The 112056-nt window shown below is 37.2% G+C and overlaps 1 protein-coding gene across 6 annotated transcripts; it reads right to left on the reverse strand.

Moving 5' to 3' along the window:
* Nucleotides 1-8087: 8087 nt before the first annotated feature.
* Nucleotides 8088-95803, reverse strand: GALNT3 (polypeptide N-acetylgalactosaminyltransferase 3). 6 transcript variants are annotated; one of them, XM_069080485.1, is made up of 13 exons: nucleotides 95347-95482; nucleotides 85859-85980; nucleotides 61530-61623; nucleotides 59955-60572; nucleotides 52243-52415; nucleotides 49122-49271; nucleotides 47833-48067; nucleotides 47134-47251; nucleotides 42561-42761; nucleotides 40571-40702; nucleotides 40199-40300; nucleotides 30621-30773; nucleotides 28154-29289 (listed from the first exon to the last, which is right to left on the reverse strand). In XM_069080485.1, the coding sequence occupies exons 4-13, from the start codon at nucleotides 60461-60463 to the stop codon at nucleotides 29167-29169; spliced, it is 1896 nt and encodes a 631-aa protein (XP_068936586.1). In that variant the 5' UTR covers nucleotides 60464-60572; nucleotides 61530-61623; nucleotides 85859-85980; nucleotides 95347-95482; the 3' UTR covers nucleotides 28154-29166. The 6 variants fall into 6 exon arrangements, with proteins under 6 accessions (XP_068936590.1, XP_068936586.1, XP_068936588.1 ...); XM_069080487.1 differs by lacking the exon at nucleotides 61530-61623; XM_069080486.1 differs by lacking the exon at nucleotides 85859-85980 and having other exon boundaries at nucleotides 95347-95475.
* Between the last annotated feature and the right edge of the window lie 16253 nt (nucleotides 95804-112056).

Consider the following 112056-nt stretch of genomic DNA (forward strand, 5'->3'; position numbering starts at 1 on the left):
CCTTCACTCAGGTATCAATCTGTCCTGCTTTAAGAACAGCCATTTCCTTCCCTCGGCAATCATTCATAATAACTCCATTTATAGACATTTCCTAAATGCCCAAGTTCCCAGGGACACAGCTTGGTAAAGCAAAGCACACCTGTAGTGCCTTATCTAATGCACATCTCTGTGATTTCATAGTCCTAATGAAACAGCTGGAGATCAGCGCTGATTTGAATGCATTTCATTAACTTGGTTGAGTCTCTAAACCCCCCAGAGGCCTACATAAACAAAGGCTAGTGCCTTTCCATAGACTTTCAGGTTAAAATTGTACTGGGGCCTGTATGTCAACTCAAACAGATGCTCAGCAATTTGGAGCGACTTTTTCTGTTGACCCAGCACACCCACCTTCCCTCCCACAAAGACAACAGTAGCTCTCCTCTGCCCTTTCAGAGCCCTTGGCATTCCAGCCTGATCCAACTTCAAAGTGTTGCTACCCCTTCCAACATTAACTGATGACCTAATTTAGTTCCCTATGAAATATTTATTGAGCATCAACTGGGCCAAGCTCAGTTGAAATGGTCACACAAAGGCAAGTTCTAGTGGGCTAGTTTTCAGTTAATCAAAACCATGATATGTCTGGAGGGATGGCAGGTATCTGGCAAGGAAGAGGTAAAATGAGGAATATTCAACAAATTGGGGGTGGGGGAACATACAATGAAGTAAAGTATGAGGGAAGAAAGCATTTTCCTTTCCAGGGTCAGGTCAGCAGTGTGGTGTGGTAGAAAAAAACATTAGCTATGGAATTAGCTATGGATTCAATCTCACCTCTGATGCTTACTACCTGTGTGATTGGGGACAAGTTAGTTCCCTTTCCTCAAAACTCAAGATCCATGGCCTTTGTAGATGGATGGGCTACTATCTATCACCTTAAAAAAATAACATTTTATCTCATCACCCCATGGTCAGCTTCTGGTAGTATTCCTCTTGGACTCAGTCAGGATTGATCCTGAGACAGAAGACATAGAGCAGTCAACCAATAAACAAGTATTTATTAAATGTGTGCCAGGTGCCAAGTGTGGTACCAGGCACAGGGAATATAAGTACAAAGAAAGAAACTGTTCCTGTTTACATTGTAAGTGGGGAGACAACCAGCACATATAAGAATATAGACAGCATGAATATAAAATGAATAAATACAAATATATACAAAATAGTTTGATAAAAGGTAGTTTTGGAGGAACGACACTGGCAGCTGGAGGAGATATCAGAAAAGATTTTCTGAAGAAGATGTCACTTGAGTTAGATCTTTAATTTTTGTAAAGACTGGATCTCTCTGTCTTGCCCAGTCAAGCAGGGGCTGTTCTCTAGCCCAGTCCCACTCTGACTGGCACAAAAGCTTTGAACTGCTCTGTTTCTGACCTTGTCTTTTTGGGCAACCTGGGTTCACCATGTTAATGCCAAACTCAGTATTTTATCTTCACAACAAACCTGGGGGATAAGTGCAATTATTATCCCATTTTTATAGATGAGGAAACTGAGACAGACTGAGGTGAAGTTTTCCCAGTTGGGGAAGTTGGCCCACTATAGCTCAGAACTCCTAAGATCCACAGCCTTAACCTCCTCAGTACCTAGGATTCCATTTGAATACCACCATATCTAGCTTCAAATTCATCTTACAGGAGAAAGACTATTAAGTAGAGGTAAGAAGAGAGTGCTTTCCAGGCATTTGGGACCTCCATTTGCAAAGGCATGGAGGTAGGAGATAGAATGTGGTATGTGAGGAACAGAGAGAAGGCTGGTTCAACTGGATCAAAGACTGTAGGAAGTTGAGTTTACCACTGAGCATGTATACACTGGTCTAAGCTGGCATTCTCTTGGCATAGACTTCAAGAATCCAGGGCCATCTCCATGCCAGGGTGAGGGAACAGAGTAGGACTTTAATGGATAATGAGCTCACATTTATAAAGACATTTTCTACTTATTTCCCTCACAATCCTCCAAAATCTGAAATTCCTAGAAGGTAGAAATCTCATTTTTGTATTAGTATTCCCAGTGCCTTGGCACATCATAGGGGCTTAATAAATGAATGTTGAGTGATTGAACTCTGTGAAGTTCTATTATTGTTATCCCCATTTTAAAGTGGAGAAATTAAAAATCAGAGAAATTAAATTATTTTTTCCAAGGTCATAAAGCTAATGAGTGGTTCACTGCACTACATGATTCCCTTCAGAATTTTACTACACAACAAAATATAGTTTGAAAGGAATTTATCTTTCTAACCAGGGCCAATCTAAGGTGAAATGTCTGATTCCTACTCTAAACTGTCTTCCTTACCTGGACAAGCAAGTTCTAGAAGTTTTACCCTGAGAGATTCAGTCCTTTGATAAAAATGTAAACACCCCAGGGAAGATCTGACATTAAGCCTCAGCCACATTCAAAAGGCTTCAGTGTAAATGGGATTGTTGCTGTTCTTCACATTGGAGGAGGGCCAATGTCATCATGAGGGTGAAGTCTTGGCTTGTGTGTGAATCGGATTTAGGAGAGGCAGAGCCACAAGAAATCTGCAGTCTCACTCTCTCCTTCAGAGTCTGCTGGAGCAGAAGTCGGGGAATTCTGTAGGTGGGTTTAATTGTGGAAGATAATACTAATAAATGAGAGGGAGGTGGCTGGTGGACAGAATGCCCCGCCTAGGAGTCCTGGCTTTGCTTCTAACCTGTACCGGCCCATGAGACACCAAACCTCTCAAACTCTCTTGCTCAGTTGCTTTAGTGGAAGGTGTTTTCTTACCAGGAGTTCCTTACAATGAAATCACAAGTCTTACCAATGAAATCACAGTGTCTATTTCTTTTTTGAGAATGAAACACAATTTCCAATTTTATTTTCAGTTCCAAATTCTTCCCTTTCCCCTCCCCTCCCCTCTGTTGAGGTATGGGCTCTGGGAGCCCCCTTGAACTCTTCTGGAATTCTTGAGGTACAGGCTCCGGGAACCCTCCTTGAACTCTCATTAAATTGTCTCATTTGATGAGGTATTTGCATGAGGCAAGTCTATTACTAGACTTCCCACCCTTGAGCCTATCAAAGTGTTGGTACATCCTTGAACTGGCCTAACCCACCATTGTCTGTGGTCTCCAGGTGGTCTCCAGCGGACTTCCCACCCTTAATCACTCATTGACCTCATTAACTCCTCCTGAAAACCCTCCCCAAACTCCTCCTTTAGACCACCCCTAGATTCCTCCCACAACCTTCTGTATATAAGACCCCATCCTGTCTTCCTGTTTGTGAGAGCGCCATAGAATAGTGAGAGTGCCATAGAATGACCTAGCACAGACTTACTCTGTTTGTCTAATACAAGCAAACTTTTAATAAACTTTTCTTTGGCTGAGAAGACTTGAGTCAAATTCATTCAGCAGGACCCTGTATGTTGGCATTTTGGGGTCTCCAGAGCAACCCTAACCTTCTTTATGGATAACCTCTTCACCTCACTCATTGAAAAACAAAGCTCATTACAAATATGTATTATCATACAAAACAAATTTACAAGTTAGCCAGGAGAAAGGAAGGAAGAAAAGTAGTAAGGAAGGAGGGAGGGAAAGAGGGGAAAAAAGAGAGACGGAGAAGGAAGGAAGGAAGGAAGGAAGAGCAAAAGTAATAAATGCTTTTATCTGAACTTTGAGTCCATTGCTTCTCTATCTGGAGGTAGATCACATGTTTCATCATGATTCCTCAGTGGAATTATGATGTTGATTAATTACTAATTCTTTCAGCTGATTATTATGACATTGTTTTTACATAAATTGCTCTCTTGATTTTGCTCACTTCACTGAATCAGTTCATACAAGTTTTTCTAGGTTTTTCTGAAACCATCCCCCTTGTCATTTCTTAAAGCACAATAGCAGTCCATCACATTCATACACCATAAATTATTCATCCTTTCCTTAATTAGTGGGTATTCTCTTAGTTTCCAATTCTTTGCTGCCTTAAAAAGAACAGCTATAAATATTTTTGTCTATATAAGTCCTTTTCCTCTTACTTTGATCTCTTTGGAGTATAGACCTGCCAGCGGCATGACTGGGTCAAAAGGTATGCACAGCTTAATAACTTTGGGGGCATAGTTCCAGACTGCTTTCCAGAAGGGCTGGATCAGTTCACAGCTCCACCAAGAGTGCATTTGTTTTCCCATAGCTCCTGTAGCATTTGTCTTTTTCCTTTTTTTCATTTCAATTTAGCCTATCAGATGGGTATGAGGCAGTACCTCTGAGTTGTTTTAATTTTCATTTTTCACAGTATTAGTGATTTAGAGCACCTTTTTATATGACTGTTTATAGCTTGGATTTCTTCCTCTAAAAACTGCCTATTCATTTCCTTTGATCATTTATCAATTGGGGGACACAAGTTTGGTTAAAAAAAAAGGGAAGCTGAGATTAGGTTTGATGAAAGAGAGTAATGAGAACAGGAGAACTAAGAGGGAGAGGAGGGAAATAAGTGGGAAAGGAAACTGAAAGTGGATGGGGAAAACAGCAAGAGAAGAGCTATCTACATCATAGCTTTGCTCTGGCTTGGTTTCTAACTCTCATGGAATTGGTTGCTTTATTTTAGAAATACTCAAAGCCTAAAGTGAAAAACATGTACCAAAAGTCAGTTACACTGAAATGGGTGAAATGGTGAAAGAAATGGGCCTAAAAATAATAACCAAATAGAAAAGCACAGGGAGTAAACATGATCTCTATCATCATCTATTGGACAGATACTTGAAAAAGAAATATGCCAACTATAGATTCCATCAACAAATATTTTGGTTTCATGTTTAAGGAGATGTCTGTGTAGAAGAAAAACATTTTATTTTATTTATATATTTTTTGGTTTTTGTGGGTTGTGGACATGTAGAAGCCAGAGTAAAGCATTACTGGGCAGATGCTCTATTGTGACATGAGAATCAAAATACCAAAGATTTCAATAATTCAGAGTTTGAAACTTGAAATATCCCAACTGCTCAAACATTCTTCTTCCATTCAACAGTTCTACCATTCCCCCTTTCCCTTGGAAAATGAGGGATTTTAGAAAAGCAAAGTACCAGGAAAAACTTAGAGCTAACCAAGTCCAACTCTCATTCTCAGAGGAGGAAACAGAGGTCTTAAGAGTGACTTGCTTAAGGTCCCACAAATAGTTCATAGCAGCTTAAGGACAAGGATTCATGGTCCTGATTTCTAGCTCAATAATCTTTCCAGTACTTCATTCTGCCTCTTATTCCTTGGAAATACACCCATATAAATAAGCACACAGTTCTTATGACTTCCTCATTGTTCGGCCTCAATATAATAGAAACACTTGCATATTGCACTTGTTCGACCTTTGTTCTGTGACAGTTGTGGCACTAAAGTCATCTAGACAGCACTGGGGCCCAGCAGTCTTGGTCACCTGTCAATTAAATCTCAGGCCCCTCATCTTAATGTAGGTATATGCTCCCCAAGAGGGAAGAGTAGAACTCATGACCTTTCCCCCAATCCTATATGAATCTTCCTCTTTTCCCAGGGATGTCACCACTTGTCATTGCATCCCTCAAGCCTAGCCTGGGATATAATAGGCATTCAATAAGTGCTTAATTGATTGATAATCCTGGTTAAGAAGTAAGTATTGAATACTTGTTAGAAATTATAAATATGATTTGTTTCTCTGCTTTCTGCTAAATAGCTGGTGTCTATTATTGCCCCTCTTTTCCTTTTTATTAAACAATTGTAAAACATGTTGGCTTATGCATGTGCTTTTTTCCTTAAACCTACAGAAAGCCAATGGATTAATAATTTTCCAGTGAGGGAAAGTAGTTGACCAAAAGCTAATAATTGACTCTAGCCACCAGGCCAATGGTCCCTTCAGCATCTATCTGGTGCATGCCTGTGATAGACTTTCTAAAAGCTACTGGCCAATGAATGAGTCAAAGAACAAATTATAGAAACAATAACTATAAAATAAAAATGATAATGATGAAATACACTAAAATTTCTGGGATACACTAAAGCAGTCCTCAGGGGGAAAATCATATCCCTACAAATACACGTTGACAAAACAGAAAAAGAGAGGATTAATGAACTGCATATGCATTTTTAAAAATTGGAAAACCAACAAATAAAAAAAAGCTAAAATAAGGACAAAAGAGGAAATACTGAAAATTAGAAGAGAAATAGATAAATTGGGGGAAAAAAACCACCATAGAAACAATAAATAAAACTAAAAGTTGATTCTTTGAAAAGATTAATAAAATTGACAAACCCTTAGTTGATCTGATTTAAAAGAAGAGAGCAGAAAATCACATCAGTAAAATTACAAGTAAGCAAGATGAAATCACAACAAAACCAGAAGAAATATAAAGAATAATCAGAACATAGTATGTATAGTTATTTGCTAACAAAACATAGGACACAAAAGAAATAGAGGAATACTTTCAAAAAGAAAAGTGCTCAAGCTATCAAAAGTCCAGATAAAAATTTTAATCACCCAATCTCAGGAAGAGAAATAGATCTAACTATAAAAGAACTACCAAAGGGGGGAAAAATCTCCTGGTCCTGATGTATTCACAGGAGAATTCTATCAAACTTTTAAAGAACAATTAATATCCATGCTTTAGAAATTATTTTCATAAATTGAGTAGGAAAGCACCATATCTAAAAGTTGGTAGACCATTAGAGGACTTTTGAAAAGCAGATGCATGTCCCCCTGCCAAACACCCTACCCATAACCACTATCACTGAGTCTATGGCTTCCGACAGTTACACTAGATGAATTTGAAATTTGGTCTAGGGTATGAAATGGAATATTACTCAAAATTTAAAGATATAAAACCTGTGACCTATACATTGCCATGCTTGCAACTCTTCTTCTGCTCCCAGTTTCTTTGACATTCACAAGTATTTGGTCAATGTACTGTCATCACATAGTTTATCAAGCATAGCAAAAAAAAGGGGAGGGGGAGAAAAGAAGCCCTAATATAGGAGCATCTATCTCCAGCCATTGCATATTTCTTCTGCTTGTCCTTCCAAACTTTTAGTAGTCAAGGAAACTACTGTCTCCCCAACCTCCATTCCCTTAATTACTCCTAATGGAAAGGAGTAAGTGATGTGCTCGTATCTATGACCCTTTTCAGTATTGAGAACTAAAGCAAGGGAAAACAGATGGAGAATTAGATTTTAGTCCTCTAGACCCATAGAAATCACCACAGTTGGCAGTCTTGGTGCCTAGGATCCTCTCTTGTCACAGTTACCACTTCCATCTTTGCTATAGGATCAGGAAGCATGGATGGCACTAGGGCCCAGCAGTCTTGGTCACCTGTCAATTAAATCTCAGGCCCCTCATCTTAATGTAGGTATATGCTCCCCAAGTGGGAAGAGTAGAACTCATGACCTTTCCCCCAACCCTATATGAATCTTCCTTTTTTTCCAGGGATGCCACCACTTGTCATTGCATCCCTCAAGCCTAGCATCATGCCTGGCATATAATAAGCATTTAATGGGTGCTTAATTGATTTATAATCCTGGTTAAGAAGTAATTATTGAATACTTGTCAGAAATTATAAATTCGATTTGTTTCTCTGCTTTCTGCTAAATAGCTGGTGTCTATTATTGCCCCTCTTTCCTGTTATTAAACAATTATAAAACATGTTGGCTTATGCATGTACCCATTTAGTTGGCTAGAACAAATATAAAGATCTTGCCTCTTTTTATTGACTTAGAGATCAAAGTACATAGTGTTTATCGACTTAATGTGGGGTGTGCCTAGGAGAATGCAGCCTGAATTGATAACTCAGAGTTACCTCCATTGGTAACTCAAGAGACAGTAACTCAGATAACTTCAAAGGTCATTAGTCTAACACTCTCATTCTACATATGAAGACAACGAGAACCTCCCCCCCCCCCCAAGATTAAATGTCCTGTTCAAGATCATACAAGTAGTAATTGAACTGAGGTTAAAACCCATCTTTGGATTTCAGATCCATCACTCTCCACTGGACTGTGCTGAAAGATCCTTTGCAAAATGACCAATCACCACTGTAACAGATGATCTGGAATAACTCACACCAACTTTGTGAACATGGCTTCCTTTATTAAGAATAAACTCAACTGGGCAACAAAGGGGAATTGGATCACTCAACTTTGACTCTTGTTCCAAATGATATAGAGCATGGAATCAGGAACACCTGAATTCAAATCCTGCCCCAGACACTTAATAGTTACGTATCTGTAAAATGAAGAGGTCAGACTTGATGGCCTCTAAGTTTCCTTCCAGATGTAAATCTTTGGTTCTCTGATTGTACTTCTGGTTATATGAGCTTTCTCAGGAGTCAGAATATAGGATGATACTGGGACTTTGTAGCCAGATACCAGTTTATCACTTTCTTAATACATACAAGTCAACTCTTGTGTTGAGTACAATAAATAGACTCTTCTCCTGAAATTAGAAAGAAACCATTCACCTAGACTTAAAAAGATGACATTAAAAGAGGGATAATTTCAAGCAATTTTAATTAATTTTCTTTTGTGCAGTGAGTACCCACCAGAACATGGCACGCAATAATATTCTTGATGATTAATTTAGAGACCAGAGTCCATGGTAGTAACAGAATCAGAATAACAAGACCAGAATGGAAAGAGATCTCAGAAACCATGTCATCTAATACTGGCCTGACCAGGAGTCCCTTTGACAATATGCCTAACGAGTAGCCATCAAGTTCTGACTGAAGATTTCAGGCAAATTTATTTTTCAGTTTTTGGATAGGTGTCAGGGAGTGGAATGTGGGGGAAGGGGGAAAAGTAACCCTTTCTTTCCTTTTATTGAGTCCAAGTTTCCCTCTCTGTGCCATCTACTTATTGTTCCTAGCTTTGCATTGAGTCAAAGTAGAACAGCTCTAATCCTTCTTCCATATAACAGACATTTAGAAACTTGAAACATGTCCTCTCCACCTTCACCCCAATCCCTACAAGTCTTCTTTGGTCTACTCTAGGCTAAACATCTCCCATTTTTTCAACTGATTGTTTTGGGGGAAAAAGTGTTTTTAAAAAAATTATAAACATGATAGAAACATCTCATTTTCATTATACAAAAAAAAAGCAAAAAGGGGGAAAATTTATGTGAAACATGAACTTTCATGAACATTTTTTTCCTACCACATATGGGGAAAGTGTAATTCAAATTGTACATAGTATTAATAGCACTGCCCTACTTGTCTGTGTCCCCTCTTACATTTCTTTCTTTCTTTTTTTTTAAGCAATTGGGGTTAAGTAACTTGCTCAAGGTTACACAGCCAGGTGTTTCTCCGTGGATGCTAAGTGTCTGAGCCCAGACTCGAACGCCCAGGTCATCCCGACACTGGGGCCAGTGCTCTTACTCGCTGTGCTACCTGGCTGCCCCACTTACATTTCTTTCTGCTCACTCCTATTTCTTTTAAGGATTCTTTAATGCTCTTTTCTTTCTTTTTTAGTATTATTGTCACTTCTTTTACTCTTCCAATTTATTTTTTCTCACAAAAAAAGGAAAAAAAAATGAAAAGCCCTAACTTGCATTGTCCTGCAAAATAAATCCACACGTTGACTGTGTTTGAAAATCGATGTTTCATTTTGTACCCCTGATCAACCACCTCTCTGCCAAGACCAAATGATCTTTTTACAGTGTGGTCTCTCAAGGTATCAAACCATTGGAGTCACTTGTCTCTACAAATTCTCCAGATTAATGTTCTTCCCGAAGGTGGTGCCCAGAACTAAAACAATCCTCTGAATTGTGCTCTAGAAAAGGTAGAAAACAGAAGGACTATTAACCTCCCATGTTCTGGACACTTACTGTCTTAGTAGAACCTGAATTCATATGAACTTTTTTGACTATGGTAATATTGTGACTTGGTAGCCAAAGGTGACTCATACTGAACTTGTAGTTTATTAAAATCCTTATGTCATTTTCATTGGTTTGTGTCACCTGCAAACTAATGGCAAAGAAAACAAATGTTTTATTCATCTCTACTAAAATTACCAAAAAACATCTTAGGAGAGATATTATGGCCTTACTATTTTTGATCTCAATATTAAGGAATCTGGGGAGAAATCACTATTTTGCAAAAGTATGTTAGATACCTCTTATGAAATCTCATTTTCTGGTGATTTATTTCAGAAATTTCCCATTTCACACAGACATTTCAGTAATTATGTCACATTAACACAGGCAGAGGGAAACACTTCACATAGCATTGCTAGTTTACTATTAAATAAATGTTCCATGCAGAGGGGGTATAGAATCACAAAAGCTTCTTTTCCTTGATTTATGTCTAAAACCAAAGAAATGCATATTATACTGAATGAGACACACAAATCTTTAAATCTTGGATTCCTTACCTTTTTATGATACAATTATAAACTAGGATATTGCTTTTCTAATGGGGGGAGGGGATCTAACATCTGTTAAAGGTAGTGTTGAGAATACTATAACCATTTGAATAATCTCAAATGCTTATAGGTCTCTTTAAGAAGGAATATATTCATTCTTCCAATACTCTTATCAAATCATTATAGAAGAGGTAGAATTTAAACAAAAAGAACCTAGTAGAGTGGAGGGACAGCTAGGCAGCACAATGGCTAGAGGACCAGGCCTAGAGTCAAGAAGGCCTGGGTTCAACTCTAGCCTCAGACCCTTACCAGTTGTGTGACCCTGGGCAAGTCACTTAATCTCAGTTTCCTTATCTGAAAAATGGGGATAACAACATTTTTCTGCATCTTGTAATTAAAAAACTCTAAACAGCTTTTACCATGATATAATCTGGATAACAATAACAAAATGATAGCAAATACTCAAGTAATAAAGTAAAAGAAAAAAATTGGGCAACTAGGAAGCATAATGGATAGAATGCTGTGCCTGGAGCTAGGAAGAGTCATCTTCCTGAGTTCAAATCTGGTCTCAGATACTTACTAGCTGTGTTACCCTGAACAAGTCACTTAACATTATGTGCCTCAGTTTCCTCATGTGTAAAATGAACTGGAGAGGAAAATGACAAACCACTCCAGTATCTTTGCCAAGAAGATCCCAAAATAGTTGGACATTATTGAACAAGTAGAGTGGAGAGATTCCTGGATGCAGAATCAGAGGACCTACATTCAAATCCTCTCTTTACCACTTAACTGCCTATATGACCTTGGGAAAATAATTTAACCTCTACAGGTCTTAGTTTCCTCATTTATAATATGAAAATCACTATGAAACTATGAAGTAGAATTTCCAAAGAATGTTTTGTCAGTGTTAAGAGGCATGAAATAAACAAGAGAAGAAAAACATAAAACAATGACAAAGGAGGAAAACACAGTGACTGATTCCCATGACTTGCTACCTGTTTGTCAGAAAGCAACGTATGCATAAAAAGAGAACTGGAACATCAACAATTCAAAAAAGTAAGTGTTGAGGCCAAAACTTCTTAGTGTCACCTTGAGGCATCTGGCAAACAGGAAGGAAGGTTGGCAGTTGAAGGTTTAATTGCAAATGTGAAAAATTCCTGAATCTCCGCTTCAGCTATCACTCAAAGACAAGATTTGAAGGAGATAGTTGAGAGAGACTGCCTAGTACCTGTCACAAATGTAGAAACATTAACTTTGTTGCTGGGATGACAGTAAATATCCGTGCTTTCATCCACGCAGGAGTTCTGCCCTTTGCTTCAAGAAATGACTGAGAGAAAGCCTTTGATATAGCTTGAGAGTAAAGTGTTTGAAGTTCTAAATAGTCCTCCTGCGCTGAAACACAGTGTCTTAGATCTTCTAACAGTTACAGTTAGGTGGAAGGGAAACATGAGGATGCAATATACACCAAAGGAGGTAAGCAGGGAAAGATAAAGAACAGACTATGCCCACTGTTCTCTGTTTCCTCCCATATCCAAAGAAAGGAGGTGTCGAGGGACCAATGTGTCTTTGTACTACAACTATCAGTGTATGCGAGGGCACCAGATTTTCTTCCATCCGAGCACCTGGGTTAAATGTGTTTGCCATACCACCTGGATTTAAAGGTTAGGGGAGGGAAAAAGTCAGTCATCATTCACTTTATAGGCCCTGAAGCATATTTTCAGAGTTAGTTCAACAACCAGAAAAAAAAAATAGATGAAAATTAGATCAGGATTAAAAAAAAAAGTTCACTCAAATCTTCGAGACTGTGAAATGATATAATGCAGATGATTTCAAGTTCCTTCAGGCCAGGAAATTGCCTTTCCTGTAGAACCCAGCACATTGCATTGTGTATAGTAAATGCTTCATGAATATTTGAATGAATGAATATTATTATTCAAACTAAACAATGCCCCACCTGACTAAAGATAGCCTTTAAAAAAAATCAGTACCATAAACCACTATAAGCTCCAAATAGATACCAGACCTAAGCCTAAAAAGTCATGTCATAGACAAACTTGAGCATAGAAGATCTTCAGAGCTATTGTGGAAGGGAGAATTCTTAACCAAAGGAGAAAGAGGATAATTAAATATGAACAGACCATTTTAATCAAAACAATTAAAACGATTCTTCATGAAAAGAAAAATCACTACAGCTTGAATAAGAAGAGAAGCTGTGCAATATTAATGAAATTTGAAGATCCTTTTGTATTGCTAAGTCGAGAGATATTTAGCACCTAGTTTCAAAGTAAGCCTATGTTGAAGAAACAGAAAGTATGAACCCCTGTTGCTGATGTAACAAGGAAGGGGCTGAACAGGGAGGAGCAATACTGTATATAAGGAAAAACCCCAGCTGGGAAAGTCAGAATTTCCCAGGAACTTGTGGTGGTGGAGCTTCTTCTGAGGGCCAGCTAGAGCTGCTAAAGGAGGCACGCCTATGGTGTCGGTGCTTTGTTTGTGGCTTTCCCAGGAAAAGAGACTGGGAAGGCTTTAAGGTAGACTGGACACTGTGAGCTTCAGTGTGCAACGGGAACTGCACAGAGAGCTGGACAAGATGCTGGGAGCTGCCTTTGAATCCAGGTGACAGTTTGGTGAATTCAAGTAGGAGATGGGACCATGGAAGAAAAACCATGAAAGCTGAAAGCCTGCCCCCAGTCAAGATGAAAAGACCTCTCTGTGAATACCTAGTAGTGACTGACCCTGCTGTGAGGTTTTCCTTTGGGGCTCACTTTGGGAAGAGTTGTGTGATTTGGCCAGATGAGACTCTGGGCAGCTGGTGAACTGTGCCTCTACACCCCGCCCCCTCCTCCCGGCTTTGAAAACCCAGATGTTGGTGCTTCCCTTTCTGGTAACTAACTAGGTATGGATGTAATGGTCAGACAGCTGGAAGCCCTGTCTGCTGAATTGTGTTATTTTCTGTTGAATAGTAACTGATGGAATTGTAACTTATTTGTGATTGTACTTTGTGATTGAATTAAGGACTCTGTGATTGACTAAAGTACTACCCAGGGGTGTATTTTGTATTTTGTGTGCCTTAAGCCTCCTTAATGATGATTGCATGATTGAGTTACTAAATGATTGTGCTTTGTTGAAAACTTTGTGACCACTTTGGTGAAAACTATGTGGCCATTTTAGTGATAGGTCATTGTGAATGCTGTATTTTGTTTTTCAGTGATAAATTGTAACATTGTGAATGCTGTACCTTGATTTTCTGTGAATATTTTGCTCTGATTTGTTACTGAATAGAGTGTTCACTATACTATATAATCAGAACTTGATAGCTGTTCACAGCAGCAGTCCTCTGGAAAGCTGCTTGTGTGTGGCTTTACAAGCTGATAAATGGGAGAAATATTTACATAAAAAATCTCTGATGAATGTCTGATACCCCAAAATATATAGGGAATTAACACAAAAATATGAAAACAAGAATCATTCCCCCAATAAATGAAGAGGCAGCACCGTGCAATGGAGAGGGCTCTGGAATTAGAAGTTGGGAGACTCAGATTAAAACCTACCTGACCATATCTCTGTAACTCTGGACAAGAATAAAATAAGTAAAAAGATGTGTACTTTGATCTGCATTCAGAGTCCATCAGTTGTTTGTTTATTTTTCTGGATGTGGAGAGCATTTTCCTTCATCAGTTCTGTGTACTTTTCTTTGATTATTGTGTTGCTGAGGAGAGCTGAATCATTTATAACTGATTATTCCATAATGTTGCTGATACTATGTACAATGATTTCTTGGTTCTGCTCATTTCACTTTGCATAAGTTCTTACAATTCTTTCTGAAATCTGCCTGTTCATCATTTCTTATTACACAATAGTATTCCATTACATTCATATGCCACAGCTTGTTCAGTCATTCCCCAATTAATGGGCATCCCCTTAATTTCTAATATTTTGCCACCATGAAAAGGACTCCTGTAAATATTTTTGCACGCATAGGTCCTTTTCCCTTTTTTAATGATCTCTTTGGGATATAGATCTAGAAGTGGTATTGCTGGATCAAAGGATATGCAGTTTGGTTGACCTTTTGGTATGGTTCCAAATTGCTCTCCAGAATGATTGGATCAGTTCACAACTTCACCAACAAGTGCATTTGTGTTCCAATTTTTCCACATCCTCCCCAACATTTATCATTTTCCTTTTTTGCCATATTAGCCAATCTGATAGCCGTAAAGTGGTACGTCAGAGTTGCTTCAATTTGCATTTCTCTAATCAATAGTGGTTTAGAGTAGCTCTTCACATGCCTATAGATAAATTTAATTTCTTCATCTGAAAAACTACCTCTTCATGTCCTTTGACCATTGGGGAATGGCTTGTATTCTTATAAAACTGACTTAGTTCTCTATATATTTGAGATATTAGACTTTTATCAGAGACATTGTATTTTATTTTTTTGGAGGGGGGAGGCAGGGCAATTGGGGTTAAGTGACTTGCCCAAGGTCACATGGCTAGTAAGTGTTAAGTGTCTGAGGCGGAATTTGAACTTAGGTCTTCTTGACTCCAGAGCCAGTGCTCTATTCACTGCACCACCTAGACACCCAATCAGATACATTGTAAAGATTGTTTCCCAACTTTTTACTTTCCTTCTTATCTTAGCTGCATTTGTCATTTGTGCAAAAGCTTTATTATTTAATATAATCAAAATTATGTATTTTACATTTTGTAATTCTTTCTATCTCTTCTTTGGTCATGAAATTGTAACTCATTTAACTTCTCCTTTAAGAATTTGTATGCCTTAATAGGAAGTGGGGGTGGCTAGGTGGCACAGTAAATCGCTGGCCTAGAGTCAGGAGGACCTGAATTTGGATGTGGCCTCAGACACTTAACACAAAAAAACTAGCTGTGTAATCTTGGGCAAGTTATTTAACCCCAATTGCCCTCCAAAAGGCAAAAAAAAAAAAAAAAAAAGAATTTGTGTGCTATACCATTTGGTGTATATATGTTTAGTGCTGATATTACTTCGTTGTCTATGGTAGCTTTTGGCAAGATTAGTTTCCTTCCTTATCTCTTTTAAGTAGTTCTAGCTTTGCTTTTGCTTTGTCTGAGATCAGTATTGCTGCCCCTGCTTTTTCTACTTCAGCTGAAGCATGATAGATTCTGCTCCAGTCCCTTACCTTTACTGTGTGTCTCTTTGCTTCAAGTGTGTTTCTTGTAAACACATACTGTAGGATTCTGGTTTTTGATCCACTCTATCTGCTTCTAATTTGTAGGAGAGTTCATCCCATTCACATTCACAGTTAGGATTATCAACTGTGTATTTCCCTCCATTCTATTTTCCCTCCTGTTTGTCCTCTTTCTCCTTTCACCCATCCTCTTGACAATGTTTTGCTTCTGTCTACCATCTCCCCTGGTCTTGACTCTTTTCTGTTATTTCTTTACTGTCCCCCTCCCCCCCAACTTTTACTTAATCTCCTCTCCTACTTTCTTATATGGTAAGATAGATTTCTATATTCAACTAGTTGTATACATTATTCCCTCTTTGAGCCAATAGTGATGAGAGTTATGTTCAAGTGATGCCCATCACTCACCCTCCCATTTTTCCCTTTATTGTAATATTTCTGTGAAATAAAGAATTTACCCCACTCTATCTCTCCCTCCTTTCTGTATCTAGTGTATTCCTCTTTCTTGTCCCTTAATTATTTTTGTATGGCATCCCCTCAAATTCACCTTATACCCAGGCCCTCTTTGAGGGTGGGGAATCTGTAGCCTTGAGGCTATATGTGGCCCTCTAGGTCCTGAAGTGTGACCCTTTGACTGAATCCAAACTTCACAGAAACAAATCCCTTAATAAAAGAATTTGTTTTGTGAAGTTTGGAGTCAATGGGCTGTACTTGAAGACCTAGAGGGCCACATGTGACCTTGAGGCTGCAGGGTCCCAATCCCTAGACCTTATGCATATTCCGTCTAGCTATTTTATTTTCAAGCATTACAAGTAACATCTTCCCATGTAGGGATGTAAACAGTTCAGCCCCACCGAATCCATTACATTTTCTTTTCCCTTTTTAGGCTTCTCTTGGATTTTGATACTGGAGATCAATCTTCTTATTTAATTCTCTTCTTCTCCTTATGAAAACTTGAAATTTTTCTACTTCATTGAACAACCATTTCTTCCCTTGAAGTATTATGCTTAATTTTGCCAGGCAGGTGATTATTGGCTGTAGTCCTAGCTCCTTTGCCTTCTGGAATATCATGTTCTATGACTTCCAATCCTTTAATATAGCAGCTAAGTCCTGTGTGAACCTGATTGTGGTTTCCTGATATTTGAATTGTTTCTTTCTGGCCACTTGCAGTATTTTTTCCTTAACCTGATAGTTCTAAAATTTGGCTATAATGTTCCTTGCAGTTTTTATTTTGGAATCTCTTTCCTGAGGTGATCTGTGGATTCTTTCAATGTCTATTTTGCTCTAGCCTTCTGGTTCTAGGATATCAGGGTAGTTTTCCTTGATAATTCCTTGAAACATGCTGTCCAGGTTCTCCTTTTGATTATGGCTTTCAGGTAGTCCAATGGTTCTGACATTGTCTCTCCTGGATCTATTTTCCAGGTCAGTTGTTTTTTCCAATGAGGTATTCTGTATTTTCTTCTTTTTTTTCATTCTTTTGAATTTGTTTGATTGATTCTTGATGTCTCATAGAGTCACTAGCTTCTACTTGCCCAAATTTAACTTTTGAGGAGTTGTTTTCCTCAGTTTTTGTAATTCTTTTTCCATTTGGCCAATTCTACCTTTTGAGTTGTTTTCTTTTTCCAAGCTGTTGACTCTCTTTTTTTCATAATTCTCTCATGTCACTCTCATTTCTTTTTCTAATTTTTCTTCTACCTCTCTTACATGATTTTAAACTCATTTTTGAGATCTTCCTTGAGTTTTTTACTATAGTTGAAATTTCTAGTCAACTTAAAGTCTTAATGCTTTTAAAATTAATTGATCATCTTTCTAACCAATGAGGAAAATTTAAAAATACAGAAAAAAATGAAAATTCCTCTACTTTATTCCTCCACTTTATGTTTCCAATGCTGATGTATGGGAATGAGATTAAAATGCATATACATTTTGAAGTTAAATGATTTAAAAAAAAACAAGCATTGTCTGAGTGAGTCAAACTCATTATTCTATCCAGCTAAATATGCCATCTTTAATTTGTGATGGGCCATAACCTCAAAAGTCACTAGAGACATGATATTTTCTTCTGAAACTTACTCCTCCCTTCTTCTGACTTCATTATTCCTGATGGTAGACTATAATTCACAAGTCTCTAATAATTGAAATCTTGGTGTTAACTTTGAGTCTTACCTTCATTTCTCCAGCTATCACATTCTATTGATTCCACAAACACAGCATTTCTCAAGTCTATCCCCTCTTTTCTATTCTGTCATCAATATTGTATAGACACTTATCACTCACCTCTATTATTGCCATTACTTCTAACAAGTCATCTATCCTTCTTCCATTCCTCTGATACATCCTTCTGATTTCTGCCAGACTGATCTACTCTTGGTGCAGATCTGGTTATGTCATTCTTTTTTCCTCAAAGCACTGTGTGACTCCCCATTACCTACCAAATAAAGTTTGAACTCTCTTACCCATCATTTAAAACCAGGATCTGACACTATTCTACCCTATCTTACACTATTCTCCTCTTGTTTTTCATTTCAGCCAAATTGAACTATTCATTATCCTATCCACCACAAATGTTTTTCAATTTGCCACTTTTGTGCCTTCATTCTAGATTCTTTATAGTTGACATGCCCTATACACCTTTGCTTTTTTTTTTGGAGGGGGAAGGCAGGGCAGTTGGGGTTAAGTGACTTGCCCAAGATCACACAGCTAGTAAGTGTTAAGTGTCTGAGGCTGGATTTGATACACCTTTTCTCACCTATTAATTTCAAATATCTGTCCTTTGGAAAAAGTCAACCTGAAAAGTCACTTCCTCCACAAAGTCATTCCCAGCTTCAGACTTCACCTAGCCGTTTGAATTCCTTTTAAGCACTGGTGCATTATTTTGTACTATAGTTATTTCCTCATACAAAACTAAGTTCCGTGAAGGCAGAGACCATATCTTATCTAAATCTTCAGAGCCTAACATAGTTCTCTGTTAATAATGATTTAATTGGGCGGCCAGGTAGCACAGCGAGTAAGAGCACCGGCTCCAGTGTTTGAGAAGACCTGGAGATCGAATCCTGGGCTCAGACACTTAGCACCCACCCAGAAACACCTGGCTGTGTAACCTTGAGCAAGTTACTTAACCCTGAATGCTTTAAAAAAAAATAGTGATTTAATTATATGCCCAATATCTGCAGAGCCCTGATGATGCAAAGATAAAAAATGACAGACAGTTCCTGCTTACATTATACTGGTATGGATATTATATGAATAACTAACATTTATATGATGCTTTAACATTTACAAATGCCTTACATGTGTTATCTCATTTGATTTGATGAATATGGGTAAACATAATACAAGGTAGGTTCTAGAGGGCAAAGGTTAGATATAGACATAGTGCTTTAGGAAAACTAGAAGAGTGAAGAAATACTTCTAGCTGAGGGGTACCAGAAACAATTTCATGGAGGATATTGTACTTGACCTGATCCTTAAAGAAAGATAAGGGACACTGAAAGATAAAGATGAGGAGGGAGTGCATTCCAAGTGTGATGGATGACCTGTACAAATGCACAACTGGTAGGAATAACTAATAATTCAGTTTAAATGGAATATAGAATGGAAAGAATAATGTGAAATAATGCCTAATAAAAGTAGAAAGATAATAAAAATGTTGAATTAAATGAAAAAGAAAGGGGAGCCAAATATTCTTGCTTCTTTTAGCAATTCATTTTGGATTTATCTAAGCATATTTTAATCTATTCACATATTCAATTTTTTTCAGGTAATAAATTCCACATGTACATTACTTGCTCTGTGTAATAATACTTTTACTTGTCCTAGATTTACCCTTAAAAACTTCAAGATTACTCCCTTAGTTTAGTACTCTGAAACTTAACTAACAAGTCTTCGTTTATCACGTTCACTCATAGCTTTATGGACTTAGGTCATATTCCATTGATAGACCTTATATTCTAGTTCTAATATTTTTGGTCCATCTCCATACACCTACCTCCCTGGTTTTTGCTGTGCTGCTCTGACCCTTCTATAGTTTTACCTATAGGAAGAGAAGCAATCCTTTTTGAAAAAAACACAGCCTCCCTACAAACCTGTGAAGACCACAATAGGTGATGACCCTAGCCCAGATTCTGGCAGGCAGGAAATCTTTGGAGTGCATCTGCTAGAGGACCTCCAAGAAAGACAGGGAAAGATTAGAGGAGGATACCAGAAGAGAGGAGAAAGGGAAAATGGAATTTGAATCAGGAAGGTATCCCATAGATGTATCTAACTTCTGCAACTGACAAGAGGCATTCCCTGTTTTGTGTGGGAAGTAACAGTTGCAGCTGACTTCCTCATCTTTCAAATAAGGAGTTGGACTAGATGTTCTCCCTCCTAAAAAAGCACTTTTGCTTGATTTAAAGCTCCACAGAACCAATACTAAGATGGTGAATCCCAGGTAAAGAGAGAAAAGTCAAGAAGTCAAAGCTGGGAGTAGGAAAATAACTTTATGGCCTGGGTAAGTAAGTCTCTCTCACTGAGCAAGCCCTGCTTCTCTAAATCTCTGGGTCAGAAGTTAGGTAAGATAAGGAATCCTATAAAAGGTTACAGCTGGGAGACCACAAGAGCAGTATTTTCCCGATAGATTCAGAAGTTACAGTGGCATGTGGAGGGTTGGGGAGGGTGGTGTTAGGGGCAAACCCTGAAGAATTTAACCCTTTAATCTCCTGAACGTCTGCCCTGGGCCCTCACTATCCTCATTACTGACTGTCTTGTCTAGCCTATTTCAGGAAGGTCCCAGACATACCTTACTTCATTCCTTATTCTCCAATCATTTTCTCAACATTAGCCACCTAACCATCATGCCTTTACCCTTTCTTCTGTCATCTTCCTGATGTCACGGTCCTCTTCAAGAATGGAAAAAACACCCCTTGTCTCCCCCCCATCATTTGAACATTATTGATGTTCAATAATAATAACAAACATCTGTATGATACTTTGCAGTTTGATCCTCACAATTCTCTGAGTTGTAACACATTATTCTTAGCCAGTCACTGTCCCTACTTCAGGTGTTAAATCTTCATTCTAGCTTGAGGCTCCTCCTCTTAGAGATAGATCCAGAAGACCATATGTTGGTATGATAATTATAAAGAGGAGGGGAAAACATGGGCATATAGCAATATAATTTTTTTAATCTTTTCAATAATAACAGCCTTTTTTCCAGGGTCCAAGGAGTAAAGTGGCCAGTTGGAACATATATTTACAATATGTCAAAATTGGGTTTTTATTTTTTGTTCCCCATTTCTTCTGTAATGCTCTGTAATACACTAGCTTTTAAAACACCTGAGAAATATGTTGTTCCTGGAAAGCATAGAAATAGGAAGGGAGGAAGCCCCAAAAAGAAGAGGCAAAAGCCAAATAGAGACCAACTGGACTGGTTGCTTGCTTACTGGCATAAGAGAAGTGACTTCATTGGAGAAGTAGAATTAGAGAAATAAAGGTATCCCCTTTCTTTCCAAGATCAGGTCCCAAAGCACCACAGCTTAAATTTTATCTAAGATGATAAAATTGAATAGGGGTAAATGTAAAGTCTTATACTTAGGTTAAAAGGGATTAATTCATAAGGGAAGGATGTGTCTAATAGTAGTCTGTCTGAAAAAAATGATCAGGGATTTTAGTAGTCTGAAAGTACAGAGATTCAACAATACAATATAACAAGCCAAAAGGCCAATGCTAAGAGTCATAGTCCAAGACTAAAGAGGTAATAGTCCTGCTGTATTCTGTCCTTAGTTAAGACAAGTGGAGTATTATACTCATTTGTGTTTGTCACATTTTAGGAAGTATGGGGAAAAGTTGACTAGCATGGTGACTAGCACAGTGAGGGGTCTCTCGGTTATGCCATATGGAGATTCACAGAAGGAACTGGGGGCATTTCATCTGGAGGAGAAATGTTTTTTTTGGGGGGGGGACGTATGCATAATCGCTCTCTAAGCATATTAAAGACCACCCTTAGAAGAGGAATTATTCTGACAATATTCCCAGAAGTTAAATATTAATGATGGATTGAAGTTGGAATGAGGTAAATTTAGGCTTAAAGTAAGGAAAAACTTTTCTTTGCTATAGCTATTCCCAAATGGAACAGGCTGCTTCAGGGGTTAGTGGATTTTCTCACAAGAAAAATATTTAAAGGGTTCATAACTTAGTTATAAAGATTGATACTATAAGCAATCTGGGAGAGGAAGGAAGTTTACCTTGTCAGATTTAAGGAGGAGGGAAGAATTTATGACCAAACAAGAGATAGAGAGCATTATGAAATGCAAAATGGATAATTTTGATTACATTAATCATAAAGTTTTTGTATAAACAAAGCCAATGTAACCAAGGTTAGAAGGGAAGTGGGAAATTGGGAAAGAATTTTTACAATTCATGTCTGATAAAGGCCTCATTTCTAAAAAATATACAGAGAACTGAGTCAAATTTATAGTAATACAAGCCATTCCCCAATTGATAAATGGTCATAGGATATGAGCAGGAAGTTTTCAGAGGAAGAAATAAAAGATATCTATAATCAAATGAAAAAAATGCTATAAATCACTATTGATTAGAGAAATACAAATCAAAACAACTCTGAGGCACCACATCTCACCAGTCATATTGTCTAATGTGGTAAAACAGGAAAATGACAAATGCTGGAGATGTGGGAAAAATGCAACACTAATGCCCCACTTTTAGGGCTGTGTTCCAAAAGAGATCATACAAATGAGAAAAGGACCCATATGTATAAAAATATTTATAAAAGCTCTTTTTATGGTGGCAAAGAATTGGAAATCAAGGGGATGACTATCAACTGGGGAATGGCTAAACAAGTTGTGGTATATGCATGTTATGGAATACTATTGTGCTATGAGAAATGAGGAGCAGATCGACTAAATAACCTGAGGAGTCTTATATGAACTGATGCTGAGTGAGGAGAGCAGAACCAGAACTTTGTAACAATTACAGACACATTGTATCTGTGATGACTAATAAACTGGGCTCTTCTCAGCAATACAAGGGTTTATAAGACAACTCCAAAGGACTCATGATGGAAAAGGCTATCCAGATCCAGACAAAGAATTACAGAATCTGAATGCAGATTGAAGCAAACCACTTGCTCTCTCTCTTTTTTGTTTTGTTTCTCCACCCTCATTCATTCCATTGGTTATGATTCTTCTTTACAACTTGAATAATGTTTAATGTGAAGCTATATGTAGAACCTATATTGAATTGCATGCTGCCATGAGGGAGGGGGTGGCAGTAGGGGAAAGAAAATTTGTAAACTCAAAAAGTTGTGGAACTGAATATTGTAAACTAAAAGTAAATTAATTTAAAAAAAAAAAAAGAAAGGTATTTAAACAAAGCCTAAAATTGTCAGGTGTGTTGCAAAGTAGATTCTAGTCTGGTATGGAGTAGATTAAAGAGCCCCTCTTACAAGCCTAATTATGTGACTTTTCACATGCCTAGGTCATTTTTACATCATTTGTCAATTACTGAGGTGCATGCCCCTCCCTCAAATCACAGAATCTGACTTGTAAGGGGCCTCAGAGGCTCTCTAATCTAAACTGTACCTAAAACAAGAACTGTCCAGAATCCATTTAAAAAACCAAGTGAACCTATTATTTTCTGAGTTTGTTGTGAATGAAGAATTTTTAAATGTTACACAAATGTTGACTGTCATGATCATCATTATGAAGGACAGTAAGCAGCAAGTCTGGTGATCCAGACATTCAACCTTCTAAATCTGCTCTGAGACAATGTGGTTGGACATGTCAAAGTACCTTGTCTGATCATGTCTATTCTTTCTTAAAAAAAAAAAAAAAGAAAATTGAGACTAGGTTTAGACTAGTCAGATATATCAGGCATTTCTTTTATTTGTGAAAAACAAAAAAAACCAGTAAGCTTAAAACATGGTGATTTTAGGGGCAGAGGTAGAGAGGGAGGTGTGTGAAGCCATCAAGGACTTTTTGAAAGTCTAACTATATTGCATCTACTTGGTTCGCCCCTTTCCAAATTAATATTTACTTCATCCTCAAACATTAACACAGGCAGGCAGTCTCCAACTTATACTGTGGCTTACATTCCAAAAGTTTAGGAATATGCTATCCCAAATAGGAATGAAGAAATTTTCTTACAGAAATAATTTTCTAAATGATTAGGTTTTAAGTCAGTCTACAAAAATTCTGTTTAATAATATCATTAAACCCTCATGCTATAAACCTTAGCTACCATTTATAGCATTATTTCTTTGGAAAGATATGTTCCAAGTTCCAAACAAAGATCAGGAACATTTTTTTCCTTCTTCCCCACCCCCACTGAAGTCTAAAGAAGAATTCACTATTCTACATGTAGTACACAATCCTCCAAACACATACATATGAGCACAAGGAACATTCAACTGTAGTTCTGGGTAGAGGGAGGGGATTTGACTCCTGGGGATGAGTTTTAGGAAGGGGTTGGAAAGGCAGGGGTTTTGATAGCTGAGGTCATGACTAATGACTTCATGGAGAAGATTCTGTGATAATCTTATTTGTTAAGAGGAAGCATCCCCCATTCTCTCAAGGGCACCAGAATAGGTTTTGGATGGTGAAGAACAGAAGGTGGTTGTGAAAAATTCTGGTTCTGCCACTGAACATTAAACTACCTGGACCTTCGTTTCCTCCTCTACAAAATGAGCAGGATGGACTACATCACCTTTAAATCTTAAAGAGGGAGTGGAGCTGAGATGGCAAAGAAGAGGCAGGAACTTGGCATGAGCTCCCACTCCAAAGCACCTCCAATACCTGTAAAATAGGACTCTAAACTATTTTAGAGCTACAGAACCCACAAAGTGACAGAAACAAATCTCCCTCCGAAGGCAGCCTGGCAGGCCAACAGAAAGGGTCTATCACACTGAGCATGAGCCGAATGGTCCCAGACCCAGGGCGGCCCAACCAATGGCACAGACTAGCCAGAGCAGACTTCAGGACAGTGAATCCCAGCAGCTGTGGTGGTTTCCAGACTTCTCAACACATAAACATCAAAGAGAAAGTAAAAGGTCAGTTGGGAACTCTGTTGGAACTGAGTGAGGGAAGAGAGTAGTCCAGGCCTTGCCCCTGGGGCAAGAGGTAGTGGAGGCACAGCGGCTGCAGGGCTGCCTCCAGAGCTCTTGGCCTGCAGATCATAGGGGGACCAAGCAACCATTCAGAAGGTAATCACTCTTGCTTTGACCTACTTGAATCTGGTCCTGGGGTGAGAAATGCCAGTGTGCCAGAGCTTGTGATGGCTGCAGAGAGGGTACCCTCCTCAGACTTTTTAACGTTTGCAAAACCCCCAACAATTTGGGACACAGCTCTCTCCACTCTGGAAGCAGAGTTATACCATGGCAAAGAGCTCAAAAGTCAAGTAATTGGCTGGCAAAATGAGCAAGCAGAGGAAGCACAATCAGACCATAGAATCCTTTTTTGGGGACAAAAAGGATCAAAACATGGAACTAGAAGAAGTCAGGTCAATGAAGTAAAAACTCCTGCATCAAAAGCTTCCGAGAAAAATATTAACTATTTACAGGCCATGGAGGAGCTCAAGAAGCATTTTGAAAAATCAAGAGAAGTGGAGGAAAAATTGGGAAGAGAAATGAGAATGATGCAAGAAAATCATGGAAAGTGAGTCAACAGCCTGCTAAAGGAGACCCAAAAAAATATAAGAGAGAGCAGATTGGGGGAAGGGGTGTTCAGATGGCTTGCTATCTTGGAGTGGGGGGTAGGGAAAAGACGGAGAGAAAATTTGTAATACAAAATCTTGTGGAAATGAATGTTGAAAACTAAAAATAAATTTAAAAAATTAAAAAAAAAATCTTACAGGTCTAAATCTATGATTCTATGAATAGAGAGCAGTGCTTATAAATAGAGACTTTTCCATTACAAGAATTATGTTTCTCACCATGTTCGATTTTTCACTGATTCTACCAACCTGCCCATCATAGAAGTGTAGCTCACTAATCTCTAAAAGCCTTCTTATGAATGGGGATCACATCAGCAATCTGCCAGTCTATTGGTATGATGGTCATTTGTAATGAATCTCATTTTGCTGAATGATACTACAATTTCACTTGAATTCTTCTAAAATTCTCAGGTGAATGCTTTCTGGCTCCAAGTGAATAACTTTCTATTAACCACTGTACCAAGAGCCAGAATTTAGGAAATTCTTCATATTCCAAAGATGCCATTCCCTAATAAAATAATTTGTGTTAAAAATGGGAAAATGACAAGAAGGTTCCTGAACTAGATAAGAATATGAATTGCACCCCCAACCACATTTAACAGTCTTTAATCATTACAAGAGATTGCCAAAACAAATGGCCTTGCTGATACTGAAATAAAATCCAGGGGCCCTATAGATGAACTAAATTAATGGAAGATCATCTTTGTCTTTCACAAAATGCATGCTAGTCTCCAAATGGTGATAAAATGAGGTTCTGAAAGTTGTAGATCTTAACTGACCCGCTGCAATAAGAGGAGGTGAAAAGGTTACATGACTTTTGCTATGATGAGAAGTAGTCCAATACATTTTATGTTTTAACAGCAGTGCAAAAATGCATGTAAAGAATGTTGATTCTCTTGTGAGGGGAAAAAAAAATTCACTCATATTAATGTTTATTACCAGCATGACTGATACAAAAGAGCAGAAATGAGTAATTTTATTTTCCCCACTCCTAGATTATTAGCATTGACAATTGTATCTTTGTATTTACCTGGTTGTGGCTAGATGGTGCAGTGGATAAAATGTTGGTCCTGGAGTCAGAGCTACCTGAGTTCAAATCTGAACTTAGATATTTACTAGCTAGTCAACTCCCTTGTCCCTCAGTTCCTCAACTATTAAAAAAAGGAAAGGTTTATTTTCTTCATATTAAAAAAAAATCTCTTGGGTGCACACCCTAATGCAGAACTAGGGAATTAAGTGTTTAGAATATTGTATCTACTGCCATACATGGCTGATGTGTTGGTTGGTTTTGTGGAACTTTCCCCCTCTTCCTTAAATCTTTGTGAAGGTAGACATGGTAATGCATTCTTGGTGTCTGGAGCTGGAGAGGCTAGGTGTGAATCTCTTCAAGGTGGGAGTTCTAAACTGCTATATAGCTGCCTGTGGGTCTGCACCAACTACAGCACTGATATGATCAACCCCAGGGAGTAGAGGGCCACAAGGCTACCCAAGGAGGGGAAAACTGACTCATATTAGAAAAAAAGAGCAGAATACAACTTCTATGCAGAAAAGTATTATAACCAGGTCTATAAGTAATTGCTGAATTTCCAATTCAAGAGAGAGATAAAGGGGCAACTAGGTGGCATAGTGAATAGAGCACCGGCCCGGAGTCAGGAAGACCTGAGTTCAAATCCAGCCTCAGACACTTGACACAATTACTAGCTTTGTGACTTAGTGCAAGTCACTTAACCCCAACTGCCCTCCAAAAAGGAAAAAAAAAAACAAATCAAGAGATAAAATGAGATCCAGTTGAAACAAAAAAATCTTTGTTGAAAGGGATGGCTCTCTGAGTAGGAGAGTGTGAAGGATATATTGAGAAATGAAAGAAATATAAAAACAAATCATATAGATAATATTAAAAGACAAAATCAGCAAGTTCTAATGTATTTTATATCAAAATAATAGCTTGACCATAACACTACATTAACTTAATCAGTGGTAAATAACATTCAGGATTCAAAAGATTTTGTTTCTGAGTTCACACCTCAAAAATTATGAATACAAACAGTAATAGAAAGATTGCCATAGGTAAACACATTTTCAAGTCATCTTTGATAAATGGTTAAAAGAGACTGAACATGTAGCAAGAGTAATGTACAACAAATGGACAAATCAAGGGTAATGGCAATGTTTAAAAAGGTTTTCAAAAAACCTCAAGAAAAAAACCAACAAAACTTCAAGGAATGTCTTCTGTCAGTCAGTAAATAAGAATTTTATAATTTGCCTATGTGCAAAGCACTGTGCTAAGTAATGGAAGCATATTAAGTGGACACGCATAAAGGATTTATAGGAGGATATGGACAAGAGTCACATAAAATGAGGGGAGGATGGGTTGCAATCCACAGGGTGAGAGAGAGAGTACATGGATGAGATCACAGATCCACTGACATTTTGAAGTGTTTTAAACTGTTGCCTAAGGAACAGTAACTTAACTAAACAGTACTTAAGAAAAGTTATTTAAGGAACACAAGTGATTTAAGTAAAGTGAACTCTTTTCAAACAAACAAATATACATATATCTGTGTATGTACCTATCCCCTCAGAAGTGCTATGGGCAGCAATAGTCATCAACATTTTTATATTACTCTCCCCATTTTAAACCAATAAAGAAATTAAATAAGAGAGAAATTAAGTTTCAGAGTATAGTACAGAAACCAGGTCTTCTAGAATCTATGATTGAATCTATATTATTTTTACTTTTTTGCTATACTTATCTGCCCCTACATCTGGATGAGATGTGAGACACTGCCCCACCCCTACCAACAAATTCTGAATTTATGAAAATAAAAATTTAAAACACAAAAGCTTAGCAAAAATTTTTCATCTAATTTTTTTCCTGCCCCCCCTTCCCTCTATCATTTTAAATGTTTAATCCAGACGAGAAAAGTCATAAAATGAAAAGAATTGCATTGAGGATTTCTTTATTGTGTTTTCCATTAGACAAAAAGAAATAAAGCTTTTCTGATAAGAAAAAGAGAGGCCATAAAAAGGACATTTTTTTGCAATTGAACCAGTAGCAAATAAAATTTAGTGTTCAAAAGATTTGTGAATTTTGCATTTGAATTTAAATTTCACATACATACAAGATTAATGAATTATAGTAGAAAAAGAAATAAACATTAGAAAGCACCTTTTCCATAGAAAGTCATTTATGAAAAGTTTTTTAAAATTTTGCTTAAGGAAAACACACAGTAAGGTTATTTAAGAAAGGTCTTTAAAGGAAGACATAAGTGCTTCAAGAGGAATGGGCACTGGGCTTGAAAACGGTAGTGTTAAAAATCTGCCAAGACTGAAATGCTAAAAATATTCCTCTACCACCTCATTCATTTAATATCATGTTTAAGGAAACACTTGCCAAGACAAGTGTACTGAAGGCAAAAATCAATTACCTGTATTTTTAAATAAAAATATAAATCCTAGACCTATAAAATTTTCTGGTTTGCATACCATATATAAAGATCAATACTTGACCTTCATTGATCAATTTCTAATTATTAAAAAAATACAGTATCAAATCTATACTACCTCCCCAGAAACTTGGGGAAATATAATATCTTTAAGTTGTGAATGTGCATATATCTGTATGCGTCTTTGTTTAAAGATATGACACACAAACACCACCTTATTCTGCAAATTAACTTTCAGCATACTGTAAACATCTTTTCCCTAAACCTGGACATCTCAAAAAATAGTCTTTGGTATTACTAGTTATTATTGTGCTTTAAAACAGAACCTTAAGGGATTTCTGTAGCAGTGATGCCACTTGCACATTTAAAGATATAAATAAGGAAAAATGCACTTGGAATAAGTTACAATTAGCTGCTTTTGCATAATTTTCCAAAACTACAGTGTATGCCTAGTCACAGTTTTATAAGAAAGTTTATCTCCTTTTTAAATTCCCTAATTCTAAGTAACACTTAATCCTGATGGACAAAATCCCACTGCTGGAATACATCTGATGGATTGCATGGCACCAAGCTTGGATGCTCTCCATTTCCCGTAAGACACATGTTTAGTAATGCATTGTATAGTAGTTGATCCTGGAATGAAGATAAGAAAAGAGACCCTCAGTTTCATACTGATCAAATATCAAACAAATTTCCAATTCCTGTTATGGCAAAACAGTGAACCTCATATCACTTCTGGGTATGTTGCCTTATTTGCTCTTTGTGAAGACAAAAACTTTTACAAACAGTTTTTGTAGCACCTCAGCTATTTTACAGCTATATCACTTTGATCACTACAATATCCTAAAACTTACATGAAGGTAGTAGATTAAGGGACTAAAAAAACAAATCCTAGCAACTCTAGAACCAAAGAACCAAGGAAATGTACCTGAAAGGAAAAATATTACCAATTAAATAATGGATCCTTAAGGCTTGACTTAAAGAAAAAAGTCCTCTTTTGGATTTATTTTACATGTAGATGTAGACTTTAAAGTTAGATTCTAAAGTCAGTAACAGCTTTAAAAAGGCATATTCAGCTATAAGGAGAAATGAGGTTTATTGAGTTCATGAGTGTAGTAGGAATGGCACCTGTTTTATGTAAAGTGGGCTTGTATCTCTTTTTTAGAGGCAGGAAGGGTCATTCTAAGGATCATTAGTGGTTTTCTTGTAGTTTGAGGTCTAATAGATCCAATGTAGGGCCTAGAAGGTCCAAGGAATTGGAGTTAGAGCATTTAGAATAATTTGTCCTTGAGTATGCCTTTCTGAGCGATGTGGCTGGCTGCCATGGTGAATGAGGTGAAGAACAGCATTTCATAAGTAACCTTTCTAACTTTAAGAAGTGAATCCTTCTAATCATTCTAAGTAAATTTGCTTTTGTTTCATTTTATGATCCACAAGTGTCTCACTGCATTCTAAGCTAGAATCTTAATAATTTAAAAGGCCTGAGTTGAACCTCATCCAGAAAAATGAGAAAGTGTTAAGTAATTCAAATCATGAAGGTAAGAATGAAAAATTTCTTCTCTCTTATCTGAGAGAAAGAAACAAAAAGGATACATAAAGTATCACAAGTATCAAAACGTTGCTTTGAGGTGGAATAAGGTTAAAGGGATTAATAATAGAAAGCATTTACCAGAATACACCACGAAATTGTGAAGTTTCATGAATAATAATTTATGTATATATCATAGGACGTACAGTGAAATAGATGGGTAGAAAAATTTTGTAAGCTTATCAAGAGTCACAACAAATTACATCTAAAATGTAGAGTTGTACACCAGCATAGTTGACATGGCAGAAAATTTCTGAAGGTTATTATAAATGAAGTGATACTTCATATATTCCCTTGTTAAGTGTGCAAATGTTTGCAGCCTAAGAAAGATAATTCCACAAAGGTATAAACTAACAAGGTATAAACTAACAAATACCTTTCCAATCTCCCATTTTTGTTCATCAATGGTAAGTGTTTTCTGACCTTTGTAGCTACATGTCTTCAACTGAACTGGGCCTTGAATAGCATGAAGACATAACTCTTGCTGGATGCTATGCCTAATTTCATGCTGCACAGAGTATTCAAAATACTATGGAGAAAAGAAGAATTCTATTAGATATCAAGCAGTCACACAAGAATGAGGATTCAATGGTAGAATAAAGTACTTCAAATAAAAATACACTGACCTAAGCTTATCTTATCAGCTTATCTTACGACTAAGTCAGATGCTAGGTGGGCCCCAGGTTCTTGCTTATCCAGTTCCCTCAGTAACTAGCTAAATCAATTCAATTTCCTTATCTGTGAAACAAGGGACTGTAGTATGTGAGCTCTGACATTCCTTCCATTCTAAGATTCTATGAGCCTATTACTCCTTTTATTCTTCAATTACATAAATACTCCAATAACATATATAATCAAGAACATATACAATTTATAAGAATATTTACACAATAGCTTAAACAATTGTATAACAAAAGTGAATATGATCTACATCAATCTATGATCAACTTGGGTCCCTAGTAAAGGACTTAATATCTAGTTAATATCTTTCAACATTAAGATATGGGAAGAATATCAAGAAAGGTGGAAGATGGGGATCAGAACCTTGAAAACACAAGGACCCTTAGTGCAACACTAATACCCACAAAACTACCAGATAGGTTGCAAGAAGCATACACATTGTATGTTAAAAACATGATATCTGCACTTTTTGTGGTAGCAAAGAACTTGCAAAAGTTGATACCCACCATTTAGGAAATGGTTAAAAATATTAAGATACAGGAATTGAATAGAATATTGCTGTGTTGTAACAATGATGAATCCAGAAAAACATGGAAAGTGAAGAAAACAGTCAAGGAAGTAAAATACACATTGACTACAAAAATGTAAATAGAATCACAAAATTAAAAAAAAATTGTATATTGCAAAATCACAAGGAACAAGCTTGGTCTCCCAAGAACACATAAACACATTCCTGCTATTCTTTCACAGAAGTTGGGGAGTTAGGGGTGCATAGTACCCTACAGCTGTGGAAAATTTCACATGATGAGGTTTCTGATGAACTAATCATTTTGCAGGTATTTTTCTTTTCTTTCTTTTTATCATTCTTACTTTAAAAAGTCTTTATACCTTAATATATTATTTATTATATAATATAAAGGATGCACTTCTGGGAGGGGGAGAGGTAGAGAGGGAAATATAGGTGTTGTAGAAACAAAACATATCAATAAAATCTATTTTTTAAAATGTTGCTTTTTCAAGTAGTTCTGGTCTTTTTAATTTCTCCTCAGTTTCCACTTATCTGGTGAAGAACTGTTACATATAAAATGTATTAACAGATGAGGAAAGAGGCTTCTTTACACTGAGGCAAAATCAGAAACAAAATCTTGAGCTAGAGAGGCTTAGTGATCACTGAGTCCAACCCCTTATTTCAAAGATAAGGAAAGTAAAAGATTAGGTGACTTGTCCAGAGTCACAAAGTTAGTAAGCATCTGAGTTAGGATTTAATCCCTTCCTGACTCTCAGCCTCACACACTTATCTACTATATCATGCTGCTTCTGAAAGGCTTAAAATACTTGGGTTATGCTACTTTTGGGGGGGGGGGGCATATATGGTGAGGGATAACATGACATAGGTGGATGAAGAATCAACCTTGAAGCCCGAAAGACTTGATCCTGACTCTTACACTTAATTAGCTCTATCAACATGGACAAACTATTTAAATGACCTAAGCAACTCCCTAAAGGAATTTTTCTTAAACAAAGGTCTGTGAAGTTTTTTTAATACTGAAAACTATATTTCACTATAATTGACTTCAAATCCTGTGTTTTATTTTATGCATTTAAAAACACTACTCTGAAGAGCAGTCCATAGGTTTCAACAGACTACCAGAGGGTCAGTGATATAAAAAAAGTTAAAAAAGCCTGCTCTAACACCATAACTTACATATTACTTGCTGAGCTGCACTAGTAAAGGGGAGTTTTACCCTAAATTTTATCGTAAATTCACTACAGAAATAGTGAATACAGAAATAGGTCTGGCCATTATGATCACTTAAAAGAAAAAAAGATAATGAGACATCTTTCACGCCTTAAGAAAACAAATCAAGGGGGATGGGAGGGTAGAGCCAAGATGGAGGCATAGAAGCAGGAAATTCCATTAGCTCCCCCAACAACCACCTCAAATACCTATTAAATATGACTCTATACAAATTTTAGAACTACAGAACCCACAAAGTGACAAAGAGAAACAAATCTCCTGTTGAAGGCATCCTGGCAGGCCTACAGAAAGGGTCCATTGCATCAGACTGGGAGCCAAGTACAGTCCCTTGTGAGGTGGGTTTTGACCTCAGGGTGGCCCTGACCAGCAATTGCCAGAGCAGACTTCAAGAGAGTGAATCACCAGCAGCTGTGGTGGTTTCCAGACTCCTCAACCCATAAAAACCAGAGAGCAAGTAAAAGGTCAGTGTGTAACTCTGTTGGAAAGGAAGGGTGTGATCTGGCCTCTGTCCCTGGGGCAAGAGGTGGTGGAGGCACAATGGCTGCAGGGCTGCCTCCAGAGCTCTTGGCCTACAGATCATAGGGAGACCAAGCAACCATTCAGAGGGTAATCCCTCTTGCTTTAACCTGCTTGGATCTGGATCATGGTCTTGGGTGGAGGTCCAGGGGTGGGTGGTCAATGGGCCAGAGCATGTGGGGGCTTCGGAGAAGGCACACTTCTAATAACTCCAGCAACTGCAAAAACCCTAGTGATTTGGGACAAAGCTCTCCTCTCTGGAAGTAGAGTTCTACAGTGGCAAAGAGCTCAAAAGTCAAGTAATTGATTGGAAACATGAACAAACAGAGGAAGCAAAAAGCAAGTAGAGTAATCAAACCTTAGATTCCTTTTTTGGGGACAAAAAGGATCAAAGCCTAGAAAGGGAAGAAAACAATGAAGACATAACTCCTGCATCAAAAGCTTCTAAGAAAAATATGAACTGTTTACAGGCCATGGAGGAGCTTAAGAAGGATTTTGAAAATCAAGTAAGAGAAGTAGAAGAAAAATGAAAATGATGCAAGAAAATCATGAAAAGAGAGTCAACAACCTGACTGAAGAAAATAACACCTTAAAAAATAGACTAACTCAAATGGCAGAAGAGGCCCAAAAAGCCAATGAGGAGAAGAATGCCTTAAAAAACTGAATTTGCTAGATGGAAAAGGAATTTCAAAAGCTCACTGAAGAGAATAATTCCTTCAGAATTAGATTGGAGCAAATGGAAGCTAATGACTTTATGATAAATCAAGATACTATAAAGCAGATCCAAACAAATGAAAAAATAGAAGGCAATGTGAAATACCTCATTGGAAAAACCACTGACCTGGAAAATAGATCCAGGAGAGATAATTTAAAAATTATTGGACTACCTGAAAGCCATGATCAAAGTAAGAACTTAGAAATCATCCTCCAGGAAGTTCTCAAAGAAAACTGCCCTGATGTTTTAGAATCAGAGGGCAAAATCGAGGTTAAAAGAATCCACAGATCACCTCCTGAAAAAGATCCCAAAAAGAAAACTCCTAGGAATATTATAGCCAGGTTCTGGAATTCCCAGATTAAGGAGAGAATATTACAAGCATCCAGGAAGAAACAACTTGAATACTGTGGAAACACAATCAGGATAACCCAGGATCTGGCAGCTTCTATATGGAGGGATTGAAAGGCTTGGAATATGATATTCTGGAGGTCAAAGGAGCTAGGATTAAAACAAAGAATCACCTACCCAGCAAAACTGAGTATAATTTTTCAGGGGAAAATATGGTCATTCAATGAAATAGAGGACTTTCAAGCATTCTTGATGAAAAGACCAGAACTGAATAGAAAATTTGACCTTCAAATACAAGAAGCAAGAGAAGCATGAGAAGGTAAACAGGGAAAAGAAATCATAAGGAACTTATCAAAGTTGAACTATTTGCATTCCTACATGGAAAAAAAAACCTGTAACTCATGAGACTTTTCTCAGTATGGGGATAGTTGAAGGGAATATATATGTATATATATATATATATATATATATATATATATATATACACACATGTATACATACATATATGTTTGTATGAGGGTACATGTGCATATAAATACATATGTGACTGTGTGCGTATATATGTGTGTACATATATACATAGACAGAGGGCACAGGATCAGTTGAATAAGAAGGGATGATATCTAAAAAATAAAATTAAGAGGTGAAAGAGGAATATAATGAAAGGAGATAGGGAGAGACAGAATAGGATAAATTATCTCACATAAAAGAGGCAAGAGAAAACTGTCACAATGGAGGGGAAGAACAGGAAGCCAAAAGGGAATGTGTCAACCTTACTCTCGTTGAATTTGGCTTAACGAGGGAATAACATACACACTAAATTGGGTGTCTTACCCTACATGAAAGTAGGGGGGAAGAGGATAAGAATGGGGATGATAGAACAGAGGGCAGATTGGGGGGGGGAGGAAAGGTAGTTAGAAGCATTTTTGAAAAGGGACAGGGTCAAAGTAGAAAACAGAATTAGTGGGGGGTGGGATAGGATGGAGGGTAATATAGTCAGTCTTTCACAATATATCTACTATGGAAATGTTTTGCATTAACTACACATGTACAACCCACATTGAATTGCTTATCTTCCCAGTAGGAGTAGGTGATGAGAAAAAAAGGGAAAGAATCTGGAAATCAAAATTTTAAAATCAAATGTTTAAAAAAATTATTATTACTATTTTTAGATGCAACTGGAAAATAAGATATACAGGCACTGGGATATAGAAATCCATCTTGTCCTACTAGAAAGTCAGAGGGTGAATGGGGGAAGATATAAGAGAGAGCAGATTGGGGGAAGAAGTATTCAGTAGGATCGCTATTTTGGGGTGGTGGGTAGGGGAAAGATGGAGAAAATTTGTAACTCAAAATGTTGTGGAAATGAATGTTGAAAACTAGAAATAAACCAAAAAAAGAAAAAAATAACTAATAACTCATCCTTGCACTTAAAGATTGACAATGGGCTTTCTTTACAACTACCCTGGGATTTATAGTGAAAATATTACCTTCATTTTACAAGTGGGGAAACTGAGACTCAGAGGTTGTGCTTACACATTTAATAACTGTAGGAGGTGCAATTCAAAGCTGGTTCTCTTGAATCTAAGCCCAGAACTCTACCCTGCATAAAATCCATTATGGTTTCTCCAGCTTTCCACCCAACTCATCCTCCTGTATTATCATGGAGCCATTGAAGAACCATCAATTTTAATCTCAGTAGAAAATTACTAACAAACTCGTCACACTTATAAAGTGCTTTGGGATCCTGGGAAATGAAAGGAGTTATGCATTCTTAAGACTGCCTTTATTGTTCCTGTTATAATTATGTCTTTAATTTATTTTTAATATATAATTATTTTTAAAGCTTTACAGAACAGACAAAAAAATGTAACCTTAAAAAGAACCAGAAACCAGAAGTCATCTGTGAAATGAGGATGATGATAATAATGATGGCCCCTATCTTACAGGGTTGTTGTGAGAATCAAATAAGAGTTTATATGCTTATATAGTATATGTGCATATATATATATATGTTATTTTAGACCTTTAAAGCCTATGTATTTGTGAACTATTAAAAAAAAGAATACAAATCAAACGCCTCCTTTGGGAATTCAGAAGAAGGCAAAATTTCTTCTGGGTGAGAAAAGAAAGGATTAGGGAAGGTGTCTGTCTTAAAGAACTTTGCATTGAATTATTTTAGGAGAGAAAGTAGGATGAGGCAAAGGGCATTCCAGGTACAAGGAAGGAAGTACATGAGTCAAAAGCACAGAGGGAGGAAAGCAGAGATCATGTTCTGGCAAAAAGCAAATAATCCAACTGGGGTGACTAACAAATTAAAAATAAGGGAATTATGGAGAAAATTTCTGTTATTTTATTTAAAAAAAAAAGAATGATTTTTAGAGAGATTCTGAATCACATGACCAATAAGATAGAGAACTAAACATTTTCTTTTTTTTTTTTAGGGCAATTGGGGTTAAGTGACTTGCCCAAGGTCACAGGCTAGTTTTTGTGTTAAGTGTCTGAGGCTGGATTTGAACTCAGGTCCTTCTGAACTCCAGAGATGGTGCTCTATTCACTGCACCACCTAGCTGCCCTGAGAACTAGACATTTTCTCTGAACCTAATGATCTTTCAAAGTACTCAAAAACAGAAACCATGCATCAAGCACAAAGCAACTTCAGATATCTCCACAGTCTAGGGCATCAGGACCCCCCCCCAAAAGGTAAAAAACAAACAAAAAAACCAACAACCTAAAAATACATTAATTAATGCCTAACATACAACTTTTCTGAATGAAACCCTCCCATGGCAGCAAGGCTGCCCTAGCCAACCAGGTTCATGGGATTATAACAGAACATAATCTTATACCACAGGCTTTCTACCCCCTCCTTCTTTTCAATGCCATGGAGCTCTAAGCTCCAAACTACAGATATTTGCTGAGGCCTCAAGACCACCATGGCAGTGTTCTGTGCTGCAAAAGATCTCTACAGGAGAATGGAAGAACAGAGAGAAAGGGGCAAAACATATGTCTGGGCTTGAAATAGAGCTCAACCCCACTATCCAACAACCCCTGACCCCAGAGAGACAAATTCCAAATGACTGAAATTGTCTCAAGCTGCAATATTATCAGTATGGCCATGCTCTGAATTGTTAGGCTAGAGAACTAAGGAATAGAAAAATATGGACAGGACATCATGTTGAGAGCTGTGTGGCACTCTACTAATCCTGAGAAAAGGGCCCAGAATCAAGCTGGCTCAGTTCTTGCCCTCAAAAAAAAAAAAAATCAATCCAACACAGAGACCTAGGCTGGTAAACCACGAATTGCCCAGTGCAAGAAAGAGGAGACTGAAACTTTTGAGATCGAGTCACCAAGGAAATCACTACTGGAAGTGAAGGAATCAAGGAAAAATAAGGGGAAAAACCCTAAAATTCCCAAAGATCTCACAAGTAAGAAAATTCAAAGGCCTTGTGCATGGGTGGAAAAGCCAAAGGGGAAAACTTTAATAGCAGAAGGAAATATGACCTCCAGATCTAGTAAACAAGTTCAGACATCAATGAACAAATGCCATAAAACAAAGGGAAAAGATTTAACATTTGATGAAATAGAGGACCCTGTGGATTCTGAGAACATGGATTTAAAAGAGAAATGAGACTTGTAAGAGCAGAATTTATAGTATGCACAGCAAAAATAATGGGCAGAATAAAAAAACTTGAAATTGTGAATTTAGTCTCACCAGAGACAAAAGAAAACAACCTATTAGGAAGCAAGCACACCGAAGGAAAGGACAATAAGCAAAAATTGGTAACATTAAAAGGAAGCATAATCTCTATTCAAGCAAAACATACTGACATTGAAGATAGGATGTATACAGACAACCTAAGAAATACAGGTCTCCCAAAAAAAACACAGGTCAAAAAACCTGAACACCGTAATGCAAGAAGCAATATGGGAAAACTGTCCAGAACTTCTGAAAATAGAAGTCAAAATGCCAGTTGAAAGAAGCTATAGATGTCCCCCAGAAAAAAACACAAGGGTACAAACTCAAGACACAGTAGTTCAACTTAACAATTCCATTATGGAACAACAAATTCTACAAGTAATCAAGAAAAAAGATTTTCAAATACAAAGGAAAGGAAATTCAATAAAAAAAACTGTTCTACACACACCTACTGGAATGAATGGAACAATGTATTCTGAAGCGTAAAGGAGCTCACGATACACCACAAGGTGACTAACCCTGAAAATCAGAGCTTAAACACCAATGAAAAAAAAATGGACATTACATAACAAAGAGACCATCAAAACATTCTAAGAAGGGTAATTTTTAGCTGAGCTGCTCATTATCAGTTCACACAAAAACCTAGTTTTAAAATATGTTAACTATTTACAGCTTCTAAAATGAGAGTGCTGGGCCTAAAGTCAGGGAGACTTATCTTCCTGAGTTCAAATCTGGCCTCAAACATTTACTAACTCTGTGACACTGGCAAAGTCACTTAGCTCTTTTTGCCTCAGTTTCCTCATCTGTAAAATGAGTTGGAGAAGAAAATGACAAACTACTCCATATCTCTGCTAAAAAAAACCAAAAAACTCAAATGAAATGACTGAATAGCAGCAACAACATGAGGTGGGAAATGTAAGGTGAGAAGATAATGTTAAGACAAATAATTAGTTCTCGATTTTCCATTCTTGGGCCCAACCTGTCACTGACTCTAATCCTTTTCCTTAGTCTCTTCAAAACTGACCCCCACTTACAATGGATTCACTGGTATTGGTATTAAGAGATGGGACCTAAGGTCCACTATAATTAAGGAAAGTTGATGGAGAGGAAAACTGGGTGGTGCTGAGGGGAAAAGAAAGAACTTTTATCCTCTTAAGTCTCACATTTTCAAGGCTTCATGCTTTTAATACCAGACATCACACACATTTTCCTTGCATGCTCAAAGAGATAATACAATCTTGCCAACAGCTGCTTTGTAAAGGTCAAGGAGAGAAAATCTAGTGGTTGCATTTTTACATGGTTTTTCTGTCTTAATTTTCCTCAATAAATAGAAATTGACCAAATTGCTGTATCTGACATTTTAGTTCTAATTGGTAGCAGGGTAGGAAAGGAGGAGTTAGTAACAATGTTGGTACTAATTAGAGAGCAGCAAGAATAATGAATTTGAGAGCTGGGTTTTTCACTAATTGATAGGCTATAGATGACTCAGAGTGGAAATGTGAATGGGATATTTCCTGCTGGAATAAGCTTTCACATAATAATAATGTTTTTCACAGGAATAATTTATAATTGTCCTACTTAGGGATTAACTATAAATATTATATGATAGCATGGGGTCATCTATTTCAATACATGGCCTTTGTGTATAATTTTCTACTAGTTTCATGCCAACAAGAATAACTTTAATAAGCCATTAGTAGTAAGGTATTTAACAAAGTGAATTATAATTTTAATAAAAATGGTATGAATTAAACTCAGTTATTTTCTTATTAGGTACCTATTTCTGTTGGACGGTGTTTTATATAGGTACAAGCTGCTGCTGTGGTCAAAGAACAAATGTGTAAAATAGTATACTCCTTGTACCTTACATACAAATGATCTAATTTTATTTAAATTCATATATTCACAAAGTAGATAGTGCTTAAAGCAAAATGTGATCCTGAGCATGAAATATTAGGCTATAGGAAAAAGCAGCAATACATAATTTACATTAATCTCTATGGGCTAATATGGAGACTACATCATTTAATGTGACACTTAAGAGTGGCTAGGTGGTGCCGTGAATAGAGCACAGGCCCTGGAGTCAGGAGGACCTGAGTTCAAATGTGGCCTCAAACACTTAACATTTACTAGCTGTTTGACCTTGGGCAAGTCACTTAACCCCGATTGCCCTGCCTTTCCCCCCTCCAAAAAGCAAAAAAAAAAAAAATCAGTTCAGTTAATGTGACACTTTACCTGGTTTCCCCCAAGACCATGACATGTATACATAATTAGTGGTTTGCCTCCTTGGTTGTTTTCTCCAACATCCAAGCATGAATGGCGGCCTTTATTTTGTATCTGAAGGAAATTTTTTTTCAAGTTAGTTATATTTAAAATTTAAGAAGTTTGAGAAGATAAAAATCAATGTGAATGAATAAAATATGGGAAAATTAGTTTAGAAAAATCTCTTAAGTAACCTATCATAAGTAACTCAATATTCTTGGGCACATTATCAACAAATAGTCAACAAATACTGGTTTTACTTGAATAATAGAATTAGTAAAAAAAAAAAAAAAAAAGGTGTCTTGGTACTATAAGTAACCAATCAGGAAAAATGAAGATACTTACATATCCAGATATTACAGGGTTAAGATCTGGCACATATATTTCTGGATAAACATTGTTTAAATACCAAGTAAAATTTTTACATTGGAGACGGTGTTTTATTTCAAGTCTTTTTGAAATATCTCCGAAGGTTTTCTGAAGAAAGATATGAGAAACAATCAGAAGCTACAGGATATCTCATATAAACCCAGAACTAATTTTAATATTTCAATCTTTTTTGGCGGGGGGAGGAAGGGTGTGTGTTCAAATTCAGGTCTCTCAAAAACTCTGTTTTTCAGCTTAATTAAACTCTCAAAAACTCTGAGTTTCAGCTTACTTGCACCAATTGGTGTTTAGATGATGATCTGTTTTCATAGAAGGTATCATCCATGCTGTTGCAGTGATTAGAAGTCATGAGAGTACTTGCTCTACTATTTCTGATGTTGTTGTTTGGCCTTCATTTTTTTTTTATTTGCTTTTCAGAGCGGAGAGGGTAGGGCAATTGGGGTTAAATGACTTGCCCAAGGTCACACGGCTAGTAAGTGTTAAGTGTCTAAGGCTGGATTTGAACTCAGGTCTTCCTGACTCCAAGGCCAGTGCTCTAGTCACTGTGCCACGTAGCCGCCCCCTCTCCTTCATTCTTGAAGAGGACCATGACATAAGGAAGGCTCCTCTGGAACCAGCTGGAGATGCTGTGGGAGACCTTGGCCTTTGTAAGCTAAGGTCTCTCTGAGGTCTCAGTTGCCTGAGGAAACACCTTTTCAGTGATTAAGGCTAGATAAGAAATGATAAAATAACAACAACAACCAGGGAGGGGAAGACCCTCAGTTTCTGGCCAAAACAAGAAATAGTTGCACTATTTCTGATATATGCCTCATAAGTAATAGAACTTCTCCCAAACAAAGGCATTCACTAAACCTTTTATGTTATGAGATGGAAGGGATCTTTCTAGATCAACTTGTCCAATCCTCTTCATTTAAAAGTCTGTGGAAGTGAAATGCTGGATAAGTGACAATGTTGGAACTTGAACCCAGGTCTTTTGAGTCTAAATCAATTAAACTAGGAGTCATGATTTATCAGGTTTATCTATGAAATCATTTTTGAGTAAAATCAATGAAACACGTCATTAGATATAAATGAAAACAGCATTTATAGATTTGTGACCCCCTACCATTTACGATGAAGAGTGCCAAAACAATAGGGTCGGAGGGTAATCTCATTTATAGAGTTCTGTTTACTTTATTTCAAATGATGATAGAGAAAAAAAAAAAGATTAAAGCTCATTACTCAAAGTATTTGTGTACAGTTATGACCTCCCTCCCCACCAAAAAAAAAAAATCAAATAAAAAGCAAGAAACAATAACATTTAATTCATCAAAAGAGTTATGTGTTTACTACATACACAGCACTGGTAGAGATATAAAAATGTATGCTTCATGGAGCTTAGCGACTGGTTGACGGATATCAGCAAAGTATCTCTGCTAGTGCCTAGAACAGTGCTGTATACATAGTAAACGCATAACTCTGATGAATTAAATTGAAACTACAGTGTCAAATTCAACATAGGAAAGCCTTGGCCACAAAATTGGAGGGACTTCTGAAGTGAAAATCTGTTGTTCTTAAATTTCTCACCAGGAAGTGGCTACTTAGTTATATACAATTCACCACATATATCTTTCAGTATGTGTGCACTCTTTGCAGTTTGAGTAACAGGGTGAGTGTGACTCTGACCTAAGAGAAAAGACAGTAACATAGTGTAATAATGCTACAAATGTGCTATGTGTTTGCCATGTTACACTAACACTGAAACACTGATCCTAGTCATTTTGTATAAAGAAAAAAAGACTAAAAATGTAACCATCTATTAAGATGAAAAGTTTCTCTTAAAATCATCTTTCTACAATTGAAACAATGCATTTGACTTTTTTTTAAGTCTTTATTCTAGGGTTTCTGATTAAGAAGATTTCATAAGGAATCTGATATGCAAAACTTTGATTTTTTATTTATAACTTACCTGTTTAAAAATTTTTGCTGCTTCTGTGTTTCTTCGATAAAATATGTCTTTAAATTCATCCATCCAGACTTCTGCAAGACGAACTTGGTTACGAGCAATCACCTGAGTGCCTTTTGGAAACGTATGAGGGCTTTTGCTGCGAAAAACATGTCCAACAACAGAGCAAGGCATAATCTCCAACTGCCCACCACATTGCCATACCTGATAATTAATGATATTTTTGTATAAATTCACAGTATTTGGAAGATTTTAAACATAAAATAAAAATTCAAATTGGTTTTCAACTTTGTCTTTAAGCATCTTGCCAAGAAGACAGATGGGAGAAAAAAGACATCCCAACTTCACAGATATGGTTATTCTCCTGAAATTTAGTATCATTTTCTTAAATTCACTTGTATAATTTTTTTTTATGCAATAATTCATCCTCTAGTGGCAACTAATTAATTATACATTTGTTTTGGAAGGCCATCCATTCTGAGCTCAATTATCTCCCCAGTTCCATACCTCAAAACTTCTCTACATATTCATCACTTGTCCTCTCTTCCTTTGTTCCAGTTCCAGAGGATGAAGTTTTCCTTCTCTTTGCCAAGGCTAAGGGTTTTCTTGTGTCCTTAATTCCACTCCTTTACAACTCCACAGAGAACATAACCCCCTCAATCATTCCCTCTCTGTTATCTTCAATTTCTTCCTACCTACTTGCTCCTTCCTCAATTGCCTATAAACATACTTAGGTCTCCTCCATATTAAACAAACTCCCTCTCTCCCCATCCTCTCAATATTATTGTCTTCTGTCTGTCCTCCTTTACACCGTACTTAATACATCCACTTCACTGCAAACTTACTTCTCAACCCCTTGAAACCTGGCTTCTAATCCCACCCTACTGAAACTACTTTCTAAAAGATTACCAATGATTCCAAATGCTAAATCCTATTTCCTATTTTGGCTTTATCTCCTTGACTTTTCTGATGGCCACTTTCTTTTTCTGGATTCTCTCTTCTACCTTATATTACATAACCTGGCCAGTTCCTCTATCCATGCAAAAGATCTTCAGCAATTTTTGATACATCATGCTTAATGTTTTCTAGTTTGTAAGCATAACTGTCTCCTAAGACTCTGTCCTGGGACCTTTTTACCTCTTTCTCTACATTCTCTTATTTGATGATCTCATTCAATCCCTGGGATTCACAGATGACGATTAAATCTTTGCATCCAGGCTTAATCTCTCCCCTAAACTCCAGCATATTGGACAATCATTGCCTAGAAATTTTAGGAGAACCTCAAAACTCAAATGATCTAAAGCTGAACATATCATGTTCCCATTAATAAAAGAAGGACCAGAATTTAAGAATACCTTACAGGACCAAGCAGCATCAACTGGCAGTACATTTTTTAATCCACAAGGCAAAGAAAATAGAAATAGTAGGATGACATTTTAATTTTAAACCAAATTATAACAATTTTGTGTCAACTGATGTTCCTTTTCCTTCTTAAATCTCTCTTCTCCAAATTCCCACCTTCTCTGGTGGGTAACATCATCCTCCCAGTCACCTCTCACTTTCTCCTCTCCCTCAATTCCATGTCTAGATGCTGCTCAAGTCTTTCCTTCTTCCTATATACTCCTATTGCTACCACCCTGATCCCTTTTATCACTTGTTGTCTACTATAATATGGTCTCAATCTCTCCTTCCAATTACTACTTCATATGATTGCTAAAATGAGTCTTCCTAAAACACAGACTTGAAAGTGTTACTTGGCCGGATCAGAAACTTTCAGTCATTTCCTATTGTCCAGAAGAGCATTTAAGACCCTTTATAATCTAGCTCCTACCTACATACACAGCCTTATTTCACATTCTCCCTTTCACGAAATCCATATTTCTGTTAAACTAACCTACTAGCTATTTCCTGAACTCAACATTCTATCATCTGTCTCAGTGGTTTCCCTCTGACTAAAACTTGTTCTTTCTTTTCACCTTTCAAGATCATCCAACAAAGATCAGTTCAGTTGCAATCTTCTCCATGAAGTTTTCTCTAATGTGTTACAAGTTAGTGTACTTTCCCATTTTCAATTTTTTCAGAGTTCTCTTTTGCCCCCTTTGCTGTCTACCTTGTATTATATTTTGCCCATGTATATTGAGTGTCCCCAGTAGAATATAAGCAACTTTTTTGAGGGCAAAATTTATTTAATTTTTGTTCTTGTTTTCCCAGAACCTAGCTTAGTACATTATACAATTCATGTTTAACTCACAGAATTACAGTTCACCTGTTTACACTGAATGAACTAACATCAACATGAACATCTAACAGCCTACAAAGTCATATGCCAGTAACCAAACATGCAGTTATGTTGGATTAAAAATTCTGACTCTATTTTGGATGTTTTATATAAAACCTCAGAAAATTTAACTTCTACATTATTCTATTATGCATACATTTATGGATTTTCCTTTGTCAGCAGGTAGCATTTGTATAGTGTTGTAAAGTCTGGAAAGTGCATTATCTCTATTCTCTTACTTGAAACTCACAGCAACTCTTGGGGGGCAGATTCTAGAGGTATAATCCATATTTTGCAGTTGAAGAAACTGAACCTCAGAGAGATTAAGTGACTTCTCCATGGTCACACAGATAGGTAGTGATAAATGTACACTCTAAACATTATGCCACATGCATATCTAGCAGCAATTTGCAGATCTACGAACATTCAATAACAATACCAAGACAAAGGTACCTTTGGTATTATACATCCAGCCATTGACACAACTCTTCCTGGTCATTATGCATAAATGATATGGGTAAATGGAAGTATAGACCAGTAATCTAAGTATAAGAAGACCCAGGTTCTACTCTGCCCTAGCAAGGTGTCAGTTTTATATAATTATAAAAATCTCATAGCAATATTACTTTTATTACCATGAGGAAGAAGTCAGATATAATTTGTAAAAAACAAATACCTATCTTTTAAGTTGAAAATTCTTAATATATCATATTTCTGTTAACAAATGATTCAAGTGTGATTGTATCAATATTTATCTCTTTCAATGGTTTTTAAAATTAATGCTGTCTCCTTCAACCAAAGGCCCTAAATAAAAAGGATTCTGAAATCTGGCTAGTTATAAATATTTACACATGAACTTTAATCACAGAATGATATTGTAATATATGATTACTGGCATATAACTTTGTAGATTGTTAGATATTCACATTGATGTTAATTCATTCACTGTAAACATGTGAATTATAGCTCTGGTGATGTAAAAGGTGGCTCTAAAATTTCACAGTATGAGCAAAACATTGTTGTTTTTCAAGCCTTTAAACTATAACTTCTCAATCTGATGTTATACTTCTAAGGTAGCTGATGGGTATAATTTATAGAGTGCTGGGTCTGGAGTCTGAATCCTTAGATTCACATCCAGCCTCAGACACCTATTAGCTCTATGACTCTGGCAAGTCACTATTTTTACATTTTCTTCAACTGTAAAATGGGGATAATAAAAGTACCTACTTCACAGGGTTTTTGTGAGGATCAAAAGATAATATTTTTAATAAGTGCTTAGAACTTGCACATAGCAGGCATTATACAAATGCTTATTCCCTTTCCTTTCCTTCTGGTTATAAATATTTAATTAAATATTATAAAATCTGATTACAATCTTATAGGTTAAATCTAGATGAAATATTGACTCAATGTTACTCATATGAATGTCTTCAATCTTTAAAAATATATCAATAATAAGGAATTTAAAAAAAAGATTTGTTATTGCCACTACATTGTGGTGGCATTTATGTGACCTTTATGCTTTTTCCTTTATGAAGAGCATTTACATTTCCTATTTGATCCATATAAGAAACTTATGAGGTAGGTGGAGCAAATATCATTATCCCAACTTTACAGGAAACCAAGGCTTCCTAATCTGTAAAATATCTGCCAAAGGTCCTCTGGTTATGAAATGGTATTATGGAAATGTGAGCCCAGGTCTTCTATTGCTCTAAAGCATACCAGACTAAGGGGTAAAAACAAAGCATGACAAACATTGAAAATAAACCTCATAAGAAGAAATTGTTCAACAAAAAGCATTAAGTGCTTCCTATGTGCCAGGCATTGTGCTAAGCAGTGGATCAAACAAATATAAGTCATATGTGGGTAAGCATCCAAAGCTGTTGCTTTGCTTCTTACATTAGCATTCCACACTATATTCTACACAGAAAACTGCTCACTTTGTTCAAACAACTAAATCCAATGACCTTTAAAATCTTATTTAATCAATTTTCCATTCTGATCCTTTTGGCAATCAAATTATTTCCTGGAGCATAATGATTTGATTATATTTATCTTAGCTCTAAGTGCATTAATAGGTCTTATTGCTCAAATACAGGATCTTAACTCTATATTCTCTTGTATTTCTGCAGCATTAAATAAATATGTCAAATTATGTCTTTAAAGGAAAAGGTTTTCTTCCAAATTTTTTAGCCCTTATGATTTAAAGTGCATATAACACATACTTTATAGTTCATATCAATTGATTTTCACAAAGTAATCCAAATGCTTAATACAGTTAATCTCCAATAAACTTACTCTGAAAGACATTTCTATATTTTCTCCTCCCCAGATTTTCATTTCTTCATCATAAGTTCCAATATATTCAAAATATTCTTTTGATATAGAAAAAAGACCTCCTGCAAAAGTGGGTGTTCTGCAAAACAAAATGCATGGTGAAACTTAAAAACAAGACAAAAAACTAAAATACAGGTTTTTTTTTAAAGAGCAAATGGAACCAAATATAGGATAAAGAGAGCATTTTGTAAATGTCACTTTAAAATCAACTTTTGAAGAAAATAGTCAAAGATGTTATATGTACTAGGCCTTTCAATAGCCAAGTCAGTCTCAGGGGCATGAAACAAAGAAAAGGAAACATGATTTTCCTATTTCCCCAGTATTTGATGTTGACTTCAATTACTTGCAACTAGCATGAATTGAATAAGCAGTGCTATGCATTTGGGAGTCAGAATATCTGGGTTTGAGTCCCAAACATGTCATTTGCCAGAGGTGTGACCTTTAGCAATCCACTTCACCTTTTGGGGCCTAAGTTTCTTCATTTGTAAAATGACTACATAACCATTTAAGCAGGACTATATAACTCTACTTGCTCTAAATCTATCATTCTATGACTCTGTATGACAGGACTAACCCAAGTATGGCAAGTGCAAAAAAAAAATTGTAGAGTAAATCAATCATGTTAATGTACATTTATTAACATAAGATTTAGATAATCACCTGATTGGATAGGTTTCATCTTTTCTTCTTTGCTTTTCGTGATCAGGAAGAGATTCCCAGCCAAATGATAAACTCCAGTCAAAATTTCCACGGTTGTGGTTATGTCCATAAGGAGAAGGTTTGCTGAATTCAAAAGTATTAAGATCTATTGATGCAATATCTGGACTTACAACTGCTGTGTAGTTCTCAGCTATTCTTGCCAACAAGGGCTCTAACCAACCATAAAAGCACTCACCTGGTGGGAATAAAATTTTGATTACTTCACAAAAGATATGAGTTTTTTATTCAACAGAAAAAAAGTACACTGTAAAATTATTTACATGTTGGATATTACTTTATACTTAAAACTGGCTGCCAATTTTTTTTTTTTGTTTTGCCTAATAAGCTCTTTCAAAGACAAAAAGTCATAATGGAAATGTTCTGAGTTATTATTATTGACATTTCAAATACACTGAATTCATAAACCCAAGAGATAAAATGAGTATATAAAAACTTGGACAGGAGGAAGAGGTGCACTCAAACATTCATAGTAATGATTGACAATAGTAAAAGAGTAAAGATAGAAGAGATAATAGAGAATAAAGCTGGATCAGGGCAAAGAAAATTTGGCCCAAAGATTGTTGATGATGGTTATTATAAAAAAAAGAAACAAAAACTAGTAAGTAGTTTATATTTTCCATAGCACTGAAAGATCAAGGGTAGAAGATTAACAATACAAATCTAAAATCATGCAAAGGCATTTCACATAAAAGTTTCTTTGAAGGCTTTGTAAATCTTAAAAAATAATATAGGGGCGGCCAGGTAGCACAGTGAGTAAGAGCACCAGCCCCAGTGTGGTGATGACCTGGGGATCGAATCTGGGCTCAGATACTTAGCAGCACACCCAGAAATAACTGGCCACGTAACCTTGAGCAAATTACTTAACCCCAATTGCTTTAAATAATAATAATAATATAGATGTAGGATTTATTATCTTCTGAATAATGTTCATCTAAAAATGAAAGCTCATTAGGAGAAAGGTTAAGACTGGATAGCAGCAGGTTCACACACTACAGGGAACAGAGCTCCATGTGACAGAGTGGTAGCTCACATCATTAGCTAGTCAAGGGTGCAAGTTGTTTTGGTTGTCACCTTCATTGTGGAGGAGCTGGTCCTGAAGAAGAGTCAACAAGACCAGTCAGCATCCCTGAAAGGCCAAAAGTTAAGCAATTTTTGGAAAAAGAATATGAAGAGAAAGTAGATTTTCTTTAAAATTTGTACTGTCAAAAGACTTAATTCCAGATACTTACAGTGGGAATCTAAAAAGGTGAGCGTTTCAGCAGTTGCTACTGATGCTCCCAGCAATCGGGCATTGATCAGACCTTGTCTTTCTTTTTGTCGGACAACTTTTACTATTTGAAATTGCTTAATATATTCATCTAGTTTATCATGCAAATATTCTGTAAGAAAAACATTCTAGTTTAATCTTTAAAATTTGTTTTCATATTCAACATCTAGAAGTAAAATATACAAAATTTTGAAAATATAAACAATACACCAAATAAAAACAAAAACCAATGCAAAACAATCAAACAAAAACAGTGTGAGGCATTGCTTTATTAAACAGCTATATATGGTCCTTCAAATCAAGAAAAATCAGTGTTTTAATCTTCAATTTAACTCTTCATAGCTGAATAAAAATCAACTTTCTCAAATGTTCTAAGCTATAACATGCACCACACACACTTGCAACACACAAAACACTTATCATTCATATTGATTAATGACTTTAAAGGCTTTTGAAAAAAAATGAGAGGTGCTAGGCTGCCAAGTAGCACCATAGGTAAGTATTTAGATGTCAAGGGATTTTACTAAGTATCAAATGAAACACATTTGGATTTAAAGAAGCAAATTCTAATAAATCTTTTTTAAAATTTGGGTAAAAACAGGAGTCTTAGAAAAAAAAGGATGAAAATTGAATCTGGAATAACCATGTGACTTTCCCAACCAGATGAAGGAATCAGATTCATCAGGGAATATGGTCTCCCAGAAAGTAACTACTTAAATGTGTTGTCAGAAGACTTATTAATACTGAACTACCTACTATTAAGTCTTAGAGTACTGCAAAATTGAAAGTTTCCAAGGTATGACTAGCATGAAAACATATGTTAATCAAGACTAAGGAAATATGTAGCAATGTGCCTACTACAGAAACATGTAATTCCAAACTAAGTGAAATGTCTATTGGATAAAAACTGGGACAATAAGTAATGGGAAAAAACCAACAAGTCAATCAAATATTTATAAACATTTGCCTATCTGCTCAAATATTGCTCAAATATTGCTCAAACTCTTGGTCACTTATAAATGCTACATATGACCTTCTTCCTATACGGTTCTCAGTTTTCACAACTGCTTCCATGAAATATGGGAATATTGATAAGGCAAGTACATATTCAAATACATATAAGTGTATTAAATTTGTTTTTTATCCCATCGCTCATTAGAAAGGACAACAAAGTTGCCTGTTTAAAACATGAAGGAGGCAGGATCCTAGGATCACCTGAGGAGTAAAGTCAGCCTGTGTAAATACATTAGACTTAAATACATTAGACCTAGTCCCCAGAAATATAAATGGAAATGATCATTGTCAAGAAAACACAATCATGGATGTGTTCTGCTTTAACAAATTAAGAATTTTAAAATAGAAGTATTACAGGTGTTTAAAGGTGCATAATTCTTTTATTTCTTCATTTATTTTGGGAGAGGTTGGGATTCCCTATCTCACTCAGGCTGGAAGTACAATAGCCACTCACAGGCCTGATCCCACTATTCAATGGCACCAGAAACTTTGACTTGCTATATTTCTGACCTTGGCTGGTTTCCCCCTCCTTAGGCAGTCCCATTCCTTCACTTCCCTGCCCACTTCACCTCCCCCAGGGGTTTGCAATGTGATGTTGAACTTGCTGCAGATACCCAGCAGCTTAGCCTTACTACTGTAATAGTAATGGAATGTAAAGATCCCCCTGTTTTGGCTTGGTTTTCAGGCTGAGTGTTGAAACTCAGAGCTCATGAATCCCACTTGTGGATGGACTTGTTGATGTGAAGAGAGAGGACCGAACTGGGAGGAACTGGTGCCGTGGATTTAGAGAGGCCCAAGCAGACAAAAAATACAGAGAAACAGATCAGCAGACAGGGCTTCCAGCTGTCTGACCATTATATCCATACCTAGCCAATTACCAGAGAGGGAAGCGCCAACATCTGGGTTTTCAAAGGGCAGGGGTGGGGGGACCTCAAGGGTTGCTGCCCAAAGTCTCATCTGGTCAAATCACACAACTCTTATCAAAGTGACCCCCAAAGCAAAACCTCACCTCAGGGTATATATAGCCTTCTCTAGGGTCAGAGAATGTCATAGCCCTCTTGACCCACTGCCCAATCACAAAGTAACAAGGTGTGGGCATTCCTGAAAAACAACCTTCCCACCACAGGCTTCCCGTGACCATATTCAGCCTATTAGGGGACAGAGTATACTTTCAAATCAGGGAAGGTTCTCAGAGTCACTTAAGCCTATCAAAGGGTCAAGGGGCAGGGAAGATCTTCAGATTCCCATTCCCATAACTGATCTAACAGTATCAGTCTCCTTAGCATCAGTAATTACAGGCATCTGCTAATACTTTTTGGCTATTTTTTTTAAAGGGCAATACAGAAGGTTTCCTTTCACAAAAGCACCCCCCCCCTTCAATGTTTAAAAAGAAAGTCCAAATTAGAAAATTTAGATTTCAATGCAACACTTCAGTTCATGCTTGTATCTCACTTCCCCACTAGATTATGTAATCAAGCAAAGAACAGAGACAGTACTTCTTCCCCATACCCAGCAGTTACTTTACTGAACATGTCTTCAGTGGATAATTTAGGACTGTAAGATTGTTGGAGTTGGAAAGGCTTTCAGAGATCATGTAATTCGGTAAATATTTTTAAAAATTTGAAGAAGCTATGAAAGGCAGGAACCTAAAGGTCTCCTGCAGGTGCCCAAAGTTGCAAAGGTGGACTGACTGCATAAAGTTCCACTGGCCTGTAATTTAGACAAAAGGTTAAGCTACCCTTCAAAACTATTTACTCCCACAGGGACCATTTAGAAACTTGGAGAGAAGGTAATAATCCCCAATTTGATTTTTCAAAATAATTCCTTCTATTTAAATAGTCCTGAAGTTATGAGGAAAGGTATACTTTACAATTTTTCTTCAGCCTTCAGAAACACTCAAATGTTTACTCCCACTGATATCAAATTTCCTTTAGCACAGGTCATCCAAAGGAGGATGGCACATCTCTGAGAAGGTAGATTGATAGGTGGATAACTATTCCTAAATAGGTTTTAGCCAACCCTATACAATCTTATAAAGTATAATCTAATTGTATTTTTTTTTCCCTTACCGTCCTCACTGGCATCATCTACCAAAATGATTTCTTTCAGCAGTATGGCTGGTGAAGAATAGAGTACACTGTGGACTGTTCTAAGCAGAGTAGACCATGCTTCATTGTGAAAAATTATTATGACACTTGTGGTAGGCAAGGGAGGACAGCGTTTAAATTTTTGCTCAATACATCTGGAAGTTAAAAAAAATAGTCTAAGTTAGAGATTTCACATTTTACCTCAGATCTAGCTTTACTTATATCAACATTAGATTTTTTCCTTTCATAAGCCTCTCTGAGGACTGCTGTTATACATGTTATTTTATATTTGCTATAATGTAAACAGATTAATAAAAAATTCCCCCAGAAAGGACTTCGTGTAAGAAGACACCAAATCTATGGAAAGGCAACTATTAACAGTGTACTAGGTAGGTACAAAATAATAGAGCACCATCCTGTAGCTTCAGTTAGCGTAAAAATTACACATCTAATATAAATATTTCTTATAATAGAAACAATATATAGATAGAATCTGAATAGTATTAATTATTTTCCTGAAAATAACCTAATTTTCTCCTTCCATTTAACCCGAAAATGTATAATATGTTGTTAAATACTCTAGTCAATTAAATTCTCAGAATACAATATTCATGCAAAAAATTAGCTGTTAAAATTTTATTTTGCAAAAGCTAAGTTGATGCTAATAAAATTGCTTACCTTATGCTCTAGTAAAAGAGAAAAAAGTTGATTTTCTCAAAATGTTATCATATGAAAAATAAAAATCCAAAACAAAATACTCAACAAATCAGAACATCACAGTGTACTTCAGGGTTTGAAGGAAGCTCAGAAAGAAATCATCTAACTACTGATCTAGAACAGGGATCCCCTCTACAGTATATCTGATAAATATTCCACAATAAATTCTATCCATGATTCCCAAATCTGCATATCCAGAATTCAGTTCCCTCCTAAGTTCCTTCTCCATCTCCAAATACCTATGGACATCTCCACTTATATGTTTCATAGGAATATCAAATTCAACACATCCAAAACATAACTCTCATTTCTCTTTTTCCCTACCCCATTCTCTTTCTAACTTCTCCATTTATTTGGTGGCATCATCATTCTTCTAACCACTAGGACATCTAGGAGTCATTCTCAACTTTTCACTAACCATCACTTTCTATATTCAATCAAATGCCAAATTTGTCAAGTACCCCATCATCAGTATCTCTCACATCTGTCTCCTTCTGGATCACCCCATCAAAACACACACATACACATACACACACACATGCACACACACACACACATACATACATACCCACACCTCCTTTTTCCCAGGAAGAGTCTAATTGCTCTCCATGAACCCAGTCACTCCCATAATACATACATATTGTTCAAGTCTGACCATAATACTCCCTGCTTAGAAAGCATCAATGGTACATTTGATAGAGAAGGGGCTGGGTGTTTATTTGTATGAGGTGCGTGGATCTTTGACCCAGCAATACCACTACTAGGACTGTATCTTAGAGATTAAAAAAAAGGACCTATATGTACAAAAATATTTATAGCAATTCTTTTTGTGGTGGCAAAGAACTGAAAATTGAGAGGGATGCCCATTAATTTGCTAAACAAGCTGTGGTATATAATTATGATGGAATACTATTAATTAATGAGAAATAATGAACAGGATGATTTCAGAAAAACCTAGAAAGACTTATATGAATTGATACAAAATGAAATGAGCAGAACCATAACATTGTACACAGTAACAGAAATATTGGATGATGATCAACTGTAAAATACTTAGCTATTTTCAGCAATGATCCAAGACAATCCTTAAAGGACTTAAGATGAAAAAATGCTAGCTACTTCCAGAGAAAGAACTGATAGAGTCATTGAATGCAGAGCAAAGCATAGTATTTTTTTAACTTCATTTTTGTGGGGGAGGGGCAGTCTGTGCTCTTTCACAACCTAATATGGAAATATGTTTTACATGACCGTGCTGCACATTATAACCTATATCAAAGTGCTTGCCTTCTCAATTGAGGAAAAAGGGGAAAAGGGGAGAGAATTTGGACTCAAAATTTTAAAAATGATTATTAAAAATTGTTGTCACATATAATTGTGAAAAATAAAAATGCAAATTTTAAAATTAAAAGAAGTGAAGAAATAGAGGTGGGTGGGAGGTAGAAGAAGGAAAGAACAACTTCTGGAAGCTGTGGATACCAGGAAAGGTCTCATGCATAATATGAATCTTTAACTGAATCTTGAAGGTAACCAAGAATTCCAAGATAGTTGCTAAAGATATCCTAAAATAATCACTGCAATATTCTTCATGAAAGCAAAGAAATGGAAACAAAGTGGGCGGCCATTAACTGAGGAATAGCTAAAAAGTAAACTCTATTATGTGATAAAGGACTATTATTTTGTAGTGAGAAATTACAAAAATTAGGAATTCGAACAAATTAGAGATGATTTGTATAAATGAATGAAGAGCAAAATTAAATAGAACCATGAGAAATATGCAATGACTACAATAGTGTAAGTAAAAAGATAGATGAAAGGAAGATGAAGTTGAACCAAATGAAAAGTCAGTTAAAGTCCTAGACAAAAGAAAATAAGACATTATTTTTCTTCTTAAGCCAAAGGAATACTAAGACAAAATACTATATACATTTTTAGATGTGGTCACTGCACAAGAATTTTTGGCTTAAATTTTCCTCTTTAAGGTGAGTTCAGTTAGTGAGGACTGGGGCTAAAATCATTGCTTTTTGTTAATAAAATGTTTTGTTTTTTAAATCTGGCCTTGACAAGATCTTTGTGTAGCCATCTCAGTCATTTCCTTCTTCTTATAGGAATCATTAGGGATTGCATCATCAAAATTTAATTCTTGAGAACTTCTCATGCCTTTTTTGAGCCAACTTTGCTTCAGGATTCTCAAACCATGGAATCCTACATATCTTGTCCCTCTGAAATCTTCTTTCAAATATATATCTTCTTTAAATCATGGCCAGATGAGCCTTCCAAAACTGTTTACTGTCTAAGGGATGGATTTATCAACAATGCACGCAAGAATTTACCAAATTCTCTGCTTTTAAAACAGCCCCCCTCAATCCCCAGCAGGATTTGGAAAACTTAAACTCATAATCTCAACTAAATTTTTTCCCTGTTCCAGATCATCATCAGGAACATGCATCATTCATTTACTCCCTTTGGGTGGATTGTCTGTATGTTCAGCAACTTATCGACTTAGGGAAATACCAAGGAGGTAAGTGACTTACCTAGGGTCACATTATCAGTCAGACAAGCATTTCTATAGCCACAGGTACTATGTACAGAAGGTAGGACCAAGTTTCTCTGGCTCTGATGCCAGTTCTTCATCCACCACTTCAGGCTGCCTGATACAGAGAAATAACAATGGCACTGGGAAGGTTGGGGTGGAGGAAGAGTTTCAAGGGAAGGGAATGAAGCATCACTAGGAGGTGAGGTGGGTACATCTGAAGACTGAGTACACTGAAAGAGATTAACTACTATCAAATTAAATACCTATAAAATTTATAGATTTACAAAGCTGGAAAGTATAGCTAAAATCACTGGATGAGAATCAGTACCAAATCTGAGGTGATGAAATTTAACAGGAAAAAATGTGAAGACCTATATTTGTTTTTTTTTTTATCCACCTTAAAAGTATACAAAAGGAGGACATATGATTAGACAGCAGTGTGAAGATGTAAGAGTTTAAAAGGACTGCAACCTCAATATAAATCAACTGTGGGACAATGGGGCAGCTAGGGGGCACAGTGGGTAGAATGCTTGGCCTGGAGTCAGGAAGACTCCTTTCCAAGTTCAAATCTGGTCACAGATAAATATGTTTATATTTATGTTATTAATACCATTAATAATATTTACGTGACTCTGGGCAAGTCACAACTCTGCCTCAGTTTCCTCATCTGTAAAGTGAGCTGGAGAAGGAAATGGTAAACCCTGAATATCTTTGCCAAGAAAACCCTAAATGGGGTCACAAAGAGTCAGGAATGACTGAAAATGACTGAACAACAAGCACTAGGGAAGAAATAATCCTGCTATACATTCAGAGCCAGTCAGATCATGTCTGAAGTACTGCAGGCTCCAGATGGAGAATATTTTGGAAGGATGTGGAAGAGGTATAGTATGTCCTAAGGAAGGCAACCAGAATGGTAAAAGACCCTGAATTCATACTTTGTAAGAACTGAAGAACCTGGGGACCTTCAGTCTGAAAGAACCTATTCAGGAGGGACACATTAACAACTTTTGTTATCTGAAAGGTTGATATATGGAAGAGGGATTAAAGCTTTGCATCTTGGACCCAGATGGGAAAATTAGGAGCAATGCCTGGAAGCAGAAATGAGGGAACTTTAGACTTGGTACAAGGAAAAAAACTTTCCAACAATTAGCAGTATCTATAGTGGAAGAAGATGCCTCAGAAGTCTATGGGTTCCCACCACTCCCCTTATTCTAAATCTTCAAGCAAAAACTGAATCACCATTTGTTGGTATGTTGTATGGGGTATTTTAATTCAGGTATGGGCTGAACTAGGTGGCTTCTGAGGATCCTCCCAATTTATATTCTGGTATTGAGGTAGAAAGAAGAATGTTGCCCAAAATGAATACTTCTCTTATTCTAATTATAATTTAAAAGTAATGGTCTCTCCCAAATCAAGGACCTATTATTCTGTTTAAATGCAGAATACATGACTATGATAACTAAAAACAAAATTAACAAATGAAAATCTGACTTTTTAGTATGACACATGCAAAACACAAAAACATAATAAAATATGTGAAATCTATCTAAAGTCCCATAATATGAATTTGCAAGGAAAAAATGTTAAAATTTGGCATTTTTTTTTGGTCTCATAAGTGTTCTCTGCTCAAATAAGCATTTAAAAAAGGGGGGTAGTGATGACAGAAGGGTTTTTTTTAATGCTAGAATCTCTTATATATAACCCATTTATACAGCTCTAAACAAAGTTATGGAGAAATTCTGCAGAATTAACATAAATATGAACATTTAAACTTCTTTTCCTTTAAACATCTTACCATTTCCTCTTTTTGTCAAGTTTTTGCTAGAATTGTGTTAAGCCTGCAGCTTCTAAATTCAAGGTAGGAAAAAGTGAATATGCAAGCATCAAAGCCAATATTTCCATAAAATTTTACTGAAGAATCCCCTTTCAACTTACACAATTTCTATTCAATAGTTAGCACCAGGTGCCTCTTTTTAAATAATATATTTTTAAAAACTTACATAAATCCTCTAAAGTAATAAAGCTAAAATAATGAAATTTGTCCTATTATACATTTTAAGATTTTACCCCTGAAATTGGGATGGGACTTTTTAAGTCTAGCCTTTTATATGATCTGAACACACTCATTTTTCTGATTGACTAGTGGGTAGAATAAAGCAATCAATTCTTCAAATGGACGTTAACTGATAAAATTTGTCATTCTGTACTTGTGTTGGCTTCAAAGTAAAAAAAAAAAACTAAGAAATTAAATTTCAATCAAGTTAGTCCTGAGCAAAATGGAGCTTTTGGATGTCTGGGTGTTTTGGTTTTTTTTTTTTTTTTTTAGTAATCAGCAATTCTCAAGTTACTTAATGATAATAGCATTGAAAGCTAATGTTATATAGAGAGGAAGAAAGTAGGAAAGGGCTTAGGGTATTGGAAAATGTGATTTCTCAATCCTGTGCTGGAAATGTGTCCATCTTGAACAAAAATCAAATAATAATGCAAAGTAAAAATTCATAATGATGAATTTGTGGGATAATTTTTCTTTTAAGCACTGATCCCAAATCAACATATTGAAATAGTGAATGCCTTCCTGCTAGTCTGCAAAAAGCAACTTTGCATTCCATATACTGCATTACATTAACATACATATGTACATGTGTGTAGATGCATGTATTTATATATGTATATGTTTGTGAAAATAGAATGGCAACTGAAAGTGAGACACTTTGAGATGTACATTTCAATTGTTATATTATTGGGAAAGTCAACTCTACTTACACAGTCTCTTATATCAGAACTAAAACATTCTAAAGATGTTCTTTCATCTCATTATAATGTTTCTGTAAGAATTATACTAACCTATCTAAGATCACATGGAAGAGATACAGAATCAAAAAGGAAAGAAACCCATCCTGCCAACTTTAGTTTCAGTGTAATCTGATTTAATTGGGGCAATCTAATCATCTTGGCAGGTAAGTCTAGGGTAGTTAGGCTTCTTCCACTCCCCTCACTGCAACCTGTTTAGCTGCCAAAATTGAATGTTGTTAGTTAACTTGCAACTAAAAAGAAGAATGACAAAGGCTATGTGCACCCCAAACTATTGAATATAAGATTAACCAACTAAAATTATTTTTAATAAATCTTATTAGGCAGAAAAGATAAGAAAATAACTTGAAAGTTCTAAATATTCATTAGTACAAAAAGAATTGAATTTTAAGAAACTGCACAATGGCTAGCAATTCCTTACGGGCAGAACCCAGGCAGAAATAACTGTACCAGGATGCCTTCAAAAATGGCAACCAGCAAAACACTGGGCATTTTATTATATGAACTACAGAGTATATTAGTATTATTCCTGTGGAATTTTAAAAAAATGTCTAACAACAGCTCAATTAAACCTAAAACCTTTATTGTCAATATTCCTCTGAGGTAGGAAGGTGTACATTGGACTGTCTCCCCTTTACATATTACAAATAACATGCACAAATGTTTCATAAACCTGTACACACACACACACACACAAGTGCTACATGCATATGCTCATATCAGAGCTAGAAGGAACACTATACACAGTGTGTTAAATATATGTCTATGTGTATATGTTTATATACAAACACTCATATCCTTAACAGACTGTAGAGTTTCTTCTAAATCTGAGTTTGTGAAGTGTGTATGTATGCAGTATGTTCAGGTTTGTGATGTATTTTATGCATATTAATTCATACTCAACACATATAGGTAATTATTATTATTATTATTATTCCCTCAGTTCTATTAATCTATGAGCAATTGAGACCTAGAATTTAGTTTTAATTTCTAGGTCATTTGTACCTTACTTACCCCAAAAGTTCATGAGTAAGTAACCTGGAGTTAGGAAAACCTGAGTTCAAATTCACCCTTATTAGATAATTGCTAGCTGTGTGACCCAGGGCAAGTCACTTAAACTCTGCCTGCCCCAGTTTCCTCAACTGTAAAATAGGGATAATAAAAGCTCCTACCTCTCAGAGTTATCAAGATAAAATGAGATGGCTTTTTTAAAGTGCTCTGAAAACCTTAAAACACTATATAAATGCTAGCTTTTATTATGGACTTGAAGTCAGGAAAACCTAGCTTTGAATTTCATCTACGACACTTGCTAGCTGTGTGATCCTGAACAAATGGTTTGCCCTTTCTGGGCCTCAATCTCCTTATCAGTAAAATGGAAAAGGGGAGAGGAGATTTGTACCCAAAACCTTTAAACTCTAATATTTCTTAGACTCTAAATCTTCAATACTATGACATATCACCATTTGTAATAACAGCAAAAAAAAAAAAAAGATTAGTTATATATCTAGCTTAAAGTTATTTTTCAAAAGGATGCTTTCACAGACTTCAGCTGAGATACCTAGGTATTGATCTCAACACACTAACACTGTTGTGATTAGTAAAATCATGGGTAGGTAGATAGTCTTCCACATACTCAGGAGGTCGAGTGTCTGGTCCAAGGTCTCGGTGCAATGAAATCCGGTCACTAACAAAAGCATTAAAACAGTGTTTGGCTTCCCCTTTCTCTTTTTCCTTTTGTTCTTCAGGACTTAAATTGTCAGGCTTGAATGGTTTCCCAGAAGCACCAGGGGCATTGGAGTCCTGAGGTGGGCGATCTAGAAAAGGCTTCAATTCTGCCGCTGTGTAATATCCTTGCAAACATGGTCTATCCCCAGCATTATTATCTTGTCTAACAGGGGCTTTTATCTGCAATTTGGGCATCACATCTTTAATATTGTTCACAGCTTCTATCATTAGATCAAACATCTTGTTTTTGTTTTTCTCAATCCCTGATACATCTTTGGAATCTTGAATGCTTACTTCTCTTTGCATTAAAATCAAAAAGACCATAAAGAAAAAAATCACTGCACCAAACTTCCAGAGCTTTTTGTGGTGAAAAAGTTTTTTACAGAATAGTTTTATCAGTAGTCTTATGTGAGCCATTCTGACATTAACAGTTTGTCACTTGAAAAATAACAGTTATAACTTCCTCTATTACTTGTGTTCTTTATCATAGATTTGCTTGCCAAAAGGTTTCTTGAAATAGTAACACCTAGAAAGAACAACAGGCAGCATTAGTACATAAGCAATCTGAAGACAACTGAGGACACACCACTACCACCACCAATAACATACACTCTAAAGGATTAGATACTTAGAATTTCAGGGGTTCCCCCCAATAGTCATTTTTGTTTTGTTATTTCTCACTTGGAAATAATGTTTGTGAAACCTTTTCTTTTTTATATAGAAAAGGATAAATAAACTCATTTAACTTATTACCAGCAGAGAACCCAATTGGGCTAATTGTTGGGAACAAGGGCTCCAAAAGAAAATATACATTTGTAGGTGTCAGCTAAAGATATAAAAAAATAATTAGATTAAAAGTCTATATACATTTCCAACCCTGGGAGGTAGGAGCTATTATTATCCCCATTTTACAATTGAGGAAATTGAGGCAGAGGTTAAGTGACTTGACCAAGGTCACACAGCTAGTACTTGTCTAGTAAGGATGGATTTGAAGTCAGGTTTTCCTAACTCCAGGTCACTCACTCATAGGTTTTTGGGAAAAGTCAGGGACATATGGCCTAGAAACTAAGAGACTAAATTCTAAGTCTAACTTGCTCATAGGTTATTAGAACTAGAAGGAATAATAATAATAATTTCTACATAATAAAATAAATCTGTGTTCCAACTCCCACCTCACCATGATCAAGACTGTCCTAAACTTGACACATTGAGTGCTTTCTAACAATAATTAAACAAGTAACAATGATTTAATCTATCTAAAAACAAGCCTATTCTTTGAAACAGTAATAAAAATATATTTATTTGGAAACACTTTCAGAGCTTGACAGTATAGAAAGATGAGAAAACCAAATACATTATTCAGGGGGTTTCCCTATATAAAATGTTATCTCTTCTCTGTAGCTTTTAAAGCCTTCAATGCCAACTGAGCCTGATGTTAGGAAGCTGCACCTTTCTTAGTTCAAGTCTGGCCTCAGACACTTACTTGAAGTATGACCTTAGGCAAGTCACTTAACTCTGCCTCAGTTCCCTCATGTGTAAAATGGGATGCTGAAAGAAATGGCAAAGCACTCCAGCATCTGTGAAGAAAACCCCAAATAGGTTCATGAAGAATCATACACAATGGAAATGACTGAATAATAACAACATCCTGGCCCTAACCAATCATCCAGTCTCTCTGGACATCACTTTCTCTTCTAAACTCTGCAATCCAACCAAACTAAGACTTCTTTCTATTCTTCATATACAATACTTCACCTGCCATCCCCAAAGCTTTGCAGTGACTCCCATATGCCCATAAAGTATTCCCTCCTTACCTCTGCATTAAAGACACTTTTTCCTTAAGACACAGTTAAAGCACCATCTTTCTCATGACACCTTTCTTGATCTTCCCAACTGCTAGTACCATCTCTCCCACTACGTTATATTTAACTGCTTTGTATGCATTTGTATTTATTCACTTTATATTTAGGTCTTATAGGCACATATGTATTTGTTTCTTCCATTAGACTATAAGCTCTTTGGGAATAGGAATCATTGCAGTCTTTGTACCTGTATGCTTCACAGTGCCTGGGACAAAATGAGTAGCCAATGAATAAATACTGAAGGGGTTTTTACATTTCTTTTTAGAATTGCTGTTTTTAGCAGATGTAAACACTATCTTGACAAGCATTTTTTAAAAGTAGGGTTGAGCTTTTGGGGAAGCTTATTACCAGCAAATAGGTTTAGGTCAAACATGTATATGACTACAATAGGTTTGGGTCAAGGTCTATTGTCACCTGTCAAGATGAATATGATGAATTCCTGATTGCGGCAGTAGATGTTTATAGAACATATCTAATGACCACTATCCACCAGAAAGGAAGGACAAAATTCAATGACAAGTCTGTTCTGGGTCATCTAGACAGTAAAACTAGAGACAGATTCTGTCAAAGTTGCTAGAGGCAGATCATGAGAAGGAAGAGTCAAAGCCAAGAGAGGGCTAGAGTAAGTTCTAACCAGCTCTGGCTGTGTCTTTTTTTTTTAATTTCAGTGTAAACAAACTTTATAACTTAGAAATTAGAGAACTATAAATCAGGTCTTGATTTATTATTTTGTTGATTGTATAGACTTAAAAAAAATGATCGAGGAAGTATTAATAGTTTAGCCTTAAAAGTTTCTTATATATATTTCCTCTCAAAGATATTGTTGTTAAACATTAAGCAGCACACCTCTGCATAAAGATTATCATAAATAAAAAACCCCAAAATCCCCCCCCCCCAAACAAAAACAACAAAACTTAAACTGACAGGTAGAGATGAAAATCTACCTTCCTATCTGGAACTCAAAGTTTTAAAAACAAATGTTAAAAAATTGTTTTTACATGCAACTCGGGAAATAAGATACACAGGCAATGGGGTATAGAAATCCATCTTACCCTACAAGAAAGTAAGGTGAGTGGATGGAAGGGAGGGCAGACTGGGGGAAGGGGTAATCACTATGCATGCCTTCTTGGGGTAGGGGGTAGGGGAAAGAAGGGGAAAAAATTTGGAAACGAATGCTGAAAATCAAAAATAAATTCTAGAATAAAAAAAATTACCTTTCTTTTGCTTATGCTTCCTTTTTTGCTCATTAACTTTTAGGGAAATACTATTTTTAAAATTCAATTCAATAAAATTAAGAATTTTACATAAGACATTCCAACTCCTAACTGCAGGCATTTTCATTTGGTTTTCCTCACACTTGGAATTCTCTCTTTTCATCTCTGCCCTCATGGCTTCCTCAAATCCCAGTGAAAATCCTATCTTCTACAAAAAGCCTTTTCTGATCCTCCTTAATTCTAGTATCTTCCCTTTGTTCATTATCTCCATTTTCCTCCTGTAGGTATCCAATTTGTATGTAGTTGTTTTCAAGTTGTTTCCCTCCTTAGACTGTGACCTCCTAGAGAGCTAGGATTAGGTTTTTTTTTTTCTAACCTTTCTATTTTTTTGTATGCTTGGGGCTTAGCACAGTTAATGGCACAAGGTGATAAACATATCAATAAGACATTATCTATGACATCAAGAAGTTCAACTTAGTAGAAAAGATAAGATGGGTATACAAATAAGCATTACCAAAAAATGAAATAAGCTCACATAAGCGAGAGAAACACAGTTCTAAGAGAAGCCTGAGGAAAGCATTTATTCTAGCTGTGAGAATCTGAACCTTTATGGAGATTTGTAACTGTTAGTGCAGTTTGAATAGAGGAACAAAGTTGTATATCACACTGACACTGGCAGGACAGAACCAAGCTGTACATCACACTAAGACTGGCAGGGCGGTTTTAAGTTTTGTTAAATAGTTTTTTTCCAAATCAAGTAATTATCTACTACTTTCCGTAAGGAATACAATAGGCTTTCTTTGGGGAAGGAAACAAGTATTTATTTGATGCCTATTATGTCAGATACTGTGTTAAGTGCTTTATAAATATTATCTCATTTGATTCTCAAAAGGTGGGTGTTACTATGATTCCCATTTTATAGTTGAAGAAACCGAGGCAGAAAGGGTCACACAGCTAGTTAGTGTGTGAGTTCAGATTTGAACTTAATTTTTCCTTACACCAGACCCAGTATTATCTCCACTGTATAATCTAGCTGCCTCTTTGCACTATAGAATAGACACTCCATCTCAGACGAAACTCTAGCCAGATTAAGTAGGTTCTAAATTATAGCAGGATAATAGGTTATATTTCATCATGTAGGAAATAAAAAGTCAGTGAAGGTTTTTGAATGGAAGAGGGACATGATCAGAATTTTGTCTTGTCCATGTGGTGGGGAAAGGAAAGAGAGAAAGAGGGAGGGAAGTAGAAGGGGGGAGAGGGGCAGAGAGAGAGATGGAGATTGTGGGTTTTACATAGGGAAGAAGTTGAGACCTTGAATGCAGAAGAAGAGAAAATATAATAGTGAAATCCTACTAGTATACGGCCATTGCTAAAGCTGACACCCCATTAGCAAGGATACGAGAACTTGGAAAAGATGGTTTTTGGGTCTCCACAGATTATTTTCTGGACAGCACCCTAAATGTTGCAGCAGACACTGGCCTCTTGAAAATTTTAATAAAATACTCAATCTTGTACAGAGGAAAGTTTAGACATAGGCTTTCTAGAGCTGTTTCCCCCAAATACTGACAAAATGCAACATCAGGGAACACATAATTAGTAAGTTACACTTACATTAAGGATGTTAAAAATATAGATTTTTCTATTGATATATTATAAAATTTAGGATAAATCAAAAGTTTGGCATTTCTCATTAGGAAAAGGTTGGCAGGCCCTGGTCTTTGGCTTGTGTCCAAACCTGCTGATTTCTTAACACCCAGTAGAGTTATTATAAAAAAGGAGGCCCATCTGAGTTTGGACATTAAAAAACTATCCACCAGTGAAAATCCAGGGCAGCTGAAAATGAAAGCCAGATGGAGTTGGCACAAGAATAATGACCTAAAAGGATTTAACTCACAGAGAAAGGCCAGAGACTGAAAGTAATGCAAATGAGGCATCAAGCTATTACAATTCTGTAATGCTATAAAAAAGAAAAAGAAAAAAATGTTTTGTAACCAACTCTTTATTCCTGTCTCATCTATATTTTATAGATGGTTAAAGTGAGTTAAAGAGCAATCCAGCAACTTGGCCAAAATCACACAATATAAGTGGGTGACTAAAGGACCTGGATTCAAATTTTGGTTCTGTTTTACTACCTGTGTGAGCTTGGACAAGCACCAATCTTGGAGATTCTCAGCTTTTTTACCTGCAAAATGAGAGGATTGCACCAGTTGTCCTCTCTGGTACCCTTCTGCTAAAAATCCTATGCTCTCTCACTCCTACACCTAGACCCGGAGTAGGCAATTTGTAATATTCTCAGAATAGTATTTTTTGAAGAGCTGCATTGTACTTCATCTTTCTCTAAATAGATACACACATTTACACATATGCACATCACCTCAATCAACAAGCATGTAAATGCCTACTATGTGCCAGGCACTGTGCCAAGTTCTATGACTACAATGAAAGATAAAAATGTTCCTCTGCTCCCAGGGAACTCACATTCTTATTAATTTTAATCCATATTTTTCAATTAAGAAACATTTATTTTCTCTCCCTCTTAACTCCTTCCATCCTTCCTACCTCCCCTTCCATGGGGTAAAAAAAAAAAAAAGAAGAAAAATTGACAAATATACATAGTGAAGCAAATAAGTTCCTATATAGGTCATGTCTAAAAATATGTCTTATTCTGCATCTGGAGTCCATTACCTCTGACAAGGTTGTTCATTGCAATGATCAGAGTTCTCAGTGCTTTCAAAGTTGTCTTTATTTTTAATTAAGACAACATTAAGTTGTCTTTATTTTTAATTAAGACAACATTAAGTTGTCTTAATTTTTAATTAATTTATTTTTAATTAAGTCTAATTGTTATTGTATAAATTTTTCTATTATTGCTTATTTCACTATGCATCAGTTCAAATGAGTTATCCCAAGTTTCTCTGAAATCACCCCAATTTATCATTTCTTATGGCACAATAGTATATCATTACAATCTATATATCATAATTTGTTGAGCAACTTCCACAACTGATAACTGCCCTTTTGGTTTCCAGTTCTTTGTCACCACAAAAAGAGCTGCTATAAATACTATGGCATTTATGGGTCTATTTCCTCTTGCTTTGTTATCTTTCAAGGAACTCAAATTCTAATGGGGTGGAGGGAGAGTAAGTACATGCAAGATAGATGATAGACAGGGGCGGCTAGGTGGCACAGTGAGTAAAGCACCAGCCCCGGAGTCAGGAGGACCCAAGTTCAGTTCGTTCAGTTCCGGCCTCAGATACTTAACACACCCACACACCCACACAAAAACTAGCCATGTAACCTTGGGCAAGTTACTTAACCCCAATTGCCCTCCAAAAGGCAAAAAAAAAAAAAAGATAGATGATAGACAGACAGAGGAAGCTAATAAAAGGAAAGTAATCTCAGAGGACATGGCTTAGGGTAGGGTGGGGAGGATAGGATACCATTAAAGCCCCCCAGAAAAAGGTGGAATTTGAGCTGAGTCTTGAAGGAGGCCAAAAAAGCCAGGAGGCTGAAGTGAGGAGGGAAGTCATTACTGGTATGGGGGACAACTGGTAAGGAGTCAGAGGTGGAATATAATATGGGGAGCAAATAGGTCAGTAGAGCTGGATCATAGAGTAAGAAGACTGGAAAGGGAGGAATAGTCAAGGTTTTGAAAGGCTTTAAAAGCCAAGCAAAGCATTTCTATATGATCCTGGAGGCAATAGTTACTGGAGATGGAAATGGTGGGGTGGAGTGTGACAAGGTCAGATCTGTGCTTTAGTAAAATCACTACTATATTGCAGAGATAATAAAAATAAAATGAAAATCACTACTGCATCTGATTTGAGTGGAGAGTGACTTGAATGAAGCAAGGGAGACCAATCAGACAATTTCAATAATCTAGGAGGGAGGTGATGAAGTCTCACGATGTGAAGGGAAGATATATGAGAAAGCTGTAAAAGTAGAAATGCCAACACTTGACAACAAACCAGATATTTGGAGTGTGAGGAGCTGAAAAATAACAAGCTTTTGAGCCTAAGTGGATGGTAGTATCTTCAATAGTAATAGGATAGTCAGGAAGACAGTAGAGAAGGTTTTGGGGGAAAGATAATGAATTCTATTTCAGATATTTTGACTCTAAGATGCCTGTGGGATATTCAGCCATTATTGGTCTAAGGGCAGTTGGTGATGCAGGACAAGAGTTTGGAAGAAACTAGATTTGGATATAAAGATCTGGGAATCACCTCTACTGAGAAGATAATTGAATCCATTGGAGCTGATGAAATCACCAAGAGAAACAGTATAGAAGGAGAAGAGAAGAGGTTCTAGGAAAGAGCCTTGGGGAAAACTCAGAATTTGTGGGGCATTATCTGGATGAAGATTTAGCAAGAGACTAGGGAGTTGCTGGTAGAAAGAATATGAGTAGAAAGCTATGTCATGAAAACCTTGAGTGGAGGTAGTAGGTAGGAGAAGAGATAGAGAAAAAATTTCAAAGGCTATAGATAGGTCAAGAAGATTGAAGAACGAGAAAAGGCCATTAGATTAATCAATTAAGAGATCATAGGTAACTTTGGACAGTAGTTTCAGTTGAATGATGAGATCAGAAGCCAGAGAGGGTTTAGAAACAAGTGAGAGGAAAGGTAGTGGAGGCACCAAGTATAGACGGCTTTTTCAAGGAGTTTCTATTATATAATCTCAACTGCCCCCTCACTGTGGCAAGGTAAATCCTTTTACACCTCTCCTTAACTAATTCATTATCCCATACACCACAGTAGTTTTTCCAATGTTTTTCATCCCTCTTTAAACTTCCCCACAGCTCTCTCTTCTCCCAGTGTATCAGCTGAGAACCTTGCCTCATATTTTGCTGGGGGAAAAAAAAAGACCATTTACAGAGATCTCTCTCTCTCCTTTCCTTTTCCACATTTCATATCACTCAGATGCCTTCTACCACTGTCTCCTTTATCCTGTTTCACATGAAGAGATGGCCTTTTTTTTTTTTACAACAAATATTTATTACAAAGGAAAAAAATGGAAAGATTTTAACAATCAGCAAAATTCATCAGTTCATTTTAAACATCTGCAAAACATGCTATGTGTCACACCTATGGTCCTCCTACCTTTGCAAAGGAATAAGGTTGGATGGCTTCTCTTTCTCTTCTTCAAAGTATCTTTGTCATTTTGCAACATTCACTTTGATGGTTTTGCAGTAGTTCTTCCCATTTGTGTTTTCTTGCCAAATGAAGTTGAATCAATACCCCTAACCAGGCAAATGCTTCCAAAGAAGTTGAAGACAGAGGGAGTATACTCCTATTACTAAAAAATGCCTACAAGCCTTTTTTAAAGGATCCCCAAATACTAAAGAAAAAAAGTAACTTGTCATTAGATGACTAGCTAAAGAGTGACATAGCAATAGCATATTATGTCTGTCACCATTGTTATTAGTCTACTTCAGTTCTATGTTTCATGCCAGTGCCAATTTTGTTATCAGTGTCCTAATCATGGATATTAGCATTGTCAGTGGTATCATACCATTGCTATTTATCACTGCTTTCACTATCACTATCACTAGCATTGGTATTGTTATAGTTTCAGTGTGATTTTCACAAAAGGCATTAGCATCATCAACATCACTATCAGTAGTGTCAGCATCAGGATAATTATCACTATCTTCCAACTTTTTACATCATCATCATCATCATGGCTGGCACCATTACTGGAGTTACTGTCTTTGTTCTCATTCCTCTTTCTATCATTACATTTATCACATAGGTTGTCACCATTCCTATTTTTGTCTTCACTATTGTCATCGTTTTTTTGTCTAACACTGTTGCAGGTAATATTGTCATTTATCTATATTGCTATCATGATCACGGAAACTTTCGACATCATCATCATCATCACCGCTGTCAGTACCCTTGGGGCCACCACTGCCACTATCAGTGTTTTGGTCCTTGCTACGTTGGCCATATTCATCATCAGGATCTTCGGTGTTGTCAGCATAGTTATCATCATCATCATAATTATGATTACATCTGTTAGTTTCATCAATGATTTCACCACCATTATCACTGCTATTGTCTTCACTTTCATCATCTTCAGCAGGCTAGCATGCAGATGGGAATGTGGAATGCACAAAGAAGTCTTCCAATCCTTCAAATTGTCCTTGAATAATTTGGGCTGGGAAATGAAGCTCAATGAATTCTTTATCATAACTATATTCATATGCCCTGCTATCAGTGTCACTTGATAATGACATGACAAAATCTTGGTCCAGAAGAAAGTACGAAGGTGTTGCTTTATTATATTTAGTTTGGCTTTTTAATTCACTCTTTTTCTGTAGTTTTTTGTTTTTCTCTGCCATTTCCAAAACTTGTTCACTTCTTTCTATAGATTCTCTAGGTGTTACCTCAAACATAGATTCCAGCTTCCAGGTTGAGAAAGTATAGGCAACCACTTTGTGTTTCTTTTTTCCAGGAGCTGGACTAGGATATCCTGCTAGGAGGCTTCTTAGTCAGGAACACAACTGGAAACTAGACTCTGAGCAGAGACTTCTGATGGCCTTCTTCTTACCAAGACAATTACCTCTCTACCTCCACCTCCACAAGAAATCTCATTCTATATTAATTTTGCCAGTAGATGTCCACTATTATCCTTACTCTCTCTCTCTAATCTTCAATCACTTGGTCTAATAATGATTGCTTCCCTATTGCCTACAATAAGCCTATGTGAGGAAGGAAGGAAGGGAGGGAGGGAGGGAGGGAGGAAGGGAGGAAGGAAGGAAGGAAAGAAGGCCGGAAGGAAGGAAGGAAGGAAGGAAGGAAGGAAAGAAGGAAGGAAGGAAGCCCACTTTATCTGTCCATCACTATGACCATCCTATCTCTCCTCCCTTTTGTGGTCAATTTCCTTAAGATAGCTGTATACAATAGAAGCCTGGACTATTTCAAACATTCATCACCTCACACCTGGACTATTGCAACATTCTGTTGGTTGATCTTCCCTCCCACAAGTCCCTCCTCATCACATCTGTCTTCCACTTGTCTGTCAATGTGATCTTTCTAAAGTAGAAGTCTGCCCAAGTCACCCCTGGTTACTCAATAAATTCCAGTGGTTTCCTATCACCTCCAGGATCAACTAAAAATCCTCAATTTGGCTTTTAAAGCTCTTCATAACTTGGTCCCTTCCTACCTTTATGGTCTTCTTATACCTTACCCCCCACAGCCCCTCTACACTCTGCAATCCAGAGGCCCTGGTCTCTGCTGTTCTTTGCCTTCAACACTCCATCTCCCAACTGAATGTTTTCATTGGCTGTCCTCCGTACCTGCAAGGCTTTTCCTAGCTTCCCCTGGTGTCCTTCAAGATTCATCTTAAGCGTCATGTTCCACAAGAAGCTTTTCCCAATCCTTCTTAATCTTAGTACTTTCACTCTGGGACTACCCTCCTTGCCGATTTATTCTGTATATATCTTGTTTTTACATAGCTGTTTTCATGTTGTCTCCTTTATTAGACTACAAGCTCCTTGAGAGCAGTAGGCCTGTGTTGTGTGTGTTTTAACTCTTTGTTCTGAAGAACTTAGTGTAGTTCCTGGAACATAGTAGGGGCTTAGTAAATACTAAGTGAGAAAGGAAGGAGAGATAAAGGATGGTAATTAGTGTGTACAGTAGAATCAAGTGGATTTTCTTTTTAGTGTAAGATATATGAGCATAACTTTGGGTAGCCAGGAAAGAGCCAGTAGATAGAGAGACTGAAGATTTGAGTAAGAGGCAATTTGATCCTCTGAACCTATAATCTCATAAGTGCAGATACTCTCTCCATCAATGTAAATTAGCAGCTTTATTATAACTTATAGTTTTAAAGATCTGCCAGGAGCAAAGGATAAGCAATTTTTCCATTAGTGACACAACTAGTGTACATCAGATATGGATCTGAACTCAGGTCTTCCTCATTCCAAGGCTGACTCTATCCATTGTACCACATTTCCTCTCAAATGAAGTTATATTCTTTTCTTCAATTAATACAAATGGTATTTTGTATCAACTTTATTGATATTGGCTTGTGTATATTCATTTAGCCTGTTAGTTCATTTATTTTTAATTATCAATTCTATTCAGATGGTTCCCAGATCAATAAATCAAGGTCCATTCTCTCTTAGCTATAATAGTGCATTTATATAGTGCTTCAAGATTTGCAAATCACTTTACAACTATTATCTAATTTTATCCCCACAACAATCATGAAAAGATGTTATCATTTTACAGATGAAGAAAATTAGGCAGGCAGAGGTTAAGTGACTTGCTCAGGGTCACAGAGCTAGTTAGTATCAGAGGCTAGATTTGAATTTAATTCTTCCTGACTCTCCCAGTCTAGTGCTCCATCTGCTATACTACCTAGCTCCTGTCATCTATCGCCAAGTATCTATTGGACATTTGTAATAGTAATATAATTTGATCCCTTTGTATTGGCAAAGCTAACAGGTACTTAGCACCTAGTTTGAAATTAATTAGATCAAGCCTCTGTTATGAAACAAAAGGTATGAAACCCTGTTGCTGACATAATGGAAAGTTGCCAATGTAACAGGAAGGGGCAGAACAAGAAGAAGCTAATAGGTATATAAGGAGAAGTCTAGCTGGAATTTCAGATCTTCTTGGAGCCAGGTTCTGGAGGTTGAGGAAGAGAGGCCCAGGCTGGAGAGAATGATTTTTATTTTGAGAACCTAGATGAAGTGATTTTGATTCTGGGAACCAGCTGAAACTTCTGCTGAAGACTTCCAAGGGCCAGCCAGAGCTGCTGAGGAGCTGTCAGAGGAAGCATGACTGTGGTGTTGGTACTTTGTTTGTGGCTTTGTTAAGCCTTGACTTCCCAGGAACAGAGACTGTGAAGGATTTAAGATTGACTGGACACTGTGAGCTTCCGTGTGGAACAGGAACTGGGAGCTGTCTGCCTTTGAACCCAGGTGGCAGTTTGGTGAATCCAGGTAGGAGCTGGGACCATGGAAAGGAAACCATGAAAGCTAAAAGCCTGCCCTGAGTCAAGATGAAAAGACCTCTCTTTGAATACTGAGTAGTGACTGACCCTGATGTAAGGTTTTGCTTTGGGACTTACTTTGGGAAGAGTTGTGTGATTTGGCCAGATGAGACTCTGCGCAGCTGTTGAGGCCACCCTCCCCTGTTTTGAAAACCCAGATGTTGGTGCTTCCCTTTCTGGTAACTAACTAGGTATGGATGTAATGGTCAGACAGCTGGAAGCCCTGTCTACTCAATTGTGTTATTTTTTGTTGAGTAGTAATTGATGGAATTGTAATTTATCTGTGACTGTACTTTGTGATTGAATTAAGGTCTCTGTGATTGACTAAAAGAATGTACTATCCAGGGGTGGAGTACTTTGACTTTTGTATTTTGTGTCCCTTAAGTCTCCTTAATGATGATAGAATGACTGAGTAAGGAGGCAAGTCTCCTTAAGGATGATTGAATGATTGAGTTACTAAATGATTGTACTTTGTTGAAAACTATTTCGACCACTCTGGTGAAAACTATGTGGCCATTTTAGTGATAGGTCATTGTGAATGCTGTACCTTGATTTTCTGTGAATGTTTTGCTCTGATTTGTTATTGAATAGTGTTCACTATACTATGTAATCAGAACCTTGAAAGCTGTTCACAGCAGCAGTCCTCTGGAAAGCTGCTTGGGCTTGACTTTACAACATTGCACTCAATGTCCTGTAGGCATCTGAAATTCATCATAACCAAAAGGGAACTCATTATCTGTACCCTAAAACAACCTGCTTTTGAAGTTTTGCTATTTTTATCCAGGGCATCATCACCCTTCAAATAACCCAGGTTCACAACCTCATTGTCACCCTTGATATCTCATTCTCCTTCAACCCATGTTTCCAATAAATATCCAAATCTGGTCAATTTTACTTTCATAACACCCCTCACATTCATTCCCTTCTCCCTCACACGGCCACCACTTTCATGTAAATAAACACTCCTTGTAAATACGAGATTATTTTATTTATTGTATTTATATTCCTAGCACTTAGCACATATTCGGCACTTAATGAATGCTGATTAATTGATTTTCTCCTTCCTGGGCTCTGCATTCATTTCCCTGCTTCCAGTTTCTCTCCTCTCTAATCCATCTTCCACGAAGTTACCAAAGTGATTTTTCCAAAGTAGACAGATGATTATATCATCTGCTTAGTATATAAAGTCTAATCTTATCACATGCTGACTCCAGTGTTCCTTGTTATCACTAGGCTCAAATACAAATTTCTGCTTGACAATCTCTTCATAACCTGTCTCCAACCTACCTTTCTAACCTTATTATATATTACTCCCCTTCCCAAATCCTAGGATCCAGTTATACTGGCCCACTTGCTATTTCTCATCCATAATACTACATCTCCATGCTTTTGCATTAACTTTCCCCCATGCCTGGAATGCACTCTCTCCTTTCCTTCACCTGTTAGAATACCTAGTCTTCTTCAAAACTCAGTTCAAGTGCCACCTTAGACATTAAACCTTTCCCAAAATCATAATTTCATCAGTGCAGATTCTCCACCAATACAAATGAACAGTTCCCCTCCAGCTACTGGGGCAGCTAGGTGGCACAGTGGATAGTACTGAACCTGGAGTCAGGTAGACTCATCTTCCCAAGTTCAAATCTGGCCTCAGACACTTACTACCCATATGATACTGCACAAGTCACTTAAACCTGTTTGCCTCAGTTCATAAAATGAGCTGAAGAAGGAAATGGCAAACCACTCCAGCATCTTTGCCAAGAGAAACCCAAATTGTGTCTTGACCAGTTAGAAATGACTGAAAAAGGAATGAGCAATAAGAACTCCAGCTGCTATTGACTTCCTCTCAAAAATTACTTTGTATTTGTTTTGTGTGTGTGTATATCTAATATATACGTATGCATGTCTGTGCACATGTATACATGTGTATATTATTTCTCCTGAAAGAATATGTTTCCCAAGAGAGGGATAGTTTCATTTCTGGTTTTGTGTTTTCGGCACCTAGCATATGGCCTGGCTCCTAATAAGTAAGCTTTTAAGAAGTGCTTGGTTGATTTTCATTATCTTATTATATTAACATACAAAGTAAAAGACCAAATCTCCTGTCTCTAAATCCCTTGTTTTGCTACAATATGGCCTAGAAACTAAGAGGGCCCAGAGAATTCTCTATGGCTTTCTCCCATTAGCACATTAAAAAAGAGGGCTTATCAGATGAGTCTGTATTCACTTTGGAATTCAGAAAGAGTTGGGCTCTAATAGAATGAATTATAAGCCTTGTTAAGCCAAAGAGTGAAACAACAAGAGAGATTTTGGAAGAAGGATACATACTCATTGGGAAATGACCAAAAGACCCTAATAGGGTACTCCAGCAGAGGTCTTATGCTTTTTAGGAAGGAAAAAGTAACATGACAGCTCTAAGCCTGGGCTCTATCAAGGTTAGAGATTCATTATTAATTATGGATTTGTGAAATACATTCTGCTGTCCTCCAGGCAATGTGAACAGGGTTCAAGAAAACAGGATCTCCAAAAAGGTCAACTTCCAGGCAGGCTCTGAAGCTTACTGGGAAAATGTGACAACAAACAATAGGATCCTCTCAAAGCCGTAATAGGTTATCTTTGTATATTAGAGATGGCTGATGACTGAATGTTTCTAAGCATTTTCTCAAAAAGGTTTTCTTCAAATCCATACAAACTTGACAACTGCAAACCATAAAAGTTTATATATGAAGAGGACAAGAGGTACTCCTCACCATATTTTTACAGTACATATGGTAAAATTAGATCATGTTAAAAGAGACATTCCTTCCTATCTTAAAAAAATATTAATTTGTATCTTGATTTTTTAAAACCACATGTTAGCAAGAATGACAAACTATGAGTAAAACATAATAAGTCTTACTGGTCCCACTGCATTACTAAGGCAATTTTATAAAAAAATTATTTAAAAGCGGTATCTTCTACTTTTATCAGAAAATGGTAAAGCTGAAAGGGAAGTCAGAGATCATCTAGACCAGAGGTTCTTAACTTCCTGAACTTTTTTAAATGTTTTGATAATGTATTTCAATATAATTGGTTTCCTTTCCAATCCTATGTATTTTATTTTATGCATTTAAAAACATTTTGAGGTGGCCAAAGTGGTCCATGATACATAGAGAAAAGGTTAAAATCTTCTGTTCTATTCCAACCCCTTCATTTTGCAGATGAGGAATGAGGCCAAAGGAAGCAATGTTTCCTCCCCCTAAATCACACAGCTCATACATAGGACAGCTAGTCCCACAGCTCCTATATAGAACAGCTAGTCCCCTTACTCCAAATTCTGTGCCTCCTTTTTAAAATGTTGCCTTTCAGATTTGTGTTAGTTGTTACTGCTGCTGTTGTTCACAACAATAATAAGTTGTTGTCCTTAATTAATTTTTAAATATAGTTTCTCTGAGCACTTGAGAGTCAATCAAAAGGTAAAGTCCTACTCTGAAAAACGGAAAAGGCAGTAATGATCCTAAAAAACAGATAATGAATAAATCATGCCTCCTTCCTCAAAGCAAAGGGAGGGAAGGGGCTGTGCTATTGTCAGACGCAGTTACTACTGGGGTTGCTCTGGCTTAGCTATTTTGTTAGAAGGTAAGGGTTAAGTGAGCTGGGGTAGGGAATAACCAGAAATGATTGGAATATAAAACCAAAAATTCAAAGGTCAATGGATTAAATACAGTTTCAGTTTAAATTTAATTGGCACAGGGAGTATGCACACAAACTTAGTTTGCCCTGGCTACCTATTTTAAAAATGGCTTGCAAGGGAAGAAGGAGCCAAGATGGTGGCATAGAAGCAGGAAAACTCCCTGCGCTCCCCCCATAACCATCTCAAATACCTATAAAAAGATGACTCTAAACAAACTTTAGAGCTACAGAATCCACAAAGTGACAGAAACAAACCTCCCGCTAAAGACAGACCGGCAGGCCAACAGAAAGGGCTCACTGGGAGCAGAGCCCAGACCCACATAAGCCTGTGGTTTTAGCCCCAGGGCGGCTCAACCAGCCACAGCTGGATGGAGGGACATTGGGAGAGCAGATCACCAGCAGCTGTGGTGGTTTCCAGAATTATCAAGCCATAAATGCCAAAGACAAAGTGAGAAGTCACTGGGCTTTGTGGGAACAGGGGGTCTGGCCTCTGCCCTCAGGAGGGAGAAGCAGCTGAGGCACAGCGGCAGCCACCATGTGGCTGCTTCAGAGTTCCTGACCTGCAGATTGTAGGGGCCCAAACAATCATTCTGAGGGATAATCCCTCTTGCTTTAACCTGCTTGGATCTGGATTGCTGTCTAGGGTGGAGGTCCTGGGGTGGATGACCAGGTGCCAGAGCTGGTGGAGGCTTTAGAGAGGGCAGCTAACTAATAGCTCCAGCAGCTGTGAAAACCCCAGTGATTTGGGACAAAGCTCTCCTCTCTGGAAGCAGAGTTCTACTGTGGCAAAAAGCTCAAAAGTCAAGTAATTGAGTGGCAACATGAGCAAGGGAAGCAAAGCAAGCACAGAAATCCAACTCTGGATTCCTTTTGGGGGACAAAAAGGATCAAAGCATGGAACAGGAGGAAGAAAGTGAAGTCAGAACTCCTGCACCAAAAGCTTCCAAGAGAAATATGAACTAGTTACTGGCCATAGAGGAACTTAAGAAGGATTTTGAAAACCAAATAAGAGAAGTGGAGGAAAAATTGGGAAGAGAAATGAGAATGATGCAAGAAAATCATGAAAAGACAGTCAACAACCTGACTGAAGAAAATAACACCTTAAAAAATAGACTAACTCAAATGGCAAAAGAGGCTCAAAAAGGCAATGAGGAGAAGAATGCCTTAAAAAGCCAAATTTGCCAGATGGAAGAAGAATCTCAAAAGCTCACTGAAGAGAATCATTCCTTCAGAATTAGATTGGAGCAAATGGAAGCTAGTGACTTTATGAGAAATCAAGATACTATTAAACAGATCCAAACAAATGAAAAAATAGAAGAAAATGTGAAATATCTCATTGGAAAAACCACTGACCTGGGAAATAGATCCAGGAGAGACAATTTAAAAATTATTGGACTACCTGTACCAGAGGGCAAAATAGAGGTTGAAAGAATCCACTGATCACCTCTTGAAAAAGATCCCCAAAAGAAAACTCCTAGGAATATTATAGCCAGGTTCTGGAGTTCCCAGATCAAGGAGAAAATATTATAATCAGCCAGGAAGAAACAATTTGAATATTGTGTAAACACAATCAGGATAAGATAGGATCTGGCAGATTCTACATTGAGGGATCAAAGGGCTTAGAATATGATATTCCAGAGGTCAAAAGGATCTGGAATTAAAACTAAGAATCACCTACCCAGCAAAACAGTATCATGTTTCAGGGGAAAATGTTATTCTTTTTTTTTTCTTTTTGGAGGGCAATTGGGGTTAAGTGACTTGCCTAAGGTCACATGGCTAGTTTTTGTGTTAAGTGTCTGAGGCCAAATTTGAACTCGGGTCCTCCTGACTCCAGGGCCGGTGCTCTATTCACTGCACCACCTAGCCACCCCCTTCAGGGGAAAATATGGTCATTCAATGAAACAGAGGACTTTCAAGCATTTTTGATGAAAAAACCAGAGTTGAATAGAAAATTTGACATTCAGATATGAGAAGCATGAAAAAGTGAACAGGGAAAAGAAATTTATAAGGAACTTATCAAAGTCATACTATTTACATTCTTACATGGAAAAACTATAATTGTAACTTATGAAATTTTTCTCAGTATAAGAATAGTTGAAGGGAATATAAATGTATGTGTATATACATATATGTATATGTATGTGTATGTGTATATATATACATATGTCTATATAGGAGGGTATATGGTCCTTTGAATACATATGTGAGTGTGCATATATGTGTACATGTATACATAGACCGAGGGCACAGGACCAGTTGAATAGGAAGGGATGATACTTAAAAGGTGAAATTGAGAGGTGAGAAAGGGATATAATGAGAAGAGATGGGGAGAGACAGAATGGGGTAAATTATGCCATATAGAAGAGGCAAGCGGAAACTGTTACAATGGAGAACAGGAAGGCAAAAGGGAATGGGTCAACCTTACTCTCATTGAATTTGGCTTAGGGAAGGAATGAAATATACACTAAATAGGGTATCTTGCCCTACAGGAGAGTAGGGGGGAAGGGGAGATGATGGAGGGGAGGGCGGGTTGGGGGGGAGGGAAGTTGGAAGCACACACTTTTGAAAAGGGACAGGTTCAAAGTAGAGAATAGAACAAGCGGGGGGCGGGATAGGATGGAGGGAAATATAGTCAATCTTTCACAATGTATCCATTATGGAAATGTTATTTGTAGCTATACATGTACGATCTATATCGAATTGCTTCTCTTACCAGTAAGGGTGGGTGATGAGGGAGGAACGGAAAGAATCTAGAATTCAGAGTTTTTAAAACAAAAATGTTTAAATATATATATTATTATTTTTTTTACATGCTACCAGGAAATAAGATATACAGACACTGGGGTATAGAGATCCATCTTGACCTACTGGAAAGTCGGAGGAGGGATGGGGGAGGATGTAGGAGAGAGCAGGTTGGGGGAGGGATATAAGTGGGATTGCTGTTATAGGGTGATGGACAGGGGAAAGACGGGGAGAAAATTTGTAACTCAAAATCTTGTGGAAATGAATGATATAAACTAAAAATAAACATAAAATTTAATTTTAAAAAATGGCTTGCAAATCAAGTGAATAACTGTTCTAGGCAACAGGTAGTCAAATACAGATGAAAATCAAAATGTAGATGGAAAAAAAAATAAAGTATTGTGGATAATATTTCATTGGAACGTTGCCAGACTCTCATAGTATTCTCATCTGGATTTCTTAATTTAATTTAAAAGGCTTGACCTGCTAATAAACTCTTAAATTCGTGGGTAGAAATTTTATTAAGTGTCCCACATCTCCCTCTTAAAGTGTTTGGAGGAGTGACAGGAAGTAATTTCTCCTTGCACTGGGGTCAAATTTCATGGTGACTTAGCCAGATGATTTGTTAGTTTTGATTACATCTGTGCCTCTGAATTTGGATCACCACCTTCAACCCCAAGAAGAAAATGTTTTAAGGATGTCACATTCTATGGAAGAAATACATCCACAATTGCACTGCAAGTCAGTCAGAAGTAGGGAGAGGCAGAAATGATAAAAAAAATTTTAAAAAGGCTTTCTTAGTTCAGTTTTCAACAATCCAGTATTTCTAAGGACCATAGAAAAAAGACCAACAGAAGCAAACTAACTTTGCATGCATTTAGCTATCAGAAAGGTGACTCTTTGTACAAAGGTCCCCTGTTTACAAAACAAAGGCAGAATAAAGTGGTCTATGAACAATAATTTTATAAAGGCATGAAAATCCCATCCACTATAAAGACAAGACCATTCAGTATACTGATTAAGATATTGTCAGATGGTCAAATCTCCAATATTTCAGTAACACAGAGACAAAAATCAACATTAGCATTATCATCAAGACCCAGGTTTAAACTAAGACAAACCCTAAGGGTAAGTCAGTCTTAAATATAGTAAAATGCATTCCTGCCAGATTAACTATTTTATTACCTGTCACACAATTTTCAATTATACCCGTGGGTACCATAACCACCACTGTTGGATATAAAAAAAATTTTGTATAAAGGTAGATATGCAAAAGGAGTATTATATGAAGAACAGGTCTGTTCTTAAAGGTAAAGTATCTTCAAACCATCTATGTAATCAGGAGTATGAACAGCAATTATAACTGACATCCTAGGAGTCATGATACACTTGTATTGAAGTCCCTCTACTGGAGATCCAGTTAAGACAGGAAATCTAGGTTTGTTTGGTTTTTTTAATCCATTCACTTCTTCAGTTCTGATGACTCTGTTCTGATAGCTGAAGGAGTTTGTAAATACTTGTAGCTATTGTCCTAGAAATGATTCACTCAGACACAGTAGTGGGCATCGATTTTGTTTGCATTTTCTTCACTCATCCTTAGTCATCTAGAGAGGTGTCAACTGCTGGGGAGATAGAATGAGAAGGAATATGATTCTAATCCCAGGCCCTAGAAAGCAGCAGTTTGAACAGCCCTCATCTATTGCAACCATCTTGCTTTCCTATTGGTGAGTCCTATCCAATTCTTTGTGATCCCATTTGGGGTTTTCTTGGCAAAGATAATGGAATGGTTTGCCACTTCCATGTTGCTACAGGAAGCTTTAGTCTGCAAATGACAGTGAAGCTACCAGCCCATAAACTCCATCCTTATCCAATGTTGCTCAGGAAAAGGGGGGAAGGAGAGAATAATTTAAAAAGGACACTTTTCCTCTGAACCCACAGTTAGCCTGCTCATCTCCAAGTATAACTACCACAATGAAAACTATGATAACTTTAGTGTTTGTGAGAATCCTTCAAAGTTAAGTATCTAACAAGAATGTGCAAAGGCAAATTGACTTACAAAGTTAGCATAGAGGGAAGGGATAGAGAACAACCACAAGTAAACAAGAATGTTGGATTTGGTAGTGAGAAGACCTGGGTTCAAATACTACCAATGTGACCTTAAGCAAGTCATTCATAACCTTTTATAACATTTACAACCTTTCTTGATCTCAGGATTTTTTTTAATTTATAAAATGAAGGACTTGTATTAGATCACCAAAAAGATCTCTTTCAATTCTAAACTTATAAAGCTATTACTCACTTAACCCTGTTTGTCTCAGCTTCTCGTCTGTAAAATGGGCTGGAGAAGGAAATGGAAAAACCATACCAAGAAAACCACAAATGTACTCACAAAGTATTGGACACTACTGAAAAAGGCTCAATAACATAGGCTCACTATGTCAGTGATTTGAATGGAAATGGTTTCTAGCTACATTATTCACTCCTTTTAAACCCTTTTTAAAATGCAAATGTTATCTTGGAGAGTTCCACAAACTATTTTCATCTTCAACTTAGTTTAGTGTTTATCATTTAACAGGGCCCTAAGAAAACAGCATGCCTGGCAAATATTTTTTTTCTTTTTTTTCTCTTTTTTTCTTTTTTAGTTTACATCACTCATTTCTACAAGATTTTGAGTTACAAATTCTCCCCATTTTTTCCCCTACCCACCACCCCCAAATAGTGATCCCACTGAATATCCCCTCCCCCAATCTACTCTCTGCTATATCTTCCCCCATTCTCCCTCTGACTTTCCAGTGGGGCATGGTGGATCTCTGTCTGGCAAATTTTTAAAAATTATATACTGAAGGTCCATGTGTTTTGGGTTCCCTGTGTTCTTTGTAGTGGGAAGTCTCAAGCAGCCAAGAAACAATGTGAGAACACTGGGTCTCCAAAGAAGGAAGGCACTAAAATGGGAATGGAAAAACAGGAGACCAGCTTACCTACTTCACTATTTGTCACAAAATGTTGATATGAAACCAAGCAAAGAATTCTCCCAACTGTCCCTTTATGCCCCATGATCGTGAGGGGCAGTAATTTAGTTGTTGGTCGCACAGTAATTTTCAGTTGTTGGCTTTTCACCCAGTTAAGGAAAGATCCCACTTAGCTTTACACCAATTTGTAATGTTCTTTTAGGTTTTATACTTTTGGATCACCTGGTGTTATCACCTGACTGAATTAAATTATAATGGATACTTTCAGGAAATGCTTGAGCAATAAGTGAAGGCTCACCCAAAGCTGATTTTTATGCAGCAGTTGCAAACTGATCAAAAGATCTTTGGGGTTAGGGCAGATGAAGATAAAGCAGATTAATTATTTATTCTTTTTTTTTTTGAGGGCAATTGGGGTTAAGCAACTTGACCAAGTCGTGTGGCTAGGTTTTTTTTTTTTGTTAAGTATCTGAGGCCGCATTTGAACTTAGGTCCTCCTGACTCCAGGGCCAGTGCTCTATTCACTGCCACCTAGCCGCCCCTATTATTTATTCTTAATGTTAAGATAGTGTAATGGAAATGCAAATTTAAAGATCTTCCCTGCCCCTAGGCTAAAGTGCACCTGGAGACTGGGGTGGGAGGCTTGTTTTTCAGTTGATACTTTTTGATTGGCCAGTGGGTCCAAAAGGTTGTTATATTCTCTGAGCCAGGAGAAGGCTATATAAGCCCTGATGTGTAGCTTTGTTTTGGGACTCACTTTGAGAAGTGTTCTGTGATTTGATCTGAATTCTGGGAAGCCGTTGTTGAGAGTCCCCCGGCTTTGAAAAACCCAGATTTGGAAACCCAGATGTTGACTGGGTATGGATGTAATGGTTGGACAGTTTGGAAATCTGTCTACTTGATCTGTTTCTGTCTTGATAATTCTGCCTGTATGCTTTGAAGTTTGGGGTGCTGACCTTTTTCCCCTGAACGAGGTAAACAATATATGTCTGACTGATTAAAGTAAGCTTGTTAACCCATTTTGAGTTGCTTTCCTTTAACAAAGCAGATCCAAGAACCTGTATGGGTGGCAAACCCTGAGGACGCTTGGGGTGCTTGCTGCTACAGATAGTTGAGATAGTCTATCAATTTTTTCTATTAGTTTTCAGCTAGAAGAGCTTCAGCAAGATGTGATTTTTTTCAAACATTTATACAGCTCTTAATATTTGCTGAATAGTTAGTCGACTTACATCAGCATTTTAAAAAATTTTATTTATCTTCAACTGTGTCAGAATGAGCTGGCATGTACTAGGGTTTCAAATTTAACTCAATTCAACAACAGATATTTAAGCGCCTACCATCTGCACAGTACTCAGGTGATTAGGATACCAAGCCAAAAATGAAAATAGATTTCCCTCAAGGATCTTATATTCTACAAAGGCAATACATCATATACCTAGATAAATATAGCATATACACAAAGTGATACAAGGTAATTGCAAGAGGAAGAAAACACAAACAACCGGGATCCAGAAAGGTCTGGTCTACGAGATAGCACTAGAGCTGTGTTTGGAAGGAAGATCATAGATTATCCAAGTGACTAAGTGTGTTCTCAAGTAATTAGTAAAGAATAAAGATGGCAACTTTGATTTAATAAAAAGGAAGAAAAGCAAAAAAAAAAAAATTAATAGAAATAAGGGTTTGAAAGATTGGTGGCGTAGTTTGCCACTATTCTGACCCTGAGCATTGAGATCAAAGATACAATTTCACAAATTTCTTTTCTGCCCCCACCCCCAGGACTACGTGGTTGCTTTTCTTATGCTGAATGCTAAAACTAAGATCTCCAAATATTGAATGTCAGACATTTATTTCAGTCCAGGACCTAATTAGTAAAAGCAGCAATCACAAGAAGATACATATCACAGATTGTGTTTCCTGCTGCCTAGTTTTATGAAGAAAAATATATTTAGGGGTGGCCAGTAGCACAGCAAGTAAGAGCATTGGCTCCAGTGTCAGGATGACCTAGAGATCAGATCCCAGGCTCAGACACTTAGCACCCACCCAGAAACACCTAGCCATATAACCTTGAGCAAGTTACTTAACCCCAATTACTTAGGGGTGGCCAGGTGGCTCAGTGAGTAGGAACATGGGCTCCAGTGTTGGGATGACCTGAAGATCAAATCCTGGGCTCACATACTTAGCACCACACCCAGAAATAACTGGCCATGTAACCTTGAGCAAGTTACTTAATCCTGATTGTTTAAAAAAAAAAAAGTAAATAAAAATTTTAAAAAAAATTTAAAAAAGAAAAATATATTTACCAGACATATTATATTACCAGATACATTATATTTACAAGATAGATAACCAGACACATTATGTTTGCCAGATATACTACTAAAAATATATTACTAGACATCTTTTATCTCCTTCCTTTCCTGACATTTTCACTCTATAAGAGGTAGGGTTTAGGAGAAAAAATAGGTATTCTTCTCATACTTTGGAATTACTTTCCTTTCAAGTTTCATATTTAGGGACTAAAAGACTTTTGATTTAAGAGAAGATAGAGACAAGCTAGAGCTCACTTGTTGAATCACTTCTCAGCATGGAGGTTGCATTAAGTCATCAACAGCTGCCAACAGAACATCAGTAATAACCCCAGGTCTTTAATTGGGAGATTGTGATAAATGGAGAGAAGAGACACAATATGGGGTAACTGTCCCCACCTTCCATTTTAGGTAGTCTTCCCATTAAACCTTTGCTTGTTGTGCAAAAGAATCCTCTGCTTAATAGAATCTACTACTTTTTTACTAAGCAAAAAAAGTGTGCAGAAGAAAACTATGCCAAAAATCTTGATTTAAAAAAAATTGTGTACACGAAATCACAAATGATACTTTTTTATAATGTCCTTAAACTGCCAACCATTACAAAATTTAGGACTGTCAACATTTTACATGTAGCACTGACTCTATATGAATACAATACTGAAGGTACTGTTTAGGGAAATCAGAGGAAGCTTTGCCTGCTAGCTTGAACATAACTGCCAATTTCTGTTCTGAATTCACTGGTAAATAATTCAGATCTGTAATTCAGGGTACACAGTGAATAAGGCATTGCAAGAATTTGTCTGCTACCTAGTAAAATGAAAAAAAAAAAAGAATACAAGCCTATGTTCATATTAAAGAAATTATACTGATAGGCATTCTGTATAGACTAAAAGCTTTTAGATTACTTATAAACAAAACTAGCTCTCTACTTCTAAGAAACATTTACTGTATTCTAAAGCTTAAGAGATATGATAAAAGTATGATTTAAAATTAAACCTTGAAAGACTTCTGATCTTTTATTGGTGTTATCTGTAAGAGTTGAGAAATTTGGCCATACTTGAAGACCTAAAGTAAAAGACCTGGTTATACCTTTATTATTCTAAACCTTTAAACACTAGTTAGAAGCACTTGGCATAAAATTTAGGTGTCAATGTTCTCCCATATTCCAGTTAAGAATAATTTGCAATAGAGTTTACATCTAATAATTCTGCATAAGGAAGAAAAATTTCAAGTCACCACATTTTGGGGTAGTTCTATGAAGAGGCTTTCTGAATATTAAATGTATATCCTGTTAAAAGAATTTATATAGAATGAAGGGAAGGGAAAAGAGAGTGGGACAGAGTGAATGAGAGAGAGAGAGAGAGTATGAGAGTGTGTGTGTGTGTGTGTAGAAGTGTATGTTACCATCTCATTAACATTCTTTTTAAAGGAATCCCTGACATCTATTTGCTTCTTTTCAGGAATCTTTGCTAATATGACTATTTTTTCCCCATAAACTATTCTGTTTTCTTTATCCAACTGAAATGACACAATCTACCCTACTTCCTTTTTTTCTCTCAATACAACCTTTGTTAAACACTTTAAAAAAATTCAATGGGAAAGTATATATGGGTAGATACTTCTGTCTGAAGCAGATTAGCAAAAACCATGGGTCAGGCTTAAAGAATGGCTAACTCATAAAGAAAGAGATCTTACCCTACTGTCACTATGGGCTATTATTCTATCAGTCATTGCCTTGTTGTAAGTTAATGCATCTTGGTCTCTTGCCACACAGACATTAAGTCGAATCAAACATTGCCATCTGCAGTATGTGAATCGTGTAAAGATTAGACAAATTAGATCAAATGCATTACATTAATACTAACCAGATGATTTATATTTGGAGTGGTATATGAAAACACTTCCTTCCCAATAAGATATATGGCCCATAATATCTTACTCCAAAAACGTTTTATACTTGGTGATTTTTCAATAGATACTGTGACTCAAATTTCAAAGATCAAAGAGATGCCATAGTTCAGTCTAGGAAGAGAAGATGTATAAAATACATTACCATCCAAACATGCTATGGTTGTTCTTTGAATGACCCTTTTCTTGATCCACACCTGACATCAAGAATCTGAGGTCTTCATTATAGCTCACAAGTTTTCTGAGACTCCAACAATAACGAGGCACCTGATAAAACGGTATTAAATATTTCACTGGGAGAAAACAAAACCTTTATTTTTCCCTCAAAAGTTTCATGAACTCCTTTCTCTCCACAGTGATTTTGGGGAGGTTGGATAAAGAAGAGGGACTTGGGGACTTCTTAGTAGGAAGGCCTTCTTTAGACCAACAATCCATCCTTTGGTTCCTTCAGCTTATCCTAGTGTCTAAGCATCCCATCTTATCCCTGTCTCTGAACACAAAGGAAACCAAAAATATTGAAATACAGACATCAAAGTATTTTTAAAAACAAGTTTATGGACACCAGGTTAAGAACTCCTACTCTAAAGAGCAACTAGCAGCAGTATCCTTTAAGCCTTCTACTAGTAATTATGATATTGAACAGCTGTTTTAGGAAACAAACAGCAGTATTAAACAACTTACTCAAAACAATCTGGAGCTCCCACAATAAGGAAGCTGTGTGGGGTGATGACCCAGTGCCACGGCTGATCCCTCTGTTGTTCATTCGGTCAGGGCACTAGTTCTTCCTTGGCTCAGGTTAATTTCACATATTTTCTAAGGGTACCCTCCTAGGATGTTCCAGTATAGACATCACTTCTTTTCAGCAGTGTCTAACCCCAGGTATTTAGGAAACTTAGGAACTACTTAATCCAAAATGTTCACTGAGGGAAGGAAACAAGTTTTGGAACTGTCATATTATCCTCCAAAGTAACTCCTACCCTGAATCAAATTTTCTTCTTTTTAAAATATTTCCTCTAATGTACTTTGTGCATAAACTACATTATATTTAACGAAAATTTGAGTGCTGACTATGCATGAGGTACTGTGTCAGATGTTAAAGGAGATATATACCAAATGACATAGTCCTTGACATCAAGGATCTTAAAAAGTTGTCAGGAATATAGAATCAATAAAGAATTACATTACAAAGCAATGTGTGATGATGAGTGCAATGTGCTATGGGAATTCTAAAGAGATTGTAGGAGAGAGATGCTATAGTTTAGAGAAAACATTGGGGGTTGGCTTTGAAAGGGAAGGGAAAGGGAACAAGCATTTATTATTAAGTGACCATCATGTGGGGCAGATAAGTGATAGAGCACTGGACCTGGAGTCAGGAGTCCTGAGTTTAAATCCAGGTTCACACACTTATTAGCTGTGTGACCCTGGACAAGTCACTTAACCTATTTGCCTCAATTTCCTCATCTGTAAAATGAGGATAATAATAGCACATCTCAGAGTTGTTTTGGGATTTAAATGAAATAATATTTGCAAAGTGCTCAGCACAGTACCAGGCATATAGTAAGTGCTATATAAATGTGAGCTATTATTAGTCATTATTACTAAGCACTTTATTACTACTAAACACTTAGGGCAGTTGAATCACTTGGCCAGGATCACAGGGTCAGTAAAAGTGTCTGAGACCAAAATGAATAGGATGACAGGCATTCATATGGAGAGGGGATGGGGACAGGCATGGGGAATTAGAGAAAAGCAAAAGCAGTAAGGCAGGGAAGGGGCAACTGGGCAGCACAGTGGACTGAGTGCCAAAGACCTGAAGACAGAGGGACTGATCTTCCTGAGTTCAAATATGACCTCAAATACTTAACAGCTGTGTGATGCTGAGCAAGCCACTTAATCTTGCTTGCCTCAGTTTCCTCATCTGTAAAATGAGCTGGAGAAGGAAATGGCAAACCACTCTAGTATCTTTGCCAAGGAAACTCCAAATGGGGTCATGAAGAGTGAGACAGGACTGAAACAACTGAACAACAATTAAGGCAGGGAAACTTGGGATATATGCAAAAGTAAGAAGTCTAATGTTGATAGACATAGGGTGTATGTGGAGAATACTATGAATTAAGGCCACAAAAGTGGGACCAGATTATAAAGGGCCATGAATGTTAACTAAAGGAATTTATACTTTATTCTTTAGACAATAGAGTCATTCAACATATAGAGCAGCAATGTGATCACAGCTAAACATTAGGAAGATTAATCTAGCAAAGCATATGGGATAGACTGAACACTGAATAGACTAGAAGCAAGGAAGATTTAGGAGTCATAGTCTAATTAAGAGATAATGAGGGCCTGAAGTAAAGTAGAGATGGGAATGGAAAGGGCACAACTGCTGCTAAATTATTGACTGGATATGGGATAAGAGATAAATCAAAGATGACTGAGGTTTCTAACCCAAGACTAAAACAACAAGGTATGTCACAAAACCAGTTATTGACAGAAAACAATTTGTTATAATTTTACTTTTAAATAAGTTTTCATCCTCTCTCTATTGTCTTTGCCATATGGATTTAAAAAAAATATTGCCTCAACTGACACAGCTTGGTCCTTTGAGGTACTCAGATTCTATTCCTTCTAGTCCTGGAAGAAGAGTGGTACAATTAGCAGAAAGAGAATTAGAAGGATGAGACATTTTCCAAGGTTTCCCTCAGAAGTTTTGTTTTGAACATGTAGAACTTACAGTTGCAATATGATTTCCAAGTGGAAATGAAGCTGCATGGCATAACAGAAAGAGTTACAGACTTGGAAAAACAGGAAAGACCTGGGTTAAAGTCCTACTTCCAATGCCTACTAGCTTTCTGACCAAAAGCAAATCATTTACCCTCACCTCACTTTCCTTCAGTGCCTCAGTTTCTTTGTCTATGAGACGGGACTGATAATAAATGTAGTACTTACATTAGGATTGTCATGATGAACTCATAATATCTTGTACATAAAGTTTCCTTGCAAAGCTTTAAAGCAATAGCTATATGTCAGCTATTTTTATAACTATCAATTATATCTTCCAAATAATAAAAATACTGGTTGGAAATTTGGGTCTAAAGTTATAAATTTAGAAGTGGATAAGTGATAGTGAATCACATAAGTGATAGTGGAATATAGGTGAAATGGATAAATTTTAAAAAGGGAGAAAATACAAAATATAGTGTGTGTTGGATTTTAAAAACAAAAATTTCCTAGCCCATTACTTTGGGAGGGGGGAATTGGTGCTAAATAGTAAAACCTGGTGGTCTTCCTCCAAGAAGTCATATGGTGGCAATACAAAACATATTAACATCATTTTTATCCTCCAGATAGTTATTTGCCCTAGATATGTAGGAAAGGAACTCTTTTCAAGGCTGCCAGGTATTTCTATAAAATAAATGCCATTTCTAATATACCTGCAAACTAAGAACTGGAATTAGAAGCTAGACTTAAACTGGTGCCTTTAGTTACAAAGGCAAATCTTTGACATAGTAGTATCATTTTCAGAAGGAAAGTCCTCATATTCCTTGCCCTATGTAGCAGCAAGCACCCCAAGAGCGTCCTCAGGGTTTGCTGCCCATACAGGTTCTTGGATCTGCTTTGTTAAAGGAAAGCAACTCAAAATGGGTTAACAAGCTTACTTTAATCAGTCAGACATACATCGTTTACCTCGTTCAGGGGAAAAAGGTCAGCACCCCAAACTTCAGAATATACAGACAGTATTATCAAGACAGAAACAGATCAAGTACACAGCTTTCCAAACTGTGCAACCATTACATCCATACCAAACAACATCTGGGTTTCAAAGCCGGGGGACTCTCAACAACGGCTTCCCAGAATTCAGATCAAATCACAGAACACTTCTCAAAGTGAGCCCCCAAACAAAGCTACACATCAGGGCTTATATAGCCTTCTCCTGGCTCAGAGAATGTAACAACCTTATTGACTCACTGGCCAATCAAGAAGTATCTACTGAAAAACAAGCCTCCCACCCCAGGCTTCAGGTGCACTTTAGCCTAGGGGCAGGGAAGATCTTCCAATTTGCATTCCCATTACACCCTATCTTTCCTATGCCAAGGAAACTTTGGGCAAATAAAATTGAAGGAGTTTTCTCGCCCTCATAAAATTTTCACTGTTGTTAATAAGCCTATTTGGGAAAATAAAATGCAATAGAATTTCAAAACAAAATGACCTGTTATTCTTTTTCTGGTACATTATGGTTCATTTCAAGTTCCCTGAAGCATAGCACATACACAACTCACTTTAATATTTACAAAGTACTTTAGTACAAGCTGAATATAAACAACCACTCACATATATAGGACACTTTCTCAACAATCCTGTCAAGTCTAAAAGTATTGGTACCACTACTTTGCAGATGAGGAAATGGAATCTCTAGGATTTGCTCAAGGTCACACAGGTATTATGTGACAGAGACAGAATTAAACCCTTAAATTCTCTTAGTTCGGTAGTCTAGGCACTACACCATGCTACTTGTCTGTTTCTCAATGTGTTTTCAATAAAAGGCACTCTTGTATACCTAATCTCCACTCTGACTTGTAGGATTTTACTTATTTCTTTTTCGTGTATTTCACAGTCAAAAAGTAAAACATAGGAGTGGCTAGGTGGTGCAGTGAACAGAGCACCGGCCCTGGAGTCAGGAGGACCTGAGTTCAAATCAAGCCTCAGACACTTAACACTTACTAGCTGTGTGACCTTGGGCAAATCACAACCCCAATTGCCCTCCAAAAAGCTCCCCCCCAAAAAAGTAAAATGTAGGGGGAAAAAGGAAAATGGAACATGTTAACTAATTGCTTTAAAGAGGAGTAATAAATGAGAACCATTCACAGTTACATTTTTCTGCCCCCACCACAAAAGAACTCTGACAAAATATGGCATATATGAAGCCCTCTTCATGTTTCCCTGGTATAGTCTTACCATTCCTTCAATACCCAATTCAAATGCCAATTTGTCCAAGACTCCCTTAACTAGAAGTGATAACCTCCATCTAATGAACTCTCATAACATTCCTTTCCTTTTCCGTTTTTGTATTTTATATATTAGCTATGTCTACATTTTCTAGGATCATAAATTCCTTCATAGGAGTTCATTGACAAAGCATTTAGTTAAGTTCTTTGCATTCATCACAACCCTAGTATGACCTCCTGCCCTACTCCAGTAAGCCTGAGACTCAAAAATAATTTAAAAACAAACATTATCTAAAGTCACACTGCTAATAAGTGAATCTGAGACTCAAACCCAAATTTTGGGTCTCCAAAGTCCAATTTTTTTTCTTTCCCATTACTTCCCATTACTACTGAAGGTAGGGACTGTCTCATTTATCTTTTTGATGATGAGGAGGAGGATAGTTAGGCCCAAAGTCAAGAAAACGTAAATTCAAATCTGATAGACACTTATTATTAGTGTAATTGTGGGCAAATCATTTAACTTCTATCTCAGTTTCTTTATATGTAAAATGGGGATAATAATAGCACCTATTTCCTACAGCTGTTAAGATAAAATGATATAAAAGTTTATATAGCACTTTTAAATTTGCAAAAACACTTTACAGATATTAACAATTATCTCATTTACTGTCATAACCCTAAATGATAAATACTAATATTATCCTCATTTTATAGAAGAAGAAATTAAGGCCGGTGGGGGATATGTGAGTTGCCCAGGATTACAGAATCAGTTAAATGTCTGAGGCCAGATTTTAACTCAGGTCTTGTCTACCTGACTTCAGGTACAGTATTTTATCCACTGTACCACCTAGAGGATCTAGAGAGCATCTACAGCAATATGTTACAGAGTAGATACTTAAATAAATGTGTACTTGATGTTTACTGCTGAATGCAAACATATAAACTGGTTAGAATTCTGTTTTCTTCCCCCAGAGTTTTATGCAAAACATTGCATTCCATTTCAATAGAGGGGAAGAACAACTTTTCCATTTCAGCTTCCCAAAATACATGGCACCTGGATAAGAACAAATTAAAATAAAGTAAAAACTTTCTGATTGTTGAGATAACTATAATTCAAGAAACTAGTCAAATCCTCCCCAAAAGGAATTATTTTAGGTCTTGAGAATCACTGAATCTTAGCATTAGATAGAAGGTTGAAGGTCTGTCTAGGCTAATGCTAAATGAAAACACAAATCCTCTCCTCAACATGTCCTAAAAATGGTCTTTTGTGCCTTTATTTCTGCATGACTTTATATGAAAAAAATCCATTTTTGTTTTCATTGTTTTCCACCATAGTAGATAAGAAAAAAAAGGCAGATTCTGAAACTGGTAATTCAATGGGGTTACCATAGAAAATGCAGAAGTGTCTAGTTGATTGTATCATTAATCTAAAGTGTGTTTCAAACTGAAGGATAATCAGGGAGTTTTGTTTTAGAGAGCATAATTAAAACTACAGTGGTGGAAGATGAGAAGGCTAAAAGTCTTGGATGTTGATTCATGAAAATCAGCCATGAAAAGGGAAACTTCAAAAGAAATAAAATATAATCTCATTCATCAAAATGACATCTAAAGCAGAGTTCTGGTCCATAGTTAAAGGGTGAAGAGGATGTCTGTCTGCATCACTGAGTTTCCCTGGGACCACTGGCATCATTCAGACAGATGGAAAAATAAATCGAATTAGAGGGACAAAAATTATAATCAAGGTCCTACGAATTGTATAAAAAAGATAAGCTATACATACTTTGTGCTACGTGATTATTTCTAAACCTATGCAAGCTATATGTTATTTCATTCATTCTTTCAGCAAACATTTGTTGAACACCTATGTGTAAGGTATGAAGATGAAGGAAACAGAAAACTGAAAAGCAGACCTTCAAGTTAAGAGGATATTCAAGTCTCACCTGTCATACATACTAGCTATGGGACCTTCTCAAGTCACTTATCTTCTCTGGCACCCCAGGCAACCCTCAAAAATTATGTTTTGCAGAACAGTTACAGACTTATATTGGTAAATTTACTAATTGAGAATTTCCTATGACCAAGGTGGAAAAGAGAGGAGTTAATAGTAAGGTGTTCATTGGAGTAGATAAAGTGCCCACTTGAAGTCAGGAAAAATCATCTTCTTGAGTTAAAATCTGGCTTCAGATACTTAATAGCTATGTGACCCTGGGCAAGTAACTTAACCTTATTTACCTCAGTTTCCTTAACTATAAAATGAGCTGAACAAGGAAGTGGCAAACCACTCTAGTATCTTTTCCAAGAAAACTCCAATGAGATCAGTCACAAAGAGCTGGACACAACTGAAATGAACAGAAAATGCTAGTGTGTGAAGAATAGTCTACAAAGCAAAATAATAAACCAAAGTATTAAATATGAATTTAGTACTTTGAGAGAAGTAAAAATACAAGTAGGTATGACACAAAACAGGTATTTCATATATACTGATATTTATAGTAAGACCTCAGTAAAATATAATGAAAAGAGAGAGCAGAAATCAAGAAAACTCTTTTCTAGTCTCTGTTCTACTCCTTCCTAGCTTCTGCGCCTTTGGGTAAGTCAACTTACTTTCTCTGGCTTACAGAATTTTCATTTGAAAAATGAAGACTTAGATGGTCTTTGAAATCTTTGTCTAACTCTAAATTCTATAAATTCATGTCAGTTTTTAAAGGCCCAATTATCATAATCAATGAAAAGTAGGTAGCCTTAGTGCCATCTTCCAGATGGATGAAAGAAGGCACAGGTGTTATTACTCACTAACTCACTCATACCTTAGCTAATAAAGACTTAATACATTTCTCCTATACTTAAAGAGTAGAGACAGAACAACATCTGGCTCAATTCTCAGGGGCAATAAGATTTCATTTTTAACCCAGTGAAACTTTTTACTTTTTAAAAAATTCCTTTCTGAGCAACTAATGAGGAAATTTAAGGGACCAGAAGATTGGTTTATTTAGGTAAAGCAGGAAAACCATGATGAGGGTATTCTATGTAATTATATCATGGAACAATGCTGTGGTTAGTTTTTAAAAATTTAATTGCAGTTTTAAAACTGTATTTGTGCCCTAAGGCACTTTACATTAAAGAGTGTAATTTAAAGTAAAATGCTAGTAAAATGAAATAAATTCAATATAAAGTACTGAAAAAAAAGCATAATTGGGGATTTCCATGCAAAACTGATAGAATAGTTTAAGGACATCCACACTATAAAGTGGACAATCCTAGTGATGGTTAAACCAAGATATATATCATAGTTCTACTGCTACAGCAAAAAATATAAGTTCGATTACTGAATACTTAAAAAAAAAACCTCATATCAAATACCAACATACTGAATTAACAATCAGACAGGTTTCTTAAAATTAGGCGTTTTCTCTTCAATATAAATGGCAATAAGTGATTTTTTTTTAATTAAATTTATTTGGGCCTTAAGGTAAGTGTGCTACTTTTGTTACGATTTACAAATTTTATAAACATGTTACTTTGAGAAATCTAAAGACCATAAGATTTGGTAACTCAATAGAATGTTGAAAAAGGAAACGAATTTTCTGTAGAAATCAATGAATTTAACAACAGTAGTCACACTGTTAATTAAATGAAGTGCCACTGCTTCACCCTGAAATCTTAGGGATTAGCACTCGGAGTTTTAGGGTGGGGGAGGCATCTGGGCACGGCACACCCAGCATCAGACGTGGCAGTATCCTGAAGTTTTTCTGAACTTTTGAGTCATGAGAATACCACATGCAAACAAAAGCAACAATACGCGCTGCCCTTAAGTCAACAGGTTCTTTAATGAGATGGTGTGTGGTTAGTGCGTGGCAGTTGGATTTCCTTCCTCCTGCCAAGAAGAAAATAACTCTTCCCGATAAAACTGGAGAGTGGGTGCAGTTTTTGTTTGGGGAGCCCACCCAGAAGAGTAGTGTGTGGATGAGAGGTGGATTGTCAGCATCCAGACCGCAAAGGTCTTTCCAAATCACTCAAGAAACCACTGAAACGCTCAGAACAGCCAGGATTTCATGCCCACGAGTTGTCTGGAGTCCAGTGCGGAAAGCTGCACCGCAAAGCTATCCCTTACCAGGATCTTGGGGATTCGGATATAGGAGAATCTTGGGTGGGAGACGAACGACCTGTCCTCCAGGTTAAAGGCAATATACTCTATTCTTGCATTTCTTCCCATCAAGAAAAAGTCTGACCCCAAAACCTTTCTACTACAGATCAGTGTATGTGTGGGTGGATCCCCTTAAAGGTCTGGGGGTTCAGCCTAATTGTTCAAAACTTCTGAAGTAGCGCCTGACCCCGGCGCTCGCCTATGGGTAGGATAGGCTGAAGGGGTGTCACTTAGGGGCAGGCACTGAGAGAGAAGCTACTGGGGCTGGAGGTGCGGAGTACTTCAGTCATCATTCAGTCACTTTCCCCTTCTCCTAATCCGGGGGTGAGGGCAATGGTGAGAATGGTGAGAGGGGGGAATGGAAGAAAAAAGGGTCCGGACGAGAGCTAACACCAACCCCAACGGGCCTCCGGGCACGACTTCCCGGGCCGCTACCCACCGCTCCTCTCAGCATTTCAGGGGGCTGCTGCCCGCTGAGCTTCTTCCCCAGCCCCGGCTTGCTCGCCTTCCTCCCCCTTTCCCGCCGCGCATTCCCAGCCAGCTCACCTGGGCGGGCAGCTGAAAGAGGCACTGGTGAGGTGCGCTGGACGTGGTTCAGGCGCCAGGTGCAGGTGGCGGCGGCGGCTGCCGCTGCTTCGGTTGCTACTGTTACGGCTCCAGACCGAGCTCCGGCTCCTCCTCCTCTTCCTTCTCCCTTCCCTCCCGGCCCGCCGCGTTGCCAGGAGAGGCCGGGCCGGGGCTCCGCTTCTTCCGGGCGGCTCCCAGGTGAGCTCCAGCCTGCAACGTCGGCCAGGGCAAGCACCCCCCCCGCCCCCTCTCTCTCTCCCTTGCTGCGCCTGCGCGCCAGCCACCTGCCCCGCCCTAGCTCTTACCTGAGTAGCCCAGGTGAGAAATGAGGAGGGGGCCTGGGAAGGGAAGGGAGATCCGCGCCGGTAACCTCCACCAGTGGTTACGTGCCTCCGCCTCCTTCTCCTCTTCCTCCTCCTCCTCCGCCGCCGCCCTTCTCTTTCTCCACCCCTGCCTTAGGCTGCCCGCGAGGGCGGCTCTCCCCTTCCACCCGCCGCCACCGAGAAACTTGTCCAGACCTGGTGTCACTAGTCACCCTGGGAACCGAAACAGCGGCTGGTCCGGGGTCCGTCGAGGTCCCGATTCCCCCCTTTGCTCTGTGGCTCTTCTTGCGGAGTGGAGTAATGGGGGGGAAGGGGGGCGGGATTAGGAGTTCTGTGGTTTAGGGAGCCTCTTTATCAGCAGCAAATTTGAGATAAATTTGGATAGCTGAAGACTGAGTGGCTACTGCTGCAAATTCAGTTCATCGTCTATTGAAGGGAGCTGCCAGTTCAGTCTCTCTTTTTTTTTTTTTTTTTTTTGATCACTTGACTCAAACGCAGTGCAGCTAGTGGTTTCCGTTGCTGCCGGCTGTCTCAGCACCCTGCGGTAGGGATGCTTTACCTCCCCCAAAAGTCTCTCCAAAAGGAACATGTGGGAGGAAGGACCACTGAGAGTTGGAAGGTGGGGAGGAGTTCCTTACCAGGGTAGCCCAGACTTCCTTGTCCCAACGGGTTGCAATCCCAAAGGGAAAAGAATGCTAAATTCAGAGAGCGCAGTTAGGAAGAGATTACCTCTCGTTGTTGAAAGGGAACCTGTGGTTTCCTCTTTTATTTTGTGAAACAAGTCTCTTCTAGATTTCGGTAGAAGCTTAAAATCTAATTTGGAAGGTGGAAGGAAGCTCATGCTCTGGAAAGATGTTATTTAAAGACATTTATTTTCAAAATATATATTTTTCTTTTTTTTTCATTCCTATTTTACGATGGCACTTTGAGTTGTTTTCTGTTATTTTGCACCAGTGTTGGTATGATAAACATCGCCACACCTTAAAAGTGGGCTTAGAATGACTTTTATAGTTTCCTGTTAAACCTACTACCTCTTTAGATATGTGATATTTACTATGTGAAAAGTAAATGGAAGTATGAATAGAAATGGCAGGAAATAAAGACTGGCAACCATTTCTTATTTTTGGTGGGGTGATCCATTAAAAAGTAAATTATTTTTTCCTATTACTTTTCACTCCCTTGCTTGTCATGTACAGTTTCATTTATAACCTAAACACAAAGTTCTGTTTGAAGTATTGAGTCAGGAATTCAATACTAGACCAGTCTTAAACCGACAGTTTTTAGATTCCAGAGTACTGTACCATCTATAAAATTGGGTCTAAAACATTTCTTTTTTTTAAATTATCATGAATTTTTGGATTCAAGTAGTTGTTTTCTGAGGGTTTAAAGAAATAGTTGGTGGCTGCTAACCTCCCTAGCCTGGGGAAAGAAAAAGAAAAAGAAAAAACTGGGAAGGGATAAGAAATGGATAAAGAAGGCCAGGCTTGTGGTGCTTAAAGAAACAAGAGTATAGGAAGTATCAACATCTTTTTCTAGGACAGTCATTGAAAATTAATTGGCAATAATACAATTAAAATAGATCAGTTAAGTAAGGGAGATAATTGTGTTACTGAATCCAGAACTGAATTCAGAAAGGCAAAGTTTTAAAAATAAAATTTTATCTGACAAAAAAATAACTATAGAGAATATTCCTATATTAGGATTTTTCAGCATCCTAAATTTAGGCAGCTAGATTATTTTTAAATCTCATCCTGTTAAAAGTTAGGATGTGACTTTGCTTTATTTGTATTTAATCATAAAAATGCAATGCCCTTAATTATTCTTAACAAAATATTAACATTTTGGCAGTTTATTTTATAAACACAGAGATTCTAACAAATTTTAGACTTGCAAGATGACAAGCAAGCATACACAGATTTAGAAGATCTGAGAGCCAAAGCTTGTTTCCCATCCATAACAATAATACCCCTTTGTGCTATTGTAAGAAGAGAAATATGCATAGAACATTGATGTCATTTATTTGGATGTGTGTAGATTTGCTTCAAAGATGTAGAGTACAACTGACTCAAGCTTGTACTCTTGTGTGATTTTTTTTTGTTTGTTTATCTTCTCCCATAAGACATTAAGAAAATAAAACCAAATAAAGAATTCCCTAAAGCAACAATTTTATTGTATGAGGCCCAAATATAAGATAGGAAAGTATTGCACAGGTTTAAGACAGTCCTCTATTTCAGAAAATGTTTAGATAAAATACCATTTAAAAAGAATCCTTAACTTAGTAGCATCTGTAGATTATTGGCCTAAAGAGTAGTTGAGCCATGAAAACATTACATTCTTAAGAAATTTTGAAAATACTCCAAATAGTCTTTACATCCATATGAAAGACTTAATAAGAAAGGAATTGGTTATATTAGTGAGTTTTCCTTCTAGAAACAGATAAAGGGGGAAAATGAAAGGAAAAAATGTAAATGACAACCAGTGAGATCCAATGAAAAACTCACAATAGCTCATTGTAATCTATAATGAAATACATATAATTATTCAAAACTACTATAGCTAACTTGAAATATTTCTATCTTTCTTTGGATAGTGATTATGTACATCTAAGAAACTTTAGTGCACAATTCCATTCTGCAAAACCTTTGTGAAAAAATACAATACAGTACAATGTCTACTTTAGTTCCCACAAATACAATGAATATCAAAAGACAAGCTGAGAGATTTGGCTCAAAAATGAAACAGATTGAAGCAATTTCTACCAAAAGAAATGAGACTATAATGGAGATTGACTCAGAAGAGAAAAAAGGCTGGTGTCATACCAAAGAGCTAGAAATATGAGTACTTTTTATAACTGTTCAGTGTGCTATGATAATGTTTTAAAACATTACAAACTTTATAGCAGTGCTGACAGGAATAACTATCTGATACACAAACTGCTTGGGGAGGTTAGGGGATAGGGAACTTGTTGCATTTGTAAGAAATTTTTTTTTACTCTGAAAAATGTCAGGAAGGCACTCAGAATGATTCTCTGGAGAAGAGTTTCAGTTTCATTTAATAAAAATAGCATAATTAAAAACATCTTAATGAAGTAGTCTAAGTAGTCTAATAGTCTACATATGTCTCTCACTGCAACATCAGTGGCACCTGAGGATGTTTTACTGAAAATGTAGTAGTGGTTTTCTATTATGTTTACTGCAAAGACTAGAGAAGAAATCTAAACATCTCTCACTTGTTTTTAGTAGCCTACAATTTATTTGTAATCTAGGAATATAACAACTTTGCTGACTGCTTATACTGGCAGTTCAGTCATGTCTGACTCTTTGTGACCCTATTTGGGGTTTCCTTGGCAAGGATACTTGAATGGTTTGCCATTTCCTTTTCCAGCTCATTTTACAGATGAGGAAACTAAGGCAAACAGGGTTAAATGATTTGCCCAGGGTCACACAGCTAGTAAGTATCTGAGGCTGAATTTGAACTCAGGAATATGAGTCTTCCTGACTCCCAGGAATAAGATAGAGAGGCCCACTATCCACTCTATCCACTGTGCCACCTGAACCTAGAGTCAAAAAGACCTTATTGTTGTCATAAAATAAATTTTTGTGGTTCTGCTTACTTCACTGTGCCTCTGTACATACAAGTTCGGCCTCAGATACTTTGCTAGCTATGTGATCCTGATGCATGGGGTGTTCAGGGCAGACTAGTACCTTGGTGTGAGGGCTTGCTGAGTCATTTTCAAAGCTGCCCATCCACCTTTTGCGTCCACCTTTCACCCATCTCTCACCTATAGCTCCAAGAAGCTGTAGCATGCACAGTGGCCACCATACCCAAGTTGAACCATCTCAGCAGATGGCCTAAACCAGGTTGAGAGTAGCTCAGAAGCCTCAAACCTATTGGTGAGTTAGGGGGATGTCTACCCCAAGCATGTGAAGACTTCCCCTGACAGAATGAGTGGTTAAGAACAATTTGTTCCCACGGGCCATGAAGGCAGCTAAAGTGGTGTTGTGGGGCTCTCATAGGCTAGTCAGACATCAAAGATACCAGGGTCATCCACTGTATCCCAGGCCATCGCCAGTCATCCTGATTTTAGTATTGCTACTGGACTTAGATGACCAAAATAGGGTGAGACTGACAACTTTGTGCAACTCTGCCTCACTTAAATCCAATTCATGTGCAAGTCAATACACCACCCTATGATGGATGTCATTGGTTCTCTTCAGAAAGGAACAAACAACAACAATCTAGGAATTAAGGCATTTGAATGTATGTAAAGTATTAACAAATCATGAAGGATATGCAAGCAAGAAGTCAAAATGACATCACAATGCCAGGGTCAACGTACAGTATGTCTGGCTGTGAAGTGAGGCACAAATAGTCTGACCTTTTTGGAGGGAGATGTCTCCAAATTTATGCATTTCCTATTTTGTTTTGTTTCTTTGGTACTACCACAATTCTGCTTTGCTCATAGAGCAGAAACACAGCAGTACCTATATTAAGAATGGATTGAGTTACAAAAGTTTACAAATTAGTTACTTGGAAATAAAAAATTCACGACTTTCACCATAAATCATTTTATAAATGGTGTATAGTTTCACAGGCTGATCCCTAAAAGTTTGTTTAACTTTTAGGATGTCAAATATTATACTGACAAAAATATAAAACCTACTCGCGATGGAAGGATAAACTCTAAATTTCTGGGTGGCAGTGGAAAGAGCCCTGGCTTTGGAATAAACTCCCATCTCTGCTGTTTATCTGTGACCTTGGGCAAGTCACTGCATCTCTGTAGGACTTGGCTTTGACCTTGGGCGAGTCACTGCATCTCTGTAGGGCTTGGCTTTGACCTTGGGCGAGTCACTGCATCTCTGTAGGGCTTGGCTTTGTTGTCTGTAAAATGAGGGGGTTGAACTCGATTCCTAATGGCTCTTCCCTCTCTAAAGCTTACTATTCTGCCTAACACCAGAAATATTACCTCCCTTTTTGGCAACCTTTTCCAGTTCCATTTCCCCACCCCCTGTTTCTCCACCTACAGTTTAAACAGATTCCCCTAGACAAAAACTGCTGTTATTTATTCTCATCACTGGAAAAAGAAACTCTAGGATGATGGAGACTTGGGGAGGTATAATTGGAGAAGAAAGTTGGGTGACCAGGACCTCCTGCCAAGGTATACCCCACTATCTTCTTGGTTTCTGCAGTTTTCCTTATCCTACCCTCTTCTTTTTTAAGGGCTTCCCTTTTATACCTTCCCTGGTTTTCTGCAGAGCTGAAATTAGCCTCTTTCAACCTTGCTGGGATTTTCCAAGGGTATTTTCTGTTGTTCATTCATTTGAGTCTCTTAGGTCAACCTTTGTTTAAAAAAAAAATTAGTTTACTCAAAGTTATAAGCAAATTCTCTGTGGTAGTAGTTTGCACACAAAGGATCATAGAATCATGAATACTAGAACTGGAAAGGACCTTGGAAGTCTTCCGTTCCAAAATCTCTCATTTTATGGAGCAATAAAGTGATTTGTTCTAGGTCATACTGTAAGTATCAGACTAAAGAGAATCATCAAGGTTTCAGAAGAAAAATTCACTCAAGCTAACTTAGAAATTATGTCAAAGGAAATATAAAAGTCAGAGGTTCAGGACTGAAGAGCAGATTGTTGGACAAAGAGATGAGATGAGGGTTGGGAATATTGCTAAAATGAAAAATTAGCTAGGACTGAGGGCCGTTGTAATTGAATGTTGTTGCAGTAAGATTAAAGATCAGAGTTAAGTTACTTCCCTTTTCCTTCTCCAGTTTTTATACTTTCAATTTATCTTTAGGTCCTCAGTATTTTCTCTCTCCTCCATGAAGTTCTGCTCTGATGGCTATATATAGATGACCTTAGGATTTCAAAGGCCAGGACAGTGAAGTACATACTCTGAGAGGTTCTACGGTGCTGGAAAGACTTCAAATATGGCTCCAGCAAGAGATTGAGTTTGCTTTCCAAGGACCAACCTAGCTAAGAATGGAGAAGCTCTTTGCCAGAAGGCTAGCCACTTGATGACTAATTCTTTGCTCATTCAAGCCATGAAGTAAAAAAAATTAGATGACCCTCAGTTCAGTGTGGTCACAGCAGTGGCAGAATGCTCAGATTCACATAGTTGTCAGAACATCTGTAAACTGTAATGCAGCTGTTGGTACCCTGTGTGAGATTCTTTTTCAATGACCTAGAAGTGGACATACTACTGAGGGATTGACTCATATCAATCTGGGCATTCTCATGCTATTTGAAATCAGAAGAAGGAGTTTTAAGCTAGAAACTTCAAAGTTTCTCTTTGAAGCAGGAAGTAGTCAGTGAAATGGTTTTCTTGTACACCCAAAGGCAACAGAAAGATTTCTGGGACATTTCAATCATCTTGTGTGGCAGTGTTCATGATAAAAACATTTGAAAAAAAAGCAAACATGAAATAATTACAGTATAAGTGTCAACACCTTGCCACTAAAGCACAACTATAAAAATAGTTGCAGCTTATACTCTGCCAGCAGAGGGTGAAAAGGTAGAGAGATTCTATGAGGAAGCTGAAGAGATCTTCCCAAGTAAATTAATATATACTTTCATACTTGGTGACTTCAGTGAACAGGTGGAATTAGATGACAATGGTGAGATACATATTGGAAAACAAGGGTCACAAATAAGGGATGAGAGAGGCCAGCCTAGATAGATGGCTCATACCTTTAAATCTTGAAAACTTTCTTTTTTTAAAATTTTATTTTTTTGCCTTTTGGAGGGTAATTGGGGTTAAGTAACTTGCCCAAGGTTACACGGCTAGTTTTTTTGTGTGGGTGTTAAGTGTCTGAGGCTGGAACCAAACTCGGGTCCTGCCGACTCTGGGGCCAGTGCTTTATTCACTGCGCCCCCTAGCCGCCCCCAAAACTTTCTTGGAGAAAAAGAAATAATAGGTACTGAACATGGTGAGTACATCACAAAAATGATACTTTTTAAAAATATATTTGAACAGATAGGAGATAGCTTGTTACTAATGTGAGAGTCATTCTTAAATCAACTGTCTGTAGTTAGATTGGTGACTTGTTAGAGAAAAGATAAAAATAGTAGAAAGTTAGAAGGAATAAAAATGAGAAAAATGTTATGAATTACTACTGAAAAACAAACAAATTCTGTCCTTCTCTATTTAAATAAGTTATTAGTGATGAAAAATGGGATATGGATGGAAGAAAGACATGGACACAGACCACAATTATTTCTTACTGATATATAACTTATGTAAATCAGTTTCAACAAGTAGATCAAAACTTCCTACAAAGTGCCTTAATGAGAAAACACTTGACTTGCTTGCCAAGTAGCTATGGCAATCAATTTAAAATCTAAATTTATTTGTAAAATATTATGGAGGATGTTGAAAGAATATGAGCAGTATCCCTTACAAAACAAAAAGAAGCAGTAGAGAGAAACCCAACAAAGCAAAGTTATCCTGAAGGCATATAAGGATGAAAGAACAGAAGAAAAATTAAAAGATCTGAAATATTTTTATAATGAACTTTTTTTTAATCATCAAGTACAATAAAGTCACTACATTGGATTTGAACTTCACAGGCCTAGAAATTTTTATAGAACATATAGAAGTGGAGCTAAAGAGGACAAAAATGCCAAAAGAGCTAAATTGGACAAAGTATTCATAGAGTAGATCTGTGCCAGGGAGCCACAATTTTGAAGGCATTGTGGTATTGATTCACAAAGAAAGAAGGGAAACTATCACAGTTGTGAAAAGGATCTAAGATTTTATTAATACTGAAAAAAATGTGACAAACACCAGCAACTACCAACCTATATGCCCTCTTTCCATATGAAAAATTTTTATGAGAGTCATCCATATACCCATTAGAGATACCTTTGATGAGGGCATGAGTAAGGAATAGGCAGATTTTTGTAAGAGATATTCTATTGTAGACCACATTTTACCATGACACAATTGTCCAAAGGATGAAAAAAAATTTAGAGTCTACTTTGTTCATTATAAAAAAGTTGTGATTTGATACAGCAGAATGCTACCTTAAAGACTGTCTTCCAACAAGATGTCTCCACTCTATATGTAAAAATTATTCAAGATTTCTTTAAAATATTACAGTGGAGATAACCTCCAGATCATAATTATCAGACAAGTCATAAAAGAGGAAGACGTGCATTTGCCAAAAGTGTTCATTACTATTATGAAAGAGATATAGCAGAACCAAAGTTGGAGAGGGATTTCTCATGGATGGTGAAGTCCTCTTCATATTCATGTTTATAACTGACATCATGCTGGTAGCAATAAGCCCCAGAATATTACACAACCTCTTGGAAGACATCTATCACTACTTAAGGCAAGGAAATAAGAAGGTTGTTTTTGTTTAGTTGTTTCTGATGCTTCAACTCCTTTTAGGGATTTTCTTGGCAAAGATGCTGGAGTGGTTTGCATTTCCTTCTCCAGCTCATTTCACAGATGAGGAAATAGAGGCAAACAGGGTTAAGTGACTTGCTTAGGGTCACACAGCTAGTGTCAGAGGTTGGATTTGAATTCTGGTCTTTCTGACTTCAGGCAATGTTCAATCCATAGCAGCATTTCATAGAGGGAATTTTGGTGTTGAAATCCAGAAAGTCAAAAGCACAACTTAATCTTCTATACAGGAACGGTAAAAAGAAACATAGTCCCTATCCTTTAAGGAGCTTATATTCTAATAGCACAAGACCACTCACAAAGGGAGCTAAAAGGGGTTAGGTTGGGGAGAAGGCAGCCATGCAAAGGCATCCTGTGGAACTCTAGAAAGTCAGAAGCATGGCTAATAGGGGAATGGTTAGCTGACCTAAACCCCTCTTCAGAATGGAGGCACCAGGACAGATTTATCATTAGGACAAGGGGGCCAGCATAGTGGAAGGATTTTTCTAGGATGCAGGGGAGATTTGATGTTGCAGAAGGGAAGGAGGGGTGGGCTCAGTTCATGATATAGGGAAATGCTAGTAGATATTAGTCTTATCACAATTAGTATTAGGAAGTTGGGGGTAACTAAAAGAGTTTTATAATTTCCTCAGTATGTTCCAGTTCACATCCTCCTGTTTGATTCTAGATACCTTTAGGTTCATTTGTACCACCCCTCCTTCCCTTCTGCACCAGGAATGAGCTTTCTTTAAAAGGAAACAAAGCTCTTCTATGACCTGATTGGCCCCTGATGAATGTTCTTTCTTCCAACCCCCAACATGAGGTAGGCCCAGGCCCCTCTGCTTTCCCTCTTGCAGGGACAAGTTTTTCATAAGTGAAACAAAGCTGTCCCCAGAACCTGACTGGCCCAGTTTCCTTGATTTCGCTTTTTGGTCACCTAAGAGTATAAAAAAGTTGGGCGGCTAGGTGGTGCAGTGAATAGAGCACTGGACCTAGAGTCAGGAGGACCTGAGTTCAAATTTGACACCAGACACTTAACACAAAAACTAGCCGTGTGACCTCGGGCAAGTCACTTAACCCCAATTGCCCTCCAAAAAGCAAAAAAAGACAAAAACAAAAAACCTTTAAAGAGTATAAAAAGTCCCAACCACATGAAGTCTGGGCTTCTCAGACTTGCCCTAATGCCTTGTTCTCCAGAGTATTTTCTATAAGGAAGTAAGGGAGGCAGTGGAGATAAGTGCTACTTTATCCATGTTGCATATTCTTGCTGTGTTAGGCCAAAGTAAACTTCCTTTTTGTTAATAGTTCAATGATTTATGAGTACCTCAATTCATCCCAGAATGAACCTGAACTAGTATCAGGCCTGCTAGTGCTAGCACCAGGCTGCCTCTAACAACATTATTCTTTCTATGTTGTATGACTGGGAGTCACGGAAAATATAATTTCCATTGAATTAAAAATGAGTATCACTCATAAGGCAATGGTGAAAGGGGCATGTTCAGTGTGAGTTAAGGTGTAATTTGCAAACAGATTTGCAAACAGGAATTTTTAAGAAGAACTAGAGTATTGAATGTCATGAGGACTGATCATGTGACAGAGGCAAGGGTAACAGGTGGATGGTCTTAGTGGTCATCATGTATCCTGGTGATGTCAAGAGAAAGTGAGGAGACCCTCAGTACATTGGGTGAACCCTGATGAGGTCACATCCATTTCAGGACCTGAATATTTTCACCTTTTTTTTTTTAACAGGACCTAGAATTTCATCAGTGTAGGTAATTCTGATGAAAATTTCCTTTATGAAAACTGATTAATATTTATTCTTCAGCTTATACCCTTAGAGAACTACCTGGGGAAGTGAGAGGTTAAGCTACTTGTCCAGAAAGAGATGTTCTCACTCTAAGACAAAACAAACAAACAAACCCCCAAACAATGCCCCTCCCCACACCCACAAACACACAACCTCTATTATCCTTACCAGAAGTAAATGTCAATTATTACAAGAAAATGGTAACTTTGGCATTATTGTCACAAACCTGTCACGTTAGTCACCCTTGTATTTCAGCAGCCTATGACCACAGCCAGATTTAGTTAAGTCCTATGAGATCAAATCTGATTAGAAGCCTCTGAGCATACCTCCTGGTGCTCATACGATGGGCCTAGGGTCTAAGACATAGTCTTCTTTCTTTCCTGGACCATTCACACATCCTCTTTGACATTCAATAACTCTCTACACACTCTTTCCAAGTTTCACACCAAATCACTTCTCCTGAATTACTCTTTTTTTTCACTTGTAAACTACTCCTCTAAAACAAACAAATCCCTCATACTGAAACATGGTGCAATGGAAAAGAGTGATGGTCTTGGAATCAGTACATCTTGCAGGCCTCTGTTACTTATTACTGTCTGTAACCTCTCAGGACCTCACTTTCGTCATCTGTATATGTGAAAAGAGGTTGATTGGGGAGCCCCTGATCAATTCTGTTATGTACACTCATATATGATATAGACATATATATATACACACATATATTGCCACCTAGCTAATTATACATAATATATAATTATATAGGCATATATGTGCATATATATATGCATACACACATACATACATACACCACAAATGGGGTCATGGAGAGTCAGACATGCTTAAAAACAACCAAAGACATATATACATATATGTGAATATATACACCAACACACATATGAATGTTTGAGAGATTTTCTCCTTCTCTGCTACCCCCATAGCAGCAATAAATGGTGATTGCAGAAGAAGGAAAAGGTGAATAACTTATGCTTACTTACCTGTGGGAGACTGAGAGGGAGAGACTGGCTGCTTTCTTTCATTTTACTGTTTGCTTTTTCTGAGTATGGGTCAGATTCTTGAATTTGATTCATGAATTCCCGAAAATGATCTTTCTGTGCAAGTTTTTGAAATTATAGGCAGGGGTGGGGAACCTGTGGCCTTGAGGCTACATATGGCCCTGTAGGTCCTCAAGTGCGGCCCTTTGATTGAATCCAAACTTCACTGGACAAATCCCTTTAATAAAAGGATTTGTCCTGTAAAGTGTGGACTCAGTCAAAGGCTGCACCCAAGGACCTAGAAGACCACGAGTGGACTTAAGATAGCAGGTTCCCCACCCCTGTAGGGTCATAGTTTTAGAACTAACTGGAAGGGACCTTTATACATATACATATATATATATATATATATATATATATATATATTTAAACATTTGATTTTAAAACTTTGAATTAAAGATTCATTCCCTTCCTCCCTTGTCACCCACCCTGGGAAGATAAGCAGTTCAGTATGGGTTGTACACGTGTAGCTAATGCAAAACATTAACATAGTAGATATATTGTAAAAGACTGACCATATTACCCTCCCTCCTATCCTACCTTCCATTTGTTCTATTCTCTACTTTGATCCCGTCCCTTTTAAAAAGTGGGTGCTTCCAACTTCCCTCACCCGAAAGCTGCCCTCTTTCCATCATCCCCCCTCTAATCCCCTTCCCCTCCTACTGTCCTGTAGGGTGAGATACCCTATTTAGTGTGTATTGCATTCCCTCCCCAAGCCAAATTCAATGAGAATAAGGTTGACCCATTCCCTTTTGCCTTCCTATTCTTCCCCTCCATTGTAACTATTTTCCCTTGCCTCTTCTTTATGAGATAGTTTACCCCATTCTCTCTCTCCCCATCTCCTCTCATTATATTCCTCTCTCACCTCTTAATTTCACCTTTTAAGTATCATCCCTTCTGGTTAATTTGGTCCTGTGCCTTCTATCTATGTATACCTATAAATATATATACACACATTCACATATGTATTCATATGCCCATATACCCTCATATATAGATATATAGACATATAAATTTTCAAAGTTGAACTATTAACATTCCTTCATGGAAAAACTATATTTCCATTCCCTTCAACTATTTTCATACTGAAAAAAGTTTCATCGGTTACAATTATTGTTTTTCCATGTAGGAATGTTAATAGTTCAACTTTGATAAGTTCCTTATGATTTCTTTTCCCTGTTTACCTTGTATCTGAATGTCAAATTTTCTATTCAACTCTGGTTTTTTCATCAAGACTGTTTGAAAGTCCTCTATTCCACTGAATGAGTATATTTTCCCCTGAAACATGATACTCAGTCTTGCTAGGTAGGTGATTCTTGGTTTTGATCCTAGCTCCTTTGACCTCCAAAATATCGTATTCCAAGCCTTTCAATCCCTCCATGTAGAAGCTGCCAGATCCTGGGTTATCCTGATTGTGTTTCCACAATATTCAAATTGTTTCTTCCTGGCTGCTTGTAATATTCTCTCCTTAATCTGGGAATTCCAGAACCTGGCTATAATATTCCTAGGAGTTTTCTTTTTGGGATCTTTTTCAGGAGGTGATCTGTGGATTCTTTTAACCTCGATTTTGCCCTCTGATTCTAAAACATCAGGGCAGTTTTCATTGAGAACTTCCTGGAGGATGATTTCCAAATTCTTACTTTGATCATGGCTTTCAGGTAGTCCAATAATTTTTAAATTATCTCTCCTGGATCTATTTTCCAGGTCAGTGGTTTTACCCATGAGATATTTCACATTGCCTTCTATTCTTTCATTTGTATGGATCTGTTTAACAGCATCTTGATTTCTCATAAAGTCATTAGCTTCCATTTGCTTCAATCTAATTCTGAAGCAATGATTCTCCTCATTGAGATTTTGAGATTCTTTTTCCATCTGGCAAATTAAGCTTTTTAAGGCATTTTTCTCCTCATTGTCTTTTTGAGCCTCTTTTGCCATTTGAGTTAGTCTATTTTTTAAGGTATTATTTTCCTCAGTCAGGCTGTTGACTCTTATTTAGTAATTTTCTTGCATTGTTCTCATTTCTCTTCCCAATGTTTCCTCCACTTCTCTTATCTGCTTCTTAAGGTCCTCTATGACCTGTAACCAGATCGTATTTTCCTTTGAAGCATTTGGTGCAGGAGTTCTGACTTCACTGTCTTCCTCCTGTTTCATGCTTTGCTCCTTTTTGTCCCCAAAATAGGAGTCTAATGTTGGAATCTTCTGTCTGCTTTGTCTCCCCTTTGCCTGGTCATGTCACCCCTCAGTCACTTGACCCCTGGGCCTTTTGCTATAGTAGGACTCTGCCACCAGACACGGGAGCTTTCATCCCAAATGGTGGGGTTTTCTCAGCTGCCAGAGGTATTAGATGGGTGCCCTCTCTGAGGCCTCTACATGCTCTGGCAAGCTGGACACACACCCCAGGACCTCCACCCTAGACTGCAATCCAGATCCAAGAAGGATAAAACAAGAGCGATTACCCCTCAGACTAGTCGCTTGGTCCCCCTACACTCTGTAGGTCAGGAGCTGAAGCTGCCACGTGGTGCTGGCTGGCTGTGCCGGCTCTCAGCGGCTTCTCGCCCCAGGGTCAAAAGCCAAGCACTCCCACTTACTGGGTCCCAAAGTGCAGACTGCCCTGACCTCTCACTTTGTCCTTCGCATCTATGTGTTGATAAATCTGGAAACAGCCACAGCTGCTGGTGATCTGGAGTCCCTCTAGCTGGTGGCTGGTCAGGCCTGCCTTGGCCTTAAAACCTCGACTTGTGTGTGACTGGGCTTGGCTCCCAGAGCACTGTGCTGGCCGTTGCCCGGCTGTCCTCAGCAGGATGTTAGCTTCTCTGTGTCATTTTGTGGGTTCTGCAGCTCCAATGTTTGTTCAGAGTCCCCTTTTACATGGATTAGGGAAGATGGAAGCCAGAGCAGGGGGGAGGTCCTGCTTTTATGCTGCCATCTTGACTCCTCCCCAGTCCTCTAGATGAGGAAACTGGTGCCTAGAAAGGTTTAATGACTTGCTCAGCCAGTAAGTTTAATGACTTACACAGCTAATTACATATCAAGTGGAATTCACAAGTCCACATTCGAGGCTCTATCCAGGAATTCTAGAGAATTTCTGAAATTCTCTAAATTCTCTGAAATTCAGAAAAAATTCTGAAATTCCAGAATTTCTGGAAAGTCAGGCCTTTTTCTTGGAAGAAGAGTATGCAACAGAGGATTGTTCCACAGCTTTTGGACTGATTTTGTATTGTTCAGTTGTTTGCAGTTATGTCCAAGTCTTTGGGGTTTTCTTGGCAAATATACTGCAGTGGTTTGCCATTTCCTTTTCCAGCTGAGATTTACAGATGAGGAAAATGAAGCAGTTAAGTGACTTACCCAGGGTCACATAGCTAGTAAGTATCTGAGCACAGATTTGAACTCAAGAAGATGAATCTTCCTGATTTCAGGCCCACTATTCACTATACCATCTGGCTGCCCTTTAGGACTGAAGTCATTCTCTATTTGAAGATAGGGATAAGAAAATCGAATCTTGTCAACCCTATGATTGTTGCTGCTCTGAGTGTGCAAGTCCAGATAAATGGGGAGTATTTGTCTAGCACCATTCCTAAGTGTTGTTATTTTTGTTTTCTCTCTTAACTTTGTAGAAAATGTCATGGGCTATGGGGGTGTTTTTTGTTTATGTATTTTTTCATGAGTTTCTGTGAGTTCTTTATGTTCCATGCATTTTCTATGGTGGGGGAAATAAAGGCTATCCCATACCAGATACTAGGTGACATTCAAAATCCTTTACAATTCTAAATCTCTGCTCCTGTAACAATCTCAAACATGCAGTCTAATGATGTATGTATAATATAATCATTCACATATGTAAATTTTCTCCTATATACAAATATGTGAAAACATGTTAAAAACAGTCCTTCATAATTTACAGAATATTTGTGTAATGTTTCTCATTTGTTCCTTACAACAACCCTGTGAAGTATAGTGGAGATATTTTCATGTGAAAATTGAACTCTCCCTACATCCAGAGAAAAGAAGAGAATCAGTGGAATTCTCTGAATAATTCAGACTAAGAAAACTTAATCCTATTTCAATTCAATTTACTTCAGTTCAGCACTGATATATCTGGAGACCCCAAGGCAAGTAACATTTTTCTTCAAGGATAAGACACCTTAAATCAAGAATTCCACCTCCCGAATAACATTGCCTGGTACTACTCTTAAAAATCAGTAGAGTCATTTTTGTTTGTGTGTGTTTAATTGTTACAGCAAAGAGCAGGAACCTTTAAATGACATCATTTATGTTTCCTTAAATTAACATTACTATATTAATTCTACAATAAGGTTCTTTCAACTATGAAGAGCAAGTAAATTATAATTTTAGAAAGGGAAATTTGTCTTTTTATAAAGAGCTTACCATCTACTTTTTAAAAAATACATTTTGTTGATGCTTTTTGTTTTATATCATGTAATTTCTGGAAGTAGCTTTTCCAGTATTGATCCCCTTTGTAACAAACCATAATACTCACCACAGTTACTGTATCTCATGAAAAACACAGTTGTTGCCTTTTAGCCCCTTACTTCACTGCCAAGAAGGGTGTGTGTGTTTAATTAGATGTTGTCTGGTTCTATTACTGCTTTTTTTAATTACTCAGATTTTCTCTTCCTTTTAGTGATCTTTTCATTCACATTGCATTAGTCATTGCATATTGTTTTTTAGGGTCTGCTTCTTTCATGTTACATCAGTTCTTACAAATTTCTCCAGTTTCTCTAAATTCCTCATATTCCTTACATCTGAGTGTATGAAAATATTTCATTACATTCATATCATAATTTTCTCAGCCATTCCCCAGTCAGTGGGCACCCACTTTGTTTTTGATTCTTTGCTACCACAAAAAGTGATGTTATGAATATCTTGGCATCTTGTATCTTTATCCTTAATGGTGAAGCAAGGGAGCTGCTATTCATTGGTTGGAGCTCCAAGGCATCAGAATCCTGGGAGATATGTTTGAATTAAAAATGTTTCAGGAGGTAAATACTTCAGGAGATACATACAGGAATAAGAGAGAGACAGAGAGAGACAGACAGACAGAGAGAGAGAGACAGAGACAGAGAGAGAGAGAGAGAGAGAGAGAGAGAGAGAGAGA

The sequence above is a fragment of the Petaurus breviceps genome, unplaced genomic scaffold (assembly GCF_028583685.1).
Source record: "Petaurus breviceps papuanus isolate PSGF00001 unplaced genomic scaffold, PetGlider_PUasm1.0 91133, whole genome shotgun sequence".
Lineage (NCBI taxonomy): Eukaryota > Metazoa > Chordata > Mammalia > Diprotodontia > Petauridae > Petaurus > Petaurus breviceps.

Excerpts from the sequence above, each read along its gene's own strand:
- GALNT3 (XM_069080488.1), bottom strand. The coding sequence starts at position 60,463 with ATGGCTCACATAAGACTACTGATAAAACTATTCTGTAAAAAACTTTTT. Across the intron at positions 47,252-47,832 it reads GATGAAACCTATCCAATCAG|AACACCCACTTTTGCAGGAG; the intron begins GTGATTATCTAA and ends TTTGTTTTGCAG. Across the intron at positions 40,301-40,570 it reads ACCCTGTAATATCTGGATAT|ATACAAAATAAAGGCCGCCA; the intron begins GTAAGTATCTTC and ends AATTTCCTTCAG.